At 37.8% G+C, this 131,822-nt stretch overlaps 1 protein-coding gene across 1 annotated transcript; it reads right to left on the bottom strand.

Annotated features, from left to right (window-relative positions):
- Nucleotides 1-41,572: 41,572 nt before the first annotated feature.
- epha3 (eph receptor A3) lies at nucleotides 41,573-129,296 on the bottom strand. Its single transcript, XM_053626856.1, has 18 exons — nucleotides 128,413-129,296; nucleotides 121,502-121,566; nucleotides 113,197-113,857; nucleotides 81,996-82,151; nucleotides 77,906-78,241; nucleotides 72,595-72,719; nucleotides 66,573-66,735; nucleotides 65,394-65,496; nucleotides 64,814-64,878; nucleotides 64,511-64,636; nucleotides 62,590-62,775; nucleotides 58,618-58,679; nucleotides 56,308-56,517; nucleotides 54,044-54,193; nucleotides 53,138-53,331; nucleotides 49,574-49,723; nucleotides 46,500-46,592; nucleotides 41,573-45,898 (listed from the first exon to the last, which is right to left on the bottom strand). Exons 1-17 carry the CDS (start codon nucleotides 128,498-128,500, stop codon nucleotides 46,517-46,519), a joined length of 2,916 nt encoding a protein of 971 aa, XP_053482831.1. The 5' UTR covers nucleotides 128,501-129,296; the 3' UTR covers nucleotides 41,573-45,898; nucleotides 46,500-46,516.
- Nucleotides 129,297-131,822: the final 2,526 nt, after the last annotated feature.

The raw sequence follows: 131,822 nt of genomic DNA, 5'->3' as shown, positions 1-131,822 counted from the left end.
ATTAATTCAGTCAGTTGTGTTCTGTTGACTACATCTCTTGTTATTAATGTCTTTTTAGGTCTTCCCTGTTTTGATGATGTGATGGTGCAGGAGCATGGCTGACAGTTTTAACAGTTAGTATCTGAACACACACTGAATTGATTAGTCTTATGTCTGTTTTGTTTTGCCATGTAACTGTCCAAAAACATGATAAAATTTTAAGAAAAGCACACTTAGCTAGCAAGGGTTTTGACAGCTTTATGCAGACTGACTGCATTGACCATGGCATTACACTGTCTCCTCACAGAACACGATGTTTTCAGGAAGACAGCCAAGGCAAGGTTGCAAAGAAGCCTAAATATGTTCTTAAAGTATATTACTGTCAGAAAAACTACATTTTGGCTCACAAGTGGTGCAAGAGAGACATGATATATGGCACCAACCACCCCCTCACAACCCCCCCTCCCCAGCAATGAATATCTATGCTATGAATATTTGTGGCCAGGAGCTGGAGGATAAAAAACTGGCCAGGAGGGATGGCATACTCTTTCTCCCCTTTCAATCACAGTGACATCATCTGTGAGCCCATGGATGAAGAAGCGGATATATAGCTCTTTCCTCCTATTGTGTTACACTGCCATGTGCCGCAGCATGAGCAGCAGTTCAGATGGCTTCACTTATTCTCAGCGGAAACACGTGTTAAGAAATGACAGTTGACCAAATTGGGGAGAAAATGGGGAATAATAAAAAAAATTCTGGCTGTTTTTTTTTTTTTTGCTGTTTTCCACAAATGTTGAAAATGTGTATGACTGTAAATATAACTGAATGTAAATGTATGACTTTCATTTGATAAAATATCGCATCAGGCATGTAAGGTTACATTTCCATGAGAATTGTCCATCTCTCGCTCACAAAAGAAATTTGAAACCACACTAACAGAATGAGCAATGGAAAAGAAGACAGAGGTGATACACCATTGTATCACCTCTACAATGGGCTTGATAGTATGCTGCAGGAAAAGGATGTGAAAAATGCAAATAGTTACAATATGTTACCTATGCATGAAATGAAATTTCATAAGTAATATTCATTGGCATTGCAATTCTTAGCTGGGAATTAAACAATAAACAGTTTGAACAAGATGACACATGGTATAAAATGGCTAGAATGGACTGTAACATAATAAGTTTATAAGGCAAGGAAATTAAGAGATGTGCTTTGGTGAAGAGTTTTTGCATTAGAAATCCCATCTGTTGGTGAAAAGGAGAGAGAGAAAGCGAGTGATGGTTTCTGAGGGGGAAAGAGCGCCCACAGTGGAGCTGACTCTTTTCCCTGCAAACAGTGACGTGTCAGATCATGGCCACATTGCCAAACTGGGGAGACAGTACGTTGAAATGACACCACAGTTTGACAACTTCCTTATCTATGGGAGAATATCAGGAATAACAATGAGCTGCACACTGTGTTTCAGAGGATTGTTGAGGCTCAAGTGGTTTCCGGTACATCACACACAGATATGTAAAAGTGTATTGGATTTTCTGAAACTCAACTTCAAGTTTTTTTTCAATATTCTTCAATCATTGATCCAATTTATGTAAAAAGGCAGCGCTATCCTAGAATTAGCCCTCATTTTGAAAGCAATCAACTTTATATTTTAACGTTACATTTTTAATCACATTGGTGATTAACATTTTGTTTATAAATCACCATTAAAAATGTCATATTGTTAAATAACCCATCATAAATAACAAGTAGTGTAAACATTCGTAGTCCTTTAAACCCGTGGTTCTCAAACGTTTTCAGCATTTTTTGGCCCCCTAGAGTCATCAAATTTTCGCAATTTCTTTTTTTTTTCCATGCTAGGCTCTTCCGTATTAACTTTCTCAGCTAAGAGACTATGTCCTCTATCTAAAAATGCATCCATTTTAAATACTCTTAAGTTTTATCAGAGTGTGGCTAACAGTACACTAGTATGTCAGTGGATGTCTCTGTTTGGTGTGTGTCTTAGTGTGCGGTGTATAAGTGATTTAATTTATTAATATTTCTCATTGTTATGTACTTCATAGTTCAAAGGTTGACAATTCTGACTTACATACAGGTAAAATTAATTGTAAGAAAATAATGTCCTAGAATTTCTATGTGGCCCCCCTGGTGCTATTTGGTGGGCCCCCACGGGTCCACGGCCCCCAGTTTGAGAACCAGTGCTTTAAACAGTCTGCTGGATTAGTCACATTTTGTCCTCTCTCTTTCCCATGCTCTTCCGCTGTTCTTCAGAAAGGTCAGGATCTGCTAAAATGCATCTCTAGCTCTGTTTCCCTCTGACTGAGGGCAGTGAGATGCACAAGGGTGCCATTACAACTGGCCAGGTCTGGAAGAGTGATGGAGTGATGGTCTGGCTTCTGCACTGAAACTGATACTCATGAATTCCAAGTTGCAGTCTGAAGACCAGAGCTGTGACATTTTGATGTCACAGCTGCCACAGTTGTACTTCTTGAATTTCTTATTCAAGCAACTTCCATACATATTGGCTATAAATACGTTAACATTCCTGCAGCTGTTTTTCAGCAACATTTTCTCAAACCCAGATTTTGAGGTTTGTTCACAAATGCAGCGTTTGGCGCATTGAATGTTCAGCAAGTAGGGTGGGTGAAAAAATCTATACTGCATTTCATAATTTTTAATACAATTTAAAGTCTTGTAAGGTATGAGAAATTATTTGTGTGAAGCCATCATTGCCTTTTAAACCCCTTCAAAATATAACAATTAGAAAAATAACAATTGATGATTTTTGTCTGTTAATCTGCATGAATAATAGTTATTCATACAGATTAACAGACAAAAATAATTTATTATTAATTTTTTTTAATTGTTAAATTTGTTAATTTTTTTAAAATAGTTTATTGTTATAGGAATATAATCACCACCACAAACTTGATTAATTTTCCAACAGAACATCCTGAAATGTTTTACTACTCTTATTCCACAGCACTATGCCGACAATTATTTGTTGTAATTTCGGACAGTGCTGACACTGGAGACTCCTTCCAAAAATGCTAAATAAAAATCCTCACAGAAAACTTATCAACAAACCTCGACACTTATCAACATCGCATTTGTTTAAAATTCTTTTTGTGTGGTGTGTCCACCTTATACATATACTGTACCTGTCGACAATAAAGTATTAAAATGATCACATTAATATAATCCTTGTAGCCAGAACTGCTGTTGGTGGCGCTGTTATAGAAACTTAATCAACACCTTCTGACCAATCATATTAAAGATTTCAATAGTGCTGTGGTATAATAAGCAGTAAAGCATTCTCTTATAACGTTAAATCATTAAAGTAATGATTAATAAAAGAAGAACTTCAGGGTCATATTGCAATAATTACTTGCTACATACAATATTATTAATGAATCGTATGATGGAACGACATCATTTAGTTTTATCAGAGGAAAGGATGTCATGGGTTATGGATGGGTCTGATCCTGAGAAAAAAAATGAAAGAAATACACAACAGCACAGAAGTACACAATGACAGCAGGAGCTGTGGGACCCACTGCAGCGGCTTTTTGAAAGGCTCTTGTTTCTCTGAGTTTCTTCTCTGGGGGTGACAGACAGACAGTGACAAACAGACCGACAGACAGGCAGCACTCAGCCTCCATATATCTAACCTGATATCTCTTATGCCAGCCAGCCCTGCTCACATCTGTTGGCCAGCAGCACTCATGCAAACATCGATCAGCTGCTAGCTTATGTCCAAATATTTCACAATGTTGTACATCAAACTTTTGGCAGCATAAATAGCAAAATTCATTATTTATGGTACCATGAATTATTCTCCCTGATATGAGCTGCAGTCACGTAATGCTAATATGAAGATGGTGCTGTGGAGGCCCAGTGCTGCCTCTCTCTCTCTCTCACTCTCCCTCAAACACACACACACACACACACACACACACACACACACACACACACACACACACACACACACACACACACACACACACACCCATGTCTTACCTTCCAATGACATAAATATTGATGCAGCTAATTAATGCTATGTCTACACCAAAATTTTACTTTAACATAATCTTAGTAACCAAACTAAAACCTTTTGGGTTTTTTTTTTAAAAAGCTTTTTTGTGAAAATATTTTTTCAAAAACAATCAAAGAAACAAAAAAATCCCACCTTGTGGGGACCAGTCAAATGTCTGTCAGATATTCCTATCTTGTGGGGACACTACCACCCTTTCCTACATATTTAATCACTAAGCGCACATGGAAATATTACAGTTTTGTGCCTTCTTAATTCTGATCATAATAAAGTGGGCTGTTTTCCCGTCTACAAGTTCTGGATTCAGTGAGCCAGTGTGTATGTTATTTCCAGGCTTTAAGCTTAAATTGACTTTGTACTATTTTGATGCGATGAGTTAAATTGTGCAGTGATAAAACAAACTAAAAATGAAAACAAAAATAAAACCATTTATTAGTTTTCAAGATAAATAAAAAGAGATGAAAATGATGCCCTTTGTTTACAAAAGAATTACTGCCAGTGTCAGTGCATTGAAATTGAGGTCTTAAATGTTTTGTTATGGCCACTCGTTAATGTTGACTGTTTCCATATGAAGAACTGTTTAAAACGCTCCACGGGGAACATTCCCTGCTATAATTTTCATTTAATGGACTCATAAAATTCTACTTCAAAGTTTTAGGATTATATATCTGTAATATATTGTTCAACCATTTTAATTCATTTAGACCACAATAATACTTGAATAAAAAAGTGATGACTTTCTTCACCTGAGTGAGTTCTGAGCTGCTACAAGAGAATAAATATTCCTGTAAAAGTTTTAAAGACTGCCCTAAAGACTGTCTGTTTGACTCTAGGAGCTCCCTTTCTCTCTCTCTCTTTCTTTTGCTCTCTTGCTCTCTTTCTCTGCCTCTCTTACACCTCACCCCCCCACCCAACACACACATGGTTCTCAGGGCAAATTACCCTCTCATTCAGATAATAATGTTTTTATATCCTTGGGCGGTAAAATACATTTGACGATTTCTTTGAAATTATAGTATAATAAATGTGCTTTGAGCTGTGAGTCTGGTCTGTTTGATCTTTTTTTTTTTTATGTTAAGACACTTTAGATTTTTTTTTTTTTCAAATCTGGATTCATATTTTTCCAGATAGAATCACACTAGAATAACTTCATGGAAATGAAAATATATAGTAAGCACCGTTCAGGAGTATAATCGAAAATTATTGTGTAAAATAAACATTCATGGTTCAATATTTTCCACTTGAGCAGATTTGTAGGGGAGATTTTCTATCCTTATGCAAGAACCATATGCTGTGATATACTGTAAAATGCTCTACAATACATTGAATAATACATGTAAGTTTGTACATGTTCCCTCAATGTATTTAAAATGTAAAATATATTGTTAAAGATAATGTAACACATATAGTTTGTGCTGCTGTAGTACATAACAATATACAGTACATACTACAGAACATATCAGAGTGTAATAGTGAGTGGATAATATGTCGCAGTGGACATGGGAATTTTCATAATTTGTTGCTTCCAAATCTTTCTCTCCTAAGATGCCTTTTTTTGTAAACAATGTTAAAAAGCTTCTCAGCTAGTCAGTGAGTCATGTTGCCTTTATGCTGATGCTTTAAAAAAAAAAAAAAAAAAAGTTCATTAATCCTTGTTATATGGAGCACGGTAATATGGCTTTAGCACATTTTGTATATAAATATTGAGACGTGTTACAGTATTATTAATGTTTATTCTGAAGTGATAGTGAAACTTATGCTGCTATTTATTTCAGTCATACCAGCATTGTTTTAAATAAATGCCATCCCATGTATATCTATCATACAGATTATGTAAAAACTGTAGCTTAGTTTTTGTCAGGATATTATACAATTAATTAAATTACATGTGATACAGTATATCGTGGTTTATATTTTCATGTCAGGTTACTAGCAAAAAAACATTCTAATAATAACTTCTTTCTAAGTTATTTGAATATTTAAAATACATACAAATTGTCCAGATCTTTAAAATGAGGTCTTTAGGAACTTGACTTGCAGTAAATAAAATCATTACTATTACTACGGGAAAAACCAAAGTGCTTTCAACATGAAACAGACACGTTGTTGATAAAAAGATAAGTACATATTCTAGCTTTTTTTTTTTAAAATTTTTTTTAACCATATTTCTACATTAAACATGATAAGTATTAAGATAAGATAAGCATTTATAGATTTAGTTAGATTTAGTTATAAACAATTCTGTGAATCTTCTCATGAAAGGCTTCCTCATGTTAGTATTTCATTACATAGTCTCTAAGGTGAGATGAAAAGATCAGTTCCTGAGCTCTATAATGGCTGGGTCATATCAGGTTTGGTCTTTTTGCTTCGAGTGAGAGGAGGCATTAGACAATGCAGCTGCTTAATCTCTGCCGCTGAATAAAGATTGGGTCATTTTCCTGTCCGCCCACCGGCCCTCTGCCAGAGCAGGGTGCTTTCATGTTGCCTGTGATTGGGATCATGCTGGGTGTCAAGTAGTCAGAAACACAAAGATGAATGTGTTACTGCAGCAAACCAGAAGAGACACCAATACAGATGCACCCACACCCACACATACACACGCAGACACACACACACACACACACACACACACACACACACACACACACAACAGAACTAAGGTAAAATGAAGACCTTGAGGAAAGTATGAAGTTAGAGTGGAAAAAGGAAGACATGCAATTTAGCAATTTAATATTCCTCTTTTAGGAAGTCCTGGACCTGAACTTCACATATCTTCATGTATCTGTTAGCAGAACTGGTAAAATTGCAAATTTAAGAGGGACTTTTTAGCATGAGGTTTTTTTTCCCCATATAGTGCTGAAAGCAAAACTCAGGAGACTCATTTGTGTACTATAAACAAAGAAGGTACACAATTGAACATATACTGTCTCGGCACACCATGAATATTGTGCCTTTGCCATATTTGTCAAATGTTCTTTGCATATGCAATACTGATTATTTATATGAATAAAAAGACAACACTTTTTGGAATTTGGACTGGTTTTTGTAATGTTTATTTTGAGAATGTTGTTAAGTAAAGGATCGTGGAGTACACCTAACTTACAGAGCAAGGTCCGAATTCTGCCTAAAAATCACTTCCTAAATATTCACCCAACCATTTAGCCTCATACAGACATGAAATGAATTTTAATGATCATTCCATAACCTATTTTAAGACTGGGGCGAGCTCCATAGTGAGAGCTAGAAAACCACATTGAGTGGATTCTAGGACTATAATTGAGGATGGAAAACTGTTAGTGCTAATAAAACCGAATGGCTCAAAAGCTCATTTTAGTGCATAATGCCAGTCTGCTGTGTTAAATAGAATGAGGGCTGATTGTCTTTAGGGAAGACTGCATTCTCCAGATCAGCTATTTTTTTTTTCTGGTCAATGCCACTTTCAGATGAGAATGTCTTCATTCTTGAACTCAGACAATATGTTCTGCCACCGAATCAAGTGGGTTTTTTTTTTTAATTAAATGGAAAGGTCTTCATTTACACACTAATAGCCATGAAAGGTGGAGGGAAAATCAAATAGTGTCCAAAGATCAGAATATTTATTCCTTAGTTCTTTGAGAATACCATAAGAGATGTCTTGAGTTTTTTTGGGGGATGGAATATTAATAATTGTTTGAATTTAGGAGTATAATAGATATATCATATTAAAAAGGAACATAGGTATGAATGTCTTACTTTGGACCTTCAGATTTGCTCAGGCAGGCTACACATCGGGAAAATAACAGCAATGCTATACATCTTCACAATAACTCGTGACATATAACCGCAGTTATTACCTGATCAGTGACAGTTGATTAGTAGCATCATGGAGATATGTTACAGTTCAAAACCATATCCACACTTTAATAAACACACATCCTCAGCTTAATTCTGTCCAGATTTCTGGTACCAATTCCATCTACATGTTATTGTTGTAGCATTTTAGTGGCATTATCTTCATTCAGTTTTGTCATTAATGATAATACAATATAATAATAGTGGTCATTTCTTTCCAGGGATCTACAAGAACACTGAATTTGCACAGAGAACTGCACTTCACTTTGAGATCATAATACAATTTGTACATCTGAATTTGATTTATTTGAGCTATTATTCTCACTGTAAACATAAAGCAGGAAGATCAGCTGTGCTCCAAGCTGTGCTCTAGGACAAACAATAAAAAAATTATGATGGAAAAAAAAAGCATAGCATAGAACATACGAGAGTGTCTTTGACAGGAACCATGCCGAAAGTGTCATGTTTTAGGCACATGTCCTGCTGTTTCCAAACTCACTTTTGATGGATGAGCCACAAACGGGACCCAGGACTATCGACTGCAATGTTTGAGTCACTTTGTATGTCATAAATTAAGTCTGGATGGATGTATTGAATAGCATGTCTGCCTTCTCAAATTGTATCCAGATGTCATTGCATTTAAATTAAATACAAAGGCCGAAGTATGTGTTTCATAAATGTTGAGTTTCCCAAGCAGGTGCAGGATGATCAGAGCGCTCAGAAATGCACAGGCGATACATGTCCTGTTCTTCTTAGTGATGACCAGAGACGCAGGCATGTCCGAGTTAGTGAAATCCAAACACAAATCACAACCCATGTACTTATTCTCCCTTATCAGATAGTGTATTATTTCTGCTACATTTTGCTATTTTCTAAGAATTAACTAAGAAGAAAAAAGTAACCACACAAAATTAATCATTAATAAACTTCTATTAGTAAACTGAACTGAAAAAAAAAAAATAGCCAAATATTTCTGATTTATTTGTGTTTTGGTGGCTGTGGTGATTCCCATGCTCTCATACACTAGTCAGGCTCTTCATCATATAGCTAAAGCCTTGGGGACAAGCCAGATTTGTTGCTTGTTAGTGACATTGTCTCATGACCTCTCTCTTCATGACACATCATATCTAGAATAAACGAAGTTAATGGAAATGCCATTATGCTCTTGCACCACTGCCCTATAACTCAATAAACAAAAGTGCACCATGCCCTTGCTGCTCTGCTGAGGAAGACACTTAGATACAACTTGTTACAAGAGGCCTTCCCTCCTGCATGACTGCATATACACTGATAATAGTGAGAGTGCTGTAGGCAATGTCACCAGAAGACTGCCTGCGTACTCCTCACTGTAAAAACGCAGCAGAAAGAGCCAGGCAGCCATTACAATCACAAATTCTTTCACACACATGTGCACACATGCACGTGCGCACACACACACACACACACACACACACACACACACACTCCCATCGGTGGGTAGGATATAAAATGCACTTATGCATAAAGAAAAAATAGCATAAAGAAAACACAATAAATTATCGTGTTAAGCTTTAAGTTACGCACAATGTGGGACTACCATTTCCAGTCCATATATAACAACAATATATTTTGAGTCATTTATTGAGCAAGCCAAAACACACCACAGGTGCACAAGCTAAAACCATGAATTAAAACATATGACTCAGAATTCACTTTGAGTTCAGTACTAGAAATGTGGTACAGTCATCATGTTGGGTATTATGATATATTCTTAATATTTCAGGCAAATGCTTTACCTAAAAAATAGGGCAATGGCTTCCTCACGCTTGCATGATCATTGTGTCAGGCATGGGTACTGGCAGATGGTCCTCTGCTTGTACATGTGTAGGCTGATCAGCAGCAGCACAGACGTCTGATGTACCGATTATATTTTTAAGTCATTTCTGTGATTGGAGTCATTTGAATCATCCCAGTTAAATGATTTGTTCAGATTTGTTCAGTAATTTGTTCAAATGCATGGATTGCCGAGATGTGGAACCTGATCATGCCGGGGTACACAACAAACAACTTGAGAAGTACAAGCTAGCTAATATTTGATATATTGTATATTTTATAATCTGCTTATATGTCCATGTTTAGAATCATATTTTCCCACAACATAGACTACTGAAACGCTGGAAATCTGCTCAGATCGAATGAGCCGTAACGAGACTCACTGACTCAACTGATTCACTGAATGAGAGAAGAACAAGACCATTATATGAACATACAACCCATGTAAATCTCTGTTTGATAAGCGTCAAGTTGTGGATAATCATTGTGGATTTGTATGAAAATGCAGTGCTTTGGAGTCAACGGTTTTTGGGATTTTTTTTTTTTTTGTGAAGGCAGTTACCAGCGACAGAACTGGCGTTCAAAAAGACAAGTCAGTCTTATTTCTATGGCAAAGTCCCAGGACAAGGCTCATTCTCAACTCTTCATCCTCCTCCTCACCCACTCCCCCTCCATCCGGTACCGCGTACCGGGAGCACAGCCCACTGATGAGTAACAGTCAGTCAGCCAGGCACATCTGCCCTTAAACTGGATGTCAAAATGCAGACATGCTGAAAAGCAAAAAATGGGAAAAACAATCCTTTTCTCCTTGGGTGAAGGTTCAAGAAGGAAGACTTTTGGGTGCAAGGGATAAGTAAAACTAACAACAATCCCTTGAAGTTTTGTAACATTTTCTGTGATTAACTAACTAAAAATATTTACACTTCTCTGAGGTCTGAGAGACCTGTCTGAGATTTAAAAGAGGTATTATAGTACTGCAATCTTATTTTATCTGTATGACCTCAGATTTAAAAAGGCTTTGCTGCATGCAATTATATCAGTATTCTGTTCCAACAAATGACTCAGTGTTCCTCAGTTGCTGACCTGGTTTTTGGTTGGCAAGATGGTTTGCTTATGTTGTGTTCCCTCTGATTAAGCCATTTGTTGTGGCCAATGATTAGTTTTCATTGTTACAAATATTTTTTTGTAATATATCTGATAGTTATGTTCTCCAGGGCATTACTGAAGTGCAATAACCTTGCTGAGAGTGAGAGAGGAGAGTGAAAGTGCATGTCACACTGGCTGAACAACGTGGAGGCTTCAGGCCAATGGCAGTGGGAGGTCAACGTCTCCTTCTATCACATATGCACAGCCATCAATTTCCTCATGCGGGTCAGCATTGGGGCCTCTAGAGGCAGGCAAGGATGCCTTATCTGATGTTACTCATGGCTAAACACGAGAAACTCCAGGGTGAGGATGTAGGCCTCCCCTTCACTGGGCTGAGCGGTAGGAAGGTCCAACGCAGACTAAAAGCTGTTGTAGAAGCATGATGAAGCCTGACCGAGCCTCCATGCTGATGTCACCACCAATGTATGATTTGATGATGTCCTAAGTCCAGGCTGCATCACAAACAAAACTTTTGTTTTATGTATTATGTATTACCTGGATAAAGTAGTTACTGAAAATGAATAGATGAATGAATGAATAAATGCATTGGATGATTGATGCTGCTACCCTTTGGATTCTTTACTGTTGACTTATTTTGTCACATATTTTATGAGAAATATCCAAATGTATAAAAAAATTCCTGTTTTCCTCTACCCTAAATGCTTTACTGTGATAAGTACAGAATATTGTCGTAGACTGTTATAAATTCTCCAGAATCAAGCAAAATACATTATTATGAAGGAGGTGATCAACTCAGCTAATTAAATTGTAATGAAAGCGAGTCAGTAAAGCCCCCACAGAGAGGAATTGTTTTGCAGCTTTGCAGCAGTTGATGAATATTAACTTTTTTTCTGCTCAATTTCCCCTTTTATTTTTAGACCTTTCCCCAGAGGAAAATCTGAAGTCAAATTAATTACAACTGTTGGTCAGAAGAGGGCGATCTAGTGGCATGCCTCGGGGTGCCACTGGCAGGGAATCTCTGTGTGCTTAAAATAGCTTCTTTTCTAAAATATTTTCCTCTCTGGAGCAATATAAAATCGACAAAATAAGCAAACAGAAATGAGCCTCATCAAAATCGCATTCACTCTCAAGAGGGTGGAAATTCAATAAAATAACATAAAAAAGCAGCTATGATTTACAAACATGGCATGGGGCACACAAACAAAATTTGGATTGTAGGTTCTCTTCAAGGAGATGCAAGTGACTACAAATAAGCAAGGGTGCTATAATTGCAGAGATATCTAAGCAAAGTGTCATATAAACAAGTCCCTGCCGTGGTGTAGATGATTTAGCGTTTCCCCTGTGAGAGAACATTCTCTGCTGAAATTCAATGGTGATAATTAGCTCAACATTGTGTTCCCCTGCTCCCCTCCCACTATGTCTCGTTCCTCCATTCTGCACTCCCTAACAGGCCCAGGTTTTCTGCTGAGGGGTTTGCATATGAAACTAAGGATCGAGAAGAAGAATAGGAATGATATGCAGTCATTATTTGCACCGAAATGGCCTTGAGCTCACACCACATCTATTCATTGCTGCATCAAAGACCCTCTCCTCTCTTCCTCCACTAGCATAGGTAAATAGTTATCTGGCTTCCCCTTTTGAAATGAAGAATTGATTAATTTCTTCTCTCATCTCTAAGTTTTAACTTTTTCCCCCTCACAAAAGCCTTTTACCCTAGATTTAAGCTGCTATAATAGGGTTGTTTTTGGTTTCAAGAAAAAACAGAGATATTAGGTGGATGTACAGGATAGTGAAAATACTATAGGCCTAATAAAAAGAAAAGAAATTTGTAGGAGCTACACAGATTTGATATCTATTTTATTTCTTTAGTATATTTTTGTGTGATATTTTGTGGAATTTAATGTTTTTTTTTTAATTTTTAATTTTTTTTTTATAGATTTTGTAGGTCTTAGCTTTGCTGTATTCACAAATTTTCTGCACATTTTCCTAGAGAATTTTTAAAAGAAAATTAAAAAAAAATTTTTTTTTAAGGTGGCCAGTTTAGGCAACATCAAAATACCTGACTGCTAATCCCCCCAAAATAATTTGAAAGCTCCAATATAGTGAAAATAATTTTAGTGGAATAACTGCTGCAGGGTATAATCTCACAGCTGTAGTTCTTTCACACAATATGATATTCAAAAATTCAGGATTCTTTTGGGACAAATGACACTGATCACTTTAGTTAAGGACTCTTTCAAGAATTAATGAAAGGTTTTCCATGCTTAGTTGTTGGAATAACAGCACTGATTATTACATGTTCTGTGCCCCGTTTGCTCGATAAAAAGTTACTTCTACCAGAAGAGCTTCCAGCTGCTTCAGTTTCTGTGGCCTCTCATCCTCTGAATATTTTTTTTGCAATGCCCATGATTTGTTGCATAATGTCTCGTGATATTAAATTCCTTATTTATGCAACATTCTCTTGAAATATGTGGCACACATTTTTGCTATGACTCTCAAGGAAAAAGTATTCTCGTTTCCAGATTTCTTAAATCGCTCCTTCTCTCACTATTAACTTTGTGTGTTTTGTCTGTAGTCATGACTAAATACAATTCAGTAAATTCATTTGCAGGTGTAGTCAGAGAAAAAAAGCCCTCTTGCATTTTAGCTAAATGTTTTCACACAGGCTGCTGCTACTGCCAGGTGAAAAGAAGAATTACAACGTGTTAGTTGGCAGGCCACCTATCATACATTCTAAGAGAGAAACCACAAGCCAGTTAACATCTGTCCATAGCTGCATTTGGCTCTGGGGTCGGACTTTGGAAACCCCTGTTTTTTGTTTGAATAAATGTCACAAAAGAAAATAAATGTTAATAGTACAAATAATACATTTGAAAGGCTTGTGAATAAGGATGTAAAAATAGTGAACATTGAGAATGTTTTGCCACCAATATGGTGTGAATCTGTTTTGTTTGCAAATGTTTAAAAGACCTTTCACATTTCTTGTGACAAAATAGTTAACTTAAGCCGGGTTTACACTGTACGAATTTTGTTCTGATTTTGCTATCACAGACAAAAATCGACACATCAGAAAATAATACTTTGGCTGTAGTTCAGATCGGTGGTCTTGAAAGCATAAACTGATGTGCTCACCAGCAGCGGATTTAGTGCCATTGCAACCGAAGATAGCTGAAAACAATGTTGTCGCAGTATCTGAGATTTTTGGTTTAAATCTCAAAATGTGACCACTGCTATGAAAGTCATCTAAAAGCCACCAATAGGAGTATGTCATATGATGGCAGCTACAAATATGGTAATGTCAAAATGTAAACTAAAAATGCTAATGGATAGAAAAAATATGCTTATTACCTTACGATGACATTGAAGCATGTTTCTGTTGTGTGGCCTAAGCAGAATGTAGTCATTTGAATTAATCACAAGTCTACTGTTAGATCTTTTTCTAGGATATAGTATCTTCTTCATATAATCTGACAAAGAGAACACATTATCACGCAGTCTGTCAACACATTCAACAAAGATTTTATTTTAATGTCTCATCTCATACAGTGACTATTAATAATCTTAAAAGGCTACTCTAATAAAACACGAATTTCTAAAGTACATTATTATTTTTTAAAAACATTTTATATTAAAACAATATCACAATTTATGTGTGACAGAGTAGCTCAGGCTGCACATTTAGCTTGTATAGTACAGTACATACAGCACCTGGGACAATGTTTGCTACATTTCAGCAAGAGCTGTGCAGTCAGTTAACTAGGTCAGCGGTGACTGGGTGTAGAGAATATAGCCCTCCTGCACGTTGCCTTTCTGGGAAGAAACAGAGGAAAGGGACACCTTGCCAGAGATATTCCCAGCCTTGTTCTAACAGCAGGAGGGAGCACATGAGTTGACCTCACCTGACAACAGCACCTTTAGAGCATCTACATATAGAAACTGGACCATATCACAGTGGGTGGATTATGTCTGGAATGCAGCTGATATTATTACATTGCAGAACAGCACATAGCAAAGCACCAAATAATACATTTAATACTTTGCAGGTACTGTTCAGATATATTTCATACACATGTCAGTTTTCTTTCCTTTCCTTTTTTGTGTTTTAAAAACAAAAACAAAAGCTCACTATATATTTATTGCAACATCCACTGTGGGTTTAAAGCTTAGATATCTTATATTTGAGGTGTAGAGGGATTTGTAGTTATAACCTCATGATAGATATGGATTTTACCATCGTGTACTATCTTACCAAAAAGGTAAGCTTGTATGACTTTCATTACTGGACTAGTCCGATTAAAGCAATGCTCTTATCAGATGGAAGCTTAGCTCTGGAGCTGGGTTCATGCAATGTCAAAAATAAAAGAGCAGAGTAAAAGGTAGGATTAGGTCCGATTTGTGGGAGGGGAAAAAAAGAGCCCAAAATTAGAAGCATATAGTCGCTCTGTTTTTGAGCCTCTGTTTCTGACTGAGTTCAGACCAGAGAACAGTGAAGTCACAGCACACACAGAGCTCCATGCTGTCTGTCTGGGCCCAAACAGCAACTATGATCAGATAATAGGGATCAACAGACCTAACATGCCAGAGAGATAGAAGGAGATAAAGAGAGCGACTTATCAAAGTTCTTTCTGTAAAAAAAAGTGTAAAATTGTTTTTTCAAAATAATCTGAAGAAGAAGCAGTAAAAGATCATATCTCTCTTATACAGAAAAATAAGAAACCTTCCAAACTACAGTACTGTGCAAAAGTTTTAGGCACCCAATTTATTTAGTACAAACCTTGATATAGATTGTTTATTTTATGACTTTTACATTATCAAGTCAGTACAAAAACATTTTAGATTCCCAAACATTAGTTTTCTAGCACGAAATTAAATGTTACAGAAAAATGTTTGTAAGTCATTAAAGAAAGCAGCATATTATGTAAGAGACCACTTTTCAGACAAAAAACACAGTGATTGCTGCTGGGTTTTGTTGCAAAAATAAGAAGCGAGTGCAACAGTCAAAATCTCCAGAAGAACCGTGTCTGGTGCTGCAACATGCTCAATAAAACTTACAGCTTACATTTCCTCATAAAACTGCACTAATTGTACCTGAGAATACTATTTTTATTTTTATTTTTATTTTTATATTTTTGTCACACCAAACATTGACTTTCTTTCATTTACTACTGTTTACTGCTCTTTACGGTATTTAAAATTTTTTTTAGAAACATTTCGTTTCATTATTTTGAAGGCATCTTTGCTCTAAAGCATTTCTTTGAATTTCTGTTGCTCGGTACTATACATCCGCATAGTTAATTAACATACTTTAAAAAAAAAATCACATCTATACCCACATTCCTGTAATTTATCCCAAACAAGCTGCTCTTTTTCTCTTACTGAGCTGCTTCACCTTTGTTGGAGGCAGCTGAGACACGGCCATATATGCCAAGCTTGATTACAGCCTCATGCAGCTGTCTGTGTTCAGAACAAATATATTGGCCTCCTTCCATGGCTAATGAGCATAGCCATATTACGAGGCTAGACATTAAGATGTTATAATTTTGGAGATAATTAGTTAGCTTGTCAGTTTTATGTTTGGTACCTCTGTGGCTTTGGGAACAGGGTCTTGCAAACTGGGTGTCTGTGAGTCAAGTGTCCGTGTGTTTTATAGTGTGATTTTATTTAAATTTTATTATATTAGTTTAGCTATTACTGTTATCATTCATCACTCTGCCAAAGTTTTCTTTACAATTTCCTGTCCTATGTATATAAACTGAAACAGGAGATGGCCTTGGGAATTTTTGCTTAAAAGAAAAAAACTTTCAGAAATAATGATGTCTAAATTTTAAAAATGGACTATTATTATGGACTAAATGGCATTGTCAAATGTGGAGATCTCTAAAGTACAAGAATTGTGCTCAGCAGATCAGTTGACTGAGATCAGTTGTAATAAACAATCACATTTTCAAACCCAATGTGTTTCTGTTAAGAGCCCTGCAAACACAAACTGAACAACTATAAATTAATAAATTATTCTGCTTCACAGTACTTCATATTAAAAGTAATTTTATGCTGAAACGTGGTTTATTTAAAATGCATGTATCATTTTATTGAGACAACAGCAATCTCAGTCAAAACAGGTCCATGTCAAAAAATACTTGCATATGTATAACAAAACATGTTCTAAAGACTTTTGAATATAATTATCACATGCACCCTGTGCATACCAGCAGTAGTGTTAGAATACTGTGTATGGTCAGGGGGGGACAGTAATCTAACCCAACATGTGACCTGTGTCCCTCATTAATGCAAACAGCACCAGTCCCATAGGTTTTGGCTCTGGGTTTCAAAAACAACTTCAACCATTGTACTGTGTGTACATTGCACATTTGCAAAACATTTGGGACTTGACTTGGCAACTTGTGGAAGCCTGAGTGTAATTTCCTCTCTTTGAGTTGAAATTGCACTCAAGGGTCAGGGAAAAGAAAAAAAAATCCTTTTACTTAATTCACACAATCTATCATCCTTCAAAGCAGGAGCAGCATGTGAATTTCTTTAAAACAGTGTTTACTGGCTCTAGCCCATTAGCTTGTTGAAGCTGCTATTATTCATTATTCATTACAAAGGTAGTTGATTTATACTTGATTATACTTGATATACAATGGCGCATTGAACGTGAAGATTTCCATAGGTAATCAGTTAGGTTTGACAGAAGGCCGACTTCTTGTGGAGCAAATGTTTGAGCACTTAACAAATAATAATGTATTTAAAATGGATACCAGTAATTTTATTACATTATGTTGATAGAATTTTTTTATATTTGAAAAACAGAGCTTGTGCTTTGCGTATATAACAATAGCTGTATGCACTTTATGACATGCACAATATATAGCACACACCATTTTAAATATTGAGCCACAGAAAAAATGTAGTAGACAAATGAGCTGTATACATGCTAAAAGTACATCCTTATTTTTGCATACTTAAGTGAGGTTAAAAATTAATACCCAATAAAATTACTCTTACAAGTGTGATTATTTAAACAAGCCAAAACCGCTCATTTTATACAAAAGTGAGATTGTCACCATTTTAAAATCTGTGCCGAACTAGAAATGTACTGGTACTTCTCAGCACCCAAATCTCTCACTTACATCCTCACTCCTAACTCTTTTCCCTACACTCAGCGTAACAACCCTGTTCTTTTTCAGTCTAATAGCTAATGACAGAATTTTTGATTATTCATATGAGCATGCTTTGCGCTGCGATGGATTGGCACCCTGTACAGGGTGTACCCCGCCTTGTGCCCAATGCTCCCTGGGATAGGCTCCAGGTTTCCCCGTGACCCTGCAGAGGATAAGCGGTATAGAAGATGGATGGATGGATGGATGGATATGAGCATGCTTTTTTCCTCTGAAATGATGTCACACACACACACACACCCCGTTTAGGAGGGCGTTGTTATAAGTAATATAAGTAATATCATGACTAGCATAAGGATACTAATGAAATAATTATTATGAGTCTTTGGGTCCTATTTACAAGATTAACCCAGAAAAAAGTTGAACTTTTAATTAAAAAAAAAAGGGTTCTGAAAGTCAACTGAAAGCTAAATGGCAACTGAAAATTTGGCTGAATTTAACATAAATGTAATCATAGGCATGGGAAGTAACAGGCTGCAGCTGGTGACTATTAGCCATAAGTCCTGTGTTGCACAACAAAACTAAAATAAAAACAATAACGTCACACATTTACATTTAGGTAGCAGCTTCCTCTAACTCTTAAAGCATCTTCCTGTGGACCTGAATAAAATCATATATGATAAATGAAAAGAACAGATGCTACTGCTTCCAGATACTCTTTAAATTGAGTATAAATATGGTTAATCTTGTGAAATTGCCACACATTTTGCCTCATTATTTTGTGCGTATTCTCTTGTTCATTTCTGTCAGTATATGAGGTAGAGATGGCAGAAGAGTGACGTAATGTTTGAATTTATAAAAATAAGCACACATTATAAATATTCTTTATTAGGAAAGTAACGTATCAAAAGTATAAATATAATATTGATTCTACCCATCCCTAGTCTCCAGCACAAGAGCACATCACCTAGCTTAATTACATTTCAGTAAGCAGGACAACATTCAATTATTTATCCTTTAAAAAACAGATTCTACATTGTTTAAATGTACATGTAAATGTAATGTGTTGGAGTATGGGTTTGGGCCTAAGAAAGTTTTACTCTCGATGCAAATATGCTAGACCTCCACACTGTTAAGAGAGAAAAACACGAGTTAATATTTATGTTTGTTTAAATTCCCAGCTTGATCTTATTTCTGAATGCATTGCTAGACGTGTGTTTGGACTAGGATGTAGCAGTCAATATGTAGTGGAATCAGCCATTCATGTGGAAGCAGTACAATGCATAAAATCATGCAGATACAGGTTAAGAGCTTCACTTAATATTCCTATCAAACATCAGAAAGAGGAAAATGTGATCCGAGTGACCTTGACCGTGGCATGGTTGTTGGTGCCAGACAGGCTGGTTTGAGTATTTCAGAAAGTGCTGATGTCCTGGGATTTTTATGCACAACAATCTAGAATTTACACAGAAAAAAAACATCCATTGAGTGGCAGTACTCTGGGAGGAAACGCCTTATTGATGAGAGAGGTAAGAGGAGACTGGCTAAACCGGTTTGAGTTCACAGAAAGTCTACAGTAACTCAAATAACCACAACTATGATGAGCACAAAAGCATCTCAGAATGCACAATTTGCCAAACTTTGAGGTGGATGCGCTACAACAGCAGAAGACCACATCGGGTTCCACTACTGTCAGCCAAGAACAGGAAGCTGAGGCTACAGTCGGCACAGGCTCACCCAAACTGGACGATTAAAGATTGGAAATAACATCCCCTGGTCCCAGATTCCCAGATGTGAGCAATAAAAAAAAAGAATTTTGGCACTATAGGATCGGTCATGTCTCCTGTGACTATATCTACAATTTCCTTTCTGATATGATTAGAGCATTGTAGAAAGCCCCAGTGCTTTGTTCTAAAATACTGGACTGACAGAAAATGCTGAATAAGTTAAAATTGGAAAAATTTTAAGTTCACCCTATATATATATATATATATATATATATATATATATATATATATATATATATATATATATATATATACACACACACACACACACACACACACAAATACTGTATATTTAAGGATAACTGCATACTCAACTGGTTACAAATATAATAACCATCCTCATGGTACCAATGCAGTCATAAATATCTACTGTTTTATCTTCAAATTATAAGTATTATAAGTATCCTTATAAGTATGCAATCTAAATTATATACATTGTGAACCAGTGGCTGATAAAATCAGAAACTGATCAGGTGAGACAATAGGACCTAAAGAAAAGAGTGTAACCCCCACCAACGCTTCACTGACCTTTTCTTCAACTCAAAGAAAGGGAACTGATTATGGTTTTCACCTCTTTTCACATCTTTTACCATTCAGAATATATGGCAAACCGTGGAGTTCAAGGACACCACACTTTCACACATAATAGGAGATTCATCACTAACAGTCTCACATTTTTAAGCACTGCCTGTGTCTGAAAAGGATAGTGTGAAAAGAAATAATACAGCAAATCAAACACTACACTGAATGACTTTCATCTCCATTCATGCCTATAACAAAGTAAAATGCAGTCTTGGGATAGAAAGAGTATTTTGTGTTCAATAATTATTCTGTGAATAATTTGCATATGAGGCAAGCATGTCCTGGTGAAACAGGACATAGAATCCTCTGTAGGGATGCATCAGTTTTTTCAGACTGATTATGTGTACGAGTTCATGTTATTTGGTACTCTTTGATAACAATACCAATATAAAAATGAGAAGCCTACTTAATATTAATCAATCAGGGGCATCATACAGTAGAGCATTTTATTTAGCTCTGTTGATTCTGGTTGCTGCCATGTGCTGCGAACAATAAACTACTCATGCTGAGTTTTATGTTTAAGACAAGGGAGGAAGTAAACACACGTATCTTGGAACTGAAATGTTCTCATAACAGTTTCTCTGCACATTCGCTTCACACATTTGTGTGCATGCAATTCATAGTACCTTGCACTGATTTTTAACGAGCACACTTTAACACCATGCCCTAACACTTTATTACAGATGCTGTATATAAATGCCATATGATATTTCCACAAGTTATTGTATTGTAGGGAGATGCCCTAATATAGCCTATTGATAGTTTCACAGAGCACAGTTTGCAGTCAGTTTAACTTTTTTCGCCATTTTTAATACTGAAATACGTCCAGATCACTGTCATTTCATGTTGTTTCTTCATTAACATGACATGAATGGATTATTTATAAAGTCAGTGTTTTGATGAAAAAGACCCCCCCCCCCATTTTATTTTTCAGCATGGCATCTACTCTACTCAGTCCTGATCCCAACCATTCCCATTAAAACACCATCCCACAACAACAGAAGGCTGAGGTGCAGATAATCTCATCCATTTCTCAGACCATCACAGCATTCTGCATCATTTTCATGACATCCTCAACAATGCTGGTGTCTTTTGTGTTTAACTGTAAGAGGAGCAGAAAACAATAGACAGGAGACCGTCCTGTCAAATTCTCCTATAACTAAGGCTGTTGAAGCAGCATATTGAAGAGCAGACAACTGATGAAGATGATCAAACAATGGTGAAGCCCAGTAGTCTTTTATATCGTAGAAGAAAAAAGAAATGTTTGCCTTCTCTGTGTAAAAAGTGAGTAGGCAATGGTGAAGCTCAATCCCTTTAGTCTTTTACATCATAGAAAAAAAAAGACATGTTTAACTTCCCTATGTAAAGTATGGTTTGTTTAAATTTATTTTATAAAGCAGATCCTGAGATGACTATGGCATTCAGTCGAACCAAGTTATGCACGGTTCTTCATCTTATCTTAATTAAACAAGATACAGTGCTAATGCCAACCGCCTTTAAAGCTGTGTCCTCAATCCAGGATGTTTGTAGAAGGACAGAAACTCTTCAGTAAATACAGGCCTATCATGATTCCATTTATTTGAAAGATCATGTGTGTTGATGTTCCATCTGTTTATTCAAATAATACATTCAACATAACATCAACAGTGTGCTTCTGAGTGATGAGGCGTACAAGGATGGTTAATAGGACAGAGGGATGTGTTATTCTTGTCTGTGGCCTCCCCACCACTACCGGTCTCTCCCGCTCTCCTTTGTCCCTTCTGTGATGTGTCTGCTCTCTCCTTGTCTCCTTTACACACTGTCTGTGGCCATCTGGGCCGTGGTAATGTCTGTTCACTCAAGGTGAAAGTAAACTACAGTCCATTCTGTCTGAACACCCGTACCACCAAGGCTTCTGCCTCAAATAGCACCACATTTGTTTCAGTAAGCTATCGCGCATGTACTCCAGATAAGTCTATGGAGTGGGTATGTACTAACACAAGTCTGTGTAATCTGACATTTATGCAAAGGACAGATAAGAACTTCATAACAGTAAAGGAATATGATCAGCCAGTTTTGAGTAATTATCTTAAGGTATAGGTATGATACCTCAATATGCCAACAGATGTTAGTCCTCAGAATACTGACCACACACACACACACACGCACGCACACACACACACACACACACACACACACACACACACACACACACACACACTACACACAGCTTGAGACAGCCATGCTTCAGAAGTGTTAATAGGCTGAGGGTATTGCTTCACAGGAGGCTAGGGAGAAAATAGGTTTTGTGTCTTGGGGCTGAGTCTGCTCTTATATATTAGCTCCAACCTTTATGCTTCTGTAATTGTACTACTTTGTGAATATTGGGAATGCACATGCTCAAACATGCTGCAAGAAAATAATCTGCCAGATGAACATTCAGCGAGGCTTGACATATACGTAGGACATATGTTGTCTCATAAGCAGCTAATAAATATGCATTATAATTTTGCTTGTATATACTACTGTCCTACAACATATGTAGGACATATGTTGTCTCATAAGCAGCTAATAAATATGCATTATAATTTTGCTTGTATATACTACTGTTCCTAGCACATTTCTTCTCATGCTGTCCTCTCTCTAAAGTGAAAAGACAGCTCTGTTTAAGAAGGAAACAAAATCTCCAAAAACATAGTGGAGAGGCCAAATATCCACAGAGTTTACATCGCAGTGCTCCCAGAATAGAGTATTTCTCTGTATAGGACCACCACATACTGAAGACATGGATGTGTGAAATGTCTGACAGTTGCCCCAATAAGAAGAACATGTCTGCAGTTAGAACTTGTTCAATATTTCCATTATCCAGGGAATGCAAGAACAGTCACTAATTTCCATTTTTGCCACCAAATTAGTTGTTAGCATTAGACAGCAGTGTAATCCTGAACAAACTATGACTGGAGATCAGTGTTAATAGAGGTCATGGTAGTAATCCATACACCCTGCACTTGCTGCCCTCCTGTGTTGTATAGACTCACTAGCTCAGTAGTGTTACATATGCAATTAGGTTGTTTGTTTTACATGCATTTATGGGTCCTGGAGGTCTGACAGACACAGGGTAGATCTCGCTCCCCATTGAGAACCATCTGCCGCACAGTCAATTAATATTCAGTAGGCATCCTGCCAAAGCTCACATTCACTTTACCTGTTCAGAGAGCTACCGAGGAACGGGTGCAGGCTCAGCACACTTCAGTTCATTTACAGTAATGTAGTGTGTTGGAGAGTCCTACTACACATCTTTTGGGAAGCATGTTAAAGGCAGGATTTTTTGTACAAATGTATACACAATATGCGCACGAAATATTAAAGCTTCTCGTGGCAAGATTTTGGAATTCAGTCCACTTTATGATAGAAAAATGCTACTGTAAACTACTCGCACAGGAACAATACATAACATTGAAAATGTATTTGTCCCTGTAGTTACTAATTCCCCAAATCTATGAAACTGCATTCATAATGGGGTTCAGTCTGATTACTGCAAACCCTGTTCAGTCAAATCAACACTTAAATAGAACTTTTTCAACAGCATGAAGTTGGTTAAAAGGTCTTACCCAGTGAACACACTATGCCAAAGTTGAAAGAAATTCCAGAAATGATAAGGAAGAAGGTGATACATCGGTCTGTGAAGGGTTACAAAGCTATTTCAAAGGCTCTGGGACTATAAAGAACCACAGTCTCCAAATGGAAAAACTCTGCACAGTAGTGAACCTTCCCAGAAGTGTCTGACCTTCCAAAATTCCTCCAAGAGCACAGCAACGACTCAACGACTCAAGTCACAAAAGAGCCAAGGACAACATCAAAGGACCTACAGGCCTCTCTTGCATCAATAAATGCCACTGTTCATGACTCCACTATCAGAAAGACTCTGGGCAAAAAATGGCATCCATTGAAGAGTGGTGAGTTGAAAACCACTGCTAACCTAGAATAAGCTCTTTAAAGCTCATCTGAATTTTGCCAAAACACACCTTGATGATCCTCAAACCTTTTTTGAGAATGTTCTGTGGACTGATGAGTTGAAAGTAGAACTGTATGGAAGACAAGTGTCCCATTACATCTGGCGTAAACCAAACTCCAAATTCCACAAAAAGAACATCATACATACGGTGAAGCATGGTGGTGGAAGTGTGATGGTGTGGGGATGCTTTGCTGCTTCAGGGCCTGGGCAACTTGCAATAATTGAGGAAAACATGAATTCTGCTCTCTACCAGAAAATCCTAAAGGAGAATGTCCGATGTTCAGTCTGTAAGTTGAAACTCAAGCGCAACTGGATTATGCAGCAAGACAATGTTCCAAAGCATAGGAGTAAGTCCTCGTCCTAGAAGTACGTGAAAGACGGATCTCCAGTTATCAGAAGCATTTGGTTGCAGTTATTGCTGCTAAAGGTGGCACAACCAGATAAGTTTCAGGGGACAATTAGTTTTTCACATTGGTGATAGGTGAGGGATAAATTTTTTGTTTCAATAAAAAATAAATAAACAAAAACTGTATTGTGTGTTTACTCAGGTTACCTTTGTTTTATGTTGTATTTCGTTCACTGTGAAGATCTAAAACTATTTAGTCAAGATATACACAAAAACAAAAGAAATCAGGAAATACAAAAGGCAAATACTTTTTCATAGAACTGTATGCTAAGATCTTCAAACAAAGACAAGTAGTAACTAGGGTTGTAAAGATACACAAAATTCTAATTCTATAATTGAAGATGTGTCTTCAATTTCCATTTTCAGTTAAAAGATTTAAAATTATAAAAGTACAATAACTGAAACTCAACATTGACAGAGTTTGCATACTGCTTGCATAATCCATTCAGACTTTTGTCAGCAGATAATGAGACAAAATCTGTGCATTAGAATGTGACAAATTTAAACATTGTTAATTAAACATCTCTCTGGCCAAGCTTTCACTGGTGTTTTCAAGGGGGAGTGTCTGAAGCACAGAGCTTTTTTATTTCATACTCTGCTGTTAGCTAGTTGTGCTGTCCAAGTCACATACCTGTCTGTTGCCCTGGACATATTTTTTAATCCTGCATACTCCACTAGCAAGTAGTGACATATCTGCAGCTATCTGTAGTTTTTCTCATTCGCTATGGTGATGTCTCCAGCCCAGACTGAATCAGCCGGGAAATGCTGCCTGAATGTAGCAGAGAGACGTGCATGTGTGTGTGTGTGTGTGTGTGTGTGTGTGTTTTGTCCTGTGATGGACTGGCATGCCATACAGTCTGAATTCCCGCTCTGGATCCACCACAGCCCTGACAAGGACAAAGTGGTTACTGAAAGTGAGAGAGTGGTCTTGTTCTCCATGTGTTTATCTAATCTGCTTTGTGTCATACACCTCCATTAGCTACTACCCAGGATATAAAACACAAATAGACACAGTAGCTAAGCAGGGGTGCAGAAGGAACTACTTGATCTAGTCTTACACAATCGAGTGTGAAGTAGAAAAATACAAGGAAATCTGGCTAATCATTATCTCTTCATCTGGTAAAAACAACTTCACAACTGTGTAACCATCCAAATTCCACCACGAGGATAAATCAGATCTATATCATTCGTTCGCTTCCCATAAAATTAGGGTGTTTTCACATATAGTTCATTTTAAAAGAACAAAACCCAGTTCACTTAAAGTGAACCAGAAAGGGAACCAGCTTAAAGTAACCTCAGTCCTTTTGGTGTTCACAATATAGTGGACTCAAATAGAACCTGGTTCTTTTTTTGGTCTTCATCAGCAAGGATGTGATCTCAGGCCCTTTCTTGCTCACATCAAAACTTCATAAGAACTTAGAACCAGCTTGCACACAAGATTTCATCCAAGTCGTCATAGAAGGGAAAGGAATCCTTCATTTCAGCGGACTCTCCACTTCGACGCATTTTGTCGCGGATGCTCATGTACTTCTGTCACAGTTTTTTTTTTTTACTTTTACCCGGCATTGTAGTGCTGTTCTGTTATAGCCTCTTTCATTAATTTTATAAACACTTATATGTTCTTATGTGTTGAGGATAGTTAGTGTTTAATGTGTTTAATCTCTTACCAAATTTCAAGAAATGCACAGCTCTCTCCTGAGACCACACAACCCTGTGACCTGACATAGTGAAAAGTTTTGTGCTGTTTTCAGCAGTGACGGAACATGGCTGCAGGTACAGCAAGCTTCCAGGTACACATGTCGAAAAGAAACGCAAAGCGGACCGGGACCTCATTGCTTTCACATATCACGAAGAAATCGTAGATCATAAGCCAGTGAAATTGTCTGAAAAATGTAAACGTTATTGTGCTTTTTATCCAGGAAATCCACAGGTCTTGCCACAGTCTTGCCCGGATCAATATGGCAGACATGTGTATCAGTATCGACTATCAAGATACAAAAGGATAGGTTGATTTTGCTGCTTTTACTACTAGGATTATTCCTCTGATGCTGACTGTTATTTCTTTTCTCTACAGGATGGTTGTGCTTACAGTGGTGGAAATAAGTATTGAACATGTCAACATTTCTTTCAGTAAATATATTTGCAATGAGGTTATGCACATTAAATTTTCAGCAGACTTTGGTATTAACTCAAGAAATCCACACATATAAAGAAATCCAAACAGTAAAGTCCCTAAATGAAGTTATGTGTAATAAAGAGGAATGACACGAAATGGCAGCAGATTCTTCTCAAGAATCTTCCGGTAAAGGGCTCCATTCACCATTCCTTCAATTATATGAAGTCTGCCAGTACCATTTTATGAAAAACAGCCCCACACCATGATGCTTCTACCTCCAAACTTCACTGTTGGTATAGTGTTTTTAGGGGGATATGCAGTGCCATTTCTTCTCCAAACATGGTGTGTAGTATGACAGCCAAAAAGTTCAATTTTGCTCTCATGTGACCAGACTATACTCTCCCAGTATTTAATAGGCATTTCCAAATTAGTCTGTGTCGTCTGACACTCAATGAAATGTGGCATTTTATCCAACATGGCGGAATTGACTGAGCAGTAATATTCCTCGGAAGCCCCAGCAAACAAATCTCTTTAGCTGGATATTCATTTTTCATTATATTCATATTTCGGAAATCATATTAACAGGGAAGTTACTCAAAATTATGGCTTAGTATTGCAAAACAGTGAGAAACTTTTTTATTTGTAATTATTCATCAGTATATCAAAATAATGGGAAAGTGTTTCAAAATTATGACTATGTATATATACTGTACTACTAATATCATAGTCATATGAAAAAAAATACAATTACAAAACATACTTAGAAAATAATGACTTTTTTCCATTATTCAATAAAAAGATGGCTTTAATTCTTCAAACTATACTTTGTTTGGTGCTACAGTAAGATATAAAACATTTCTCCTTGAAATGAAAAAAGGCAGGTAAAATGAACCCCAGCCCCTCTAAGCACCTTCTTGCTTGACTAACCTTGAATGAAATCTCAGATGAGAAGAGAAGCTATTTTCACTCACCTCACCTCACCAAGGATAGTGCGTGTATTATTATATTTTGTGTGTAGGCTGTTTTCACCTGTCTCTGTTTTCAAATACTATACGTGGATTCTCACAATAAAATACTGGCTGACTATTTTCTATACTTATGACATTCATAATGTTTATGCTGCATTGATTTATTAATATGGTTCATTTCCACTATTATTCTACTCATATTTGGCCTCAAATTTCAAATTCCAAATGAATGTACATATTTTTCATAAAATTTTGCAGGACAATATTGTGCTAATATTATTTTCAAAAAATATTGCACAATTAAAGGCAAACCCCCCACACCCCCCCCCAAATTCACACCCCAAACACAAATAAACAAAATATATTTTGTCCTATCACACTCAACTAGCTATTGAAAAGTGAAGCATAAATGGTAACTATTTTGGCTCTTTTCACTTTCTGCTTAAAACAGGTGAATCTGATCTTTGCTGAAGATCAGTGACGAGTCTGTTACAGAAACGAGTTGTCAGTGCTGCATTTGGTAAAAGGAAGAGATGGTCATAGTGCAAAACAGAATGATGTATACTTTGTTTCCCACATCCAAGTACTTCAGCATACTACGTATCACATTTACAACCCTGCTCCTTGAACTATCACATAATTTGTGTCAAGTCTCAGAACCCCACTTTCTGCAAGCCTGACCTCTGAACTGCACAACCTCAGCCTCCCTCTGTCTACCCCTGCATCGCTGGCGTCTTGGAAAACCATCAGCTGACAGATTTATTGGTGTGAGCATTAGCTAAACTCAGCAGAGGGTACAGTCCCATAAGGTTACATTCCCAGAATGTCCTCCTTTTCTTTGGATCCTGAGTAGCCTCCTCTTTATAAAACCGTAAAACTGTATATAAACTGTAAGGGCACCTTTGTGAGCACAGTACAGGAATTATTATTATTATTATTATTATTATTATTATTATGATTATTATTATTATTCAAGGAAAACCTCTGTGTTGATGTCAAACCAAGAATCATGGCCTGGTCCCTCTATTTCTTGCCTGGTTCAAAAGAGACAAGATAAATCCATATTAATGGCCATAGCTATCACTGGTCAACTAGCCAAATATTAATTTGGACATTGGTCCAAATTAATTTGCATTTTATCCTGTTGGCATTGTTGTGTCCCATTTTGGACATGTGACAAAGTGACTTAGTCCCAGCTTGGGTGATAATTTATGTAAACAGGTCTAATAAAAAAGGTACAGTTTTTATTAATTCTAATTTCATGTAAACGAAGCCATAAAAAAGTACAAATGCATCAATGATCTAACCCCATTTGCATGAATGGAATGCTTAATAACCATAAAGTCATTAAACTGATCTTCTGGTTAATCAAATGACATGCAAAGAAAGTGAATCCAGACATAGGTATGATGTCAACACCATACAATCCATATTTAGCTCTGAGACTGAGAAAATATAATAAACCCATAACCACTATAACCACAAGTATAACCACTTAATTTTTGGAGTGGAAAAAGTGGTGTGGAAGTGGTGTGATGGAGTGGTGGAATTTATTTACTCATTTACCATTGGTAAATTAATGTTTTGATTCTTTTCAAATAATATGAAATAACACTACGTAATTATCCCAGCAAAGACCACTGTAAAACCTTTATCTCTTTTTAATGCCTCTTCAGCTAAGTCATAAATAAACTACATTGTACTGAGGCGTGGACTTCAGAAATGACAATTCCAATTAAAATTCATAGAAACTGGATTTCCCAGTCCAGCCTATGAAGGAACAATTGGAAATTAATGTTTAATCCTATTAAGATAAGGCTGTGATTTTGGCCTGGTCCCTATCTGCCTCTCAACAGAGAGCCTGTCATAAATTGAATCTCCTCTGTGACAAGCACAGTCTCAGACTTCCCTCAAGTCATTATCAATCCAATGACCAGCACCACACATGCCACATTTTTATGTTAGAGCACTTGTATAAACTGAATCACTTTTACTAACAGTAGCAATTGTTTACCAACAGTGACACAATATGAAAACAGAAATATGTTTAGATAATGTCTACCTTTAGTTATACCATCAGTATTCACACAAAAATGGCATGCCAGGCTTCAGATGGTTAATTTCTAGAGAGGATATGCTCAGTAGGATTTCTGAAAGTGATAAGAAAGGAGGAATACTTTTGGTTTTTCGTTGCCATCATAATTCCCTTTCAGTGTAGAAATCCATTGTGACAAGATGAAATAGCCTGCGCAAATTGCTACCTTATGGTAAATGTTTGTTTCATTAACAGAACTTCAACATGTGTGAAGGGTAGGTAATTAATCATATATGCTTTAAATGTATGTTCTAACTTGAACTGATGAGAGAACTTTAATCTTGTTTTTAAACTATAGTCTACATTTGCTTGTTGTTTGTTTTGTTTCTTTGTATAAGTGGACCTTGATTGCATTGATTGGATTAATCGTTCTTTGTGTCTTCCTTTGTTTCCTATGCAGCATTGTATTCTAATCTGTTTTATCACTTAAACATCTGTGTAAGCAAACATCCTTTTCCTAGTCATTTCTCTGTCACTAATCCTGTTGGTAGGTGTATATTGACTTACACTGTTCTTTTATGTGCTCTTTCTTCCTAATCAACATTGTATACTCAGCTGTACTGACACTAGTCCTGACTGCCTGTTTGACCTTTGATCCTCTGTATAAGCAGATATAGGTTTTTCTACCAGTATGAGTTGGATGTAAAATATAATCCAGCTCTCCGGTCACTCAGTCAAGACACAGACCATCTATGCAACTGCACCTAACCTCTCCTGATGGTCAAATAAAATTAAGATTAAGAGTTTGAGGTGTCATTTCACCTTGATCTGACATGTAACATATTAAATGAGCAGCTTTTTATTTTTCAAATATAGCATCATGAAATTAGGTAACATCTCCCACTCAAATTTGAATAATTTCTCTGATTTCTATTTTTCAAAATAATGATATCCAATCATTCTTTAGCTTATTCAAACAATTCAATGATAATTTTGATCTATCAAAAATAGAGAACTAATGAGACATTTCAGTCTCGACCATTGTACTATCAAAGCAACTCGTCAAAATCCCAAGATGGCTTTTATCTACCTTGATGTTGCACCCTAATTTCATTGTTTAACACTCTGCAATCAACTCAGTGCCTGCTCTTCCAATCTTGGCCTCATTTACAATTTGCTTCAAGGGACACTTTAATGCAATTATTACTGTCTTATAATTAAATACCAAATGGCACAATTTTCCTCTTGTCTCAGTACTGAATAAATGCTCATTTGTTTTTACATTTAAACAATAATGTATTAGACCACCATATTGGGCATGTATCTTTGTCTTTTTCCATTCTGTATCACCTTTTCTCTCACCACTTTTATTTTTCCCTAGAACAGATTTAAGGGGAAATTTGTGTGCCCTTTCTCACCTGTCACAATTTGTCACTGGCTAAATTTGCACCTTAATTCAACCAGCAAAAGAAACCGACCACACTCTGTACAATGTATTAACAACTCCGCTAAATGCCATTGGGACCAAAATTCACCATGGCTTGGCGTGACTTATTGAAATGTAGTCCAGCATGAAATACCACCCACAGCAAGTATTCCTCCATGCAGGCAAGCTACTGTTATTCTTAACTGAGAGTGCTGTGAGATCACACTTCACCAACGTGGGGAGGAATGCACAATCAAGGATAGTCACTAATGAGAGCCATTTACAGCAGAGCCTGCATCTCATCTTGTGTGTGTCTAATTGCAGTATGTGCAAGCTCATTTAGTGTTTTGTTTATCCAGGCCTGCTCTGGCCATGCCATGGCTTAGCCTCAGACCTGGATGTGGGAAAAGTGGATAGTGAATTAATGCCAACATGGAAATGATCTGTATCTATGTGTCATCCTGAATAGGTTGAGAAATCCATCAGAACAAATAGAGCGAGCACTCTGTGGGTACTTCATTTGGATGGATATCTGTAGAGTACACATGTATTTTCTCCTGTTTTATCTCCAGTATTGACCTTCATTAGTTAAAAGAGCTGGGCTAACCATTACTTTTACCCAATTAAATCAATTTGTTTCGGGGAACATCCAAAATCAAAGCATTGCAAGGGAGCATTAGCTTGAATGGGTGTGCTCTAGAGCGTGTGAAAGCGTTGGGAACAGGCAGGCATCCTGCTGATGTGTGTTCAGATCTTCAGACTCAATAAAGTGGATACAGTGTCCACAGAGCTAAAATCCAGATGGTCCATGCACACAAATACACACACATTGCTGTCAAAACATGCTGTCAAATTTATGTGACAGGCAGTCGTTTCATTAAGGGAATGCACTGTGTCTGAAATAATTACAAACTGGTATATACTCTAATTAAATCAAACAGGGATTTTTCAGTTAGTTGTCAAGCTGGGGGTATGTTTTTTTCTAGTTATTCCTAGTTGGCTTTCATACTATTAAAGATAACTAAGATGTACTGAGCAGGAAGAGGCAGCATAAAACAGAGTCAGATGATTTATACTCCTTCATGATTCCAGCGATTTTCTCTGGTTTGGAATTCTTTAAGGAAAATTCCTCTCACTTGCTGTCTCCAGCCACTGACTCACTGAGCTCTGTTGTCTATGACCTCTATTATTTCCCAATGTTGGCAGGCACCAGGACAAACAGTAGCCCAGATCCTTTTATTCCTTACCAGCTCTGCAGTGGAAAACATCAATAAAGAGTGGTGTATAATCCCAGTTGTTTGTATCTTAAGGGAAACGATCGTTTACAGGGCTACAGGAGTACTTTGTCATGATGATAAAGTAGTAAGGTCCTACGCATATACTGGGTTGTTCGCTGGTCTCTGCTGAGTGATGAAAACGCATACAACCATATTTAAAGACTTGGACTGATGCTGCCCTGATAATGGTGGCAATACTTAGTCATCTGAATGGCAGAAAGGAGAAAATGGTGCAGTAAAGGTGTGGAAATATTTTGCAGCAGAAGGTGTGGATGTGGGGGGTGCATAGTGGGGCATATATCATACTGCCAGGTGATAAAGAGCATGCAAATAAGTCATTTTTCACAGCGAGCCATGGCTTAGAATTAAACACAATGTTGATTACAGTGAGAAAATGGTTTGGGTGAATATACATACTGTAGGTATTCAAGTTTGTGAGGAAACTTGCTTGGCAGAACAGAGTACATGGTTTATATACTATTTCATATATAGGTCCCTTTTTACTTTGTAAATAAAATAAATCATTTGAACCATTTATAGCTGTTTTTAGGGTTTAAATAGTATGATCAAGTAAGTCCAAATAAAAGAAAAGTACAATAAATAAGGATCTACTGCAGAATATTTACACAAAAGTTAAGAAACTGCAGATGTGTTAACACCAAATGTTGAAATGCTTTATTTATCTAGAGCAGGCAGTTTCTAAAAACAGTCACTTTTTCTGCAAGAGCATGCAGTCGTTCAGCAGAGTAATTTTCTGACTAGAGGTGAGCGCAGTGTTTGAGTATGGATGAATAGACAAAATAAGATGAAATTATTGAACCTGTTAATCATTTTCATTCATATTCTACATATAGGACAATGCTAGTTGATTTTGTGTCATGACCTCTTTAGCACAAAGGCACAAAAGTATTTAATATACACTCAGGCAAAGGCATCAGTTAAACAAGGTTTGCCTATCAACCTTATACATGTTCATCCAAATATAAAGAGAAAACTCTCTAGCACTGACAGTTGATATGTTTTTTCTTGTTATATTGTGATTGTGATGTTTTAAGTATGATAACATTGCTTTAACAAAGTAAGCAACATTTCTCTTGCCATTTATTGTAGTGATAGACGGTTCAATTTCCATTGTTTCAATAAAATGAAACAGCGCAATTACATTAGTACATGAAGGTAGCAGGTGTAAGTTGTAGATGTCAATTTGTGCCTGGACTGGTTTGGAATTTGACCTTTGGTTAGTTCTTGCTTTTAATATTTTGCAGCGTAGTTGTTTCTGCTTCTAAAGATTTATGAGGGGCCATTTGAAGCTATGTCGGTTTGCTTACTGGTGATAGATATCAGAGTAGTGCTAGGTAGCTTGTTACACAAGATGTTAGCAAGCAATATTAGCTAGATTTCTAACATTAACCACCTGGAAAAATTTGTGGTATTGATTTTTTTTTTTTTTTGGACTCAATTCAGCAGTAGGCCTACAGAAATAATGGACTGGCAACGTGTATTATTTAAACACTGAATAGTAGCAGTTTAACTTTATATATATATATATATATATATATATATATATATACACACACACACACACACACACACACACACACACACACACACACACATATATATATATATATATATATATATATATATATATATATATATATATATATATGTGGGGCAGTACAGATGTGTATTTTAATGGTGATCATAGTCGAGTGCATATGTATGTCCCTGTAACTTTTCAAAACAATGTTACATGATGGCAAAGACAGTAAATGCTAGTGCTATAGGACTTGGACTAGAGTATGGTATTGAAAATGGTGTTCTGTATTGACTTGTACTTGTCTAGGAATTATTACCATTTGTACTTGAACTTGTCTCATTCTTGGCCATTGGTCCTGTTAAATATGGTCATGGTCTTGACCTGTGAGTTTGTAAAAATTAAAGTTTGACAAGTAGCAATTGCTTCTTCTAGAAAACATAACCTAATCATTAACCATGCACAAATGAAGCCAACTATTTGAAGTAAAAGTTTGAACTTGATATTGATTTCATGGTTTTTTGGTCGCAACCATGACTCGGCTGGTTTTGGACTTGTCTTGGATTTGACAACAGCTCTAGTGATTACATTAAAGTATTGCACCATTCAGCATGTATATTAGTTTTAGAGCTATTTTGCTGAAAATGGCACTATTGTATTTTTTAAATCAGTAATGTTTTAGACTGGATGGGACCATCTGATTCTCAGATATAAGGATGTCCCAAATTCCATCTGTCTCATACAAATTAAATCACTTATGGATTTAGGCTATAACCACATGCCTACATGCCAAATCCACAAGAGGAAATTGAACACATGCAGCAGGCACAGTTCATGGGAGTTTAAGAGAATGAAGACGTTCTTATGGACAGATTACATACTTACGAACCTAAGCACGAAACACCAGTAAATCTTTCAATATTTTTAAAGTAAACAGGCAGTGCAATTTGACAGTTTGGTCATATTTACTTATAATTATGCTGAACAAAATCTACTGATGCTATTAACTAAATGATGGTTAATACTGGATGTCTTATGAGAAACAGATTGCAGTTCTGGCCATGAAGATGTTTCTAATAGAAGAAAGCCAAGTCATCTCTCTGCATCAATCTAGACAACTTCCTTCTGTTTGAGCTCTGGTTGGTTTTGTTTATGAAAGTGTTCTGCTCTCCATGTCGAACCATGACCAGCCACACAGCTTATCAGAAACACCTGTTGTGTTTGAGATGGTTGAATAAAAGCTCTGTTCAAGCTCTCCATTCACTCAGTCTCAGGTACAGCATGAATAGCAACTGCGGGCTAAAGGTTTACTTCCTCACTGAAGAAAACATGAATATGTAACATATAAGGTCCATGCATCCAGAAATCAGATTCTCATGGCATATAGCTAGCTATCTTCATGAGTAGTGACTTGTTTGAATTACGTTGCTTTAAGCAATAACATTCAAAGAAGAAGGCTGCATAAATAATCCACTGGATTACTTCAACCATACAGTATAAGGGTTAATATCTTTTGAATGAATGAATGATTAAAGGTGAATTAGAACTTTTTTAGAACATGTTCCATACTTTTTTTATGCCTGAGCCAGCTAGCTAAAACTATTTTTATACTTAAATAAATATTAATAGAAACACAAAAACACCTCCCGTTAGTCTCTAGCTGGCTAAAGTCACTAGCTAAACATTATGCTCTAGCTAAAAAAAATCACAACTGGGTAGTGAGGATAAACTGTCTCTAGCTTCTAAGCAGTTAGAGAACAAATAAATAAAAATATTTTTATTTTTATATATAAATATCAGATTCTTTCACTTTGTCATTTCCACCTGCTTGGTTTAAATGATCTCTTATGCTTTCTCTCCTCTGTCTTGTCTGTCACTGAGTAGTCAGATTTCTTTTAAGCCTGGTGTTGGGGCATGATGACATTTGACGTATCTGAGCTGATGTATCACACCCTGTGAATTACTATTATAGGACTGTCAGGGCAATTCACAGCAGCTCAGGAGCATACTATTATTATATTTATATTATTAATATAATTATTATACAGTTTTTTGTTCCCTAACTCAATAATCAAGTTTTTATGGTTATGAAAATGGAAAATTCTATGCACTGTAGATTTAAGAACATACATTAATTAAAAATGGAATTGCTTAACATTAATATTATAAATTACATTCATTTTCTTATGTTTACTTTTTGTGACTAAACTGAAAATTTGCAGTTCTAATGCCCAGATACCTGGATACATCTGCAGTCTGTCAAGACTATAAAGCATGCATTAAAACTCAATCACTGAGACATATTACAATACACATGAACAAAAACCAAGCAATATAAGACTTGACTTGGTGTGACCAGTGGAACCATATCTGACTTTGGTACTATAAGAGTCAGTAAAATACTTACCTTTGTAATATGTTACCTCCTGCACCATTTCTGTATATTCTGAACAATTACCAAATGTATCCAAAAAGAAGAAATACAAGGCAGCACCAAATCTTTCATTTGTTTACTTGTCTGAATTTGCTCACTCTGACTTACCCTCTAATCAAATTTTCAGCAGATTAAAGTAAGTAATGTAAGTAAATGTAAGTAAATTTAAAATTCTGAAAGAAACGTTTTGTCCATTGCAGAATCAAGCCAAATTTGACAACCATCTGCAACTCCATGAATAATTTTCTTGTGTTTAGCGGCGGTACTGCAATTAGACTGCACTAATGTCCAAATATAATTCGGTAGAATTAAATGATGAAAAAATCAGTCAGTAGTGACACAGAAAACAGAAAACAACAGACCAGTGTGTGTCTTTCTGTAATAAATGTTCAGGTATAGCATGCACGTGCAGCAACCCTGGCTTCATGGAATGAGCTCTGTGACATGCTGTCCTGTGTCTCAGCTGTGATTCATGGCACTGGCTGCCACCTCTCCCTCTCCTCTTACCATGTGTGTGAGAGAGTAGACATGTGGGTGTTCACACATCCTCACGCTGAAGTATAATCAGTCCGACAACACCTCTGAGAAAGACCTCCATCATCTGACCTTCAGAATGACTTGCTGAAAACCAGGGTGGTCCAAAGCTGAGAGGACGCTGGAGTTCTATTTTGCTTGTAATAGCTTAAAGCTGGAAGTTAATGAATACTGCAGGATTTGCGGTGAAGTAACTGGAGATCTCCCTCTGTCAAAGTCATACTAAGCTCAGGCTCATGTTCCAAATGTAAATTCACACCAAGGATAAATTGGCTTCGACTTTCCTCTATCTTCCAAGCTAATAACTGTGCAGTGGAAAAGATTCAAACTGGCCTTTAATAAGATTAGGTAGATAAACTCTAAATGGTGTACTGAAAGGAAACAAAAATGCGGGTGCGGTCTGAGAATTTTATTAAGAAAGACGTGCATGTCCCCATAAGAGGTGTGCTTTTACATGCAAACGGATTCAATACATACACAGTGTGAAAACCTCTGGATCCAGTTTTACGATTGGTTACACTAAATTGACAAGCAGCGGATATGATTACACAATCAATACCTGCTGTACAGATCATTTGACTTGTTTACATTTTTGCATGAATATAGCATTAAAAACAGTGCATATGTTCCAGACCTGTGTTCTGGGCTAGCTGTGTAAGGAGGTTCATATGTGCTTTTGAGCTGAATTCTAAACCCACACTATAAACCAATAATACATTATGAATTAAAGTCATTGCCTGATCAGATTGGGTGCGTCTTAAATTAAATTTTGATGCTTTTAGATTGCTTTTGTCTAAATATCAAGTCAACTTTGATTATGTGCACAATCTCTGATTGATAAGAATGCATAGGTAAGATCAAACTGTACATCAATAATAATAATAATAATAATAAAAACTGAGGAATATGTAAACTAAAAAAAAAAATACTATTATGGGTCAGACTCTCCATGTAGATGAAAAGCTTGTTTGACAGGCTGTTTGACTGCATGTTGAACTTTAAATATGAACCGAGCAAAACAATTTATGTCTGATATATTTATAACAGACCTTGAAAGTTATGGAAGTGGTGTTTTTTCTTTTTTGGCCATGTCTATCAGGTGTGTTTAACCCACATCATAAATATTATGTCAATAAAACCCAGAGCCTATGCAATGATAAGTTGTAATATAGCCAAAGCCACTCACAAGTTACACATGCCCTCATTCATCAGATGTCTCATGTCTGATAATACTCTTTTAATCAATCTGAATTAAGATCATGTTCCTATTAATAAAACAGTTTATTTCTATTGTGTGTCAGTCTATATTAAAAACAGGCCTGCAGCACCTCTTTTTATTGAGTGGAACTCAATAAATTCTTTGAACTGTACATAGTAGTCACTATAATCCACCTGCACACAGAGAAGGAAAAGGCAGATGAGAAACATGACATCCCACCATGCATAAGTAAAAACATAGAATCAGGGATATTTTAGCTGAGTGGACCAAGCTAACCCTTATGACCACATTTTCCATAGGCTGAAGTGTTAGTGGACCATCACATAAAGAGCACTGTAATAGCCATACCTCCTTTCAAAGTAAATTAGGCAGTAAATCCCTCTTTGCTTAGAATCATCTGCTGAAATAATCCCAGGATTATCCACGAGGAACACTTCAATTCACATAAAGCTTAGCTAAGTCATAGAAGGAAAATCTGACTGTGCTCTTGTGCCTAAATATAAATATGTAAATGATGTTGTCTCATTTCCTTTTCTACTATGTCTATTTTTATATTATCATAATTATTATCATAAGCGTAATTATTTTAAAGTTTAAATTTGAACAGATTAACATTATGGAAATAATGCAGCATCTTGATACCAATTGAAAACAGTTGCACTAGTGCTTCAGCATTAAAGAGGTTAATTATTTAGGGACTGCTGAACGAAGAGAAATAAAATAATTTGGCACGCAGTGTCTCTGCCCATGACATTAGAAGAAAACTGTGAGTATTTATCATTTCCTATTTAGAAATGAGCTGCATCCTGTTTAATGCCACAACATGCTTGTAAAAGGCCATGAACACAGTCCTTACAAAGCGCCCTGTGATCTGAGCACTTCTAACACTGTTTGACAATCAACAGCACTTGTAAACGAGTCACAGCCAGAATGGAAAGAGCCAGTAATTGTAAATGTCAGGCAGAATTAAGAGGGGAATAAATAGTTTTACCTTGGTGCAGCAGAACAACAAAGCAAGTACAGGGAAAAAACACCCACTCTTCCCAATAGGAAGCCTTTGTGCAGCGCTGCACCCTGAATGAGGAGGCCCTGTTGTGACAACTCCTAATTGCGGAAACATGTTCCATTTAATGAACAATAGCATGAAAAGTGATTTATGATTTGTGAATTGGTGCGTTGTCACTATAAAATTTGTTGCATCCCTGGGTGCACACATGAATAAGTAACCCGTCTTTTCCATTAATTTCATACAGAGCTGCTTATATTATTACAGAGCATTTACTTATTGTTTTGAGTATTTCCTTCTTTTCTATAAAGCTGAAACAGAAGGGATTTGTGGGTCACAGATTAGGCCTATTGTTGGACAAAATTAAATAATTTTGTTTTTACCATCCTATTTTTCTGTCTTTCTTCTTTATTTATTTATTTATATAAAAAAACAACAATAAACTAAGAACAAATTATCAATATAATTTGGGGGTGGATGAATTAAACCATGGTTTGCATACAATCATTAATGAGCTCTTCATTATTTTAAAATAAGTTCTTGAATCTAAAATATAATGCATTTTCAAAAAAATATGAAATGCCTCATTTGAAATCAGTCCAGAAGTGGGAATAGAGAAGTATAATACCCGTGGAATTAGTATTTTTGAGGTTGTGCTACGTTTTGTGATGGATCGGAGGAAAGGATTAGTCATGTCTGAACTGTATGGAAACATTCTGCACACAGAGGGAGGGGCAAGCCCAGCTAATGAGAGGAACTGAATTAGAACAAGAAACAAATGCATTCCTACATTTTTAAGATTTGTGGATTTGGAAGCCATCAAGCTCTCAAAGTAAACATAAAAGCAGCCCCTCTCTAAATGCAGGACTGGAGCAAAGGCTGCTAGAAGCGTTGTGCCTGTGGGCCTGAGGTCAAAGCAGCCATAGACCCATGTTGTTTTATAAGTGAGTTATGGCAGATTCTTCCAGCTTCCTCTCAGCCTGGGTAAATCCTGAGATCTTGTGGGTTCCCCTCCCAGCATGCTGCTTCCAAGCAGCTCTGTGGCTTCTTTGTCTGGCATGCAGCGCAGCCCATAGGGAGCCACATTCACCCCATCCCCCTAGTGTCCAGATGTTACCTCCTATGTACCAACCAGCCTGATCCACTCTGACACTGTTTACACTTCACTGTAATATGACCTTTAAATGAATTTCCTCCATTTAGTAAACAGAAAAAAAAAAAAAAAAAAAAAAAAAAAAAAACCCCAAGTGTGCAGGTGTCTTCTCAAAACTATAAAGGAAGGACTGGGCATAAATCGTTAAGGAGTTTGAGCAACAATAGGTGCTAACGTATATTAACTGCATGTTTGATATAAAAAGCAATGACAAGATTAACTGCACTTCAAGGCATCTCATTTACGGCTAGGGGAAGATCATAATAGCGACAGTAGTCTGTAACGAGTACACAGCAGGGGCCCATACTATAAAAGTCACAGACAAGGATGATAGCAGTTAGAAGTCTGTAAATCATCAAAATGGTCCATTTAACTGCTTTTGATCTGTGACAGTGCTATATGAAATATCCAATATGAGATCAGAGTGTGCATATACAGCATGGGGGACCATGTTCGACACTCAGGCTTTATTCTATAGCGCTAAGGTCTACCATTAATGAAATATTATCAAATGCATGCACAAAAAGACATACTCAATCTGTGATTGCGGAATCCATGACACCATATCATAAGCAGCTTTTATCAGAGAGAAAAGGCACTAAACACAGGCGCCTTAGCCCCATCTGTTCTGGCCTATGCTCGATAGCTTTATGATTTAAACAGACCCACAATTAAGACAAACACAACAAGATGTTAACTGAATACTTGCCACATTAAGTACACATGCAATGATGTATTATAGTGACTCAGCTTAGGCTTTGATCATAAGGAGAGCAAAGCCAATGGTCATGATGTAATGGACCCTACATTCTCAGAGCCACAGCATGTTGTCTGATTTCAAGTCTGGAAATGGAAGTGACTATTCTTCATCCATAGCAAATGTTTGGAAACTAGTCAGTGTACTTGAGTGGTTTTCACTTGTCCCACTTCAGATGATAAAACATAACGACTACATTAGCTGGCAACAGTCTTTCCTGTGTGTAGAAGTAAGAGCTTGAAATGCTTCTCATTTGAACATGCTAATTAAAAAAACATTATAAACACACACACACACACACACACACACACATACATATTCATATATATATATGCATATATATATATATATATATATATATATATATATATATATATATATATATATATATATATATTCTTAAACCAAAGATGCAATGTTAAGTGTTTGAAATTTGTATAAATGAGAAATACGGACAAAAGATGTTATCTTCCTTGATCCATGGAAGGAGGAACATCATAGTCAGGCATTTATGGTGATGAAGTTCCCTCTTGCATCTGACAAGTCATTTGTTATACAAACAGGAACAGAGGAATGTGTTTAATCCCATGACCTGTTTCCTACTTGAAATGCTATTGACTTTTCCCTTGGTTATACAGAGATTGACGAGCTAGTCCTTGAAAAATGTACTACAGAGACTCCAGCCTTTCCATCCGGTTCAGTCATCAACATAGCACGCACACACATACACACACACACGCACACACACACACATGCTGTGACAAAGTTGCTTCAGCCTTGTGGCATTCAGTCGGAGTCATTAGTGGACAGATTAAATGCTCCATTTATATTTAGTTCATTAACCTTGAGAAGGCACTTGATTAAAAAAGGCACAAAGGTTGTAGCAATGAGGTTTTAAATGAAGACTCCTCCATCTTTAGGGACAAATGCAGAGCTGGAATTATTAACACATGTCATCTCCAGCTTTATTGCTGACCCATGACCCCTTTTTCAGGAAGTGACTTTGGTGGATATCATGCCCTTAGTTGAAGCTGCTAGTGTCAAGGCTGTTTATGCGTTTGCAAGGTGTTGTTCTACTTCATGCTGCAGCTGCAAACAGCTGGAGACTTTTTAAGGGCTGGAAGAGAGAAGACTGAAGTGTCTCTGGGTGTCTAAAAAAAATGCAGTGATCATATTTATCTGATCTTAAGCAGTTTAGCAGTTGCTTTGTATGATTTATTTGTATGATTTTGTATGCTATCAAACACAAACCATCTTGAGTGATTCATAGTAGAATCATGTCCCCAACATCATCTACACTATAAAAAGAAGTCCTAACATTTTTCATCATTCATGCTATTCCACAAAAGGCTTAACAAAGAAACTATGGCTCACAGAGAGTAAACATTATCCTACACTACACTCCTGCGGTCTTGTTAAGCACACTTGCACCTGTCTTAATGCTTTATATCTCATGTCATTCTCTTATCACACAGGAGCCTTGAAGGAGCAATGGTGGGCATTACATCACATGCAGAACTAACAGAGCAGCATCCTACACACTCTGTTCATTGCTTCTCATCCTGATCTCACCCTGAGCTCTCCTTTTCCTGGGACTGTGAACTTCCAGCACATCTGGCCCTTCACATCTGTTCTGTCTCGTGCTTTCTGGGTAGAGCAGATTTCCCATCACTCATATCTCAGGCAATTGGGTTTGATGGCTCTGGAAAACTTAAAAAAAATCACTTGTATTAAAAACTAAATCACACAATAAACCCAGGGTCTAAGTATTTATGAAAGAATATGGAGTTGTTTATTGAAAATGGGTTGTAACATAACCTGTATTGGCTGTCTGTTATGTACTGAGGACACAAGAGATTTGGTAAATGGGAACCACATGGATGATGCATAATTATATGAAACATCAACACAATAGGATGCTTGTTTATAGATTTGAGCATCATTCACAAGTAGAAGGGAGTATCTTTTTTATAATTTCCGGCTGTGGGCGAGATTTTCTAACCAATCTCATAACACAAATCACATCTTATGAATGAGCAGTTCAGTTTTATAACTGACTAAATGCATCCTCATATCACTAGCATTGTAGAAAACAAATATCAAATGTATTCATTCTTGTGAGTTTGTAGCTAAACATATGACTTTTTCCACAGAATAACTGGCTTCCTGCTGTATCATTACTGAATCTGTAGATATAACAGATGCTAGAAATTGCAGGAACTTTTCGCTTGGGTTGTATCATTGCAACGCAACTCCTGTTGCCTTCAAAATGAAAACCTACAGTACTTATACAAGAACATGAAACACAGCATAAAGTTAGGTCTACCTTGTCCTGAGGTCCTACAAGGCTACATAGCTGCTTCTTATATGACACATTTGATGGAGCAGCAGAAGATGGTCACTAAAGGGTTTATAAAGATGATTGCCCCAATGCATCGCCATTTTTATCATTGGCATAGGAGACCGGTCAAGTAAAACCACTATGACGCAATCCTCTCTGCATTCATTCTTTCGAAAATATTTTTACACAGTTTATTATAAAAATATAAATGTTTCCACTACAAATCATTTTACATTAGTAGACAAGGCCATCTACATTTGCACACCCACTTGCATCCTCACACACACATAGAAACCACTCTAAAGGAAGATTAGAGGAGCACAGGGTGGAAGAAATAGTATTGCTTTCTAGAAGTCATGTCTCATAAAGTAAAATGCACAACACTGATAATGTCATCACATAAACATGTCATAACTTACTGTATGCTACAAAACAAAAAAACACTCAAATTAGCACGGTATACTGTTTGTTATCAAATAAATAGGTCATTACTGTTGATTTTTTTTTTGTAAAGTAAAAAAAAAAAACCCAAATATGATACAAAAGAGCATAAAATATAATACAAATGAAATTTTACTTTTTTTTTTTTTTTTTTTTTAAAGTTTGAACAGATTTTCTTTCATTCTTTTATACATACAAACATTTGTACAAAAGGATGGCTGGGTGCGTTCACCATTGCTGTTATTACAGGGTATGTTTACATACAGTATGTACATGCTGAGAGCTGAGGGAGCAGCAACATTTACAGGCAGACTGAAGGGTAGAAAAGGAAGAGCTAAATGTTTCCATCATTTTAGAGAAAGTCATTGTTTATCTAGATAATTCATGGTCTGAATAAACCATGTCAAGGCATAAATGAAACCTTTTAAGCATTATGCATTTTTTCCCTATCGGATTATTTCTATTTCTGTTTTTTGCCAAAAACTAATTGATGATCAAATGGCACAGCTGAAGTAAAGGGTTGCATGTTATTTACTTCTTTTCTCTCTTTTGCTTCCTAAAATTGAATGAGGGCCATGCATCCTGAGCTTTTGCAATAGACACATATTACTTGACATTGTCCCTAAAGTACTTTACTTCAAATATATTAGTGCCCTTTGAAGGTTTATGAAATTTCACAGCAGGAAATGATACGCTTTGCTCTTCACCAAGGTCCTCCATTCCTGTCATATCTAACACTTCCAATGCCCTACTACACTATGTTCTCTGACCTTCTCTCTCTCTGATCTTACTGGACGGATGCAGATGTTACTAACACTTTTGACCACATTCCAAAACATTACTCTAACTGATCTCTGAATGCTGATCAGAAGAAAGCCAGATTAGGGATATACATCTAGGAATCAACTTTACAATTGCATTGATTTTTTTTTTTCAAGTAGTTCACAAATTCACATATTCACTTTTGGTTAATGTAATTGTTCAGTTACAGGTTTTCTCAACACCAAAAGAAAGCACCTGTTTTAAGTGGCATAAAGAGCACAATAAAGGAGTACATACATAGTCTCTTACTGTTAATCTCAATTTTCTAGTTATGTAATAATTAATCATATATGCTGTTCAATGTGTCACATCCACAGAATAAAATAGGAAATTACTGAAACAGTAATTTGCCTTTATTGGACATTTCTACTTTGATGGCCAATTGCACTGTAGTTTACTGGAGTCCATTCCCCAGCTCTCTGGTTCTCTAGAGAAATATTGAAATTAAAGGCATCTCTTATGTATTGGCAGGTGGTTTTACTCTTCAACTAGCTAAGACACTCCCCATCCAACATGACAGAAAACCAGTGAGGCATGTGGATGGAACAGGTCTTAGGCTTGAGTTCATTCTCTCCAAAAGGGTGGCTGCATTACAAAGTTTTTGCATTTTATTACCCTCCTGTCATGTGTTAAGAGCTGTTAGTTGTATCTGCAGAGAGGAGACACGTCCAAGTTCCTGATAGCTCCATCTTGCTCTTCATACAGTGCTCTGCTGATCTGTGGAGAGCTTATGGGACCCTAGAGTCCTGCCCCAGAGCTTAGTTTTAGCAGAGAAGCCCCACCTGCTTTTTATTCTTCTTTATTACATAAGGCAATCCATTAACAGGCCACGAGGCACCCTTTCTGCCTGAGCAACATGATTGGATGCTAGAACAACAGTCATTCTCCAGGAGTGTTGCTTTACTGTGCCCTGATATGCTAACATTGTTGTTTATGCCTTATCTCATATTCATAATTTCTGTCTTTTAAAACCTAAAGCAGCATCAGTCTCCTGAATTTCTCTCTCTTTTGTCCATCCTTTTACCTATTATTAACTTTTTTTTCATCCACTTTTTAGACAGGAACTGGGCTGTTTTTTGAGTGTGTTTCAAGTGCTTTAATACTGCTCACAATCTTCTTCTGAGGTCCAACAAATGTTACACCAACCTTCTTGAAGTCCCTGGGAGATGAAAGAGAGGGAAAGAAAGAGTATAAGTGGTGCAATATTCACTGAATGACATACAGTACTTGGCTGAGGAAGAGTCCTGTGAAAGACAGTAAAAAATCTGATTCCAGGATTCTTTCATAAAAGGTTTAACTTGATTTAACAGAAACAAGCTTCCTTTGCTCTGATTTGGTCTTTAGGACGAGGAATAGCACCTTTTTATTTCCATGCAATGGGTAAGAGAACAAAGCCTGCAGATCCACCAAGCATGTTATACTGTACGCTACTCATCCCATACACATCAGTTGAAGATAGACTGTTTTCTTTGTTAATGTTATCTTTAACATCCTGAAACACTTGTTGAAAACATTGTGACATTTACAAGTTAGTGCAGTATTGGGAGAAAGTTTCCTTTTTTCTGCAAAAATACTCTCACCTCTCAAAGCGGTGTTATGTTGATCTTTATCAAAGCATATTAGTACAAGCTCATCTAGGTTAGAATTCACACTGTTAATTAGCTGTGTCTTTTAGCATGTGCAGTCAGCATCTTGTACGGTCTTGTAAGTAGAAGATTTAGGAGGTAGCCAGCACACAGAAAATCATGATCCAAACCCACCGTCAACACTGTAAGGCCTAAAGAGTCGTAATTCCCATGGATGGTTCCCACTCAGGACAAGTGGCTGCAGGCCTGACCTCAGCCAGGCAGATTCTATGGACAAAGCAAACCTTTAAAGTGACTGCTATATTTAATATCTGTGATACATTTGATTCCTGACTGAGCATCAATATGCAGCAGCTATGAAAAATTTAAATACTCCATGGGTAATTTATAATCCAGAACACTGAAAAACTACATAGCGCTACATAGAAATGCACATGCTATCTGCAATGTTAATTATGATCATAAGCTACATTGTGAGTACATAAAAATGAAAAACAATGACCCATATTATAAAAGCACCACTGCAGCAAAAAATGGCTGATAGTTCAATACAGATTACATGACAGAGTAAACATTCTGGATTTTTACCTCATTGACATTGTTTTATTTCAAATCCAATTTGCTGTAGTACAGGGGCCAGAACAACTATGGTTATTTCCTTAATTTGAGTTGAATATCAAGTATCAAAATGCACTTGTCAATAAGATAACTGTACCAGAGACTAGTGAAGTTAATGTGTAGACAATCATTATCCAGTCTTAAGTGTAAGTGTGCCAACACAGAGATACCTGAGACTGAGTAACAGTTATGACTAAATAGAGAAATAATAATTACTTGGTATTTGTAACATTTTACATTTCTGGTAAATGGACTGTACTGTAATAAGAATGGTTTGATTTTTTATTATTATTTTTTTTAATATAAATGTGTTTCCTTTTGTACAGAAATGGCATATTGTCAGAACAATGAACCATTTCCTTTGGTGATTGAGGCTTAATTTAGTAATTCAGCAGCCAGTCTCCCGAGGATGGTTAGTATGGAAGTAAATGGAACACAAGTGCATTTAAGCTGACAAGGTGGCAATTTAAGAGAACATCTTATTCATTTTATAGGTTCTAGGTATTTAGTATTATTATTTCGACATTCATGTATTTGGAAAGAAGCAAAAATGACTGTCAGTAACAGACACTTTATCACAGAAGTCTTCTAAATCAACAACAATGCTCAAATAAAGAAAGCGGAAGGTGAAAACACACTTCTGTAAGTATGAAGCATTCTTTAAGTGTGAAAACGTTTTAAAAACATTATGTCTAAATTTGACTGGGGTGGCCTAGGTGGGACACAGAGCTGGTGCTGAATTTGTACTTTCAATCATTATTAATTTTAAGCTACAACTACATCTATTAGATAGGATAACAATAAGAAACAGAAAAGTTATAAATGCTAAACTAATAATTGGATATACAGACTATTTGTAAAATAAAAAGGGTTTCTAACATAAATACATTTTAAAAACAATTTAATGTTACAAAGTCATTTGTAAGAGAAAGGTATAGCTGAAAAAATAAGATTAATAACCAGGGTACACATATAATCTACAATGGTTCATACACTAACCCTCAGGTTTTGTGTATTTGAAGTTCTATATTTTAATGCTACATTTAAGTTATTTCTATAAAACAGACTTTTAGAGATGACCTGCATATGTACAAATATGTTGTTTACTTTGTATATATAACAGACATACTGAATATTGCTGATATATTCAACATAACAATATAATGTACTCTCTCATACAGATTCTCATATGTGCACTTTCAGACTGACTGTTGCTATGACCAGTTCTTACTTCACAAGATGAGATAATTCCCCCAGCACAGCCAATTTGATCAAACAACAATCAGATGATCATGTATAGGAGGCCTGTCAATCCCCAGAAATCAACCAATCAAACAATATTCAAGTGGCATGGTAAGAATGTATATCCACTTTTACAGACATATGTACCTGAAATGGCTTTTTGTTGAGTAGACAGCATGCCAGAAAACCCAAATATCACAATCACATCCTAATTTCAGGATAAACAGTGTATACTTGACAACCCAAAATTATAAGCAGAGTAGCTAACAAACAGGAAGTTTTGTTACATAGTATTGAACGAAATACTATACAAAAGGCATTTAATGGGTATTTCACCATAATAGTAATTTAAAGCTCAACTTCTATTGTCTCCTTTTGTCAGACAAATATGGTACAGTCAACTCCCTGTATAAGTCATGAGAAAACATCTGCAACTACCCATTCTGGGTCATGGCTATGGGAGAGAAAATCTATTTGCATATAATTATTTCCCCAGACCTCTAAACCAAATATACACGTAAAGCATTCTCTGGGGCCAATCTCTCGCTGGTTAGCTGTTTCCTCCAGAGGAGAACAGCGCAGAACAAGAAAACCACTGCTCCAGGACCAAGGCTTTGATCATGTTGATTATGAATGTCACGTTATTTACACTGTCAAATACCTTATCAGTTGAGGGGGGAAAGTGTCTGTACAGATGTTATTTGGGCTACGAGAAGATTTCTTGCCAGCTACTACACAGCTTTTTCCCAGAAGCAGAAGCGAATATGCAAAGATGTGAACCAAAGCTGGGATTGATATTTTATTTGGAGGAGCTTTGTAAATAAGCCCTTTATTGTGTTGAGTGTTTTGGGTGGTCTAGTTTGCCTCTATGTGACAAAAATTCTGCATGTCTGCTTGTTTCTCACTGCAAAAAACATAGCTGTCGTAGTTGAGAGGAGATGCCTAAGTAATCAAACATTTATGAACAAGGTCTGTATATTGCTGATATATTCAATATAACAATATAATGTACTCTCTCATACAGATTCTCATATGTGCACTGTCAGACTGACTGTTGCTATGACCAGTTCTTACTTCACAAGATGAGATAATTCTCAGATGTTACAACTTTAAATGATACAACTTTAGGGTTATATCATACCATTACCATTGTGGTTCCTTACCTATTCCTGTCCACTGTAGCAGAGATAATTTCCCCACCACTAGACAATAAATTTTTCTATGTGTTTACTGCACTCCTCATCACAAATCACTTCATGTATTATACATGTACACTAGGCACGATTCTTCCCACTCGAAGCCAAGAACTTCAGTAGTTATGAGTTGGAGTACAGCTTTTTCTGACTGTGTGTATGTGAGGGAGTGCTGTGAGGGGAAGGCAATCTTACTCTGCAGAGGTCTTGGGTAGTGTGTCACAAGAGCTGTAGCTGACTCCGCTGAAGGCCTCTTTACAAGGTAGAGTCCTTGCACTCTCCAGCCAGTGGCCCACAGTGCTGAATGAGGTGATGTCTGTGCTGGTCTGGAGCTGGTTGACCGGCCTGGAAGGCAAAGATAATGAATGTGAAACCTCTTAATGTTTTGGAAAATGTGTTTTTGTTATTATTCTTATACCATAGCACTCAAATCTGATTTGTCAGAAGGTGTTGAGCACAACACAGCTCTGACAGCAGTGTCAACAGCAAGGATTATATTAATGTGCTCGTTCTAATATTTTATCATTTGTATAGGAAGTGACATTGTATAGTGTTTATGGTTTCAGGGTAATATGAGAAGCTCCATTTTTTTGTCTTATTAATGTCAAGAAAGAGAATATAAAAGTGACTGGTGAATGAATGACTGGTTATAGCTGTTAAAATGTGTGATAAAAATTGTAATTGTTGTTAAATTATTGTGGTATAAAAGGAATAAATACTTCAGGTCGTGCTGTTATTGGAAAATTACCAACTTTAGGGTTGTATCATTCCATTACCATTGTGGTTCCTTACCTATTCCTGTCCCCTGAAGCAGAGATAATTTCCCCACCACTAGACAATACATTTCTCTAGTTTTCCAGTAATCAATATAATAATTTACTTGAAAAATAAATGTCCAAATGACAAGCGCATAAAAGCGCATGTTGAAGAGAGCAAACACAGAGGGCTCATGTTTCTGTAAGGAAATACCTGCAGAGACGCCAAACGTTTCCCCTCCATCCATGTTATGGCAAACATTCCCTGGTGAAATCCAATACATGCAGGAAAGTTTATTTTAATGTATCGCCATTTCTGACTATTTCTCAGTGTGCTTGTTTCCACTGGATGTGTGTGTATCAGAAGCACATTTATGAGGTTAAAACTGTCCAATACGTGAATAATTCAATGGGAATCGTTAAGACACAATCAGTTACAGTACTACAAAAACTATTCAGTTACATTTACAAATATGTAAATATGATATATTTTATTATTTTGGCATGCTGAGCCTTTGTAATTTAGTTATATTTAAACATAATGTAAATTCTGTTAAAAAAAAACAACAAAAACCTGTTTTGCTATATTTCTGAGAAACATTCTAATTAAATCAAACTTGTTAACTCGATCTTAACTCAAAACAGACTTAGCTAAGCAATCTGCAAATAATTCCTTCTGCTCTTTCATATATTAGATGATAAAATATTTTGCAGTAATTTTCAGACCACTGTTTTTATATTAAATCATTAAAAAATTTTTATTGTTTCTTCAACACTTGTTTGTAGAATATGAGACATAAACGTGTCACTGAATATATAATTTGTTCTTTTCATGCAAAAGGCCTTTCATACAAGTTCAAATTTAAAAAGGGCAGTAAGGGCAATTTCTACCAATTTAGTGAGCATTATACCTAAAAAGGCTTAAAGAACAGAACAGATGAGAAAACCTGATCAAAAGCAGGAGAATAAATGTAGGAAATGAGATTATGATTCCCCTGGAGATGACTATTAATAGTAATGTGAATAAACTAATTATAATATCAGGGAGTCCACCCTCCAGCCACATTTGCTCAATGGCAGACAACGGAAAAGCCTGCAATAACAGCTGTGACAACTAGACAACGGTGGAGGTGAAATCTTCCCAGATTATGAACATCATAGGTGAAATCAGAAATCTTCCACAGTTATTCAGACACACAAAACAGAGAAAGCCAAAGCACCAAATATTAAGTGAATGACTGTGGAAAAAAATGCATAACTTAATTGTATTTAATGTTGCACTTCATGGTCTCCATGGTTAAAATTATGTTTTAGAATAAAATGTTTGAAACATAATCTTAGATCTCAGATTTTCTAAACACAACAACACGTTTGACCTGTACACTAATCATCAAAGGACTGCAGTGGTAAACAGATGTTCTCTGAGCTCAGGTCAAAACTGGCAAAGAACAAGCTTCCCAATGATACAGAGAGACTATTGATGTGAATGTATCACTCAAAGCTCTGCACTTAACCCATTGACTATACTAGTAAACTATGAATGACCTCAACTTTTTTTTTTCTCTTTTCTGTTTTGATCTGATGGTTTATTTTCAGACACCACACAGAATTCTCAACAAAACACATACAGCACAGAGGGAAGGCCAAACATGAAAAGAAACAGCTTTGTTGTTGGAAATGGAAGTGATAGCCTAAAACTCCTGTGTCCAAAACCTGCTGGCTCTTCGACTCTGAGCCTTCGCTTGGCATGAGTGCATCAGACATGAGGGACAAAACTAGGGGTAAACAATTGCCTCTCTGTCTGTTCCTATCTTTTTTTCTTCTTTTTTCTCTCTTTCCCTACTGGTGTAGTGACCTCTAAATAACTGTGGCTGCGTAGTATCTTGTTTTTAATGCTCTCAGGGGAGAAAAGGGAGGAGGAAGAACTTGCCCTTCTCCATTGCAGGAGAGACATCTGGGCAGCTTCATCACGGACAGGAATGCACCTCTTGCTGCGAAGGGGAGCAGGGTGCCTGAGCCATCTCTGAGCTGGAAGAGTGCCTCCATTTCACTTCCTGTGTATCATGCTCTGTGGATTTTACTCATCCTTCTGACTGAGGGTCAGGTCTTAGTGCCTGAGGCTGGGTGTTAAAGCTGGCTGAATTGCTGATCTATTAGCACACAGGGCTTGTAGATAAACGAGGTGCATGGGAGCGGGCGCAGCTGAGACTGTAGAATGACTTTTTCAGCACCTCTGAGCAATAAATCACCTGGGCCTAGTGCTCCCTGGCTCTCCATGTTAAAAACCAATTAGTAAAATTACAAGTGAACTCCCTGGCACATATTTGCACTTCCTTAAGACATCATTAGTCACAGTTATGTGCTTGGGCATCTTAATAATTAAATAGCTCCCTGCTACATTTAATAGATTGGCACTGAATGAGCAAATGTACCAGGATATTACTCAGGTAAGCTACCTCCTGTGCTATTTTAACACAGAAAAGAAAAGGCTAGTCAAGACCATTTTTAGAATGACAGAAAGTATAAAGGTGAACAGTTATCTTTGTGACCATCATTTTGTAAGAATACATTTGACACAATATTTATAAACAAAGAACCAAGGCAGGCAGCATCCTGCATACCCTAGTGACCAGGACAAGGAGGAAGCCAAATACTATTTATTGCACACCGTGTCTGTCTCAAGACAGTAACTGCAAACTGGCTCCATTAATTAAAAACACACACACAAAAAAAGCACAAATAATTTCCAACAAATATTGGTTGCTCATTTAGACAGCAGAGCACAATGACCAGTGGCCAGGTGGTGGGGTGGAAAAGGAAATCTGAGTGACGTGAGAGTATGAAGGAGGAAGAAGCTGTTTCCTTTCATTAAGTTTCATGAGAAAGCTATGTGTTGATGAACAGAATGTGACATGGAGCAGAACATGAGTGGGTGGCAGTTTGCAATAAGCACATGTTCAATGCTGAGCTTCTGGATATTGTGGGTGGATGAAACATCAACTACCTGGAGGCGGTGCTGGCTGTGATCTTCAGACTGCCTGGGTTACGTATAAGCTTGTCCAGAATGCTGACAATCTGCTCAAACTTGGGTCGGTTGTTTCGGTCTTTTTGCCAGCAATCCAGCATTAGCTGGTATAAGGGTGCAGGGCAGTCCATAGGTGGGGGAAGGCGGTAGCCCTCATCCACTGCTTTGATCACCTGAAGCATGGAAAAGATGAACAAAATCATTGTTATACTGAAAGGCCACATATTCTGATGTTAAACTAAATGATCAATTTCCAGACTTTTTTAGTCTCACTTGGTCAGTAGATAGTTACAGTGGAGTCAACAATGTCAACAAATCCATTTTGATATCTTACATTTATAGTATTTGGAAGACACACTTATCCAAACCAACTCATAGTCTCCATCAAAACATATTATCGTGCTAATACAGGTAGTTCAGGGTCTAAGAATACTATTTAGCTAAAGCCCTACTAGAAAAGAGCCTATCTCCATAGAACATGACATAATTTGATTCTTGGGTCCAGAAGTGTTTAGGAATGTTCATAGATTTCCTCATTAGATAAAATAAAATCTAATGTTCATATTGCAAGCTGAAGTTACTTATCAACAATGAACCTATGGCCTGTGTTCCTATGCTGCACTATAGACAGTGATACAGACAACAGTTGCATTCAACATAATACCTGATTTCATAACTGATTTTCCAGATCACTAATCTCATCAGAAAGCTCTGGCACTTTTTCAGTAATGTCTCTGTGTGGGGCTGAGCGTGCTGTCTCAGCATGCATGAAAGCATTCAGGTGATCAGTATCAAGTTATGTTTTGCCACCTGTTCCCTCCATGCTTTACTTCCTCTCACAGCAGGAAGTTCATTATCCTGCCATAGCGACGTTGCTTTACTCACATCTTGATTGGACATCTCCCAGTAAGGCCTCTCTCCATAGGACAGGACTTCCCACAGTACAATCCCATAGCTCCACACATCACTGGCTGAAGTGAACTTGCGATAAGCGATAGCTTCTGGTGCTGTCCACCTGATTGGGATCTTGCCACCCTGAAGAATGACAAGGTCTCATTAACCATGTAATTGTTTTAAATGCCAATCTGTTTCAAATCAGGAACCTGCATAAGGAGCATGTTTTCATTAATGCACTCAGTTTGAGGTTAACATCGTAGCCATACAGTGACTTCTGTGTTTTCTAAAATGTAGTCACATATTTTAAGCAGACCACATGTAAGATGGCTTACACAAAGGGAGGAGGAAATATCAAACTGTTATGCATGTAATGAATAAAATTACAGTGCTGATGTAATATCTGCTGCACTAGTATTAGCATTTGTTTGCTGTTGAACAGGACCTGGCTGTAAATCATCAGTGTGAGTGAGGTTAAAATGCAGCACTCTGATCTGTACTGATCTTGGTCTGGGCTTTAGTGCTGTCTGAGCTACTTTCATCTGCAAAGTTGCCTCCCTGAGGGGCTGCACTGTATTTACCCAGCTCTGCCTGAGCTCCCAGGCTGGAGTTACTCTGAGATCAGCCCTCATCGCTGCAGCAGGGGCGGAAAGAAAGAGAATGGTGGTGGAGCCAAAGCCAACCAGCTACACAGCCAAGTAACACAACTCCTGCCCAGCTTTATCCAAACACCTGGTCCTCAAAAAATAAATTCACTTGCATGCAGGTCTCCCCACTGTGCACACTCACAAAACCCCAGCTCTTTTAGCACTGGGGATTACCACTAATGAGTGCAAAATCTCATATGTCTACTCTCTCCTGTCCTCTGAATTTAGTCGAGGCCGAAGGTGAAAATGGCCAGATTCAATATGAAAATGTAGACTGGGCTAAACCAGAGACATCTCCATCTTGGATAGGGCAACTATACAGGATTAGCTCATTGGGTCGGGCTGTATTTAGCATCAATTACGGTTTTCTATAAAAATGCTGACTCATTGTGTAGTATTTGGATGTACGAATGACAGGGAATCATTAATCACAGGTGAAAGCTCTGACAATTTTATGCAGGAAATACGGGGTTCAGCTAGGTGCTGGCTAGGTCAATTTACAGTTTATTTCTGTTTATTACAGCTTCCAACAAATTTTTGTTATATGTGGTAGTATATACAGTATAGTGTTAGTTTTAGTGAGTCTGTGGATTTGTGATTGAGTACTATTGAATTATGGTATGTTCATCATGATGGAACTTCTGATAGCTACAGTTAGCTTGAATCCATGTCTATCACAATAACTGGTGCTTGATCTGTTTATGATAAATATGTTGCCACACAGCATTTCTGTGTACAGTATACTTTGTGATTTTAAAATATTTTCATTTGCAACTCTGTTATTGCTGATATTTTTGTTGTGTGAATAAAAAAAAACTACTCTACTCCCTCTACTCTATTTTATTAAAATTTGGCTATTATTATAGTAGATTAAAATATGTCAATAAAAGTAAAGTGCTAGCTTAAGACCAGCAGCTCACAGACATGCACAGTTGGCTAGTTTTGCACTAATTGACTGGGGAGAGAGAGTATGCCATCTCTCATACCCAGAGAGCACACCAGTTTTATTCTCTTGGACTCCTGGTTATGGATGGCTGTAGAATCTTTAGGATTCTAACTTGTGATATCCATACAATAGGGCAAACACTTTTTTGTTGGACCACTTGGGAACCAAGCGATAAATTTTTTAAGTGGATGCTGGTACATTGACAATAAAGGATTTTTTTAAAAAATTCTTCTTCAAGTGTATATGCAATATACTCCCTTTACTAAACACATGCTTGAGTGTGAAGTAAACCTATGCTCTAAATTAGGCACTGATGTTGTGGAGTTACATTAGTCTTATCAGTTTCATAATTTATTTAGACTGTGGCTGTCTGCTCTGCTGCTGAAAGGATTCTTACATGTATGTCAGATGGACATAAATAGTCATTAATTTGCAGTTATTTACTGAGAGATTGGCTGAGGGAAGGTATTGAGTGAAGGCATTTCAGTCTCAGCATCTGAGATGAATTTAGCCATGTTTTTTTATTACAAAACAAATCTCAACTGCTCTTTGAAGCAACTGGCAGCTTGCTGTAACATTTGCAATTTCAAGAATCAATCAGTAAGATCAATATCACTTTAGCTTGTGTTTTTTAATTAGAGTATGGGTAAACTAGCACTCACTCTTGTTGTGTAGGCTGCCTCTGGATCATCCTCAAGCACTCTGGACAAGCCAAAGTCAGACACCTTACACACCAGGTTACTGTTGACCAAGATGTTGCGGGCAGCGAGGTCTCTGTGCACGTAGCCCATGTCTGAGAGGTATTTCATACCTGACGCAATACCACGCAGCATTCCTACCAGCTGAATCACTGTGAACTGAGCATCATGTTTCTAATACAGAGAGAGAGAGAGAGTAAAATAGAGGATGAGATGTGTTTCATATCACTGTACGATATAAGAATAATAATCTGGGAGAAATACTGGAAGTCGATGTATTCATGTGTCAAAACTTTTATGAACATTAGGTTATTGCAATGATGAGTTTCATTCATTGCAAGTCATTATAATTTGAAAATACAAAAAAAAAGCACAAAATTACAAGAGAGACTTCATATCTGTTTTTCAGAAGCTCACTGGCAGCCTGCCACTGTTTACATTGGCATGTGTGAAAAGGGTTTATGCTGAGAGGTATGCTCAGTGCTCAGAGATAAACACCAGGGAGGAAGCTCTTCAGGATGAGAGGAGAGACACACCGGATGAGCAAGATAGCATTGATTTGTCAGCAAGCTCTAGAGAAAGAGGCTTCTTTACTAAAAACAAGCACTATCAACAGATGGCCAGTGTGTGAGCTGGTCTTTTTCCATGTGTCCTTTCATGAATCCTTTTCTCTTATGTGTTTCTTTCTTTCTCTCTATTTTTCACTTTCTATATTTATCCACCTCCTTCAATAAAAAAAAGAAGCAGGGAACTATGTTTACGTGCTGCATACAAACTAAGTCTGAAAGAAAACAAACCCTGGACCACCTGGAACTGACTGGAGTTCAGAGAAGTTCAAAGGATGGCTTAATAATAGTCATATAAGCATGGGTGAGGAAAGGCTCTTGGGGAAGACATCAGTATTTTTTGATAGTGTACAGGCCATGCTGAAATGCACAGGAAATTACTGCAACGGTCTGCCTTTCCTGGGATGCTGTGCAGGCACATATGGAATACAGTTCAAATCGCTCCTGCTAAAACCAGGCTGTCTCTGCATGCACTGTTTTAATGCTATGCTAATTTCAGTCATTGAGTCTGTATTTAACCAGAATTGTAAAGTACTCTCAGCTGCCTTATCCAGATGCAGATGGGGTTTTTTGTGGGCTTTTTTTTTTTGCCAAAATATTGCTGTGCTCAGTGAAATAAGGTGTAAATAGGCATAAGTTTTTTTCCTCTACTATGTACAATGTAGCACAATATGACCAAGATGGAAAAATGCTCCATGAACATCTACTTGCCATTAGATCACTTTGTTTCCTAATACCAGCATGTCTGTCTGTTATACTAATATCAACATGGCCTCCGTGATGGTAGCTACTTGAAAAATGACAAAAATGCAGGTAAATTATTGTCAGATGTAACATTGCCAAGGCCAGATTGTGGTGGCCAAAGGTTAATCTGAGCCATTTAATGAGCTCATTAGTGCTTTTATCAGCACTTTTTTCAGAAGAGCCATCCTTCTGCATGGCACACATACGTTACAAACTGTTTGCGTGTTTATTTTCGCTGTGCTTACGTAGCTGTAAGGGGAAGTCATTGGAAGGACAGATCATGCCCAGTCTGTTTACTTGGCCAGGTTGATAGGGCAGGCACAAGGCCATTGTTATAGTCTCCATATTTGCAAATCTATGCTCGTTATCTGTGGGTGCCCCCCCCCCCCCCAAATAGATGCCTAGTTTATTCTTTCTGAAACAATTAGGGCATTGTGCAGATGAGTTAAAGTAAACCACTGACACATAAAAGTTTTTGGAACATCAGGCTCTATTTAAGACAATTCCCCTTTAGCTATAAAATACAATGGCTGATCCTTTTGCATAGTAATCACTGCACAAAAAAAAACCTTGCTGTCCCAATATCAGCTCTCTAACCAGCAAATAGAGACTGTAGTTTTTGGAGTGCAATTTGTGTCCATCCGTGGAAAGCAAAATGTTCTTAGTAATGGAGAGAATTTAGCGCTTGCTGTGATAAGCAGATGCTTTGCAGGGTGATGTGAGAAAAACATTAATAGTAGAACAGAGACAGCGAAAGAGAGAGAGCGAGAGAGAGAGAGAGAGAGACAGCGAGAGAGAGAGAGCGAGAGAGAGAGAGAGAGAGAGAGAGAGAGAGAGAGAGATTGAGGATGGGGATGGGGATGAAAGTCAGATACTTAAATCAGTTTAAGATGAAACTTTTGCACCATTTGTCTGATCATACATAATGGAGGATCATTATTTGCACTCTGTGTGTCATACTCACTCGAAGGAAGCTGTCCAAGGAGCCATTCTCCATGTACTCCGTCACAATCATTACTGGCTTACCTAAAGAAAAAGAGATAGCGTGTGATAGAGAGAGAGGGTGAACAAAACAACCACACATTTGAATTAGCTGAAACTATAACTTCTTTCATGATACAGTATCTCACAAAAGTGAGTACACCCCTCACATTTTTGTAAATATTTGATTATATCTTTTAATGTGACAACACTGAAGAAATGGCACTTGGCTACAAGGAAAAGTAGTGAGTGTACAGCTTGTGTAACAGTGTAAATTTGCTGTCCCCTCAAAATAACTCAACACATAGCCATTAATGTCTAAACCGCTGGCAACAAAAGTGAGTACACCCCTAAGTGAAAATGTCCAAATTGGGCCCAAAGTGTCAATATTTTGTGTGGCCACCATAATTTTCCAGCACTGCCTTAACCCTCTTGGGCATGTAGTTCACCAGAGCTTCACAGGTTGCCACTGGAGTCCTCTTCCACTCCTCCATGACGACATTACGGAGCTGGTGGATGTTAGAGACCTTGTGCTCCTCCACCTTCCGTTTGAGGATGCCCCACAGATGCTCAATAGGGTTTAGGTCTGGAGACATGCTTGGCCAGTCCATCACCTTCACCCTCAGCTTCTTTAGCAAGGCAGTGGTCGTCTTGGAGGTGTGTTTGGGGTCGTTATCATGCTGGAATACTGCATACTGATCATGCTCTGCTTCAGTATGTCACAGTACATGTTAGCATTCATGGTTCCCTCAATGAACTGTTGCTCCCCAGTGCCAGCAGCACTCATGCAGCCCCAGACCATGACACTCCCACCACCATGCTTGACTGTAGGCAAGACACACTTGTCTTTGTACTCCTCACCTGGTTGCTGCCACACACACTTGACACCATCTGAACCAAATAAGTTTATCTTGGTCTCATCAGACCAGTGGACATGGTTCCAGTAATCCATGCCCTTAGTCTGCTTGTCTTCAGCAAACTGTTTGCGGGCTTTCTTGTGCATCATCTTTAGAAGAGGCTTCCTTCTGGGACGACAGCCATGCAGACCAATTTGATGCAGTGTGCGGTGTATGGTCTGAGCACTGACAGGCTGACCCCCCACCCCTTCATCCTCTGCAGCAATGCTGGCAGCACTCATACGTCTATTTCCCAAAGACAACCTCTGGATATGACACTGAGCGCGTGCACTCAACTTCTTTGGTCGACCATGGCGAGGCCTGTTCTGAGTGGAACCTGTCCTGTTAATCCGCTGTATGGTCTTGACCACCGTGCTGCAGCTCAGTGTCAGGGTCTTGGCAATCTTCTTATAGCCTATGCCATCTTTATGTAGAGCAACAATTCTTTTTTCAGATCCTCAGAGAGTTCTTTGCCATGAGGTGCCATGTTGAACTTCCAGTGACCAGTATGAGGGAGTGTGAGAGCGATGACACCAAATTTAACACACATGCTCCCCATTCACACCTGAGACATTGTAACACTAACAAGTCACATGACACCGGGGAGGGAAAATGGATAATTGGGCCCAATTTGGACATTTTCATTTAGGGGTGTATTCACTTTTGTTGCCAGCGGTTTAGACATTAATGGCTGTGTGTTGAGTTATTTTGAGGGGACAGCAAATTTACACTGTTATACAAGCTGTACACTCACTACTTTACATTGTAGCAAAGTGTCATTTCTTCAGTGTTGTCACATGAAAAAATATAATCAAATATTTACAAAAATGTGGGGGGTGTACTCACTTTTGTGAGATACTGTATATGCTATAGACATACTGTACATGTGTAGTAACATTGCAAAGTTATTTCTAGAATGACACCATTCAGTTAAGATGAAATATGCTGCTTTCAGTATGGCAGCATACGAGTATTATAAAAAAACAAAAACAAAAAACAGCTGCATTTTTTACAGGTGTGAAGAGCAAAGAGAGTGAATGCCAGCCCTAGGACTTTAAACACGTTTGAGATACCACATAAGCTCCCAGGACAATAGCAATGCTCGCACTGCTTGGGTGCACTTCTTCACATGACACTCCTGACACAGTGAGGTCAGTCTGTGGCCTTGAGTTCAAGAACGCTTCCTGAAGGATAAAAAGAGCCTCTGTCTGAAACCTCGGTCTAAAGGGCCCACAAGGTCAGCTGTCACTGTCTGACAGCTTTATTTGTTCTCCTTGCTGGTCATAAATTACTGCTTCAATCAATTTCATCTTATTCCAGGCCCTATAAAAGGTTCATGTACAAAAAAAAGGACAAATCAGAAACAGCTGGATGAACAGTTCTGTTGCCACTATGTTTGTCCATTTTTGCCTTATGTTTGCTCTTACTTTCTCTTCCAAACATGTACATGGAAAAGCAGGAATACCACACATCTGGCTAAAGTAGACCTGAGCTCAAGGAAACAGCACAGCACTAAACTTGCTGTGCTAGGAAATGCAGACAAACACAGCCCAGTTAATGAAAGCTGTTTTAGTCATATGACACTTTCTGTCTTGGTAGGAGCTGTTTATATTACATAGCTTACTCTGTAGTGTAGATGAACAGTCCAACCTGTTACATATCACAATGGCCTGCCTCTTTATCCAAACACATGGGCCATTCTTACTCCAAACAGTCTGGGATACTATTAAACACACGCTTACATTTCACTGACCTATCATGAAGTGCTCTTTTTTCACATCAGTCACCAGCCCTTATGGTGGCTTATAATAATAGCAATAATAATAATAATAATAGTAATAATAATAATAATAATAATAATAATAATAAAACTTTCCTGGAAATAGACTTGTGATCATAATACCAGCTTGTGATAAGTATTGCAGTCATTCTGTCCCTGGGAAATTCCAATTGTATTTTGTCAAATAGCAGGCCAAAAGCAAAGGTTAAATGAGATATGAAAATCTCTGGGTTATTAAGAATTAACCAGGCTGAGTCATAATAAATCATGTCACATCACAGGTTATTAAAGACACATTTCAGCCTTGTCTACCACAGCTGCTTTCACCTACATGCACTGTATGTATACCTCTCTCTCTGTCTCTCTCTCTCTGTCCTGCAGTACAATGACAGTGTTTAATAAGGTCTAAATCAATGCAAAATGTTGGATTCCGCTATTACTTCACTTGAAATTACCAAGCATAAGAGAGTCACAGTTAACATGAAGTTTAACTGAAAACCAGATTTCAAAGCAGTTTATATATTTTGCTCAGATTTAGATGAAATGGCCTACTACATTAAAATATTCATGTTACGGGACCTTTTAAGATTAGAGACAAAGGCTTTGATCATGAAATATAATGAAGATTGAGTGAGATTTATTTATTTATTTGCAAAGATTACAAGAAATAGTTCAATAAAACAGGGAAATTGCCAGCATCAAAACAATTATTAATCTATAAATCAAAATAGTTAATGTTTCATACCAATAAAATCATTCTAATAGGGGCCTGCAACTAACCTACAGCTCAAAACCAAAATGAAAAGAAAAAAACCATCTTCAATAACCACTTCATCCTGATCACCGTTGTGGGGGAGGCAGAGCCTATCCTGGGAACACTTGATTTGAGGTAGGAATACACCCTTGATGGGATGTCAGTCCATTGCAGGGCATCATGCACACTTACATTTCAGTTATTCACACCAAGGGGTAATTTATTATAGCTAATCCACCTTCTGGCATGTTTTTGGGAGGTGGGAGTAAACTGGAAACCATGTAGAGAAAACCAACACGAACACACAGAGAACAAACTGCACATGTGCATTTTACAAGCATTAACCACTAAAACAGAATAAACACCTCATTCTGATACAGCGAGTCATTATAAACTTTGCTTTTAGGCTTAATGAAAGTTTCAGACTCAGGCCACTCTTTAGCATGAGAGTGAAAATAAGATAAAGTCAATACACTGTATCTAGTAGTTAAACCAAACAGTGAAATGTGTTGAGATGTAACTCACTGCGAGTGACCACTCCTTCCAGTCTGATAATGTTAGGGTGATCAAATTGTCCCATGATGCTAGCCTCACTCAGGAAGTCTCTCCTCTGTGTCTCTGTATATCCTGCTTTTAGGGTCTTGATGGCCACACAGATCTCCTTCTTAGAAGGCAATTTCAGACGACCACTACACACCTCCCCAAATTCACCTGCACACATATAATTTGGGTAGAGGTTATTTTCTTAATTATTTTTTAGTTTGTAAAATAGCCATAATTAGTAAAGCATAATTCATATACAGCATTTTGTGCTGTCAGCATGGAGGCCTGGATATTTTTGTACGTGCTATTAGTACCCATAATCAGACATTTGTGTCATATTGTTCATGAACAATGGACAACAGATAAGAAATTTAGTTCACCCTTTTTATTAAGTGTCCTGAAGCATTATGTCACATGCCATATGTAACAGGCTACATATGTAACATAAGTACACTGCAGTTCTTATGAACAGCACAAATTACAATACAAACTGTTACAAGCTGACTGCCTCCATTAGACGTATGTTCTTAATGTTTTTGCACTTACTAAGAAATAATTAAAATGTAAATACATATGTATAACAAAGACTGTGGCTACATCCGAAATCGCGTACTGTGACAATACGTGCTGCATTCGGTTCAGTACCTACTGCACGGCCACTGAAACAGTACATACTAATCAATATGTGTGTGTAGTATGAATACAATCCTGGACATACTACATCCGCCATGTTAGGATTGTCATGTGACCTTCGATGTCAGCATAAACACAAAAATCTTAAAGGGACCACCAGATTAAAGCAAGCACACTAACTGCAAAATGCACATCAGGAACGTTAACAGAATTAGTAATTTAATGTAGGCATTGTTAACAGGCTGAGGTAAATTTGTTGCCATTAGCTTTGCCGGCTAAGGCATGATGAAGATCACAAACACTGTGACAACTGTTTTCTTGTTTAAACCTTCAACAAGTTAACAATTTATCCAGGTATTGTTGAACAATGTCCATCAGTTGCATACTGCAAAATCTAGCCGGAAGCAGTATGCCAGCCGGGAATTTCTCGCCTACTGAGAATTCAGACATACTACCCCTCTGGCGTGCTGCTTTTCACCTACTGTGTAATAGGATAGTACGCGATTTCAGACGCAACCATTGTTTTACCAATTCTCATTATTATGTGTTGAAGAGAAGCACATGTGTATATTTTATATAACTTCTGTCCCATAGGTTGAGGCTCATATTGTGCCCATGATAGACTTGGCACAAGTTACACAATTATTTACAGCATTCAGACTAATTAACATTGCAGGTAAATAAAGCAGTATTATTCTCCATCCTCACCAGCAAGCATGTAATTATCTTAGTATCTTAGTAATAATCTTTTTTTTACCTAATACTATATAGCATTAAAAATACTAAGTTGGGAGAAGGTATGAAACTCTAAGGCATAACTGTTGATCTTGATGTAATGGCTTTAGAGTAAAATGTATATCATATAGTCTCATTATTTGCTGGGTTCTCTTGCATTGGCTTGTGCAGCTATAAATTATGAGGCATTATTTTGATGTATGTTCTACTCTTTAAGACATCAGGTATGCAAAGTGCCTGGTAGAGAATGAGCTACAGGGGGTGAAAAACAATATCCCAGCTGGAGGTATGCGCCGCTTACACACTCCTCAGCTCCATCAGCACGCACTCTATTAAAGGCAGTGAGGCGATGAGGATGAGCACTGGGAGGAACACTCTCCCCATCTCCCCGCTCACAATCAAAAGCATATATTTCCAGCTGAGGTGCTAAATGATTCTCATTTACATTAACTGTCACATCTTTTAAAAATGCATTCTGCCCTGTTGCAGGTAGCTTCATTACAGCTGGAGAAGGTTAAGGAGGGACATGGCGTACCTGCACCCACAACTTTGTCGATGGCAATGCAAGAAGCATCTAACTCCTTGGCGAATTCATGCACCGCCTGACTTGGATCCTCATAAGTGTGGGGATCCACGTAGGTCCTAATACCAGGCAGTCGCACTGAAAATAAAAGAAGAGTTGAAATCATAATTGAGTTAATTATCCTGGTTAAATAATTACAACGAGTATATACATTGGGTGCCAGTGTATTGACTGATATTTACAAAATAAATTAAAAGGTTAGCATTACCAGGTTGGACATGGGATACACAAATACATATAGTGACATATACTTACAGTGACCATTACCAAAGTGAAGCCTCTTTTTGTCTGGATGTTTAGATTTGCTGTAGCCACAGCACCTGTCAATCAGAGTGTTAAAAGGTAACAGTTATCATCAGTGACATTTGGATGAGCCTACTGCTACTCTATACTATGCTAGAGAACATTTAATGACTCAACAGACAAAATTCATGGCCAGGATGAACCTGTCTACTTTGGTATGAGGCAGAGCAGTATTTTAAAGTCTTATAATAAATCAGATATTTATACAGTCTTTCGACAGTGCTGTCTGCCAAGATCAGCCCCTCTGCCTGACTTGACACTCAAGCTCTCATGGTGCCTGTTACTTTAAGTAAAGCAGAGGCAGGAAAAATAATACAGCTTTTGCCAAGTAAATCATCCAGTACTATATATAGCTGGTTGACATGCAGGGGCATGGTCTTCTTATATCTACGTCTTCATCTAGCAGATATAGTGGGTGGGAGGTGCTGAAGAGGGGAGATTTGAGTAAGAGACATGTATGAGAGAAATGACAGGTTCAAGATGGCCACACTTAAGCCTCTGTAAAGGTGTTGAGTATGAGTGACAGGCCAACCTGCTAATCACAATGTAAAGCACCACGGTTAGGAGGATGATGGCGACAGCAGAAGCAATGGCAATTAGCACAACCTGACTGTTCTCACTGGAGATTGAGAAAGCTGGGAGAGACAAACAGAGAAATAAAGAGACACAGAAAGATCAACGGACTGGATCAGAGTATACTAAACAAGAGAAGAAGGAAAGAAAATACTGTTAAGATTTATGTGATCCTGCACAGGTCAAAGTGAGATTTATACAAAAACTTGATGAGAACAATAACTTTCTTTACTCTATAGCACAGAGTATTATATGACTTTAAACAGATTTGTCACCATCATACATCATATAATCTATTTCTTAAAACTGACTCTCATTTTACAAATTACCACATCAAATTTACTCTGCAGATGCAATAATTTCTTTAAATAAGCCATGAATCCTTTCAAGCCGCTAGACTGTGAACTAATGCACAGGAAAGCTCTGGTGACTGATTCTCCAAATCCCAAATGTAGAATGCTTTTTGCTCAGATTAACAAATGAATAATGGGAGCTATCATCTCAGGGGAGCTATGCCATCATTTTACATTTGCTATGCATGCGGAGTTCGATAGAGCCATGACCAGTTCAGTAACCTGGAGATAGGATAGTGCCTCTTGCCTGTACTATATCATTCCATTCCATGACCATCCATTGATTTCCTATAAATGTTTCATTAGTAAGACGAGTACAGAGAAAGGAGAGGTTCTGCTCTGATAACAGGATATACAGTGTATCAAATACACATGGCGTGCTAAATGCAGAAGATTTACTGACATCACAATGACAGAATATTTTTGCCATCAGAAAGACTGGTGTCTTGTAAATAAATAGCTTACACACTACACATTTATACGCTAACATAAAAATCAACTTACAGTTACAGTACAATTAAAACAAGTAGTTACAAATGTAACATTTGAAGAGGGATTTTTAGCAATGTAGTAGCAAAAACAAAATGACAAAAGACTCCATGGGGAGTCCAAGTGTGTCTAATCCGAAAATTATCCTAAATTATATAAAATACCCTAACATTAAACCTTGATTTAGTTTGACTGATGGGACATGATTCTGTTTAATCCTCTATGAGTATGTAATTGGAGCAGGTAATGCTTACTTATTGTAATAATATTGAGGTGGGGAACCAGTTTGTGCTTACAGTCAGGGCTGGTCTCAAACTCAAACTTGCGGCTGCTGCTGCCATAACCTGCAGCGGTACGAGCTCTAATCTGCAGCAGGTATCTGGTATCAGGTTTCAGTCCATTCAGAGTCACATTTGTGCCCTTGCATCTCAGGATGGTATAGCTGGTCTCTTGTTCTTGCTTCAGGAAACAAGGGAGACAAATGAAAAAGAAAATAAAAGAGAGACATGTTATCATAACCTAGATTCTGAGATAGACAGCTCATCTAAGCAAACTGAAGTAGTTTAGCCCTTGTCAGAGCAGACTGTCATGTCTGAAGGCTTTTTTTGTAGTTGGCAGAGTTTAGTAATAGTATTACTGGGTCATTTCCCAGGTCCAAAAAAGGTGTATTCATAATTAGATAAGTTCCAGACTGCTGTATACAGTACCAACCTGACTTGATAAATGGCTACCTTTATCTTTATGGCTTTCCTAAAGACCTCAACAGTGCAATGATCCTCTCTACTGCTCTAAAAAACATACAATGGAATTATGGGACATCTATCCTTTGAACCCACTGTTTCCAGATGTACCTCTGGTAGGGTAAAGTGAGATCAGTGGAATGAACAGGGTGTGGTGCTTTAATGCATTTACTGTAGGTTTCAGCAGAAAACGGATTACCGTTAATGGCAGGCTCAGTGAAAATATCATGGTTTTTCTCTTCACCCATCAGTCTTTAAGTGGCATATCATGTAGTCACCTAAAAGGTCTTTAGCATGTTGTATCATCTCTGATCCTTTAGAAGAAGTTCACTTGTTCACACAGTGTTTTTGTTGTTGTTTAAGTACATGGACTTGGACTGAGACCTCACATACTAAAGAATATGGGCATACGACTCAGCAATGTCTTCAGATTAAACTAAATATCTGACCTTTGATTCGACTTCAGCACCAACAAAGAGCAAAGCTATCAGCAGACTTTATATACAAATCATGGTAAGAAAGCACTCTGAAACTTCATATGGAGTGCATCGGGTTTTATGATTTGGCAAGCGCTTTAAATTCAGTGGGAAGATGAAACCAATACCCTGCATCTTATTGTATGTGCGTTCGTTCAAGTCGTAAATCTTTTCACAGGTTGTCACTGTTCACTGCTCATGACACTATGTGATTCCCTGAAAATTATATACAGGTGTGCCCAAACGTTTTATGCTGGAAGTATTCTTACCATATGTCTCAGTGGTGCATTGACTACTTCCACACACTGTGGCTTGCATTTGTTACTTCTCAATGTGTTGGCTATTGGTGGAATTTAATATCCTTGTCATGTTCTGCTCTGACAATCTAAATACTCCAATCTCGGAAACTGCCTCAGCTTCAATTGAAAGAGAAACTGTGTAAATATTCAATTTATTTCAAAAAGCATTCCTTCTCTACAAACTTTACAAACAATCCAAATTAAAGAAAACATCCTTTCATTTTTTTTACTCTCATAGATTAAAATGATAAATAAATAACCACAAATGTGTGTTCCCACTAGTTTCCTTGCTTTGATTAAGAGGATTAAAAAGCCATATACAGTATCTCACAAAAGTGAGTACACCCGTCACATTTTTGTAAATATTTGATTATATCTTTTAATGTGACAACACTGAAGAAATGACACTTTGCTACAATGTACAGTAGTGAGTGTACAGCTTGTATAACAGTGTAAATTTGCTGTCCCCTCAAAATAACTCAACGCACAGCCATTAATGTCTAAACCGCTGGCAACAAAAGTGAGTACACCCCTAAGTGAAAATGTACAAATTGGGCCCAACGTGTCAATATTTTGTGTGGCCACCATTATTTTCCAGCACTGCCTTAACCCTCTTGGGCATGGAGTTCACCAGAGCTTCACAGGTTGCCTCTGGAGTCCTCTTCCACTCCTCCATGACGACATCATGGAGCTGGTGGATGTTAGAGACCTTGTAATCCTCCACCTTCCGTTTGAGGATGTCCCACAGGGTTTAAGTCTGGAGACATGCTTGGCCAGTCCATCACCTTCACCCTCAGCTTCTTTAGCAAGGCAGTGGTCGTCTTAGAGGTGTGTTCAGGGTCGTTATCATGCTGGAATACTGTATACTGATCATGCTCTGCTTCAGTATGTCACAGTAAATGTTGGCATTCATGGTTCCCTCAATGAACTGTAGCTCCCCAGTGCCGGCAGCACTCATGTAGTCCCAGACCATGACACTCCCACCACCATGCTTGACTGTAGGCAAGACACACTCGTCTTTGATGCAGTGTGCGGCGTATGGTCTGAGCACTGACAGGCTGACCCCCCACCCCTTCAACCTCTACAGCAATGCTGGCAGCACTCATACGTCTATTTCCCAAAGACAACCTCTGGATATGATGCTGAGCACGTGCACTCAACTTCTTTGGTCGACCATGGCGAGGCCTGTTCTGAGTGGAACCTGTCCTGTTAAACCGCTGTATGGTCTTGGTCACCAGGCAGCAACTCACTGTCAGGGTCTTGGGAATCTTCTTATAGCTTAGGCCATCTTTATGTAGAGCAACAATTGTTTTTTTCAGATCCTCAGAGAGTTCTTTGCCATGAGGTGCCATGTTGAACTTCCAGTGACCAGTATGAGGGAGTGTGAGAGCGATGACACCAAATTTAACACACCTGCTCCCCATTCACACCTGAGACCTTGTAACACTAACAAGTCACATGACACTGGGGAGGGAAAATGGCTAATTGGGCCCAATTTGGACATTTTCATTTAGGGGTGTACTCACTTTTGTTGCCAGCGGTTTAGACATTAATGGGTGTGCCGAGTTATTTTCAGGGGACAGCAAATTTACACTGTTACACAAGCTGTACACTCACTACTTTACATTGTAGCAAAGTGTCATTTCTTCAGTGTTGTCACATGAGATACTGTATGCTGTGTTCTATATATATATATATATATATATATATATATTTTTTTTTTTACTGAAATAGTCTGAATGGTGAGATATTTGGTACTAGACATGACATTTTATGTTACATACACCTAGTCATTGATTTAATAAGAAGACAAATAAAGAGTGCTAATTTGCATGTGCAATCTGATTTATTCTGTTTGCAGTCAGTGGGTGTGTTGTGGAGCATTTATAAACAGATAAATGACATCATGTGCAAAATAAGGGGAGGAAAATATTTAAATGAGGATTTTGCTTGTATTAATTATTCTCATTAGCAATGAAAGTTCAGATGTTAAAATGACTCCAAGAGAATTGAAACATGTCACTCATATGCATAATTACACATCGGGTAGAATGCTGATTAAAAGGTAAGTAAGAGACTTTAACAACAAAATGAATCTGAAATAAATAAATAAAAAAGAGTAGACAGAGTATGTATTCTGTTCATGGAGAAAATGTCAAGACAATCTTTTCCCATTTAAATGCTGTTGATATTTAAACTGAAAGTGAGCTTGTAAAAACTTTGCTGTGGTGAAATGTCTTTATTTCAAGAAACTTTCTTTTCATTTTAAGATACATAGACATAATTTTATGAAAAATTATAAAGAAATAAAAAAAGTAATTAATTTTTCCTAAAATTTTTAAAAAGGGCTTACACAAAATTTAATACCTGCCCTTTGGAAGTACTAATTCATGCACACAATTACTGTTCCAATTGTGACTTTCAGGCTTAGAAGAGTGCACAGCGAGTTGTAATTAATCTATTTGCATAGACACCACCATATATTTTGCAGATGGAAAATGCGCTGAAATACATATTCATTAAGGCAAGTGAAAATCTTTGTAGACCCTGCTAGTAAGTTAGCTTGCACATTTCCAGGTGTAATGAAATTTACACGTTTCAAGACATGCAAAAATTTAGTAAATCATGGCAGTAGCATAGTTTGAAGTATCACTGCCTACTGCTTTACCATATAGGCATTAAGCAGAAGCGTCCTTTTTTATTTTTAAAATTTTTTTTAGAGAAACATTGCGTGGCTGTTTTTTTCAGGAGCTGCATTATTTCAATAAGCAGGCATCTTTAATCCTGTTTAGGGAGACATTTACCACTGTTTATTTATGGTTTACGGTATACACCATTATAAAGTGTAAACATTCTGTTGTTTTGAAACAGACCCATAGATGCCATTTCTTCTCGGAAAACTCACTTAATGAATTCAGGGCTCTTTTGTGGGCTTAATGCCATGGCCTCTTGGTGTTACTGTGGTTACTATGAGTCAGGGAGCCCTGTGAACAGATTTGGAGGCCCCTTTTCTCTCTCAGTGGGTGTGTTTGTGTATTTCTTAAAAGGGTGAGGGGCACTCTGTTATCCTCTGCCAGCCTGGATCAAGGGCACTGTAAGTCCTACCAGGGGTATTCCTTTGCTTTTCCACATGGCAGACCCAGTTGTGTAGGATTTGGGCAACCTAAACCCCGCTTTTTGAAACGATGCCTCAGTAGCATGTGTAATTAACAGAATCAGTGAGGAGATACAATAGATTTGATTGTAAAAGGAAGATACTATGCCACCCAGGGTCAAACAAGACATGGATTTCAGGGGCCTCTGAGTGTACATGTGCCAGTGAAACCAGGCCCAGATGAGATGGCTTTGGTTACAAATAAGGAGATTATGGCCAACCCGCAGCATTTCATAAGCTGAGATTTGGAGTTTGGCTGATCACGCTGAAAGGCATTTAACAAAGGTCCTCTATAGAAAGCAGAGGAGTCAGTCACACCTCGCCAGCTCTCCTTTTTGCCAGTGGATCGAACTGTGTTATTAGTATATCTTAAACATTTTTGTAGCCGGCCAGTTCGACAGAACTAATACAAAAAAGGCCTGGTATTTTTGCAGAAATGAAACAGCAAAAAAGCAGCTTTATTACTGTTCATTAATAACTTTAATAACAATGATGATGCATTATTACTAGGCTAATCTTGTCTTTATGGAATAGGGATATATAATTTACCGACTGTAAAACATGATTCTGTATTAAATTAGAGTATAACTATTTAAGTTAACTACTCACAGACAGTGTTGTTCAAAACCAAGTATTAGTGAATAGTTTGTAAGGTTTTGATAAAGATGTGTTTAACTTCATTCATGAGCTTGATAGCAAAAGCAAAGAGTTTTTGCCCATTCATCTATTTTTGGAAGCCTGTGTGTCTGTGTTTAATGCATATTTTACATGCATGTGAATGTTTCTATGTGGTCATAGAATCAAGCCATTTACTCAGTAGACTATGAAATGTTGTTTTCTGTGGGAAAATTCTGGCTAATTGCCATTGGAAACTAGGCCTTTTTTCACACCCTCGGATTCCCTGCCAGTTTGGGAGAGACACACAATGTCAGGGTCCAATTAAGTGCCAAAGCTGGAGCCCCACTTCCTGCAATCTGCTTGGCCTGAGGGACACATTACCCACTTCATGCAGGAGTCGAAGATATCACAGTGTCTGACAGCATGAAAGAGCTCCACAGAACACTGACCCTTAGAAAGCTCTCAGCAGCAACAATGATGTGGGGCAACAAAGCTCACCCTGGTATTCCGCATATTAAATCAATCAGGGCCAAATCCCTGTACGCTTCATTAATCACACAGCAGCTGCAGCAAACCTGGATAGAGCCTGACTAAACTGACTTATGACAGGAGAGCATGACAGTTTTGTTTTATTTTTTAAGATGAGAGAACTTGGGTGTCTAGCACACATGGGCTTAACACACAAGTTTATGTTGTCTTAAGTTTATATCACTGCTTCTCCTGGTGCAAAGAATTTATGAGAGTCAAATTTAATAATATTTGACACTTGTCCTGTATTGTTTTTCTTTATATTGAGACCCAGGATTTTAATGAAGATGAATGAATAATTTGAATCAAAACACCCCACTCACCAGTCAGGAATGTATATCATGTTAATAAATTAAGCCTCTGTACATATGTCTTTCAGAAGTTGAACGAACAAAATACCCTCTTTAATCTCCATAAAAAAGGCCATAGAGAAAGATTTAGACCCAGGTTAAATGCTATTAGTGTTGAATGTCCAGAGTGAATAGCGATTAAACTGCCCCCACCTTCTCATAGTACTTGACCTCGTAGTCCAAGATAATACCATTGGGCCTTTCTGGCTCCAGCCAGGATAGTGAGATACTGTTTCGGGATGTTCTGTCTTTCCTGATGATTGTGACCTGGGATGGAGCTGCAGGGAGAGAAAAAAATAAAGGGAGATGGAGATTGAGGATGAGGATTAGCTTCTTCCTCTGCTTCTGACTTCATTACATGCACAGTTCACAGTAAGTTCAGCAATTTTGCTTCAACTATCCAAGACTGCTGTGAATTGATTCTTGATTCTTGGGTGACCTAATTGAGTTTTCTTCAGTAGGGGTCAGAGTTGGAAAAGACACAGTGATGCATTTGTTAATAATTTGCATAGTTAGTATCATGTCACGACAAACCAGTGACTCCATTTCCCAGAATGCACCACGAACTACAAACATGGCCAACGACTACAACTCCCAAAGCTACACACTGTCACATCACCTTCTCTTGAGAACTAATCAGACACACCTGTTCCCAGAAACAATATCAATGGCACCACACTAATTAAGAGATTATCAGGCCCTGTTTAAACTAGTGTATTTTCATTTTAAAATGCATAACTTTTGCTACAGTTACACCTGTTGTCTAAACTACTCCGGCGTTTTTGAGGAGACTTTTGGAAACGCTAAAGACCCGGTTTTGGTTTGAAAACTCCAGGCTCTTGTTTCAGTGTAAACAGACCAAAACGAAGACTTTTGAAAACAAAGGCGTGGCTCTGCCCACATTCACTCCCTGATTGGGTCTTCTGGATCATTGCGTATCCTTCCCTTATTGGTCAAGCCCCTACCATATGACCATTACGCTACCTTGATCATATACATAACAACATGGAGACTGAACTGCAAGCTTTGCTGGCTTTGTTGTTAGAGGCCATTGTGCAGTTAAATTCTGTATTTTAGAATACTGCAGCTGCATACATGCGCAAGAGGCAAGCTATGATTAGAGCAATCGGCAACAAATCTCATTTCAAGCGGCGTAAGCCCTACATGGACCGCCAGTTTTGGGTTAGACCAAAAGAGAGCGGACAATGGACAATAAAACCGAGGGGAAACAAGTGAGACGCGTGGTGACAAGGTTTCTTGACCCATAAGCCATTTGAACAGCCCACATTAAGAGCAGCAAAAAACAGCCTACATTAAAAAGAAACAATATTCCTTATTGTTTTATTTCATAATGAGTCTATGACTGCTTGTGTGACCTATGCATCTGTTTTTACCTTGATGTATCGTTTATGTTTTCACTGCAATGCACCAGTGTACTAATGTTACAAATAAAGTGAATTATTTTAATTTGTATCGAGTTTGATTAAGTACACACTAGCCTCGATTATCCATATTTATAAAGAACAAACATGACAATGAAAATAGAATGACTAGAAAGTAATAAACCCAATGTGTAAAAAAGACATCCTTGCTTTTCCTCGCAATCATGCTCATTGTTGTGCCTGCCGGTGACTAGCAACCAACTTCTTGTTTACAACTGTATGCGCATGCCCAGTGTGCATGGATGGTCATGTGACATACGTATTCGGTCGTCCAGTGTGGACGGAGATCGTTTCTGAAACTCCAGTGTGGACGAGGATCAATAACACACTAGTGTAAACAGGGCCTCACACACACACAGCCATTGCAAAGTATATGCTCAGTTACATTTAGTCTCTGCTGTTACCAAGCCTTGATAACTTGTTTGTTTATTCTGGTTTTGACTTTGTTCTTGTTTTCGACCTCGTCTTTTTGCGTTGCCTTGTTTGGACCGTTTGCCTGATCACCTGACCTCTGCCTGTATTTATTTATTGATTTCTGCTGATCCCTTGGACTTGTTATTTTATTAAACTGCCATACCTGCACTTGCTTCCATCCTAAACCTCATTATGTGACAGTTAGTCTGGGTTTGTCACAATAAATGAGGCTCCTGTAGCAAGGTCTAGCAAGCATTTTCAGCTCTCTCATTCTTTTAAAGGCTAATATCAATCTCTTATATGTTTCTCTGCTTTAGTACTTCACATGGCCCCAATATGTGATCATAATTCAAGTCAAAGTTCTGTCCCTCCCTTCTACTGACTGGCTCACTTATATACTTTTCAGTTTTACAGCTCTCTAATTGCAAGGCAGCAATGAAGCCATGAAGGCATCTGACTGGCCCATGTTTTAATTTTATTAGACCACAGGAAAAAACATGTTGTTCTTTGAAATGTTCAAGGTTTTTCTTGACTGTGATTACACAGTTTTGATTTTCCCCCATTTGGACCCTTTTTTTTTACTGTTAACAAATCCAGATGGACCCAGTCTGTTCCTTGCACGCCTACACACAATTCTGATAAGGTATTAGTGAGGTTTTATAGTGACTGCAGTTTATGGAGTTTATGGTAGGCAGATTTATGGTGTATGGACTATTGTATGTCTTTCTGAGCTTTCTGTTTGGCACTCCAGAGTACAAAACACCACATATTCTTCAAACCAATTTATAGAGGGAAATACTCGCCTACAATGTAGCCCATGTATGCAGTATACTGAAGATGCAGTTACAAAAACACAGAGATGAATCACCTCGCCAACAACCAGAATTGGATTAAAACCCAATGCACAGGCCAGTGCAATTTATAGGTGTGGTTTTCTCCACCACTTTGTTACAAAATTGTTTCAGAAATTAACATTTGTAAATAATCTTTGTGAAATGTAGGCATGGCATTGACAATCAGCAGATCACTACATCACCAAATGTCCTCCACATGGCTTTTGAATTGTCCAATGGTAAACACTCTCAATATGGACATAGTTGGGACTTCTCTACTGAAGTCTTCCATTCTCTCTGCTCCTCAATAGACCCTGTAGATTTGAGGAAAGAATCTTGCAACACTCTACAGACAGAACTCTTCATCCTCTGCCTTTCTAATACAGCTCCAGCTAAAGTCATCTTCCCATAAAACGCAGTCCAACAATATTAAATAATGGTAAAAGGATGTCACATTCAGCTCCAGTTCTCCTATTGTCATCAGGTTTGTTGAAATTCTACATCCTGTGCTGGCAGGAATGAGCAGGAGGCCGTGGTTTGTCTGACGACACCCTGTCAAAATGGCAGAACACAAACATTTTAAAGTTTTTGTAGGCCAAGAGAAGATCACTGTCCTAACACAGAGGGCATGTGTTGTCTCCCTGGGGCTATGCCGCACATGCTTGCTGTGTTTACATGGAAAGGTCTGCGCTGACATCCTTGTAAGACCTCGTAAATGTGCTCTCTGACAGGGAGTGCAGCTGCAGAGTGGGAGCACTGGACTGGCCATTCACACGTCTCTCTCTCTTGCTTTCATTTGCATTTTATAAGACAATAAATGTAGCTGCAGTGTTTGTCCAAGGTCGAGGGAGTAGAGCTGCAGTGAAAGGGGTTGTGATCTTGCATGTTTTGAACTCTCCAAAAGATCCCAAAGATAAAATTAAATACGCATTTATATCCACTGTTTACATTGAGATGAGTGAAGCCAAAAGTGAGAGAACACTTCAGCTAAGCAGTTTATATGTGCTTGAGAGCAACGGCAGTCGCAATAGAATGGGAAAAAAAAAAATCTTTTTGTAAAAGCTTTGTAATGTGAGAGACATAGTGAAACTAGACTTATGGTAGAAACACAAACACAGTATTAAAAGTATTGTATCTATAATAGTATAGATAATGCCTCATGGCTCTCTGCAACTTGTAATCTCCACATATCCACATCTAGAATAAACTGACTGTGTCCCCTAACACTATTTTGGAATCTAAGTCAATTTAGGTCACACTTAGTGTCCTAAGTTTGATTTTCCATCAAATAATTTAAGGGCCAGAGGTTTATTTACTGCCTGACTTGTTGAAGGCCTAAAACTTTTCTCAAAGCATCAGTGTCTGGCAATCACTCTGTTAATAGATCACAGCTGTGACAACATGAGGAAAGCTGAAACCACAACAGCATCTGACCAGAATGCACTCAGCTTTGACAAGAAAATATCATCAGAATCACAAGGCCAAATGAGTACCTAATCATATATGTTTGTTCAAAAACTTTGAGAAAATCAGGACAATAATAATAATAGTACTCAGGGTTTTTGTCATTTTACAATTGCCACAAGTATTTCCTCATTATTATGAAAAACATCATTCTATCTATGGACCAGAAGCCGATAAGGGAAAGACTAAATTTTGTATTATATCAAGTATATCTACAGTCTCCTCTCCATGACTGTAGTGCTCTTACAAGGTTTAGAGGTTTAAACTCCCTGTGGTAAAAGGGTGCAAAACTATCAATCCTTAGCCTTTGATCTACAGTAGCCCTCAACCTACTGTTTTATGGCTCCAAACTCTAGTGTCTGTAACCTCAGTTCTAAAGCTTGCACTAAATCATCTACCAGTTTCTGCACCTATCACTTTAAAGCTAGAGCAGAACTGACAGAAGAGACAGAAGCCAAGACCTCATATGGCTCAAGAGCACAACTGCTCATCTTTACAGAGGAAACCCTAGTGGAATGGAAGGCAGATGGCCCTGAGTTCCAGCTTTATAGTAACCTGAGGAATCATGACCTTCATGCTGCCTGACTGGATGCCAGCACCTGCAGACAGATATGTGCACAGACTGCTCTGATAGCACAAGAAGTTTCAGGAATGGGAGGATCAAAAACAAGCTTGCTGAGATATTAAATGCATGTTTTCTTCTCTCCAAATGGAATTGTGAGCTTTGTTGCACATCACTGCCAGGAAATTGAATTGTCTTTATCGATCCCCTTCATGAATACATTCTGGGACGAAACATTCTTCCAAGGTTATTTTAACTTATACAAAAGTGTTTTTATTATAAGCTAGGACACACTTGATCTAAATGCACCTAACACAGCTTAATGGCAGCCTATCACCTGTGGGATGCCATTAAAACGGAATGAAACAACATTGATATGTCCATGTGTGAAAGGCTATCTGTACTTTTTCCCCAAAGACTTTGTTACTTGAAGAAATCTAAAGGAAAATCTATTCCATGTAAACTTATGTTGAATGTTGTATTAGTCTTAACTTTCTTGTTAACTTTTTTCATTGCTAATGTGAAAAATACAACATTTTATGTGGCAGCATAGTGGCACAGAACACACAGTTGCTGCTTTAACATTGTTGTTTGCTGACTTTTGCCACAGTGTAAGTGTATGGCACAGTTGCTTTGATAAATGCTTTTAAATAACACTAAACTTGTTTGTTACCATTTGATAAGTCAACTACTGTAAATCTTCTGACTTTTTTTGAGCACAGTAAGAGGTGATGTAAAGACAGCCTCACCTGCTTGGTTGGTAGTTATAGTGACGCTGGCATGCTGGCGCATGGCAGGTGCCAGAGAGGAAACTCCATTCTCTGCCTCAATCTCAAAGGTATAGTTAGTGTGTGCCAGCAAGTCAGCCACAGTCACTGTGGTGTTCAGGAGGCCTGAAGCACGGGGCAGGAAACGCACAGCCCCTCTGCATGGCTCGCATTGTTTAGACCCAGCCAAACAACGCTTACACACTACTTTAAAAATCAAGTCCTTCCTGCCACCTGTGTCTTCTGGCCAACTCCAGTCCAGGATCACTGACGTCTCGTTGATGACTGAGATCACATTCCGAGGAGCAGAGGGGGGACCTAATAAAAAAGAAAGCAGGCATGTGGGCACGATACTGTCCAGCAAAGAATTTAAGGCTGTCCTGACATCTTATGAGTTTTGAACTCAGCCTGTGCAATATGCAATTTTGAACATGAGATGTTGTTCTTCATGTTTAAGGCTATATAATAAAGGAATTTAGAACTGCATATCTTTTTGTTAGGTCTTTTAAAATTATGGCATTACTTCACATTTTCGGGGTATGTATGAAAAAGACTGCAGTGTTAATTTTAAAGGAAGTGGGAGTGCAGGCAGTCCGATTTCATCTGATTGCAAAAGCAGACTTACAAAAAAACGGGTAGACATTTGACTGGGACTCACCGCTCTTTCCATATGATCACAAGAGCAATTTTGAAATGAAATCTGAGGATAAGGAATGGAGCAAGACACCGAATCTGTCCAGACCTCAAACAAACTTAAATTGCTCCTGGCTCTGCTCTGAAGATGTAGTAAGTAGTGTAGAGGGTTAAGAGGGGATTATGTTTCAAGATAAAAACTAGCGTTTGGTCATTTGATTTGACATGAAGAATTTACAGAGAGCATTGTTGTACCAAGTGCTGTCTACTTAACTCTGACTAAGATCTCCTAAAATCTCCTTAAAGATAAAGAATGAGGGAAGGATTCAACCTTGCATTAAGGAAAGACTCATTGCACAACGTGGCCCTCCCACACACAAATATACTTCATTATTATGTAAGTCTTATCCATTTTAATGCTGCCATAAGTCAGCATTTAAGATAGATTATGAGATGCACTGCAAAGATGATGCATATAATTACATCATTAAAATGGCTTTCTTTATAATTTACCCAGGACCTATTACTTAAAATGCTTGAAACAAAACGGATTTCTTTCTTCAACAGAGCACTGCAAAACTACTTTAACCTTCCTTTCTAATGAAGAGAAATCAAATATAATCCTTTTCAATTTCATAGGATAAGAAAGACATAGAGTCGATACAAACCACAGACATAAACAATCTTGTCTGCCTACAGGTCAGGGGAAATGTGGAATTCTGTTGCGGGTTAACATCTTTGCCAGAGCACAGCATCTTTTGATCTGGACGTATAATAGAAATCACAGTGTGCCATTTAACGTTAACAGACTGCCTGGCCTGCCAGCAGGAGCATGTGAGGTGTGCCGGAGTAAGCCATCCATTACACACACGCACACACACGCACACACACACACACACACACACACACACACACACACACACCCACACACACACCCCTTCTGACAAGCAGCTCAGCTCCATGCTCACTGAGGTGTGAATGTGGCATTCAGGGCCACTATAAGCTTAAATTAGCAGTGCTACCACAATGCAGAGCCACCACACATTCTGGGCCCATGACTTTGAGAGTGTGACATATGAGGGCTGTTTGTGTGGTGCTGAGAGGTAAATGGTTTACATGCTATTGATTAATGTACCAAATATGTAACATCCGCTCCTTTCTACTGCAGTCCTTTTCCTCATGTTGAGGATTTATGCTATTGAAAATGCAAGTTTTATGGGCTCATAAAAAGGAGACAGGTAGAAATAAACAGATCTATTTTTATATACTAAAAGCAGGCATAAATATGTGCACCTTTGAAATGGCTGACAATGAATAAACACAGGATCTTGCAGGCAGGGGTCTACAAAATTACACAAAAATATTCAGCAGTGATGTATAACTAAATCTGTACTATCTAGTTATAGCATGGACTAGAATGTAAAATGCAAATAAATGTTGAACATCTCTAAAGAATACTAAGGGGGCTTTAACACTGGCAGTTTAGTACAAAATAGAGCACGGTTTGCATGAAAAATTGGTAAAGTGAAAGCTGTCATGTGGGCCCAGAAGTGCACCATAGTACCAAGCCCGAGACTCCCTGTAGGAGGTGGTCTGAAACTGTGCTGCGATTCCCATGAATGTGAACGCAACTTGTACTCGGGTCCGCACTTGCTCAGGAAGTAAAGTAACCTGCACATGTGTTTTAGCCGATGATGACATTGTTAGTTTCCACAACACACATGTACTATGAGTGGCAGGGGAACGTTGAGAAGAGGTCCACTGCTGCGCATAATAGCACCAAAATAAATAAATAAATAAATAAGCAAGCAAGTAAATAAGTAAGTAAGTAAGTAAGTAAGTAAGTAAATAAATAAATAAATAAGATATATATATATATATATATATATATATATATATATATATATATATATATATATATATAGTGAGTCGAGCTGTGTTCTCCTTGCGCTTTGTAAGATGAATGCAAATGGACCAGGGTTCGAAAGAAATAAAGTGAGTTAAAAACCAGAACAATGCTGTGGGGTGCCGGCAACAATTGCACTCTGATTTGGACCACAGCAAATGTGCCCAGTGTGAAAACCACCTAAATGAGCTTTACATTTAAAACAGATCATATTAGGAAAAAGCTTACTTTCATTTCTGTGCTGTTCTCACAAACATACTAAAAGCTAATCTGTTCTACTCCGAGTACCTTCCCTGCATCTGAGGAGGGAAGATTATATTCAGATAAATGTCTCTGCTTGGGGACCACTGAAATTAAACTCAAATATGCTACTTCAGTACTTTCACCATATAACCTTGTTTCTCCTGCGCAGTTTAAAAGACAGACTTGTTCAAATTAAAAGTGCATCTAATGTCTAAAACGTAAATTAACGCTACGTGCTTAGGTGAAAACAAAATGTCAGGACAGCTCTTGATGCCACAAATATATGCAACATTTATCAGCATTACATGACTGCTTTAGATGTCACATAAGAGATACATTTTCACACTTGGCCACAGAAAGCAACACTTTTAACACATTTTTACATCTGAATCAGCTATGAAGCAATGCCGTGGTTTATGACTAATGTGCAATGGAATGACACATGTAGGAATGTTTGTCAATGCTGTGTACCATCTGCAGCCTTGTCTATAAAAGAGAATGGACTAGCTCTCTGGGAGACTCATTGCCCGGGAGACACAATGTCTAATTGGACTAATATAAGGAAAATCAGAAACCTAATCAGATTGAGCCTACATAAATCCATAAATCCAATAACAAACTCTAAAAAAAAAAACCCATCAGATGTGGTGTGAAAACAGTACAGAAAAAAATGTTTAAAACATAAGTGTGGGTATTGTGTTAAAATTGCAGTACATTAAATTAAGAAGTTGTCAGTTAGAAAAATGGATACTAAAGTGTTAAAAAGTGTGCATGTCAAAATGTGGTAAATGTTTTTAGCATGGTCTCACACTTAGAAATTCATTACTATTTATATGATTTAGAATATGAAGTTACAGACGCTGAAATTAAAGTTGCAGTGTTTTAAATGTTGTCCATAAAATAGATTTAAAATGCACAGTAATATTATTAACTTGGATTCTGTGGAAAAAAAAAATAAAATTAATCATTATATTTGAATGTTGATCGATATGTACTTGCAATATGTATTTGGAAGGTTTCAAATAAAGTGTCCATGGACATGGAAAAAATAAAGTAAGAGTACTACTAATAAGAGTACTCTAAATTAACAAGAGTAGTATTCATTTTCAATTATATACACTCATGTAAAATACAAAGTACTTTCCATTTCTAATTGAAGTACGTAACTGTAATCTGTATATCACATGACGCAGGAGAAATGATTCTACATTAGAAAGATGATGTGCAAGATAGCTGTGCATGATGCTCTCTATGTTTGAGCTTGATAACGGTGCAGTTATGTATACATACGGGTACAGGCCATTGACACAGGGTCTCCATCAGCACGGAAGTAGTTCTTCTCACAGATGCAGTGCACAGCCCCCTCCTTGTGGGTGTAGCTGTGTGGGGGACACTTTGAACACTTCATATTCCCAGACGAAGCCTTATAGAAGCCAGGCCGGCAAGCTGTCAAAGACAAACATGAGCAGAAGACAAATTAGAATGCGTAAAGATTTTAACCAACAAAGTCATCCATTACCTCATTATCACGCTGCCACCTTTAATGGACCGGATGATTTCACATGACAATATCCATCAGTGGATGCACTGAAAAGACTGACTTAAACCAACCCAAAACACTCAGAGCATGGAGAGTGAACACTGAACGTGTGTGAAGAGAATGAGGATGAGAATGGGTTTGTTCCTTTAAGAAGAAGGGGGAATCATGTGCCAGACTGAAGCCTGGTGATAAAACATATTTAAAAATGTGCTGCTACTCTCTCCCTTTAGTGACACGTAGAGTAGATGTTGCATGAATTATGCAAATATACCTCTTAAAATGGAAAAAAGAAAGCTCTCTTTAAATATCTCTGGTATTAAATTGTGCTCAGCAGCTCATCTGCTCCTATTCTCGAGAATCCCATTCCATTATACATAATGAAGGGGTAAAAATTACGACAACCCCGCTAATTACAGGGGCTCACACATCTGCATTCCACTCCTTTCTTTTTGCAGGTTCAATACTTGTCACTTGATATCGTTGTCGAACCAACACTTTTAAGTCTGCAAGAAGATTTTTCTCAGTTGCATTTCATAGCTCTTCTGTGGAATTTACAGCAGTGTGGTTGAATTATATCTCTCAGGGAATGCAGTACAAGATCATTTGAACACATAATACAAGGCTCTCTTGGGTTTGATTGTCACTAGCAGATCTGTGACTGTTATTACACATTGTCCGGCACTCACAGTTCTATATCACTACTGAGCATCTAGTGATTTTTCTCTGTAGCACCCCTGCTGTGCGAGCAGATCAGGGAGGCATGAGGCCATGTGATATATGAGAAATCAGGTTTACATTAACCTACTGCTCCTTGGAGAATACAACAGCCACTGTAAAAACCCCAGATGACAAAAAAAAATCAGTGGTGCCTATTAGCCCGAGTTATGGGAAATCAAATGTGACACAGTACTTCCTTGGCAAATCGGGAATCACAGAGTCCCAAATGAGATAAGCACTCAGTCTGCATAGCCGGGAGACACTTGACTGCAAGATGAAAATAGCAAACATGACTCGATTTATTTAGTGCTTAGCCCTGAGTGTTCTAAGAGTACACATGAAAAGAGATCAAACTGATCAAATAACTAAAAATAGAAATGACACATAAACAAGAGACCCTCTCTACTTATGAGGCCATTGGAAACATATGTCATGGGAAAACTTTGGTGCTTTACTTCAATCATGGTAGTGCATTTCCTGGACAGCTCTTTAATGGAAACTTGAGAGGTAATCATTCTTGGTGACATCTCCGTCTCATCTCTCACAGCCTTTATATGTAGTGAAGTGATAGGGTATGAATGACATTAAACAGAGGCTGGCCTTCACTTCCTCTACATCTACATCACAATGTCCTCAGCTGTTCAGGCGATCCCTGTCTAACTGTGCAGAGTGTGATGAAATAGAAGTGAGGCTGTCTTCCTCACTTGTTGGTTGGTAGTGAGCAACCCACCTCACTTAGAAATGTGTGCACAAATGTGTGTGTGAGAGAGGGAGAGAGAGAGAGAAAGAGGTGCTATTATTGATTGCACATGTGCTGTGAAGAGACACTGGAGCTGGCTTCCAGTCTAACAGGCTGGGAAGGGGGGTAACTTTGGAGAGTCACAGAGGTGATTTCTCATCCAGGGCTTTTTCAGCACACTTTACATACACACTCAGTCTTCATCTGGACACACAGGCACTCTCTGAGGAGTGGTGCTTAATTAGGATATGACAGATGATATTATTTTGCCCATCTTTGTTATGTAGGGTTTAATGGTGAAGGGTCTGTAAATACACAGCATATTTTTAAGACATTGTTTACAGTGTATCATAGAGTATATACTCTGTTCAGTCATACACATAATTGTGTTATATCTATTATATATGTATGTCTGATTATTATATATGGTGTCTACATGGATTTCAACTGGGGGCTGAAACGAATTTCTGTACACTGCACATTTACTTGTACAGAATGAGTATGATAAATAAAACCTTGCAATAAAATCACACGAGCTGTGGATGTGACAGAGAAAACTTGAGCTAGTCAACAGCTCCACATCAATCAATATGGCATCACAGAAAGTGCTGGCTGGATTCGTTTACTGTTACACCCTTACAGTAGCTCACAACGAGTGGAAGGGTATGGGGAACAAATGCATTCATTCAGCAGCTCCTGTTCAGACTAATTGCCTGTGAAACTGAATCTGTCTCAGTAGAGGGCTGTAGATGTTCCTTCCCTGGGGACTGGCGAACAAAGGCCAGGTCAGAATCCCCACTCCAAGTGCCACTCACACATTGCAAGTGTCTGCTGTGGTTATTCAAAAAGAGACATTTCCTGGAAGCCTGTTTCTGCTTCACAGGCAGGAAAATGAAAAATCTAGACATTCGCTTGATCAATCAATTCCAGTCACAATATACCTTCATCTATAATTAAAGTGTTGAGTGATTGTCTCCTTCACTGTAAAGGAGGAGGAGGAACATTCTTTTGTTCCTGCAATCTGCAGAAAACATAAAACCATATACCATTAAAGTGCAAATTTGTAGATGCCATGCTATGCCTGAGTGCATCCTAGTACATTAGGCAAAATATTAAATTAAAGACTAATTATAGCACACACATGGGTTTCATCTTTGGTCTTAATCGCATCACAACCAGCCTGAACACTTCCAGAGCTCTTCTATACCGCTTATCCTTCAGGGTCACGGGGAACCTGGAGCCTATCACAGGGAGCATGGGGCACAAGGCGAGGTACACCCTGGATGGGATGCCAATCCATCGCAGGGCACAATCACATACACATTCACAGCCATTTATACACTAGAGACACTTTGGACATGCCAATTAGCCTACCATGCATGTCTTTGGACTGGTGGAGGAAACCGGAGTACCCGGAGGAAACCCCTGCAGCACAGGGAGAACATGCAAACTCCACACACACAGGACGGAGCTCAGCTCTCCTGAAGTCTCTGCTCAAAAGACCTCTAACTGTGATCAGTGTCTGCTGGGTTCTACTATAGAAAACTAACTCATTGTCTTTTAGTGCTTTTCTGCCAGACAGTGTGACAGTGCCTGGTAAATTAACTGTCATGTTGTATTTAATTGTTTCCACTCTTACATGAGCTGTACCACATGCCCATCTGATTTCCCGACCCATATTTGTCCAGGTATCAGGCAAGCTTATTTGGGACATATAACTGTAGATAAAAATATTGCGGATCATTGATCAGTCAAATGCAGTTGACCTGATAGTGCCTCTGGTTACAGTTTTTTTCTGGTGGACAGTATAACACAGCAATCCTCAGATAGTGTATTCTCTAAGAGTTTCTTTCTTAGAAATTTAGACGATATCACAATTGTATTACAGAGTTTAATGTTTCAGATTTGTTTTTATTTTTTTATCCACAGAAATGTTTTTTATTACTGATATTTAGCTTTATTTTATTTGATTTGATTGATTGATTTTTAACCAATACTCCACATAAATTCACAAAATCTATTGCCTTTTGATATTCAGCCACAAAATGTTTTTGTTTTACTTTAATCCTGGGTTTGGATTTGTTATAGCGACATCACATGCCACTCTGTCTAGCAGAAAATGCTGTTTGGCAAATTTTAGGGGCAGATCACATTTGCTTTGAGTTACTTCAGTCTTTGTGGGATATTGGGACTAAGCCAAAAAGTCCCATGCTTTGTTGGAAGATAAGCAGATATCTTGATATCTAGTAAACATGCCAATGAGTGATTGTAAGTAGTAAATACAGTAATCATATTTCAGAACTCTCTCTTTTTCTCTCTTCCACTAATGCACATGATAGTATTACTTTATTTACATTGATTAAATAAAAGCTACAGTTCTTATGAAAAATAAAATCCCACAGCTAAATGCAGCCACTTACAAAACACATGCATTCACACAGAGACATGCACACATAAATCACAGATCCAAATGCTTAGCCTTGCACTCACATGAGCTATCTCCCATTGAGTGGGCCATTTGTAACTGCTTGTACACAGGAGAGCCCAGCTGTAGCACAGAGAGTGGCCTGAAATGTGATCAAGGCTCGTCAGCGAGTCTATGTTTGTCCTGGAGCCTGTACAATAGCACTCTCATAGGAGAATGAGGCTACCTCACCCTGAATCAATACACACTGACTTGTAAACAACTCCAATGACATCCCATATCAGCTGGACACCCGCAATAGCAGGGCTTGATTTGGATAGAAAAGGTTTTCACCTAGCAGCGTAAACAATATCTTTGAATTTACTAAATTATAGTGTACTCAGTATTCCTGATTGGCTACATTCTTGCGCAAGCAAAAAAACAAACAAACTCCTGACACAGTAAAATAGAATCTGACAGCAAGAGTAGTGCAAAAAAAGGGAACACTTCCAGATTAGAAAGTGTGTTGGAAGGGGAGAGTGGAGCTTTCTATCATGGTGAAATGAGAGGTCGGTGCGGTTCTGCTCCACTGCAGCCCTGCCAAAAGAGTGCCACATCTAGCGCATTCACTAAACAAATGATTTCCTGGTTCCACAGAGTGGTTCTCCTTCTCTTTTTTTCCACAAGGTCAAGCAGACTTTCATGCCACCTGGACGCCTTACCTCTCCTCTCTAACTCTTATCAAGATCTGATCAGTTGTTCTGTGCAAAGCCCATTCCTCAGCGAAAGAAATAGCACTCAGACCCAGAAGCAGCAGATCCAGAGTGAGACATCCATACCCACTGCATTTGCGATGGATATTAGCATAGTAATTTGCAGCATGCTTCAGGGACTGTTTACACCTTCAAACATGTGTTTTCTTCCTTCTTTCTCTTGTGAGCTACAATGCCGCTCCCATGCCCACACCTTCCCCAAGCTGCTCATCAGACGCCTTTCTCATTCAAATCAGACCAGGATCAGATTGCTTAATTAGGCGGTCCAGAACACAGTGCCAATTTTCTAAAGTGAAGCTCCAAATGTGAAGAGACTCTTTAAGGCCATTTGGAAATGAATAAGCCTCTACTCTAGTACCATTACCTTATAGTTACCAGCACAAACACCAATCTGGGACTGAAGAGGCACCACAGAAAGCGTCTGTTCAACAGCTTCCTCATTCAGTGCTTGGCACAGTATTCGCATAATATGTTTCAGAGTGTTTCATTTTGATTAGCTTCGGCTGTGGTGAATACACTGCATCAAGTGCAGCAATAAACATTTTGATCTTCCATTAAAGCATCAGTGGGATGCAGGCACTGGTACTGATGAGCTTAAAACTCTGCTCTGTGTTATCTTACAAATTGTTATCTGCTCTCTGTCACTACAAACGAACTATGCAGCCACTCCATGTACAATGAGCTACAGCAACACGATTTTAACACAACTGTCACACAGCAATGACTATGTTTCTTGATTAATTTACATTTAAAAAGACTCACAAATTAATTGTAGCCATATCGTAAATCTGACAATGTGAGTCATAATATTGTGCATGTGCACTTATCAATATTCAGTAAAGGCATCAATGTAGAAACATTAGAGTAAGCCAGTACGGGAAAGTGCTCTGGACGATCTAAAATTTTTTATATTTACAGGCCAAGCAAACAGTTTTCAAGACAAAAGGAGAAGCGACATAACGTCTGAGGAGAAAGGTGGAACGGTACGACCTCATTAAAAGCAATATTTCATTTCAAACACCTGAATACTGTCAAGCCATGTTCTCTCTCTCTCTCTCTCTCTCTCTCTCTCTCTCTCTGTGTCTCATTCTTACATCTTTCCTGGTGACATCTCTGTTAGGCAGCTTTTCCCCTGGAACAGCAGCCACTGGCCTTGCCGAAGGAAAGACACACACATACACACCTATGCAGATAAATATACACACTGACACCATACAGATAGTTAATGTGTCATACACATGTAATACAAAACTGTGATTTCAACAGAAAATACATCAGAATCAAGTCATCATATTCTAATTAGTAAATATGTGGAGTGTGTTCATGCATACATACAGGCTGCGCATTGTTTATCCTCAGGAGAGGGTGAAAAAGTGCTGGTGCAATGCCTGTTCAGTTTTACAGTGCAGTGTACTGTATTTGCTATAGAAATTCCCCAGTGGACTTTAACTGCTCAAATTTCTTAGGTAATAGGTGAGCAAAGCCCACAGTTACCAAGACGTTCTTGGGTTCTGTGCCACTGCCTGTACTTATGGTCCATGAATGTCCTGTTCGATTCAGACATCTTTCACTGATTAAACACGTCCCTGTCATTTGTTCAGAAAGTGAAGTGTTCAGTTTGCTGATTTAAAATGAATGAAGTTATGTCTTGTTGCTCAAAACACTCAAAAGAATGCTTTTCTACAAAATACACATGCTTCTTCATAACTCATTAGTTAGACATGAAGAAAAACTCACACCAATATGACAACCTGGTGTATAATCTAAAATTAGGATAGAATTAAGAAGTCTATCACTAAGGGTGTAAAACTCGCACCCCTATTAAAATGGCAGTTTTTTGTGAAGTAAAAATATGACACTAAGATAAGTAAAAGAATTACACTAAGATAAATCATGTCAGATCTTTTCCCACATTTAATGTGAAATTCTAAAGTATACAAAGAACATGAAAAACAATCGGAAACCCCCTTTAATTTTATTACACCACTCAGTCTTTTTGGGTAAGAGTCTATCAGTGTGGCACATATTGACTTGGCAATATTTTCCCACTCTTTCTACCAAAAACATCCTAGATCCATCAAATTTTAAGGGTATCTAATGTGCACAGTGTGCTTCAGGTCACCCTATGGATTTTTAGTTGGATTCAGGTCTGGGCTCTGGCTAAATCATTCAGAAACATTGATCTTCTTTTTGTTTAAGCCATTACTCTGTTGATTTGGATGTATGCTTTGGGTCATTGTCATGAAATGTATAATTCCTTTTCATCTTCAGCTTACTAGCAAATCGGTTGGTATTTGTAGATATTCATGATTCCCTCCACCTTAATAAAAGCCCCAGTTCTGGCTGAAGAAAAGCAGCCATAAAGCATGATGCTGCCACCAGCATGCTTTATCATAGGTATGGTGTTGTTTTGTTCATGTGCTTTTTTTGCACCAAACATACCATTTGGAATTGTTCACATTTTGGCAAATGGTTTTGGGGCAATTTATTTGGGCTTGGATGTTTTTGTGAGAAAGGGCTTCCATCTAGCCACCCTACCCAATACCCCAGACATGTGAAGAATAGGAGAGATTGTTGTCACATGCAGAGAGTAATCAGTACTTGTCAGATATACCTGCAGCTCCTTCAGTGTTGCTGTAGGTCTCTTGGCAGCCTCCCTGGTAGGTTTTTGTCTTGTCCTTTTGTAAATTTTGGAGGGATATCCTGTTCTTGGTAATGTCTTGGTAATGATGATGGCCTTCATGGTGTTCCATGATTTATTTAATATTTTGGAAATTCATTTATACCCCACTACTTTCTTTTAACGGTGAGACCCTGTACAGGCTTTGTCAACTCTGCAGATCATGGCTTCAGCAGCCGGGTGAAACCAAGAAGATGTCAAGAAGATTCTACAGAAACGACTGATCCTTATGGTTAATCAGAATAATTTCATTGATGACAGCTATATGATAATTACTTTTGAACATGAGATTGAATGTGATTGGTTCATTCTGAACACAGCCACATCCACAATTATAAAAGGGTGTGCACACTTATGCAACAAGGTTAATGATTGTCAATTAATTTTTATATGTTGTAATTTCACATTGAGGGTGGAAAAAGTTCTTATATGATATATCTTGCTTTAATTTATTTCACAAAAACTTCCCATTTTAACAGGGGTGTGCAGACTTTTTATATCCACTGTATCTGAAGTATGATTGTCATTTTGTTTAAACTTCAGGGCATGTCCCTGAACAAATTTGCACACATATACACACACAAAGATGTGTGACAGGAGAGAGCTAAATAGAGTTCTGCAACCTTTTCCACATAATTTTCCCCAAGCTGCTGGATGTGACTGGGTCAGTCAGTAATTTTAGGACACCATTTCACTGAAATCCCCTGACATGTCTCAATAAGCCACCATGATGCCTGCAGCAAATTGAGCAGATGAGGAGTGGGAGCCAAAGAAAGAGGGAAATAGCTTTGTAACAACTAAGCCTATTAGCATAGTTTTCAAAGCCTTTTGGAATGTGTTTCTCCCTGCCTGGGTTTTGGTCCTCCTTCTTGGCTCTATTGTAAAGAATGTACAGCTCTCAGACAGAAGGCACCACAATAGGAGTCCTGCTTTGGCCACCACCTAATCCCCCATTGTGGCAGGTTTATGGCCACCCCTTTCTGTGCCACTCATGGCCCACCATTCCTCTGGAGACCCTGGACCACACGGAATCCGCTGCTACTGATAAATCTCTCCCACAGACAAAGGCAGAACAGGGTCAGCCAAGGGTTCAGGGATTGTGCTGGTCACTTTTAATGTACGCCGACTGTCAGACATGGTGGTGACTGATAACAGAGGAATTATTTTCACACAGAAGCAGTAGGCAAACACCAGCCATAAAACTTCCTATTTGAATCCAAATAACCTGCTTCAAGCTATTGTGTTGCTTCCATGCCAAATGAAAGCAAGATAACCAAGCCATGTATTGGGGAGGGATCTATAAGCCTGTGAATTACTGTCTGTCAATCTATTGTGTCCCTATGTGCCAACAATGACTGCCAACAGCAATGGGAGTTGCACCATATGCCCAATATGACAATGATGATGAACATAATTCAGGCAGATGATTTTTCAAAATCTGCCCTGTCTCGATTGCTCAACCTCCAGATCTCTGATGTGAAAAGGAAAAGAAGAATGATGAAGAATGGCTGGAAATGCAACAGGACAGTAATTATTCAAATTTATTATGCCTCACTCACCTCCACACCTTTTATAACTGAATATTCATTACACATAAGTGTGTGTGTGCGTGTGTGTGTGTGTGGTAGGCAGAGGAAAGAGCACCATGAACAAAGCCTTGCTTGAATGAACAAGGCTAGTGAGTTGGAAGTGTCCTCCTTTTAGGAGTGCTGAAATAGGTCAGCTGGAATACTCCACAGCAACAACACTGAGCCCTCTCTGAGGATGGCCCACTTCCCCTATCATCAACATCTCCACAGTCATCTATTCACACTTCATAATAATATCATAACTGCCAAATACACAAACATGAAGAACATACCAATACTCACACATAGTATGTAGACAATGCAGAGTACAAGTTACAGTATACATGGACTGTATATGTACATGTACAGTATACATGGACTTCACACTCATACATATAAATACCAATATGCACTTTACAAAGTGTATATAGTATACATTTTGACTTTGATTAATACATAGCAGAAGACATGAAATAAAATTTCCATTATATGTGTGAAGGTCTAGGAAAACCTTTCACGTGGTCAAATTTTGCTATTATCTACCATACTATATAATATAATTCTCACAATTGCAGGTTTTCCTGAAGAATTTCCCATTTGCATGTATCTAAACCATAAGTAAAGCGTTTTATTCCGCAGCATGGTTGAATTCTTGAATATAATAAAATAATATATGAATACAAGTTTCATATAACAGCATGGCTTGGACAGTAGTTCCAGCTTTAACAGGAATGATAGTCCACATAATCTAAGACTAATAATAAACAAATAATAATAAAAAATATGCTTAACAAAGAAAAATGTATAATTGTTGATATGGTGAAGTTTTTATTTATTAATTAATTTTTTGTTAGGAGACATTTATTTAAAATTTAAGGAAATAGTCATTTTAAGTGCTTTGTAACAGTTACAGCATTTTTCCAGATTCCCAATAAAGGAAAGTCTTCATAACAGGGAAGTTTACACTTCTTACTAATGTAAGTAATAACAGGAACTAACTTTTCTAACAAGAACTACTGATAACAGGAACTAACTTGTCAGAATTAAAATAAAGAATAGCACATGACAGTGTTTGATTATAAACTGAATTGATTAGGCATATGTCCATTTGGCTATGGCACAAAACTATCCCAAAAGTTGATTGAAGCCTGACTTTCACTATGTGAGGAAATCACACTTAGCTAGCAAGGTTTCAGACATTTATAGGCAGACAGAAAAACCTATTTTGGCCAAACCCCCATTTTTTGTCTCTTTTAGCTGGTTGCCAGAAATCATCCACAGTGATATCTGAGAGGTATCCCCCAGACCAACATGTTTGTTTACACAGTTCAATCCCTACTTGTCAACTTTATCAATTGAAATAAAGTCATGCCCCATAAGGGAATGTAAAAATCTACAGAGTTTTCTGAAGTGGTTTCAGAATTTCAAGTGGTTTCCCCAAATTCAACTGAAAATGCAACTTATAATGATTTCTCCAGTCTCACAATTATTCAACCCCTTAATTGCAAACATCTTTAGTACTTTGTAGAGCACCTTTTTGCTGTTATGACCTGCTGAAAACGAAATGCAGAGCCAGACACCAGCTTCTGGCAGCGTTCCTGGGGAATCTTTGCCCATTCCTCATGAGCAATGGCCTCCAGTTCAGTAATATTCTTGCGTGACTGTGATGGCCCTGTAGAATCTTCCAGGACTTCTTCTGCAACCAAGCCTTGATGGAATTTGAGGTATGCTTGGGATCATTGTCCTGTTGGAAGGTCCAATTATGCCCAAGCTTCAGCTTCCTGACCAACAGCATGACGTTTTCTCCTAGGATTTCCTGATACTTTAATGAATCCATCTTGCCTTCCACACGCTGCAGGTTTCCAGTGCCAGAGGACGCAAAGCAGCCTCAGAACATCACTGATCCGCCACCATGCTTGACTGTGGACAGTGTTCTTTCTTCATTCTTCTTCCTCCAGACATACCGCTGATCCATCGTGCTGAAAATTACCTTTTTTTTTTCATTGCTCCACAGAACAGAATCCCAAAACTTCTGTGGCTTATTTATATGATTTTGAGCCAACTTTTCTTGTGCTTTTGGGTCAGTAGGGGCGTACATCTTGGAGTTCTGGCAGGGAAACCTTCTGTGTTTAGTATGCGCCTTACTGTACTCACTGAAACCTTAGTGCTTTTTGCCACCAAGTCTTGCTGCAGGTCGTTTGCAGTCACTCAAGGGTTTTTCACAACCTGCCTTCTCAGAAATCTGGTTGCAGCCGTTGATGGCTTCCTTTTCTGCCCCGTCCAGGTAGTGTACACTCAACAAACCCCTAGCCAGTTCAGGTATTTCATGTGTTCCAGCTCAAGCACACCTGGTGCAACTAATGAACTCCTTGATTAGTTGCATCAGGTGTGCTTGAGACAACACCTGTTTTGCATATTTGTGCTGTTGTGAAGGATTTAATTCAGGGGGTTGAATAATTTTGAGAATGGAGAAGTCATTATAAATTGCATTTACAGTTGAATTTGGGGAAACCACTTGAAGAATTCGTTGTATTGAACTATTTCAATTGCTTTTGTTTGATTTGTCCATTGAAAACAGCTGAAAGTCTGTAAATTTTGACAATAAACATGATTTGCAATGGGGGTTGAATAATTTTGATTACAACTGTACCTTAACACTGTTTTCTCACCTGAAGCAGTTCTATTTCAGAACAGAGGGTATTTAAATCCCTATCTCAGATGCGAGATGATTATCAACACTCAGCCAGTTCTCTGTATTCACAAAAAGGACCTGAGAAATACATCCACATGGAAGAATGTGGTAATGGCACTTTATGGGTGGCAATGACACTTTATGACTTTGTCTTTAATGAAGTTGTAAACATGCAGGTCTCATGAGAAGCACAGGCCTAAAGGATCCCTGCAAATGAAATATCCCTGGAAAAGATTAGTGTCTTTGAGCAGGGTCATGTCACATCCTTACCGTTCAAGGGGCAAACAAGAGCAGCAAGCAACTTCCCCTGGCAGGTGTCACTGTCCTAGTGCAAGCACAGGGGCCTGCAAATCAATCTCTAATGTCAGGCCACATGGCAGGGTGTCCACACATTTGTTAAGGCTGGCCTGTCCCCATTCGCCTTCGGGTGGGGAAAAGGGGCCACTCCAGGGAGAAGGTTGAGGGTATGGAGAAGCACACCTTCATAAATCAGAGGAACTGAATGCAGTGCAGCATAGCAGGGCTGTCAGGGCCGGAGGAGACGCACCACCGCAGCTGATCCCCAGACACCAGTGTACATCAACCATCTCTTCTTACCTAGCCACTAGCAGCTGCTGAGATTACTCTTCCTTTCTCTCCCACACACAAATATCGATGCACATCAATTATATACTCATACATACACTCATGCACACAAACTGTGAACCCCTGTCTGTTAACATTGTGCTACATAAAATGCCCTCCTGTGGAGCCTCAGATGTTTTCTGATGGCACAGATGAGAGGCTGAATTTATGAGTCTAAAGCAATGGTTAGATGAAAAACACAAGGGCAAATACGCAACATCTTCAGGGTATGGCCAAGGTGAATGTGAATGGAGTTGCCTTTCTGCTCCTTTCCCTTTCAGATCTAAGAATCAGCAATGCACCATGGGAGCCTCTTGAACAGAAAGAGTTCCTCTGGGTCCTCCTTAGATATCCAGTGCTTGAGGAGGGCTGACATTTTAGACGTTTTTACACAAAAGGCCTTCAATGCCTGTGGCAATTATCAGTGTGTTTGCAGCAGACAGGGGGGCAGTTACCTCAGAGGAAGGTCAGAGAGAGTGTTTCACTCCAACAGCTTGCCATGGGATCGATTGCTCACCTAGTCCCCTGACACGCATGGTCTCACCTGAAGCTGTCCTCTCCTGACACACTGATGGCCCCTGATGCATGGCTCCTACAGTGCCAAACCTTTAAGTGAACCTTATAGGGCTCAGGCAAGGTAATAAACATGATGATATGTCCAGGTTGGGGCCCACAATGTAGTAGAAAAGTTTAATCAGAACTTTAAAGAAAATATGCAGTTTCAAATTTTGTTTTTTTTTGATTACTACTTTTACACCTTTTGGAGTGAGACCTGGAAACTAGTCAGTAAAAAAAACACACCATACATATTTTTTTAACAAACTACAGATTCATCCATCTAACTAGCTGTCCAATATAGGTACAGTTCCAGTTAAACTGAAAATCTTAATTCATAATATTCTACTCATCTTAACTCCCTCATCTCTGAGCTTAATGTGAACAATTTGGGTCAACTTTCAGCTTGGTGTCTCATCATGTCGGCTATTTAACACAACTGCCATATGCATGCCTATTAAAATGTAATAGGTAAAAATTACCAAACATACAAAGATGCATAATTAATAATAAGATGCTTGTGGTAGCAGTTAGTATAATTTCACCCACTATTCCTGAACTCTGTAGGATTCTCTTTCTTTTGCACATTTATGCCTCTACCGCACCTGGAATCACTGTTATTCACTCACTTCTCTCTTAGATTCAGTCCCCGAGCTGCTTGTACTGAAACTTTGTTCACCAGTTCTCACCTTTTTCTTTTTTTTAACCTTTTCTATCCTTGAGGCTTTAACCTGCTTCAAATGTGCTCATGCAGCAAAACCCAACTTCATACATACCACAAGGTCAACTCGAGAAACTTGCAAAAACCTATCAAAGCTCTTGCAGTGCAAAATAATGTGCAATTTCATATTCTCATCACTACACACACTACAGCAGAGAAATACTTAAATGAAACATCTATTAAATAACATCTCCAATTTGTGGATTAATGACAAACACACATTTTCAGCTTCGCCTGGGACATTTTACACCAATAAAACAGTAATCAATAAGTATCTCTTTCTGCCTGCCTAAAATCATTTCACAGTTTAATAAGAAAGTGTGAAGCTTGTAAAAGGAAGTACGAGATTTCTTTATAGAGAAGCAGAGCAGCAAATGCACAGAACAGGTCGATCATTAATGCTGATCTATTAGTGGATCATCTTTTGTCTCTGGTCAACAGAGTCTCACGATTAGTTACACTGATTGATTTCTTAAGACATCAGAGAGGAGATTAGAGTACACTTGACTGTGAAAAATAATCCCTGCAGTGGGCCTCTCTTCCCAAGCCTGATCGATGCACACTCAAACTGGGATTGTCAGGACTGGGCTGTACTGATTGGCCTGCACTGAGATGCCAACAGTACACAAGTTGACAGCGGCCCATTTCCCTGCTCCCGCCCATCGATCTTCTCATGGTTCCAGTGTTACACACATACCCACTCAGATTCAGTGACTGTCCTGCCCGCTACTACAGCAAGCATGCAGCATGTCACCACAGCATGACAAATACAAGTCAACACATGCTCTTACACTCCGGCACACATTCTGACTTATTACCACGCAGTAAAAATCATACCCATAATGCTAACACATGCATAACTCACATGCATAACTGAGAAATTTGCAGATTATTATAAAAGCGAAAAGAAAGGCGTAGGATACATCGGTCGGAGGCTACTATCTACGCAGACAAAAATACTACTCAAAAGAAATGAAACAACTTAATTTGCATGGAAGGCTTTGAAACAGGATCACTCAAAGCGATCTGTGTAACAGATTGCTGCACTTATGTGCTAGTCCACAATATCTCATTAATCACAGACACCCAGCCTCTCCATCATGACAAAGACTGGGCACACACTCAGGAATGAGCAATCAGGGACCCTTGCTAATCGAGGTTCAACTTCATTAAAACCAGGTTTGTTTATGCTGAAATAAAAGCAATCATTCGAGAAGCTGACAGTCAGTCAGCTCAGGACTGTTTATCTTCAGCTGACAAACTGTCAGATGTGATGAGTATATGCATAACTGTCACATACCCAAACTAAGTTGGGCACTTTTTTATTTAAATTAATTGACTAAGATTGCATATATCAATTTACTTGACAAGGAAATGAATGAAAGAGTTTTAGATAGGAACATCTAAAACAATTTTCAGTAGTCCAATACTAAATACACTATTTGGGTATTTGTTATGCCCTATGTCCTCATGAAGTCAATGAGAAAAAAGTGAAAAATTTGCTATAGATTCTGTGCATTTCTGTTCATTATTTTTCAGCATTACATCTGAATACACGTGTCACCATTGACAGCAGTGGAAAATGATACTTGATTGTGCCACACTAAAGATAAAGATAAAATTAGACACATCCCTTGATTTAATAAATATTTGTGCTTAGATAATACACAAAGGCTCAAAGGCTGATTTTATTTTTTTATTCAGGCAATTTGTTTTATTCAGACTCGAGCTTTCTACCTTTAGAGTTCAGATTTAAAAAACCAACAATCTATGCATAATCCAAAAATATCTCAAACAACAACAATAACCTCATATTTGAAACTAAATCTATTATTGCAATAGCACAAGCATTCATCACAAAGATGATTCTCTCGGGAGGTCAGCTCGTAGCTTATTCACTGTTCATGAATTGGGTGATAAGGTGAGTCAAGGCTAGATGCCATTTTTAATGGCAGTTGTTAGTTTGCCTCCACTGACACACTGGTAAAACTTACTGATAATGTCAGCTATACACTGCAAAAATATATATCTCTTTATCAGTAAAAAGGCACATTTAATCTAATATTTAATATTTAATATTTGATTTAATATAAGATTATTATGAGGGAATTACAAGATTTTTAAAAACCTATCACTAAACAGTTTTCAAGTTCAAGTTGTCTTATTTTATTGTCAGTTAATTTAACTTCTTTCAAGATATAAAGCAATTTATTATAACTTATTTAATATTCATGTTTTTTGCATATATACGCATATGCAGTGAAGTTCGAGGTAAATATTTGTTCTTACCCATCTTATTGATTGCAGTTGCATGATCACACAATTCTGACAAAAAACAGATCTGTGTTGCATTTAGGGGGGGGAATTTGATTTGTGCTGCCTCAGCATTCTAATTTTAGCATAGCGGTAGAACCTGCTCCATGATTCTAGGTAGAACCTGCTCTTTTCAGAACCTGATACAAGGTGACCTAATGATAGTATGGACTGGGGGGGAGTTAAGGCCGAGGACAATGCGATTACAGCGGGGTTTCCGGTGGATTAATGTAGTGAATGTGCTGAGGAAGTCACAAGCCTACAAGAATGTCCCCCTACTGGGTGCACACATGGTATTTCGCTCTGCTCCTCCACAGACTCTGAAGCTGCAGCCTGGTCAATGAATCCAGCAAAGCCCATGACCGCTCTTATTAGTGCAGGATCACAAAGCCGTGTCAGAGAGCACTGGGCCTTGTAACTTCGCCTGCTGAACCAGAATTCCATGCAGCTATGTGGCTTCCATATGTTCTTCTCAATAAGAAAAAAAAAACGCAGGGTCACATAAGACCATTTTACTAATGATGCTTAAATATATAATATGAATAATGAACACATATTTAGGTTTTACAGAACCAGAACTATAAATAGAGTCTGCTGTAGATTCAGTGACCCAGTGCATCAAATGACATGAGAGTAGGCGATGATGATAAATTCTGACTATTTATTACCATGGATCTCACTTAGCAAAAATATTGGCTTTGGATGAACTCCCCTCTGCTCCACTGATGTATTTCTGGACCTCTTCTGGCATTCATTTATCCTAAATACAGGCTAAACAGCAGTAATCATAATTAGCTCAATTAAAATGATAAATAATAAAAGTGCCAATTCTTCATACACCTGGAGACAATTTTCAGATGCTTCATACACTCTAGTGCAATAATTAGCTTTGATCTGCAGGATGTAATTTCCATTTGCACATTGTTCTTTAAACTGCATAGTAATTTACAAATGATTAAATAGACTTTCTATTCCTTTGGAAAGGCACAAACCACACAGATACAGATATGTTCACACACACACACACACACACACACACACACACACACACACACAATGTTCATTAACATGCATTTACACCATTCATTCATTCATCCTTTGTAACTGCCTGGTCTGGGTTGTGGTGGTTTACATTAGCTTGCTATTTTGTTTATATGTTGAGAAATAGAACAATAAATTCTTTATAAAATGTCGCAGACAGATCCAAACAAAATGAACAACTGCACGAGTAGGATTAATTAAAACAGTCTCATGCACACCCCTAGTTGAGATTAATGATGAACTCGAGTGATGTAGCTGAAGTTGAGGAACTGAATCTAGAATTTACAGACCATGCTGATAGGGCTGGCATTTCTATATCTGGGATTTTACACACACACACACACACACACACACACACACAGTGCTTTTAAAGGTAGTCATGTCTTCATTGGAATAATCAGAAGACAGAAGATATTTTGATTAATTAAACGAAAAAAAATAATTCAAATAAGGCTGTGCTTTATTGTGCCTAAAAGTACATGTTTAATTTATGTGGTGATTAACTTTTACTATAATCATATGCATCTTGTCTCTAACAGGAATTTGTATGGTAACGAGATGCAAATGACAGGGAGCAGATACATTTGCCTATCTATTTAAATGTAAATTGATATATTAATTGGTTTGTCCTTATTTAGCATGGCAAGTTCTCATTTCCAACCTTTACTCTTCATTGTAATCTTCATAGATGAGCCGTCTATCATGTCAAATAAATGAAATGTGTGATTTTGTTGAGACATATGGACTGTATAGTAAATCAAATTCCCCCCCTTTTGCTTTCAATGCCATAATGTTCTGCAACATTGCTTTGCAATTAACATACATACAAAGGGCAGCATTGTAGAATATTCTATTGTAGAATATTCTAGAAAATTCTATAGTTGTGGTCTCACAGCTCCACAGTCCCAAGTTCGATCCTGAGCTTGGGTTACTGCCTGTGTGGAGTTTTGGATGTTCTCTCTGTGTCCATGTGGGTTTTTTCTTGGTTTTCTGGTTTCCTATCACCTCCCAAAAACATGCCAGTAGGTGGATTGGCTATGTTAAATTGCCCCTAGTTGTGAATGTGTGTGTGCTTGGTGCCCTGTGATGGACCGGCGGTCCCATTCAGGGTGTATTCTCGACTCGCATCCAGTCTTCCCTAAATCCACTGTGACTCTGACCAGGATACAGTGGTGTACTGCAGACAAATGAAGGAATAAATACACCTACATAAAGTAATTAAGTATGTCTACAACATTATTCACATACATTTTATCTAAAATATGGGATGTTTTCAGCTATGTAAATAGTGTTGCTCCTTTAAGGGGGAATTAAGAGCTTCTGATGCCTTTGTTTTATTGCTGCACTGGGAGCAAGTCTTTTCTTTAGCATTTTAATGCCTGAGCATAACAATAAATGTGCATGGTCTTTAAGCTTTAATTGTGTGCAGCAAAGATTCACAGAGTAGCCCTTGGCAAAGAAATGACATTCCTTTGGCAAGCTCTAAGAAAAAGAAGACAGTGATGATAGACAAATAATTACAGGTTTGGGCTTGTCATTTCCAATCACCAGATTTTTGGGGGGCTCAACACAGTTTTATTGTGTCAGTCGAGACAAAAAGAAAACAGCACCTCATTATCCAAAATACTCTGCAATAAGTATCACTTATCTTTTGTAATAAAGCTGAGTTCATGTATAGGAGACACACATAATAAAGCATTCCCTTAGGCCTAATACATACATATTATACACACAAACAGAAACTGTAAAAAGAAGTTCAGTATTTGTTTAAATGCAGTCACTGGATCATTTACTGTATGGATTCAGGTCTATTCCCTTTGACAAATATCTTTATGCTAAATTTGTATTGGAAAATATGCCCTCCACTCAATTTCACATGATGGGTATATTAATCTTAGTGGACTGTCCTCGGTGGCATTTCAAATCTCCATGGTCTCTTGCACTGGCCGGATGTGTTTAAAGACTTATCTCTCAAACAGTCTTCCTGAAAGGTCACTGCTCATCTCAAAGGCATCTCACAACCTTTAAAGGTCTCCTTTTTTGTCCCCTCTTTAAGTGGCAGACATATCAAAGTGCTCCTGTTTCGAGATTCTCACCACAGCTAGATTACAAGTTTTGATCTGCTGGCTGTATTAAAGCACAACGATGCCTCAGGGTCTGGGCTTTATACACTGCCTGATAGTATCGCCATAGAACAGGCTTCATGAAAAAAAATCTTGCTGCTTGTGTCTTGACTTGGATTCAAGGCTCCTGTCTTTCATCACCTTAAGCCACATAATGCTGTGTTTTCCGGGTAGCCATTGTAGCCGCTATGCATTGATGCTCTGGAAGATTCACTACTATGCTTGGCATTCAAGGTAGAGTGCATGCTAAAAGGTTGAAGAGCTGTGCAGGTGCACTGGAGTCTGAAACGCTTTAATAAGCTGTGGGTGTGGAAATTGCGGCCTCTCTGGAGCGATGCAAGGTCTCAACCAGGCTGAACAGCACTACAGTGTAAGGGCATGATGTGGATCTTTCTCTTGACTGATTTCTCACTCTCTCTCTGTCTCTCTCTCTCTCTCTAGCTGAAAGCAGAGAATCAGAAACATATCCTTAAACACCCAGACCTAGCCCCCTAATGCATGCACTGCATTGCTGACAGTGAAGTTGTTTTTCTCTAAGATTCTACGTTTGCTGTATTAGCAAACAAGCACATCTGATAACTGCACATAATGAAATTGAGCATTACTGTAGGCTCTCACACAGAATCTGTTAGCCAGGTTGAAAGATTAAAAAAAAAAAAAAAAAAAAACGCGGAGATACTTTAAAATCTTATTCTGGCTTATTCAGACATAAAGTCACAAAAAGTATGCTCCTGAAATGACACAATGTTTTGAACAAATAATGGCATAAAACATAATGTAATCTTCTGGTAAACACTGAAGGCTTTATTTTCATGCCACTGCAAGGGTAATTTGCTGGTTAACACCAGTTTGGGTGCAAGCAAGTTTTTTTTCGAGTTTGCAAAATGTAATTTTGCTGTTATTTCCGTGGTAATAAATTAATGTGCTGCCCTGATGTGGATGGAGTAGAACAAAGGAACTGTAACATTCAAAAGTCAAAATGCAGTGGAATTTTTAAACCCATTTTGGTTAAAAAAAAAAAAAAAAAAAGATAGCGTGGCCCAAGACCACTTTTAGCGCAGATGGAGGGACAAAATGGCAATTCCTGACTTTAATGGCTCCTGGCTTCTCATCCTACCATTTATTAAAACCAGGTTTTATGGAGTCACAATTTATCACCTCACTTCAACATAAATAGGCTTCTTCACCCAAACATAACTAAATACAACAGACTTTATTATTTTATCTGTAAAAGACTACTAAAGCCAAATTTACAACTAAAGCTTTTATGAATCATCTTTTAGTCACAAACAAACTTCTATTTTAACTAGTGCTCAAATCCACACAACCTGTGAGAAACGCTGTACAAACATGCACCCACTCATCCGACATGTGTGAAAGTGGAGCAAAAGACATAGGGAAATCCATCCATGCATTGTTTAATTTAATTTATTTATTTACATGTGCCATGATCATGAAAATATCCCTCTCTCAATGTGTCAGCTAGTTAATTCTCAAATATAATGTGATATCAGATCACATTGTCATTAGATCTAGAACATTATACATATTTTTGCTCATGACATGCATGAGATTTTCCCTTCAAAAACAAATATCTTTTGAAAAGAACAACCTTATTGAGGGTGTGCAGATATTTTGAGTTCTCTCTTACTTCGACCGGCCCGTCTCACAGTTTCTGGTAAGGCCACTTAATCATGTGGACACTAGGAGCTATCCCAGGAGATTTGGCAAGGTGCAGATACAGAAAAAGTACACAGAGGGAACCCATGGGACAGAGTCACACAAGAGACACTGTGTACTCATTTACAAAAAATAAAAAATAAACAAACACTTGCAGGTCAACGAAGCCAAGCTATTAATCTGCTCACCTCAGCCTGAACACCAGTGTCCCAAAAATATTTTTATTCACAAATGTTTTTATTAAAGAAAAATTTAAATAAAATAAATAAATACTAAAAAACCTCTAAAAATGTTATGCAATGGAATAAACAGTGAACAACTGGAAAATGATGGATGCATACTTTACACTTCATTTAATCAATCCTACCAAATTTGAACACATTTGCAATTGCTTTTATATATGATTAAAAAAAACTTGTGATACCACTTGATCCGGGTTAATAGTAATGAGGTGCAGATGTGCTTAACAACTTCACCATTTGAGAAATAGAATGAAAAAAATGCAGAAGTACTTTAGGCTCAAAATATACCCTATGAAAGTATACAGAAACAAAGGACAATGTTTTTACTACATGGTGCAAAAGTTGCATTTTTATGTACCTGTGGCAGTAATGTAGCCTAGCCCACAAGTGTGTGATACAGGATAATTGAGAGTGAACATGCTCAACTGAACAATGGCTCATGCAAATAAAGCTGGACACACCCTGCAATACTATGGGCAACAATCAACCAAAAAATCAGTGCTTAGAGCCCCCAAAAAATCCCCCTATCGCTTTATTAATTTGTAAAATGACCATTTGAAATGTTTTTATGAGCAAGTTCTGAATAAGAATTACACCTAAATTAAATGATTGGAGAGATTTTGGTAGATAATAAAATTACACTATAGATCCAAACACTGTAACTTTCCAGTCTTATATTCTATCAACACTGGATACATCTGAGATGGTTGCACACACAAAAGATTTATTTATTTATTTTATTAGGAAATATACACAATTACTTGTTGGGAGTCATCATGGTGGCACAGCAGGTAGCATTGCTAACTCACAGCTCTAGTGTCTCTGGTTCGATTTTCAGCTCAAGTTACTGTCTGTGTGATGTTCCAAATATATACCTTTAGAAAGACTGGCTACCCCAGGTGTAAAAGACTGTGTGAATGTTTGTGTGAAGGGTCTGTCCCTGCCTTGTAGCCATTGTTGGCCATGGATTAATAAATACTTGCAGAGGTAAACTATGTCAATTAGCTTTGCACATTTACTTTTTCAGTTTTTTAACAGATTTTTAGTTTGACAATCTGTAAACCAGATGACAATTCTTTTTATTTCATTTATGGTTTGATGGCAGCTGATTCTAACAGCTTTATTGCCATTTCAATAGAATAAAACATTTGTATCCGGTTTGTTATATGGAAATTACTTACATATAATATGAACTATACAAGTGCTGCAGTTAGAAAGATAATAGTACCAAAATAATTATTTTTTAAAATAGTAGTACCTATTTTCTTATATTGTAGATACAGCCTTTCAAATTCCTTCATTAGGAATTGGGAGATAAAATAAGCATAATAATGCAGCATCATTAACATTTTCTTCTCCACTGTGGTTTATAGTCCAGTGTGACAAAAATAGATGTGTTTTCTACTGAGCTGTAGAAACCAAATCATAGTAGAAATCTTACAATCTTACTGCCTAGTACTAAGACAAAATGCTAGAAAAGCTCAGCACTGACTTCAAAGTACAATTCTGAAAGACTCTAGTTTAGGCAGCATGTGTCCTAAAAAACGGGCCCAGGGAATGAAGGCAGTCCAAATAACTCAGTGGATTGTCTATGAGTAGACAGCCTGACATACACATACCAGCTTGGACTTGTATTGTTTTAGCATTGCTACACTCACTAGGAGATATGTCAAGCCAGGGCCATGATAGTGTAAGAATTCAGAGAATGGTAGTGTTTGGATTTACAATTCATCTGCGGTTGTGTGTTTCACAACCTTGCTGAATGAAAGGTCACAGAAACAGCTTCACTGGGTAATTTACAGATGTTCATTTGCCATTCCTCAATGCACAAAAGAACACCATAGCAGCTTAAGTGAATAGTTGATTAATGACACTAATGTCAAAACTGAAATGTGATTTTTGGAGAAAAAAAAAAAAACACTGTGTAGTGCCAAAAGAGACCGCCATTGTGTTTATCTTGGTGAATGGGCCACTTCCCCCTGTGCTGAGTGAGCAAGGGGAAGGCGGGAAGGGGGAGACTCAGCCTGAAGCATGCTTGAAACACTGGCTGTCAGAATGGCCTTGTCCTGCTGTCAGACTAGCAGCACGCTCATCGATCACAGTCACACCCCCCTCTAGCCCACGTCCCATCCACCAACAGGGGCCATCCCAAATAAACAGCCTGACCCAGAGGCTGCATCTGCAGCATGGGATTTACATTCCAGAGCTTGTGGTTATAATCTTTGAAGTGAAAATCAACCTTTAAACAGAGCATTTTCTGGACTAAATCAAACAAACCCACTCTGGGGCTGCAGAAGGTGAGTTCATAACAACAACAACAACAATTTTTCTGGGAAGAACAGATTATGCCTTATGGAGTCTTGGGACAGTAAGACCCACACAGAGGCACACACTACACCCTTCTCACCCACTGTTGGATTCTCTTCTCCATAATTAATTCTTTTGGTTAGGATTTGTCAATGGTGCCTTCAATAAAAAATGCAGTGTTTGTGAACTCATGCTGTTATTTAGACTGCTCCTTTCCCCACAAGACTTCACCACAGTTAACCTCTGCATAGAAACAGCATTACTGCTGTATGGGTTTCTCAGATTTAATTAGTTTTTCTCATATACAGTGAAATTATGAGATGTTCAAAAGTAAAATATATCTCATTGGGTGTTTAGTGGGAAGTGTAAAAAAAGTAGTAATACATTAGCCCACATATAGCTCACTGTTAGATCAAATAATAACATTAACATTTCACATTTTGCACCATAACACTGGTTTGACTTAAATACAAAATTTCTCTCACATTATTTTCATTGGTTGCTGTTGTCAGTTGAAATTGGTTTTTGAAAGGAATTAAAGAATTATTCTTGCCTTGACCATTTTTTGATTTCTAACCCTCATAGTTGTTACATGTGTAAGCCCATCCTGAAACAATCTCACTTCAATTTGCCCATGGAAAATGTCAAACATTAGTCTTTATGGTGGAAAATGCTTTAGGGTCAGTGGAAAAGCAGCTAGAAAAATAGCCAGGGAGTGAGTGTCCCCTAACTTCAAATTGATAGAAAAACCAAATGCGGTGAGTCAGAAGTACAATAATAGCTTCCATCTGGGACCTGACCTGGGTATATGAAGAATAATTCCAGTATAATAGGCCTAAAGCAAACCTGCCAATGGCTGCACTGTGAAGAACAAAGCATCTGGCCTGATGTACGAGTAGGTAGTTTGTCCTGCAAAGGTGTCAAACTATTACCATACGAAGGAAAGACAGAAAGAACTGTCTTACATCCAAGGCCATGAGTCAAAGCCTGATTATTCAGCGTCTGTTTACTGGGGCAGAAGGAGCCCATGTGGCAATGCAGTTATTGTGAGGTGAGTATACCCTAGAACTACTCTGCTGCTCCCTACAGCACACAAACACTACCTTCTCCCTAACTCCAGCTAATTGCCAGCAAACTCAACACTCAAGGGGCATGGGAGATTGGATCAACTCTGTGTTCCTTTGGCAAAGGCAGCGAATAAACCGACACAGCATTCCTAATAAACTAGCTCAGTAAACAAACTGAAAACAAGGAAACTTCTAGAACAACCTTTTTCTGTGCTGTTCAGCAGGTCAGTGTAAATAGTTGTAGCTACTATATAAAATAATCACCACTTGTTCCAACAGTGCTGCAATGTTGAGAGCTGTTGTTCAAAAGTATGTACACCATAAACAAATGTTGGAATCTTTATTACTTAGCCAGCAAACTATATTTATTCCAATTCTGGTATGCCACATAAAACATGCACACACACACACACACACACATACTAGTCTGAGGCCTTAACTTCCTAAGATAATTTACTGAAAGGGTGCAAGTATGTGTCATAAAAACCAACAAGGTATGAATAGAAAACAAGCCAGTCAGTGAATCCAAAGGAAAACTCAATGTTTGACAGTTAAACATGTGTTATTACAGTTTCTAGTTAAATGTACACTCAAACACTCAAAACATGTGTAAATCAAAAACACACAAGGAAAGTTAAATTGCAGCTTATTTCTAGCCATTTTATATGTATGGTATTTCCTTTTACTGGGAAGTGACAATACACCGTGCATTTCCTAATAAGCTAGGTGAATATTTGTTTCTCAAGTCTCTCTCAGGTTTGAGCAAAAGCAGACCTAGTCAGAAGCCTCATTTGGTCTTTAATGTAAATGGCCCCAGCAGAGTCCTTAATATGAATGAAAACTGAAAGCACTACAACACCAAAAAGCAGAACAGTTCACACTCAGTTTTTCATTCCATGTGGGAGCACTTTGGCCATTCCATGGCTTTGCCATTGTTTGGGAGCAATGATTTGGACCATCAGTAGTGGGGTGACATGAAGCAATGTCTTGACAATGTACATGAGCCCTGAAAGTTTGTATGAAGGGGAAACACAGGAGAAAGCGTTTAGAGAAAGGGTGGAGAGTGATAGAAAACATGTGGCATGTGACCGACGCCTAGGCATGCAAACCCAGCCTTTGATCCTCCAGGTAGGATGGTTAGCTGCCAAGGCAGAACATTACCATTGCAACTACCTCACAGAGCATTAGCAGCAATGCATGGATTAATCAAGCAAACATTCTGTCTTGTGACTCTCCTCAGAGGACCCCTGGCCTTATTTATTGTGGCTATTGCTACTGTTACATGTTATATGAGAATGTCAGATGGCTACAATAGGTTATACTGGCCTGGCTTCATCAGGAATATCCAGTGTTTAAAATACAGGACAGAAAATGCAGGACATGTTTAGCACCTTTATTTTACAACACCTGTGCGTTTTTCAGAGGTTGGCCAGTATTAAAAAAGATTCTAGAGAGATGGGCTTGATTTTAATAGGAGTTTGTTTGGGAGCTATATTTGATTTAAGCTTTTATTTATTTCAAGGAAGATCATGTCTCTTACAAAGCAGCTAAATTCCTCTTGGCTCCGCATAATACTGTACCAATCCTCAAACTTTCAGGAGGAAATCCATTAAAATGTTCAAATGAAGCATCTGTTTTATATATACACAAAGGGACATTTAAAAGAGAACTGCTTCTCTTGAATGGACATATAGTGACGTGCAAAAAGATTCAGTCCCATCACTGGGAGAAGAAGAAATCCTCATTTTAGATATGAAGTGAAACAGAGGGACTAAATTAAGGCAGAAAGGGGAACTTGAGACAGAACACAAATAAGATGAGCACTCAAATCTCCCTGAAATGCACTGTGGACTCTCAGGGCCAGCGATGGATTCTCTGCTGACTTAAAAATTTTCACAAAAATAAATAAACTACCATATACAGTAGATTTCTGTGTTCACATGATTATTCTCAGTCATGTAAAGATTTTGTCAGTGAAAAGAAAATGGTGGAGGAGGTTTAATTCAATTAGAATTTGTTCTCTAATTTGTCAAAGTTTGTGTCTGAGGTCTACTGCTTAAGACTTTCAGAAAGTGGTTATATTGTCCCAGCCAGTCATATTTGTATGCTGTGAGTGCTTTATTCAGATGTATTATTATTTTTGCCAATCACACATTTTATGCACACATTGTACAGGTATGTATATAAATCTAATGTTGTGGATGTGAGCTGTGAAATTCAGAAATAGGCCAACAACCTGCACATATTATTATGTGTCCATTGAAACAAAAATGAAATATATCAACTTGCTGCAATGGCAGAAGGAGGACAGCTGGATTGCCTCACAAATCCCCTGGTGATGCCATTTTGAGGACAGATTTTAATGAAAAAAATTAAGACAGTTTGGAATAGAAATCAGCACCACAGTAATTATCATTACATTTTTTTCATATTAATACATAAACATAAAATTTGAAAAAAGTTGGTTTAAAACAACTATACTATAGTGTTATGGGTTTTCCTAGGGCTTCATTGTTAATTTAAAATGACAATGCCATGTGGATCTCGGTGTAATGTTTTTGCTCCTTTGAATATGAATATGATTTCCTAATAGTCATTGTAAATCTTTTTTGTTAATGGCTATGTTTAGTGTGGTTGTTAGAGTCCAGTATTCTCTTTCTATTTTAAGGCTTTACGCTACGTGTTAAGGCTGTGTAATGTATGATGTCCACACTGTGATCCATTCTATCCAATATTGTTTTCTTAGTGACATAGACCTCACTGAAGGTCTAGACCTAAAGTGCATGGACTGCCCCACTGTTGAAATGTAAGAACAGGGTCAGTGTGCACTAAACACAGTTCGCTGGCCCAATGTCTTTCATTCAGTAAGGCTTTAGGGCTTGTTAAAATACCCATTGCACTTTCTAGAGCAGCATTAATAAGATCTGATAACTAATCAGGGATCGTGAGCACAGGGATTGTATATCCTGGTAAAGCCAGGAGGAATGTAAACCACTGCGGCTCTCAAAGGAGCCCTGTGGCAGCTGCGAACATGGGAAGCTCAGAAAGCAGTCAGACATCCGGATCACATAGTCTTTTTATTTGCTGTTTTAAGATCAAATTATTGTTAAGACTTTAATACAGATTTTAGTGCTCTGTTTGATTATCGTAACAGGCCGTACATTCACGTCATGTCAGCTCAGAATGTACTGATGCACTGCCAATGAAGCTGTATTGAAAGCAAATTAACAACACATTTAACTTTATAATAAGGTGACTTTTAAAACGTTCACATCATTGTATTGCTAATGCTGTTATAGTAGATAATGAATTAAAGAAAATCTAGTTGTTATCTCTTTCAGGTTAATTCTCTAGTGACGTGAACAATCAAAGTAACCTTCAATAACACACTCCATTACTTTCAATATAACAAAGGGTAAAATTAGTTGTACTGCATAATCAGTAATTAGAATACTTAAATACTTAAACCATTTCAAATATTGAAAGTGCTTAATACTTTGAGACCGTGGTTTTTTAAAGGTACTATTGGACAATTCTGTGTCATTGCTTTGACCCTCAATAAAGCAGATACATTTAACATTTTTACTATTTTGTATTGTAAGCACGAATTTGATGTAAAATGTCTCACATATATCCAGGGGCATGTAACATAAATAAGTTTTTTTATTTGTCAGCAAAGTAAATTATTATTCTCAACTTGCCTGTCAGTGCAAATATATTGTCTTACAACACCAACCTGCTCAAACATGACAGTACATGAAATATTCAACAAACGATCTCCTGCAGTGCTGTGTCCTCTATATGTGTCAGATCCACACTCAAGATGATGAAATTCTGCATCTGCATACCTCAAAATATCTGTGTTAGAGCGACACTTGGACTCCATACAGTAATCAATCCATTAACACAGCAGGCCTGCAGAGTGAGCTCTGAGTAACACCCTTCCCCTACAAATGTGCTTATGAGTATGGAGGTGCAGCTGTCACACTCCTGTAATACAAGCCCTTATTAGTGTCCATTAGTCTGCCCCGAAACTAATAAGAGATTGTCAAATACATCTAAACTTTCACACAAGCACCACACAAATAGGAGAACATAGAAAAATGGATGGTGCCCTGAGGGGAATCGCTGCTGCATTATCGCTGTTTCGCTACAGAGTAATCAGGGGGATAATGCACAAATCTCCAGTTCCTATAGTACTACAGAAAAATTATGATTTATCTAAAAACAAATGGAGCAAGCACACTCACTCATTCATTCACTTGCTTACTCACTTATTAATTCACTCACTCCATCACTCAGTCTCTCTCATTGTATTGTCATCATCACTTACATTAAAGTAACACAAAGAACCACTTGTCAGGCGCCTGGTTCTACACGCCACAAGTCGGTGATGGGATTGACAAATTGTTTGGAGCAGTCACCTTCAGATGCGTCAAGTTCTTGCCAAACCACAGGCTAGAAAACCGGACAGCAAAAATGCATGACCATGCACAACTATTTCAAATGTATGGTTAGCCCTCAGACATCAGAATTTGTATTTAGTTTCAGTGAAAGAGTTCTTTTGGCTGCTTCTACAGCTCATTCCTTTCATGGGGTAAAATGAGAAAGGGGAAAAAATCGCATATGTTTTCTATGATTTGCATTTGATGAATAATAGATTGGGAGAAAACAATCCCCCCTAAACATGTCAAAGACACTTTCCAAAATGTTTTTCTCTGTTTTTTTTTGTGTGTGTTGTTTTAATCTTGCACAGAGCATTATTATTATTATTATTATTATTATTATTATTATTATTATTATTATTATTGTTGTTGTTGTTTGTTACAGTTATGCTTTACAAAGATGTTTGCATTCAAAAGTACAAATCTTAGTGTTACGATTTCTGACAAGCACAACTAAATACAGTAGTGGAAGATACGTACTTTATCTACATCAAACTAGGATTCCAACATGGCTGTATCCTGGAAGACAACAAACCATAAGGCAAAAAAGGAAGGTTTTATCATAACCCTCTCAGTCTCCAGTCCTGATTTACAGAAGGCAGTGTATGATATCTGGCAGAGTTACAACATGACATGGAGAATAAGGGCTAAATATTACAACTCAGAGGATCCGAAATCTCCTCAGGTTGGAGGCAGTTATGAAGGCAAATAAAAAGTTATTAGGAAATATTTACATCACAATCAGAATTAACAGATATATTTTTTGTTCACTGTGAATATGTTACCATGCAATATTTGACCATTTTGTTCATTGTGAAACCTGCTACCTAACAAACTGTTGCAAATTAAATTTCAGTGTCCTTTTCACTTTGTTCAAAAGTATGCAATGTTTTGCCCTTGAATGCAAGTACATAATTAACAGTTCTATTTAAAATGCCAGGTATTAAATCTCAGTTTATGGACATTTTATGACCAATGCTCTTTAATAATTGCATGACTAATAACAGTAAAACTTAAATAGTGCGCTAATCAAAAACACAAATCTAAAGCATCCAAGTACTCCTTTTTCAAAAACTGAATATGTGCAATGTTAGCCAAAAATCTTTTCATGTTTTCATACAAAGAAATTAATATCAAATATACCTATTTTTCAATAAATGCTCATAGCATCTTCAGCAGTTTCTCAGCATACACAGTTCAGCACATAACATCATCATCAATTGGGCCCACACATCTTCAACTTCAATGGCTCTCAATTAATTCTCACGCATCCATGAACATCGAAAAGTATCACACAGAATTCCAGAACTGAAAAACATCTTGAGGCCCAGTTGGAGAGGAGAAGAGGGATACAGAGCACTTTATGAGCTGTAGTGATTTCTCTTGGGAGCTGGCTTAACTCAAATAATACCACAGACAGGAGTGAATCTCTACATGCCAGCTGCCAACCAATTTATTATCAACTCTCTCAACCACAGCTCCTCTCACAATTATACACGCCAGCCGAAATACATGGTTCAGTATATTTACTCTGAGACAGCTCTCCCTGTAATGAACTTCCATCCTAACATTGACGTTCTTGCTCATTTAACCTTCTGAATCTGGCAAAAGTGCACACTGTCCATACATCTATAATAAATCTTTCAACCAAAAGGAGTGGAGCTATGTAAATCATTTTCCTTTATATCTTCTATATTACATTTATAAAACCAGCAGGGGAGAATAGAGCAACTCACAGGATCCTCTAAGAACACTTTGATACATACACACACACACACACACACACACACACACACACACACACACACACACACCTTTCACCACAAAGTCTTGGATTCCAAGCACACATCTATTCTGTCTCCTGATGAGGTGATACCGAAGAGTGTTTCACAATCTTAACTGCTTCAAGCTGCTCTTTGTGGGCGCCTACACCACAGATCTATCCTCTTCCCCGCTGGACTGAGTGCTCATACTTCTCAGTCTCAACACACACCCACTATGGCTTACAGATCAGAGGTGTGTCTGTATGTATCTCTGTGAGAAAAAAAAAAACAGTTTTGCTCTCCAAGTAGCACACAAGTTTACACATTTAAAAACACAACAAACAAATGAATGAAACTACAACAATAGATGCTGGAATTCATTTAGAGTGCTTGTATATAGTATTGGTGCTAGTACATCATGCTGATGACAGAAACAAAATGGGCCGTGAAATGAAAGACACTGCAAATAGGAAATGAAAGAGGAAAAGAGACTATACCTTGGCAGGTGACTCCTCGGTCCTCATAACCAATGTTACACAAACATTTCCCAATGGGTACCAGCCATTCTCCCTCAGTGCTACAGTACATTTTGGGAGGGTCCTCTTCCTTGGAGTTGTTGACGCAGGAGCCCCTCACCTCCACTAATGACTGAGTGTCCATGGGTACTGTGTCAGGAAAACTGGCCAGGTTCCGCACTGTGAAAGGGCATTTCTTAAAGTACACCCTCACTGACACCAGGGCCACGCAAGCCCCCACATCCTGGAAGGCCAGGTAAAAACCTTTCTTAGTGACTGGACCAACTTCTCGCACTTCGGTGTTGAGTTTAAGAATACGATCCCCCAGGTCCATCTGAGTAAAGCTTTCATCGGCTGCAATGGTGTCTATTTTCGAGAACTGGTGTTCACGGAACTTACTGCCCTGGTCCTCGTCTGTCTCCAGGTAGTGCAAGTTGAAGGTTTCTTTACAGGTTCCCAGCACCAGTGGGATGCTGTTGCAGTCTCTCAGAGTGAACTTGAGCTCCACATATATCTTCTGAGCAGAACTTCGAGGGATCCAGTTGGTTCTCAGCCAGTTGTTCTGGCTGTACTCCATCACATTGCACACCTGGAAGGTCCGAATCGGTGTGTAGTGCTCATCCACACCACTGATCTCTTCCCACTGGGGAAAGCAAAAGGGAACAGGTACGGTTATGACTGTGGAACAGGACTACTAGGGTTCACTCTAATACTAAGCTATGGATATTCACACTGCCAACACAAATATGAATCACCTGAATGGCACAGTAAGATTTAAATGAATATTTATCCTTTTGTTTATAATTAACATGTAACATATAATGAATTGGCCTCACCAGTCTCTGATGTAATGGGAGTGTGAATTTGACTCATTTCATCATGCATAAGTGTTTTACCATAAAGTATATGGTGTTCAAAGTAACATTGTGTCCAGAATTATATAGCCGACAATTGTAACACACACAAGCCAGAATAAGTTGCAGCATATATTAGAAGCTGGACTCTTTTAAATCTCACTCTTGTCCACTCCTGAAGGAATTCTGACCCATCCCACGTACTCCCACAGACACTCTTGATCACTCACTCCTGTTCCAGTTATTTTTGCATGTACCTGCATGCAATATTTTCAAAAGAACTTTGTCAAAATCAATTTGTAATCTAAACTACCAAGATAAAGTATTTACCAAACCCTGTAAATGCACTTACAAGCAAACTGCTGTGTCCAATACACTCCCATTTAATGTGGTCTTTCTTTGTCCACAAACTTCATAACTGACTGCCCTCTCCTACCCACATTACAGTAAAAAAACCCACTCCCACAATGTACACATCTAGTCCTGATGCACACCTCTAGTATGTACAGAGAAATACTGTTTTCTGTTACAAAAACAGAATACTGTCTGGCTTCCCATCAAGTTGCAGTTTTAAAAAGCCCTTGGTAAAGTCAAGTGGGTCATCTTTAATAGTCTTGACCTGTTCATTAGCAGGCAGGACAAGCGTGCCCTCAGACTCAATTGCCTATTTATGTTTCTCCTGTGGCAGTGGTTAATGAAACACCCAGGAAAGCGCATTAAGACAGGTTTATTTTCACATTTGCTGGACCACTATTGGTTATGATGGCTACAGTAGCAGTTTACCAAAATTAGCAGTAGACACTAAATGAATACAGACTTTAAAAAAAAATATATATATCATACCCTGATGTACACTCATTAAAACTTTAAAACTCATGAAAAATTTTATTAAAAATATGGCAACCATGTGGTTGGCACAAAGTCCAAGTTGAGTTAAGTTGCCATAAGTATTAAAAGAGAATAACTTTGTCTTCTGTAGTCCAATCTAAATTTCTTGAGTATGTATCACAATCTGTATCTTTATTACATACTGTAGAGTGTCTACGTTCACAGCCTTTTTAATGAACAGCTGTGCCATCTGTTACTTTTCTCATACCTTTTAAAGAATGGAACCAATGTCAGTTGACTTTTATTAGTTTACTCAGATTCATGGCAGCGCTTCAACTTTTCTAGACTTGTATTTTTGATGATTTACACCTACAAATTATACACACACATTGAATAAGGATAACTCCAATTAAAGAATAACTCCACTGATTATCTGAATACTCTGCTTCATTCTGGACCAAGGTTATAATGTGTTCATTTAAAATAGGCAGCTACAGCTATCCTGGCTCACTGGCCTGTATGGCAGGGTTGGGAGGGTTACTTTAAAAATGTATTGTGTTACAGTTACAAATTACTTCATAAAAAACATAATCAGTAACGTAATCCAAGTATCACAATATGAAAGTAATGTAATCTGATTATTTTTGGATTACTTCAAGGTCACATATTGAAATAAAGTCAAGAGAAAAGCAATATGATCTGAAATACTTTTATGTACAGCTTATTTTAAGCTTAAAACATGTTCAATGTATGGATTAGTTTTAATAAAATACATTTAAAAAAATAATATAAATAATATAAATAAATAAAAGATCACTGTTCCTGATGCGGAAGGGAGAGGGGGCCCTTAATAACATTCAAAACAGTGTCACTATGAATGAAGACTTTAATACACTGAAAAATACACACTACTAGCATCACATAAATAAATATGTGTGTGGATATATATATATATATATATATATATATATATATATATATATATATATATATATATATATATATATATATATTATACGTATTTGACGTTTTTCTACTTATGAATGTCCATGGAATAAAAAAAAAATTAGATGCCACGAATGTACCTTCTGCCATCATTCACACATTTCAATGGCCATGTAATACGAAGTAATGTGATAACATGAAATAAAAAAATGAGCTTATATCCATGGGCATTGTTTCAACTCAGGACAGCTGTCATTTGCTGCTATTGTCAAGCAACTGTTTGACGCTGTAGACAACAGTGATTCGTCTTTGCATGTTTGCTGAGAGTAGGCTAATTGCCTAGAGGCAGGAATTTGGCCAATAGTTGCTGCAAGTCTTTTATAATCAACCGATGTGTGTGAGAAGGTGGGAATTACAGACAGGGATTAAAGCAATGCAAATATGCGCACACATAATGCAGTATTAGACAATAAGCACACCATAATGAAACGAAAGCCGAATCCTGGACATTTTCTCGAATGTAGAAATGCTTTTTAAGGTCCGAAAAAGAGGACATATTGCCACCCTAACAAAACCATTTCGGAGAACAATTTGTGTTAATTTCTACCAATTTAACTTTGTGCATACACCATGAGGTTGCTCATGTGAGCCACGACTATAGCCACGAGAACCAGAAATATAATCATCAGCTGTCTATATTGTGTTATGTCAAAAGATTAATTTCTTTGGTTTTAAATGAATTTTTTTTATCCTGATAGTATTCCCATTTTTTTTACAAAATGTACCTGTAATCTGATTACTCTGTTCTTTTGACATAACTGTAATGGATTACAGTTACCAGTTTTTTGTATCCTGATTATGTAACATCGTTACATGTATTCCATTACTCCCCAAGCCTGCTGTATGGTATATGGGCAGTTTCCTTCAAACTGGAGATTCTGAAGAAGTATTATGACCACAGTTGAATGAAAACTGTTTTTGATGTCATGTGTTTATGAATTTCCAAGCAGACAAAGTGGAATAGTGCTGCAAAGTCAAATACATCACTGGAAAGTTCAAGTGGTGATTTGTCAAAGTAAGTTTCATTCCATGAGGTATTTTTTGAATTGCCTGCTTGTGTTCACTAGCGTAGTTGATGCCCCAAATTGAATCCAGGTGCCTGGGCTGCACTACATTATCATATTGCAGTGAAGGACTGTGTCTAGACCATAAGTGCCAAAGTAAATGAAATATCATATATGATGCATAGATCACACACTTGAAAATAGCAAATTACAGGAACGGTCTCCTGTCATGTATGACATCATCATGGCACAAGCCACCCTCCTATAGCACCCTTCTTTAAACCACCATGATAAGCTGCACTGAGCAACAGTAAATCACTGTACACACATACATCTGTCTGAACATTTCTTTTAACAGGTAATAGTTTTTCAGAGAGTGATTACCTCTGAGATTCAAGCTACAACTTTATACCATGTAGTATCTCTCTAAGCTAAAAAAGGAGACATTATCTCTCTGTTTTGCAACTTAACGCTCAACAGGCAGACTGAAATTGACTGAAGGTTTTTCCAAATATCACTTTACATCAATAATCCCCCTCGAGCAAGGAAAGCAACAAGGAAACATGGGAATCAGCAGTTGGTACATTTGGCAGAATCGTGGCCAACTCCCCCTCTATGTGTGCTCTCACTGTGAAGGCTGACCAACTGTTAAATACTTTTGACTAATAGATGCTCTGGCACTAGTGTGGAAAGAGACAAATTGAAAGAGGGCTTATGTTTCAGAGAGACATAATAAAATTACAGCTTCTTTCGTGTATTGCAGTGAAATTGCATTAGTTAGAAAAGACTAATATATAAGCCCAGATGGTATCAGACATGAATTTGCTTATTCATACAGAAGACAAAATTGAGTCTAGCAAATCCTGCTTTGTCCATTATAATTCTTCTGATGTACAAATTAGAGCACATTTTTCTTCTAAGAGCTGCATTACGCACCTGAGTGCTGAGATGACAGAGAAGATCTACCAAGAGATATCATCTACGATATACAGTATGACACAGACACATCAAATTTACTCTGATACTCACTTTCTGTTAACTGACATCATTCTAATTGCTTCAAATAAAACAAACTGTATAAATTCATATCTAATTTCACAGCATCACTGCCCTAAAAACTGTTGCTTGTTCTGTTTTTTTTTTCTTTTTAGTTTTACAGAATTAATTGTTCTTCTATCCTCCCTTCTGTCAGAATTTCAATTTAGTTCACATCATTCCCACACCAAGGCTGGAACCAACAGTGGCTGCAAATGTTTATCCAGCTAAAATTTCCTACACTCGGCCATCAGGACAACTGTAACCTATCAGTCAATGACTTTTCATTGCTATTTTATGACTGTGGAACCATAACACATTGTACACTGCCCATTTACCCTACCGAGGCCATATGATGTGCTAATCCCAGTTTATATAGCAGCTTTTCTTCACACTTCATACAGCTGGGTGCATTTTTGGTATTCATTTTCAGAGCCCAAAACATGCTGAAATTGTTTGGACTTTCTGTTGATACTATTGTCTTCTTGGAATCATGAACATGGGTCTTGCCTGAATAAGACCCAGAATTACACAGTGAAGTGGAATATGACAATTTCTGCCTAGTTTGTACAGTATATTAGGCTGTAGTGAAGTGGACATTCTGTACTGGCCATGTCTTTGGTTTCCAGCAGATTATATAGTTACTCATTACTTCACATTTTTATTAAATGGAATGGACACTGTTTTTGCAATACACAGACAGTTCTGAGAAGCAGCCCCTTTTGGTTTTGAAGCAAAGTAGGATCTAATTTGCGGCTAGTAGTTCAGAGTTTGCGGTTTAGTTCTTTTACCAAAAAAAACTGATTTTCCACAGAGCAAAAATACTCAATCTATCCACATTTATTTAGACTTCAGGAGGTTGCGTGTTTATGCATTTCAAAATATCCACCATTTTGTGACAAAATGTCCATGTTTTATTTAACCAAATAAAGTTAACCCTCTTACCTCATATGGCCGAAAAACCGGCTTGCTCGTCTTTGATCTATTCCCATAAGGACGAAATACCGGCTTGGTCGTCTATGCCAAATCCCCGTAAGGCCGATATAGCGGTTTTACAGTGTAAACGTTATCCCCGTAAGGCTGGTATACCGGCATTACTCTGCTATGATTCCTTATTTATTTAATTATTATTTTTTGACCCGGAAGGTTGATGACGTCATGACATCACGACGTGATTACGTTATTACGCCGGCATTACGATGAAGCTGATGCAAGCGTGAATATTGGTGTAATAGTAGAAGTGAACTAAAAATGCCAACGCGAAAAGCTAATCGTGTTCCAGCTAAAGTTACACCTACAGTGAACACAGGTACATCTAAAACAGTGAAAAAAAAGAAAACATACACAGTTACACAGGCGAGAGCGAGGATTCTAGATAGTGACAACAGTGAAAGTTCAGGTGATGTTGAAACCGAAACCGATAGTGACCCAAACTCTCCTGATTCAGACCCTGATCCGTCTTCACCTTCAGCATCAACCAGTGCGACTGACACTGCAGGGGTCTGGAGTCATAACGGGACCATTTCTGTGCATTCGTGAAAACACTACCTGCTGGTCTGATTATCACCAGGAACTTGACTTTTGGCGCTAAAATGCATTTATTTATTTATTATTTACTTGAATTTATTCAAAGGCATTGACCACGCTGATGCTCGTATGGTACTTCTAAATGAGTATAAGGATTTTAGCGAGCATTTTTCGTAATTTCTCTAGTTAAGAATTGTGCTCTAAGTTTTGTAAAAACACTGAACTGCTTCATTTTCAAAGTAATATTACACAAATACATTATTAAAAGTTGTTTCAAGGCCTAAAAATGTTAAAATTAAAATGTTGATTTTGGCCCAGGAACTCAGGGTTGGCGTGCTGTTTCTCTGGGGAATATAGGGTTATGGGACATAATACTGTGGGAACTTAGGGGTAAGAGGGTTAATATTTAAAAGCAGTGATAGAGTCGTGCCACTGAGGCATTAAATGACTGCCTAATGTACAATGTTGAGGCATTATCAAAGCCCTAATCTACAGTTCATAATCATGCCCAAAATCTCTTCCCTTCATAGCACAGATGATCTCTATGTCGACACTGAGCTACAAGCCAGGCACTCTGGGTAATCATGGAGCAAAGGCGAAGTAATCCTCCTGCCGCGAGTAATGAATCCCAGACTGAGGCCTGATGCAATTTGGACGAGCCATAATAAACAGAGCTGTGCGTTTAAAAAGTCAACCACGCTGAGCCAATTTATATTTACTGTCCTTATTGGGGAAGGCGGCCACGTGGGGAGCGTCTGATGGGTTTAGCTCCCAATTTGCTTTAACCGGGCCGATTTGTGCTTACACCGACAGAAGGCGGGAAGCCCATCCATCAGTGTCAGTGCTGTGCCGGCACATTACGTGCAATCATTTTTGAGGGCATGGCTCTTAGGGCAAAATGCTTATCACTCAAAACTAGGTAAAAGTCATGAGTAATTATAGTACATTTATCTCAAGGTCTTGATCTTCTGCATTCTCCTTCACCAGTTATGGCAATGCGATGTGCTAAATAAAGGTTACGACATTCACATTCACCTTTATGACTATAAAAAAGATTAATTGTGTCATGCCATCATCTGTACCTGTTCCCTAAACTACTAACAATTAAAACTAACTACAATACCCAAGATCCTCTGCCAAACTCCATGTCAGCTGACAGTCACAGTCAACTATTCCCTTTTCCAATCACCAGACTTCTAATCATGGACACCTGTTTGCAAGTCTTACTCAAGATTCTGTTCTATTACTGAGCCGTTCTCATTGTATGCCTGTTTCTCTGGTTTGACCTTAGCCTGTTTAGTTAATTCCTTGTCAAATATTAGCTATAGTGTTTGCCTGTTTGCCGATAACCCGGCATCTGTCTGTTTACGCGTTGAGATTACCATATGATCCTTTTGGTTTGTCTGTTTCCATTAGCTGTAATAAAATCCAAACCTGTACCTGTGTTCTCCTGTCTTTGTCTACCTTAAATATGCTCCAAATTTATTAGTTGTAAATTTAGTAATAAATAAGTAGTATTATTTTCTCCACCAAATAAGGTCTTTACATGAAGCACATATTATCTTAAAATCAATCTATTCCCTTTTAGTCAACCATCTACATAAGAAGGACAGTCTAGCCTATATTTTACAGTGCCAACAATAAAAAGAGCAAGCGGAAACCAGATTTGGCAGCTATATGGAGAAAATTACTGGATTACCTACGGCAAGTGCCAAGAAGTAATTTTAACACTTAATAAAGTTTAATAATGGTTGGATTAAGTAGCCCCTGGGGCCAATTCACAGTAAGATAAATAAACACGGTTGTTACTGGGCACTTTGGGTTTTGAGAATAGAAATAAATTATTTATTTTAAACACCCTGAACACTGTCTTTAGGTCTCCTATTTCCCAAAGCCTCAACAAAATTATATTCTTATTTTACCAAAAGTAAAGAACCTCAAGATAAAAAAAAAAGTTTAAATATTGAATAGTACTACTGTATGTCATTTCTGTTCTTCCTCACTAAGAGTTATGGTTAACATGGACATACATACCCCATGTGGTGGATATGATATCCATCCCAGCTCCCCTTGGCTTGCTTTGGAATCCAACAGGTTAACTGCATGGAAAGAGAAAGAAAGAGAAAAAAAATGAATGACTATCCCTCGTTAGCCTCTATTATCCTCCCACCAGCCCCCTGGGAGGCATGTACATTCTGACCAACAGAGTATTTATTCAGCTGGACTACTCTTATGAGATGATCAAATTAAACAAACAGTGCAAGCTTCTTCTCTCAGTAGATCAGGCTCATCATCCAAATGACTGTGGTGGGTGCAGCCACTGGGGAAACAGGGAAATACCCACATCAGTCGGACTGTTCGATTTCAATCCTTGCCCTGCTGCCGGGAAGAGGCTGCCAATGGGCGATGGTGTCTCACATGTCCATATCTACTACACTGTTTCTTTGTATGACGCACTGTTTTTCACTGATCTTTAAGCAGAGCACATCCAGCAAGCACTGTCTGAATGAAATCCAATATCCAAAAATGTGTGTAATGTAAGCTGTGAAAAGATTATGAGGAGACTAGTTCTACGGACAGGCTGCATGCATGCACAGTCAAGCTGAGAGAATGTGAGATTTTATATATATATATTATATATATATATATATATATATATATATATATATATATAAAATATGAAAATGCAATTCACAAACAAAACGAAAGGAGGATTTTTTATTATTTGACTCCTCAAAGAGGAGTGTGAATCGGACAAAATGGCTGTCTATAAAGCACAAGCGCTATAATGCACTATGTAGTTCTTTAGGGAATTAGAAGACAGAGGAGGTGAGTGTATACAAAAACATTGTTATACTCCACTCCTGACAAGCTTTTAACATTTTTCAATCTGTGTTCTACTCAGCTTGACTGAATGCAGCTCAAAAAGAACAAAGACTGCTTAAATATGCAATAAATGCATAATTGTAGTTGCCATGTGGGACGTTCAGCAGGGTGCCTGTGACTCACCCTCTCTGATGCACTGTCCAGTAAATGTTTATCCAAAACAAATGACATGTACAACTCAAAATGTCAAGTGACTTGATTGGTAAAATATGCTTAATTAGCTGATTTTCATCATATAAAGATCTGACAGCAATTACAGATAGGTCATATAAGTCAGCAAACTTTCAAATACAACAAATACCAAATCCACATAAAATAGGAGAGTGACTGGTACAAATATTTTGAGTCATACCATTTATATCTAGAATTAAATGGAGAGAAAGGGGCGGTCGATTGATAGAATCCAATACACCATTCTACAAATGGGACCACACCTACTAAAACAGCTGGCTGTTCCCATACAGCAGACAATTTCCTATTAACTGTAATGAAGATATCTGCTTGTGTCCGGTAATGGCAGCTGACATCCAGCTCCATTGGTTCCAATTTAACTTTCTCAATGAGCCGAGCCAACGTCTCAAATTGAGCCGACCAGGGGAATTTGAGAACAGAAAATTAGATGGCTATACTGGTGAAGTGAATTCTTTAGCTGCAGGAGCAGGAAATCTCAGCCAAAGACACCACCCTCCCAACACCAAGAAATAGGGGTACATCATGCATACTCTCTCAGCTCAATACTAAAATGCCAGCTTATTAATACATTATCCACTGCTTGTCCATAGGAATAAACAACGACAGGCAAAACAGATACAATCAATACATGACAGAGACAGTAATCTAGGATCACAACCACAGTCTCTCCGTGAGCATCCGCTGTCCTGATAAATCATCCCTGCACCAGTAACTATTGTCTTCATCAGCACATTGCATGTTTATTGAACACATCAGCAGAATGGAGAAAAAACACAACGGCTTGTTTCATTCTCTATCTATCACGTGACAGCCCACAAGTGCATACAATATCCTATTTGTCAAATATTTACAGTATCAAGGACAAGTTTTTACTGTACAGTAAACACAGCAGTACATTACCACTCAGAATAAAAACAAAAATGTTTATAATCAGAAGGAGGTTGATGAGACGTTCATACAGCTTTTTTCATCATTCAGCTAACCTTCACCTTTCTTGATTAGCTAATTAAATCTGTTATTAAATTAAGATGGGAATCGGGTGGTGCAACACGTAAGAAGTGGAGTCCAAGGAGATGAGGCATGCTGAGGCTTGGCTTTATTAAAAGCTGATTGTACGTGTACGTGTGTGTGTGTGTGTGTGTGTGTGTGTGTGTGAGAGAGAGAGAGAGAGAGAGAGAGAGAGAGAGAACACATGGAGAAACTGAGGATTGATTTCATAGATTTTTAAAAAGGAATGTAACACAGATTAAGTTAGCTAAGTCCCAAAGAGCCTCTCCTGATTAGTGAACAATGTTTAAACTTCACTTGAAAACCAATGCCCTCTCAAAAACAAACAAATACAAATAAACACAAAAACAAACAAATGTGTGTTGTGATCCTATTTATGGTGGCTATAAAAGCTGGAATAGCTGTACAATGTTATATTCCTTATATAATTGTTTCACTCAGTTCCTCAGGTGAAACTTCAGAAATTTGAGATAAAACATCACAGTACTTTCCAAAATATTCAAATAAACATATAGAATATTAAGACAATAAGTCAACACAACCTACAGTGGTGTAGTGAAGTATTAATCTGCAGAGTATGAATAATTCAGCTCTGTCTGCATGTGTCTTCTGCTCCAGCCTCTGTGCAGCTTTTCCCTCAATCAGTTCCCTGTGAGCACCGAGCAGTCTCTGCCCGCACAACACCGCCAGCCCGAGCACATTGCTGGCCCCAAATACACAATTTTTACCATGAGCACATGTGTAAGCAGATTTTCTGCACCTCTGAAATGTACCACCACTCACAAAACATTGCTTTCAGTAAGAGCAAAAAGCACCTCCGCACCCTGAACCTGCCAAAATGACACTCTGTCTAAAAATACAGAAGGCATTCAGATGGCAAAGGATGGCCCAGTAAACACTAAAATGGAGGTAATTTGTGTGATGTGCTATAAAAAACTTTGATTAGAGCATAAATGTCTGGAATTAGAGAACTTTCAAGAATTTTTTAAAACATCGACATGAAATGCTTCCCTCCGAATCACAGTCTTTAAACAGGAATATTATTTCAGACAAGCTATCCAACATATACTGAACTATCCGACCTTCAGTTATGCAGCATAAGAATAAGCATAAGCATAAGAATAAGCATAAGTCCTATAGCTTTGTCTGAGTTGCCCAGACCTGACTTCACAGGGTCTGCTAAATGGCAGCAAAATTAATACACTTCTTTAAACAAAAGTATGTTTCACTAGGCAGTATGCCCAGATTAAAGAAAAGATAAAACATATCCTCACATTTAGAATCTCTGAGGTGTTTATTATGTAGGAAAAGATCAATATAGCATGAGACCTAATGGTTATCCTGGAACTAATTATAAAAAAAATAATAATGCCAACGTTTTTCAAAATAATCTTCAAAAGAGACACTATAAGGACTATATGTTTTTTTTAAAGTGAACCTAAAATGTCATTATTTCCCATGCAAAGTCTGAAACACATGAAAATTTTGTGTTTGTAAAAAAAAAAAAAAGTTAAATATCTATAAATAATCAGGAAAAATGTCACATGAAAAGAAATATTATATTTTCCAATAAGCAAAAACATATGGTATAGAACTAATACATTTATTTATCTGTCTTAATTGAGTCCAGATGGTAAAATGTTTAGGACTGTGTATTGTGCACCTAAAAATAAAGTACGCTTCTAGAGTTTAAGCATAATATTGTGATAAAGTACGGGGTGTCCCCAAATTCTCATAGGGGAAATGAATTTTTTTTTTTTAGCAAAATGTCTTCCAAAATGTTTCATACTTAGTGTAGTGTATATTACAACATTGCTATTATATCTTATTATTGCTTAGTGTAGTGTATATTAATATTGCTATTATATCTTACAAGTTAATGAGACATTTTAAAGAAAAAATGTTACAACAACAACAATAAAAATTATAATTATTATTATTATTATTATTATTATTATTATTATTACTACTACTACTACTACTACTACTGTTACTAATGCTATAGAAAAATAACTTAGTGTACCTAGTACCTACCTAGTACCTAGTGTATTAGGCGTTCATGTTTAGGCTTGTTTTTAGCCGTGTATAGAGCAGAGCAGGCCTGGAACCCCAGATGTCTTATTTAATAGGAACCAAACTAACGCGCAGTTATAGCTGGGCCTGTAGCGTCTATCAAACCCTGGTAAATGTCTTCATGCCATTTTTAATCTGTTAGCCTATTATGAAAAACTTTCTTGTTAATGAGCGGTAATTAGAATAATCTGTGTAGACTAGAGTCTGTGTAAGCTGGGGTTTACACAGCTTTATCGCTTTATATACACTTTCTTGATGGCTTTTTTTCTGGATCGTATGATCGCTTCCAGCTCCAAGTCTCTGCATTGTGAACAGCAAGAGAGAAAGTGTACCAATCATACACACTACTTATACAAAGCAACCTCAAACGTTCTGAGAATGCCACTATCACCTTATGGTCGGTCCCTTATTATTATTATTTTAATTTTTATGTCACTTCATAAATCACACACTGATATGAGTTGAACGCTCCAACCTCACTTCTAACTATAGGCTAACTGGTGCTATAATCTGTTATCTTCTAAACTGTTATATTGCTCTAATGAAGAAAATACGGCAAAATGTATAAAGTAGCCTGATCCTGCTGCAACAACAAAATAATAAAACAGAAGCTTCTAATTTACTGCTATGATAAGATACAATTACAAAAAAAGAAATTCAGACTGCCGGCTAAATCACAAAATTATGATTTTTATAATATGGGTCATCCTGAACTGGGCCTTAAACTACAAAGGCAACCAGCAAAGGCACAAAATGGTCTATGGGAGATTTTACAGTTTGACATAGCCTAAAAGCAATTTTAAAAATTATTCTACATTCTCACCGTAAACTTTAGGCCCAATTAAGAGAGTGAAAAGCCGAGAAAAAGAAAAGCCACTTTCCTCTAAATATATATCTATATCTCTATAAACGTGTAGCGTATAAACGCAGCTCTATACTGACACTCACTGGTGAGAAACCTGCGCTTAGAGCGCCTTTAGCCCACTATCACAGGTTAAACCTGATCTAATCTAACGAAATGCAGAAAAATGCATGATTATTTCACGCAGAGAGAGAGAGAGGGAGAGAGAGAGAGAGAGAGAGAGAGAGAGAGAGAGAGAATGAAAGTTTTGTAGTTTTGTTGCATATAACTTTTAAAAAGTCACTCCGAAGCTACACTCCGAGCTTCTTCAATTCAATGGATAATATTTAATAATATTCTTTTCAATTAGTCACACCGCACATATTATTATTTTTTCATAATGTGCTCCTTCTGCTGTTTTTAGTTGTGGTTGTTTATTATGACCACTTAATTCACGTACTTGTAGAAAAAGAAAGAAAGAAATAAAGAAAAATAAAACGTTGCAAGTTTGGAAGTAGGTGTTAAACATTCAAACAAAGTACATTTGCAAAAAGTTAACACTACACACCTACACTGCTCCATAACCCAATTATGGAGATTTGTTTATTTCAGTGACACAGTGGCACATACACTGCTTCATCAACTGGATTAAATTCCATCAAAACTCTTATACCATGTAAAATCGTATACCATTTCAAAGACCTCTTATTATTCTAAAACCTATATTTCGGTGGAAATAACTACTGGCAAATAAAACACCATTTTAGCTGCGCGTGGATGCATTTTACTTTAGATTTTTTCAATGATTAAAAAAAATATATATATATATATATATATATATATATATATATATATATATATATATATATATATATAATCTTGTAGTGAGGTTGACGCACTTACAGTACACGGTCCCGACACAATATCGCAGAATCATCCTTTGACCTTTAACTCTTGATAGTTACCACAACTCACTTTACACTTAATTTACTATTTTCACGTTAATCACCTATTATTCGTGGAAATTCAGCAAATCCCGCTTTTCTTTTCTTTTTTATCTGAGATGCGTTCAGACTAAGTTAAATTAGGATTTAAGTTGTAAAAGAAAGAAAGACATGTCACGCCCTGACCCCAAATCGCATTTAAATGGAAACTTTGAAAACTGACTAATTCGTGAAGTAAAATAAACACAGACATGGCATAGGGGTTTTTCACCTTGCTTTCAGTATAAGTTTGGAAGAACACAAACATGTATAAACATGTCTGAAGTGTTTTCACATTTGAAGTAGGCTACAATAAGAATAACATATAGCCAAATAATCTAAGAGTGTACAGTATATACAGGCCTATTAACAGGCTGGGAGTTTATAGCAGCTCGCAGGACAGTCTCCTGGTCCATGTGAAAACAACAAGCTATTGGACGATGTCTATTCCCATAAACTGAATGTTTTCAAGCTGATTAAAAACAACACAAAGTTAAAAAAAAAAAAAAAAAAAAAAGAGTGATAGATTATAGCTATTACTAACTACGCGCCGAGAAATTTGTCTTAATGAGTCATCAATATGAAGTTATATGATAAGTTATATGAAACTATGAAGTCAAAAGTGTCCTGTGTTAATACATGGAATACGAAATGACCCGAGTTGACTATAAAGTAGACCAAATAAAGCAAAACTGACTAAATGACAAGCTGGCAGAGAATTCTGCTTCACTCATAACCCGCGTTTATTTCACAGTCAAGGACAGGGACAGCAACTGAACAGCCGAATGACTACTACGGAAATATGTAAGTGTTTCAAGTAAAGCGTCTGTCACATGCAATGAGTCTGGACGACCTAAAAAAAAACTTTGACATGCCGCGGACAATACTGCGGAGTCCGTGAGGCGCGAGCGGAGAGTCAAGCTTATTCCATCTCGCGCCTCTCATTCTCCGCGTTTGCTTACCTTCATTGGACGGATAAACGATGAATTCGGCGCAGGAAACGAGCATGAAGAGAAGGAGCAGAAGGGTTAGGAAGCGCGTGCAACCCATGACGGCAGTTGAGCGGGCAAGGAAAGGTACATAACTCCATGAAGCATGCCACCGACGTGAGTGAGCTCTCCGCCGCTGAGCCAGTTACCATTCTCGGCGCGAGCGCTGATGTCAAGTTTGACACCGGAGACAAGGAGGAGTCTGCGCGCGCGCTCCCTCACCCTCCGCACTTCCGCTGGGTCCTACACCAACCACCACGCTGTTTTCACACCTAACACCTCCACACAGGTAAACACAAGAGTGACGTAAACTCAGTGATTATTTAGCATGTAATTATCGCTGCATACGCTGTCATGGTAACATTTTGGCTTTTATATGAGAACCCACCTCGCGCCTCTGCACACGAGAGGCTATGCTACAGCTCTCACTGTTGTAGGATTTATATATTCCACTTAACAAGTTCACCACCCGTCTAACTCGGCAAAGCTGCAGTATTCCGCCACTGCCATACAAACACAAGCAATAATGTTATATGTGAATTCCATACAGTTGTAAGCAGATGCTATGTGAAAACTATAGCCTATTGTAATGTGATTAAACCTGAGAGAAACAATGCATAGTTAAAGCCTTGTGTAGATCATGCAACTGCATTCATATTCTGTGCCAATGTAGAGAACCCTGCATTTTTACAGAACAGTTGTGAATCGGTGTATTTATTATTGTAAATAATAATGTAAGCTACTCAGTTTGATTTACGTGAGGTAATGAAACAACATTTAGCTATAATTTCTGTTCTCTGGCTGTACCTCACCAGTCACTTGAATTAGCACTTATTTATTCTTTATCAGTTCTTATTCTATATCAGTTCTTCTCTTGCTATACTAATCTCCCCCTATCAGGGTTTTAGCTTAGGCTCTGACCTAGTGAACTAGCACGAGGATATGTTTTTAATAAGAGACTACAAAGCACTTATGTAAGTTGCTCTGGTTAATGTATGCTAAATGCTGCCAAAGTAAATGTAAATGTAAACAATGCATTATATAACATTTCACATCTGTTTCACTGATTTCTTTTTAGAATAAATATTAAACATACAAAAATGTATCATAAAATTATTATTATAATTTTTTTTTACGAAAACGTCCTGTGCCACATCTAATAGGCTCACAGAAATTCATTTATTCATATATTTTTTTTTTTTTTAAATTTGCAAATAGATTTCTGTGAAAGGGTTGGCTGTAAAATCAGTAAAACATTCTTGGAAATGTTTAATGTTTACATATAATTTACAACCAGTCAGAACGATTATAAAATACACATATTTTAGTTAGAAATCTGGTGGTTTTTGTGTGGGCTCTGCACAGTGCTACATTTTATTTCTAGTCACCTAATTATTCTTTTTTCTTTGCCAAAAGTATATCAATTTATAGTCTTAGGGAAAAAAATACTTTTCAGAATGGTTTTTTGGTCACTACATATGGGACAGTGATGATCTGGATTATTTGTAATAATGATTTTAAAAGTTGCCAGGAAGAAAATCAGTTTGGAATCCAGTGGCTGAATGACAAGTTAGGCAGTGAGCTTTGGAGCATGAATATTATCGACAAACCTGGGTCTGGTCCCAGGCAGCCAGAGGGGACATTCCCACACAATGAGCCCAAAATCAGCCAGTATTATTTCACATCACATTCCTCATCCAAAAGTACTAGATTCGTGGAGCATGAGTCCAAATACAACAATCTGTTCAGCAAGTAAACATGACTGGCACATGATTTAGTGAAGAAAAGTTAAACAAGGAGGCAAACCATCAATAATGGCAGTTAAAAGAAGGAAAACAACATTTGGTTACTTCTGATGGCATTGAGGTTTTGTGTGGAGGCATAAATTTCCTCAGACTGTCATGTATGGCTCTTATTACAGTGTGTGAACAGTAAATGGAATTACTTATGTTGATCACATTATATTCAAGACTCCAACAAGCAGTGCAACATTTAGATATGTTTACATAATTCAATCCCTGACTAATAACCACCCATATGATTGCAATTCATTTCTAACAAGCATCCATTCCCTTGTAGCAAAGTTGCATTGATTTTTTTAAGTACTCTTGGCCCTAAACATTTTATAATAGAGACATTAAGACATGGTGCTGTAACTGTTTTAGGAAAACCTCTTTTCCATCTTATCCTTTTGTGGATTCACATATTTGTAATGTTATGCTGTGCTCACAGTGCCAGACTTGTTTCGATGCCAACCCTCCACCATCTGCTCTTGCATTATGCCAATCGGAGTTTGGAATGGCACCTCTGTCTCGCCAGCCAACATAACAGTTGCATTGCAGTTATTCTGGTGTAAATTATTACATGGGCCACAACCATCTCTTCATTAACCATGGCTCTCATTATTCAGCCGATCCATTATTCCATATGGTGAATCATTACTTCCGTATAATAAAGACCCACTACTTAAAAATAAATGCTTCAATTACACTGGTAGGGGTGGATTCTATGTATAAACTGCATGTATAAACTTAGTTGCAATAAGATACACCATAATATATTGACACTTAACTAATTCTTTCATAATGATGAATTAATACCTACATTAATCCTTAGTGCACTAGGAAATAATGAAGCGTCATATATGAGTAGCCATTAATAATAGTAATAGTTAAGTATTACCATCTTGTTAACTCATTCTGTTAATTACTATCATGACTTATGCAGTACATAATTGTAAACGATGTAGGTTAACTGATTTGAAATTATTCGCTATAATATAGTGTGTAATACAGCAAACCCAATTCTTAACTAAAGCATAACACATGATCTTTTATAATAGAGTACTATAACACAGCTTTACACAATTCTAAGTTAGGCTTTAACAAGTACTTTTATCAGCATATGCCTCAGTTATTTCTTTGAATGTGTTTGAGTGGATCAACCTCCTGCGAGATCATCACCATACCCATATTTAAAACATCGCACAAACAAAGTGGTGTGATTTGGATCATGTGGTCTCAAAGCAACTTGTTAGTGGTGTTGGCTTTAGGTTGCAAATTGCGAAGTTGTCCCAAGTTATCTAAGAAGCCTAAATTTTTTATTAACTTACACTGTGTACAAAAAGATAACTGATCTTTAAAAAAATTTTTATGATACTAATGAACAGAATAAGTTAGTATAAGGTATTAAAAGATGATTTAGCAAATGCCATTATAAATGGTTACTCATATATGAGTCACAAATAATGACTCATTATTTCCTGATGCATTAAGGACTTTATCATTGTGAAAGCATTGGTTAATTGGTACTATATTGCTTACTTGTGAACTATATGAAAGTATTAACGAATAAACTATTATCTAGATTCTTTTTTAAATAAT

This window comes from Ictalurus furcatus, chromosome 6 (genome assembly GCF_023375685.1).
Source record: "Ictalurus furcatus strain D&B chromosome 6, Billie_1.0, whole genome shotgun sequence".
NCBI classification, from domain to species: Eukaryota; Metazoa; Chordata; class Actinopteri; order Siluriformes; family Ictaluridae; genus Ictalurus; species Ictalurus furcatus.
The sequence above is the reverse complement of the archived record's forward strand: the minus strand, read 5'-3'. Positions and strand labels throughout refer to the sequence as shown.

Coding starts and splice junctions, on each gene's coding strand:
- epha3 (XM_053626856.1), bottom strand. CDS start 128,500: ATGGGTTGCACGCGCTTCCTAACCCTTCTGCTCCTTCTCTTCATGCTC. Junction 64,637..64,813: donor TCACTTTGGTAATGGTCACT/GTAAGTATATGT, acceptor TTTTATTTTCAG/TGCGACTGCCTGGTATTAGG. Junction 62,776..64,510: donor CGACAAAGTTGTGGGTGCAG/GTACGCCATGTC, acceptor ATATGTGTGCAG/GTGAATTTGGGGAGGTGTGT.